General features: G+C 52.9%; 4 protein-coding genes, 4 long non-coding RNA genes and 1 pseudogene across 8 annotated transcripts; 8 read left to right on the top strand and 1 right to left on the bottom strand.

Moving 5' to 3' along the window:
• The first annotated feature begins 33,881 nt into the window (after positions 1 to 33,881).
• LOC135405730 (uncharacterized) lies at positions 33,882 to 35,452 on the top strand. Its single transcript, XR_010425986.1, has 3 exons — positions 33,882 to 34,188; positions 34,679 to 34,843; positions 35,267 to 35,452. It is a non-coding gene; the product is annotated as an uncharacterized LOC135405730 (long non-coding RNA).
• Positions 35,453 to 36,024: 572 nt separating this feature from the next.
• Positions 36,025 to 39,215, top strand: LOC135406306 (hydrocephalus-inducing protein-like). Its single transcript, XM_064640722.1, has 6 exons — positions 36,025 to 36,181; positions 37,445 to 37,604; positions 37,700 to 37,872; positions 38,034 to 38,232; positions 38,863 to 38,962; positions 39,208 to 39,215. The coding sequence occupies exons 1-6, from the start codon at positions 36,126 to 36,128 to the stop codon at positions 39,213 to 39,215; spliced, it is 696 nt and encodes a 231-aa protein (XP_064496792.1). The 5' UTR covers positions 36,025 to 36,125.
• Positions 39,216 to 42,157: 2,942 nt separating this feature from the next.
• Positions 42,158 to 43,550, top strand: LOC135405196 (uncharacterized). Its single transcript, XR_010425790.1, has 2 exons — positions 42,158 to 42,437; positions 43,255 to 43,550. It is a non-coding gene; the product is annotated as an uncharacterized LOC135405196 (long non-coding RNA).
• A 12,995-nt stretch (positions 43,551 to 56,545) lies between these two features.
• Positions 56,546 to 61,575, top strand: LOC135406041 (hydrocephalus-inducing protein homolog). Its single transcript, XM_064640571.1, has 9 exons — positions 56,546 to 56,605; positions 56,767 to 56,964; positions 57,595 to 57,694; positions 58,224 to 58,323; positions 58,516 to 58,684; positions 58,970 to 59,190; positions 60,223 to 60,277; positions 60,891 to 61,095; positions 61,463 to 61,575. The coding sequence occupies exons 2-9, from the start codon at positions 56,818 to 56,820 to the stop codon at positions 61,573 to 61,575; spliced, it is 1,110 nt and encodes a 369-aa protein (XP_064496641.1). The 5' UTR covers positions 56,546 to 56,605; positions 56,767 to 56,817.
• On the top strand, positions 61,575 to 66,139 carry LOC135406030 (hydrocephalus-inducing protein homolog). The gene is made up of 7 exons (XM_064640556.1): positions 61,575 to 61,696; positions 62,279 to 62,430; positions 63,193 to 63,388; positions 63,879 to 63,987; positions 64,582 to 64,827; positions 65,146 to 65,291; positions 65,633 to 66,139. The coding sequence occupies exons 2-7, from the start codon at positions 62,324 to 62,326 to the stop codon at positions 66,122 to 66,124; spliced, it is 1,296 nt and encodes a 431-aa protein (XP_064496626.1). The 5' UTR covers positions 61,575 to 61,696; positions 62,279 to 62,323; the 3' UTR covers positions 66,125 to 66,139.
• Positions 66,140 to 66,586: 447 nt separating this feature from the next.
• LOC135406144 (uncharacterized) lies at positions 66,587 to 69,291 on the top strand. The gene is made up of 4 exons (XR_010426163.1): positions 66,587 to 67,160; positions 67,344 to 67,456; positions 68,044 to 68,359; positions 69,179 to 69,291. It is a non-coding gene; the product is annotated as an uncharacterized LOC135406144 (long non-coding RNA).
• Positions 69,292 to 93,834: 24,543 nt separating this feature from the next.
• LOC135405078 (uncharacterized) lies at positions 93,835 to 98,649 on the top strand. The gene is made up of 2 exons (XR_010425728.1): positions 93,835 to 94,010; positions 95,462 to 98,649. It is a non-coding gene; the product is annotated as an uncharacterized LOC135405078 (long non-coding RNA).
• Positions 98,650 to 98,915: 266 nt separating this feature from the next.
• On the bottom strand, positions 98,916 to 103,306 carry LOC135405079 (7-methylguanosine phosphate-specific 5'-nucleotidase-like; annotated as a pseudogene).
• Positions 103,307 to 104,352: 1,046 nt separating this feature from the next.
• LOC135406116 (kelch-like protein 10) lies at positions 104,353 to 105,388 on the top strand. The gene is made up of 2 exons (XM_064640663.1): positions 104,353 to 104,512; positions 105,038 to 105,388. The coding sequence occupies exons 1-2, from the start codon at positions 104,379 to 104,381 to the stop codon at positions 105,240 to 105,242; spliced, it is 339 nt and encodes a 112-aa protein (XP_064496733.1). The 5' UTR covers positions 104,353 to 104,378; the 3' UTR covers positions 105,243 to 105,388.
• The last annotated feature ends 4,116 nt before the right edge of the window (positions 105,389 to 109,504 follow it).

The raw sequence follows: 109,504 nt of genomic DNA, 5'->3' as shown, positions 1-109,504 counted from the left end.
CAACTTGGAGAAATAACTTTATTAACCTAGGGCCTTAACCTAACCGTGTATGAACTTATAACTTTTATTAATCTGAGGGTTTTATAACTAGGGAATTAAACTTTATTTAAAAAACAGGATAATCTTAGCAAAACTAAATTTTCTTAAAAGTGACCTTGTGGCTGAGGTAATGTTATTTTGTGAGGTGTTTTGTGTTTTAATATTTGACTAGTCAAACAACTCTTTTCATTCATTCACTCCTCTCATTCATTTTCATTCATCGGTGGCCACCTTCACTCACACATAAACATACACGCACATTTTACAGGCTGCTTCTTACCACATTGGTCATTTCCTAATGTAAACCTGGAACATAAACATAACTCTTTTCAAACTTCTGCGTTACTCTGGTTCCTGCTGCTGTGGGCATGTACTCGAATTTGGTTTTATACACTTGGAAGAATTCTGCTTAAGTTCTTTTCTTATAACTACACAGGCATAGCTCCCTCCCTATGTCACAAAATCTAGGGATCTCGTCCACTGTCCTGAAATCAAATCCTTTACCATGACAGGTGACTTGGGAGAGACAAACGCCTGAGGTTTGTGCTGCTTTTCAGACCTGCTTCTTTCAGCACTGTCATAATTCAAAAATTGATAACATACATAGCTTTTTACAGATGTTCTTGCTGGCTACACAGATTCTCCCCCTTTTTGTTTTTATCTAGTATGTGTTTCAATGTGTGATGTGCCTTTTTAATAATTGTTTGTCTTATGGGTTAGTGTGGAATGCTTGTGATGTGAGAATTTTCCTATTTGATAGGAAGTAAAGCTGTATTATTATTATTGTTAATCCATTTTAGAGTACCAAGGTTGCTAAGCAACTAAATCATTGTGTTTTACACTCTTGTGCTTTGTCCAGTGGATGCTGTGGCAGTTATGTTTTGTGGATATGTATCTATGTGCATGTACATATTTCAATATGTCCAATTCAGAGATGTATATATTTGTTTGCTAGAATTCATTTGCCATTAACTCTCTAGGGTTAATGCTTTCCTGAGATGGCACGGGTGTGATTTCTTGACAGTGTGGGCATGCCCTGATAATGTCTGAGCTTTATTAATCGTTGTTTTGAATTGTCTCTTTAGAGAACGTGCATTCTGATGGAAAAACGAATGAGACAATTTTGTTTGCTTTAGAACTCTGGGTATGGTGTTAAACATTGCTGCTTTAGCAGCTTCTCAGTTTCTGTCAGTTATTGGCTCTGACCTGTCAGCATGTGATTTGTGTGTATTGTTTAGAAATCATACTTTCTGTGAATCACAGGAACCAAACAGAACGCATTTCAAACAACAGGTGAGGGTTAACAATATCTCAAAGAAACTAGGTTTCAAGACGGGGTATGAACCTTATAGTATAATAAACATAGTTACAACATTAAGGGTTGTTCAGAAATTTTTCCCAAGGCAACATGAATGGCAGTCAGTTCCAGAACCTGCACAGAGCCTTGGTTCACGGTCTGTAGTTCTCGTTCCCACTGTTCTGTGGCAGGATTTATTCAAGACATTGCAGTATTTTGTGTTTTTCCTGGATGCATCTGTGAAGGCTCTGAGACCTTTTACTGTTTCAGGTTTGCATCTGGTGTGGCTTTTAAAGGTAAATTACCGTTTTCTGCCCACAATCTGTGCTTAAGGAGATGGATTGAAATATTACCACCCAAACTTGCCAAGGCAGCTTGGGATCCTGCGTCCTCAGCTGGCATCCTATCCAAATTGTCCTTTGAAGCTGGACTGTTGACAAAAGGCAGGATCTCTTCTGTCCAATTCCCGCAGTCGTGCTCTGCCTTTAATGACAAGCTTTGCAAACATCTCATTAACAGTTTACACATTTTTTAGGTGGTGTGTGTGTGGCAGGAAGAGCCATTCTAGAACTAACAGTGGGCTTCTCTCAGTTTGATCCCACTGAACAATACTGCAAAGTCGGTACCTGCTGGGAATTAGGACTAGGCAGATTTGCCTTTCAGGATTTCTCCTGTTTTGTCTGCTTGTATCACCTTGGTACAATTTTCTAGCACTTGGTTTGCCTCTGCAGCCAGAGATTTGTCAGACTTTAGGTTGGAGTTCCCCTTTAGCAATACAAAGAGAGGGTGTAGGCCCCTTGTGGTTATGGTTAAAACAGGTTTTAAGCAATTGACAGCTCCCTGAGGCTTCTGCAACTCGTGTAAATATAAAGTGTTTTTTACCTCGAGCTGTAGCAGCTGTGGAGAACTTTTTTGCTGCGTGGATTCCTGTCCAGGGCAAGCCCAGAGTTGTGGTTGCTGGATCCTTCCTGAAACAATCTGAAGATCTGCATCTTGGACAATTTTGGTTAGAGCAGTAACAATGAATGGCAGTTCATTTCTTGTGGCCGTGGTTATCAATGTGTCCTCTGCATAATGATGTATCATGGCTGTTTGATACCTTGTCGGGTTACTTTGCATCTCCTGTGGAGGGACAGCCCAGCAGTGATTTTGCATAGGCTGTGCATTGTTCGTGGCCATGACGAGAGAGAAAAGTCTCTGGGCATCCCCATGGTGTATAAGGGTGGTAAAGGAATAGTTCTTTGAACCAGTTACCACTAGTGGCCAATTTGCTGGAAGCTTTATAGGTAGGGGCAGTCCAAGCTGCAAGGCTTCCGCATGTTTTTTGACTGCGTGTTCTGCTCTTAACATTTGCAGTGTTTTCCACCTGTCCCCTTTCTTGGGGGTGCAGAGTACATGGGTATTTTGGGGGCTGGTTATTGGCATATTGTGGCTTGCCTTAAGTTGTTTCCTCTCTTGCACATGAAAAGTGGTGCTACAAAGGAGTACAGCAAGCAGTACCCCCACAAGCAGTGCAATGCTTGCGACCTATCTCTTGCCTTGCTTATGGCACCCTTGGTACAACTCAGTCCATTCCCTGCTGCTAGGGTGCTTATGAAATGTTGCTATTAGAGGTCTCCAGGGGCAATCTTTCTGAGAGTGATCAGTGTCTCCACATCTAACACAACTACCTGTGTGTCTGACTTCTTTTTGTACTCTTAGCTGGGCATCTAAGGCTGCAGCTAAAAAGGCAGGTTGGTGCTTCTCAGAGCTAACTCTTTGGTAGGGTTGAACCAGTTCAGGAATGTTGCAATTTTCCCCTGCAGGAGGGGTCTGCAAGGCTCTTTCACAGCTTGTATTCCCCTCTTCAAGAGCCAACTGCTTATACAGCATCTCTCTGGCTTCATTGTATTCAACTTGCTTGTTTAAAGCAGACTGCAGCTGGTCTAAACATCTCAAATTTGGCTCAGTACAACCTTGTAACACTTTAATGGGGAACAGGTAATTATCTTGGTTTGTAGTGAGAGTGTTTTTCATAGCTATTAGGGCTTGCCTGGCTACTACGTCGCATATTTCTCTATGGTATTTAGATTGTGTATCTAATGAATTATAATTTGCATCCCCACTTAACTGGTGTGCTGTGACGCCTGCCTGTGGGTATTTAATATAAGCAGAGCAATTTTTCTGAAAGTCAGCTAACCAGACTGTATATTGGGTGTCACTAAGAACTATTTTCATTAGTTCTTTCCAGTCATATGTGGTGAAAAAATAGATGGAACTCAATGCCTCCAAATACTTGAGAGTATTGGTTAAGGACATACCAGATTCTCTTACCAAAGGCCTCAGTTTCTCTGTAGCCCCATACAGGGGCTGAAGCTGAGGGGACTGGCTTTGGCTGAATTTGTTTGGGCACGCCTGAATATTATTCAAGCTTCCCACTTGAAGTGCCTCGCCCAGACATTGTTCCCAGGTGTTAACTGACTTCCCCCCATTCGCCTCCACGTTCCCTCCCGGTGGAACCATCCCTGGTTCCTTCTCCCCATCCCCCCACTCCTCCCCCTCTGTGGCTCCAGCGAACCCAGTTCCCTGGGGGGGTGGTGGTGGGCGGTGGGCAGGGGGTGGGGTTGCTTTCCCCTTGGTGTCTGTGGGTGGGGCGGGGCTGCGCCGGGGCCAGAGAGAAGGATCGGTGTCTGGTCCGTGTGGTGGGGAAGATGGTGGCACCCATGCCTGGGCACGTGGTCGGCGATCATTCGCGCTATGGGGTGGCAAATAAACTGGGTTAACCCCCCCATCACCATTACGGGGCCCCCCGCGGTGGTGCCATGGGCTGGGATCTCGCGTCACAAGCCCCGTCCCTTCCCGCCGACCTGCATCCTTTGGGCTCCCGGTTCCTGACCCAGTACTTAAATCACGAACGGCTCCTCTCCCTCCCCCCTCTATGTCCCGTGAGTTTCTGTTCCTGCGTTGCAAGTTTGGTAATTGCTTGCGTGTGTGTCTTGGTTCAGAATATGGTAAGATTTTAGCAGTAAAGTTAATGTTTCAATGTCTCTGTGAGGTTGCTGTGGAAACGAAGCATCTTATGTTCCCTTAGCTCCAGGCAGGTGCCGGAGCACATGGCTGGGAGTTCCTTTGTGTAGCAGTTTCAGTTCCGACTGGGCTGTTCGCCTGCCGGCTTTTTTTTCTTCTGGCGTCTGCGAGGTTTGGGGTCGGAATCAGGGCCGCCCTCTCTGGCCGCTTCGATCTGTCGGCTTTTTCTTTCTTCTTTCTTCCTCTCATTCCTGTGCACTTTTCCTAATATTTGGGAGCTCCTAAACTAACTTTCCGTTTCTCAGACGTCACTGAGACAACGGGTTATAGACATCTTGGTTTTTTGTGGTGAAAGATTCCAGAGTCAAAATAATAGACTCGATAACCGGAATCTACCACGAGTTTCCTGCTTCAGGATAATCTAAACTGACTTAATATAAGTTAAAAGAGTCCCAAGTTCGGGTGCGCCATGTGTAGGAGACACAAATGTCCTTATATAATAAGGAAAAACACCTCCTCGTGTGATGGTGAACAAAGAGAGTTTATTTCAAATTCGGCGCGGTTTTATCCTTTAACACCATGTGACTCCTTTAACCAATGAGGTTACCTGTGTCGGTGCATGCTCCCTTGGGCTTCTCTGCCCCGGCACGTACCCTGTGCCCTGGACACGCCTCCCACACCCTGGTTCCCCCCAGTGTGTCCCAGTATCCCCCAGTAATCACCCAGTGCCCTGCAAAGCCCCCCAACTGTCCCCAAGGTGTCCCCAGATGCCCTTGGCCTTTCTGTGAGCGTGGAGGGGAGGACGTTTCTGGGGTCAGAGGGTCTGGGGGGGCTCCTGGGGTGAGATGGAGGGTTGGGGACATCAGGGATGGGGTTTGGGGCCAGTGAGGAAGGGCTTGGGGCCAGTGGAATTGGGGGTGTCAAGGGGGGAATAATGGCAATGGGGAGGCCCTGGGGACACTGGAGACACCAGGGTTGTCTTGGAGTGTCAAGAGGGGAATTAGGGACACCAAGAGGGTCTTGGGGACACCAGGGGGGTTTCAGGATTCACCTGCTCGTGGTGCAGCCCCTCCTCTCCCCCCCAGGCCCCTTTAACCCCCCGCAAATGTCCCCTAACCCCCATTTTCCCTTTAATCCCCTCCCCACACAGATCCCTTTGACCCCCCAGAGCACCCAAGACCTCTTTTAACTTCCATAAATGCAACCAAAGCCACCCCAAACCCCCTTAAATCCCCATCCCACCCCTGCAGATCCCCCCAAATCTCCCGCAGCCCCCCCCTCAAATCCCTTCCAACCCCCCCAAGAGGGATCACCCAGCACCCTGGGACAGGAACACAGTGGGCTGTACTGGGGGCACTGGGCTGTACTGGGAGGGCACTGAGGGGGGCTCAGGTGTCCCACGACAACGTGGCCCAGCTCCAGGAGAGATCTGGGGAGCAGTGAGGAGCTACTGGTCTGTCCTGGTCTGTCCTGGTCTGTCCAGGTCTAAACCCCCAATCCCCAAAGCCCCTCCCCAGCTCCCCCAGGACACTCCTGCACCCCAAAGCCCCCCAGGCCCCCCCAGGCCCAATTTGGTCCTGCTGCCCCTTGAGCATCTGCAGCTGCTGCAGAAGCAGGCATTTCATCAGCAAATGTGCAGCTGAAACCAAGCTGGGGGTGTGTTGATGTGCTGGAAGGCAGGAGGGCTCTGCAGAGGGACCTGGCCAAGCTGGATCCATGGGCTGATTGCAAGGGGATGAGGGTCAAGCAGGCCAAGGGCCGGGTCCTGCCCTTTGGCCACAAGAAGCCCCGTCAGCCCCCCGGGCTGGGGCCAGAGTGGCTGGAGAGCAGGCAGGCAGAAAGGGAGCTGGGAGTGGGGATGGACAGGAAGCTGAAGAGGAGGCAGAGTGTGGCCAGGTGGCCAAGAGGGCCAATGGATGGTGGCCTGGCTGAGGCAGAGTGTGGCAGCAGGAGCAGGGAAGGGATTGTTGGGCTGGAGTGAGCGCTGGTGAGGCCACCCCTGGAGTGCTGTGTCCAGCTCTGGGCCCCTGAGTTGAGGAAGGCCCTGGAGGGGCTGGAGCAGGAGCAGAGAAGAGCAGCGAGGCTGGGGAAGGGAGTGGAGCACAAGTGGTGTGAGGAGAGGCTGAGGGAGCTGGGGGTGTTGAGGCTGGAGAAGAGGAGGCGCAGGGGAGACCTCCTGACTCTCTGCAAGTCCCTGCCAGGAGGGTGTAGCCAGGTGGGGTTGGGGCTGTTCTGCCAGGAAGCAGCAGTAGGACAAGAGGGCTGGGTCTGGAGCTGTGCCAGGGGAGGTTTAGGTTGGATATTAGGAAGGAATTTTTTCCCAAGAGAGTAATCAGGCCTTGGAATGGGCTGGGCAGGGAGGGAGTGGAGTCCCTGTCCCTGGAGGTGTCCCTGGAGTTATTTTTTAGCATCAACATTCCATGGCATCATAACCCTAAATAATTTCATTTCTATCAATAGATCTGATTTGCCATCATTAAAACCTGGGGGACAAAAGTGGTTCAGTCACACCTCTGTAATTCCTCTAAATATAAAATGTTGACAAGATTCAAGGCTGAGATTGGATCCAGCAGCCTCCAGCACCCCACAGGAAGTTGGGAGCTCAGGGGTACCACTCCCTTTCCCAAAACCTGGTTTCCAAAGACCCCCATGGGACTGCTGGACCCACCAGACCACCCCTCCTTTTCCACCCTTCTCCCTGTTCCTCCTGCTTTTCCGTGGTCCCCTCAATCCCCAGCCCAACCAGGATCACTTTTGGGGTCCCAACCCCTACTTTTTGCCCCCCTTCCCACCCCTTCCACATCATCCCCCCACTCCCCAGCCCCTCATGCTCAGTTTGGGGGTCCCACCCTCCCCTTTTCTCCACTCTTCTGACCTCTCCCACCCATTTCCCATCACCCCCCAAACTTCAGTGCCCCTCCCCCTCCACTTTTGGGGGGTCCCACTCCCTCCCACTCAGTTTGGGGTCCCACCACCCCTTTATCCCCTCTGACCCCCCTTTTCCCACCAACCACCCCCCTCCCACCCCCCACTCACCCGAGAGCTCCTCGCCCGCAGCCGGGGGGGCTCCCAGCACCACCAGTGCCCAGAGAAGTCCCCCAGAAATGGGGTTGGGGGGGTCCTGGGTGGTCTTTGAGTGTGTTTGGGGGTCCTTGAAGGGCTTTGGGGAAGTGTAGGGGGTTCCCAGCACCTTTTGGTGTGAGCTGGGTGCTTTATTGAGGGGCAGGTGCCCTCCCAAAGCCCCCCCAGAGCGAGTTGACATTGGGGGAACACAGGGGGGTCCCCATTCCCGATCCATCCCGGGGCCAGTTCTGCTCCCCCCAAACTCAGCTCCAATCCTTGGGATTCCTTCAAACCCCTCCCCCACTGCCTCCCAGATCTGTCACTGGAGAAAACTGGGAAGCTTTCCTGGGATCACTGGGAGCAACCAGGTGGAGGCAGAGTGACAGCAGGGACAGGGGGGACACACGACCCCCCAAAAACCTCACGGGGATGAGGAGGGGGTCCAGGCTGGGCCTGAGGCCCTGGGGAGGGGCTGCGGCCGCCGCCGGCTCAGGAGCTCTGTGGGGAGAGAAAAGGGGGTGACACCGGGGTGGGGGGTCCCTGGGGGGGCACAGACGCTCTGGGGGGACACACGACCCCCTGGGACCCCCCTCACCTTCTGGCACAGGTAGAAGCCGAGCCCCAGCGCCAGGGAGACGAAGGCCAAGAGGAAGCCCCGACCCCTCCTTCGCAGCAATTCCTCAGGCTGATGGAGCCCGGCAGGGCCGGGGCCGCCGGCGGTGTCCGATCCCGGCAGGAAGCGGGGAGGGCCCGGCGGGGTCTGATAGAAATAAATCAAGGCAGAGCTCTCTCTTTCTTTTGCCCCCTGGGCAGTGACCATCAAGAGCTGTCCCTGCTTCACGGCAGAAGCTGCACACACTTCAACAAAGTCTGTGGAAGAATCTGCTCTGTCAAAGTTGGCCCTGGGCTTTTATGCTTCTCCAGTGATGGATCAGCAGTCACATATTCCCAGGCCAGTGAGCAGCTGACCTGTCAAACTCTGCTTCCAAAAGCAGGATGTGTGTTGGATAGTTGGGGAACCAGGCTGAGTTTGGCCCAATTCAACACTAAACCAACCCCTTGGCACCAGCAGTAACTCCCCACAGAGAGCTGGCAGTGCTTGCATTCTCCCATCAGATTCTTTTCCAGGTAGAACATCCTGCTACAAGGGGTCTGTTACTACGCATCCCAGAAAAGGGGGGGTAACCAGGTTCTTATTAATAAATCCCTTGGGGTGGATTAGAGTGAAATGACACTGAATAATCGGTGTTTGAAAACATATATATGTAGGGTTTATTTTAGAACAATGTTGTTTCAAAGGTAAACAGGTATGTTGCCATTTTGGGTGTTATCATCTCTATCTCTCATCTACAGCAACATGGCATAAAGAGAACCTTTAGGGAAAATGCATAAGGGAGAGAAAGAAAGACAGGATAAGGGTAAGGGAGAGTATAAGAAAGCAAAGCTGAGAGTGGAAAGCTGTCTATAGTCACTGCCCACGGGGTCCAGAGATGGAACTTGGCAGTTGCAGCTCCAATGGCTGTCAGTTGAAGTGGTGGCCTTGATCCATTGGGGTGGGGGAGGGAAGCCCCCACACTCCAAGAAGTTATGAGTTATTATATCCATGGACAGTGTTCTGGGCCGTGCCACGAACCCCCAACATCTCCTGGGCCTGCGCAGAGTTCCCGTGAGGGGCCTGGGAAAAGGGTTTTTCCTGCCTTTCACGATTGGTCGAGGGGGGATGGGCTTTGATGGGCCCTCAGAGGTCTAATGCAAAAGTCCTGCAGCTGTATTATATGCCACCCTTTAGCACAGTAGTTTACACAGACCCAATCTTATTACCCCATTTGATATCAAACTTTCTAAATTTATTTAGCGTGTTTAGACTTCTTTTCAAGGTAGAATTGTAGAAAAACACCTCTATTGAACACCATCACACCCTAGGCCTGGACAACAAGATCCCACAAGACACAAAGCAACCTTCAAGCCCAGAACTTTGGAGGTGCTCCAAGGACTGTACGTGCTGTGAAGAAGAGAAAGATGAGGAAGAAGGGGTCCCAAAGCCCACAAACCCAATTCCCAAGGGTGTGTCGGGGGCAGAACTGGGCAGAACTGGGGGGTGGAGAGTTCTGGCATTGGATGGACCATCTTCTAAAACTGCAGAACCATTGCCTGGGAGGGCACGCGTCGTGTGTGTTCCCCTGGGCCTGTGGGCCTGATTAAAGGACCTGCTCTTTTGAGCTGATCTTAGGCACTGAATTGGCCTGGAGTTTTCTCTCTTGAGCTTACAGGATTAACTAACTAGGTGGCTTTTGCTAAATGCAGATCCCAAGGTTTGAAGGTCCCACTGCCCATTGCTTTCCAGGTGGTTTGGAACAGTCCACTCTGCCATTCCACTTTCCCAGAGGCTGGTGCAGAAGAGGGAATATGATCCATCCACTCCATGCTGAGCTCTCTGGTCCAGGTGTGCACAAGGTTGTTTTTGAAAAGAGTCCTGCTGTCCAACTCCAGTGTTTCTGGAGGGCCGTGTCTCCACAGGACTTGCTTTTCCAGGCCCAGGATGGTGCTCTGGGCAGTGGTGGGAGGCACAGGGGGTGTCTCCTGCCCTCCAGGGCTTGTGTCCATCATTGTCAGCACGTAGAGCTTACCTGGGTGGGTTTGGGGAGTGTGCTGGGATCAATCTGCCAGGCCTGCCCACATCTCTATCTCAGCCATCATCCCCCACCCCACAGGGGCTTTACCCTCTTGGCCTGTTTGATGGCAGCACACGTTTCCCAGTTCTGGAGAACCTGGCAGTTGGTGTCCATGGTTAAATGCAGCCCTGGATCACAAGCCCAGCTGGATGTTGCACCTCTTCCCTGAGGACCTGAGGTGTCCTGGGCCCAGCGAGCCAGAAATAATTCCCCCTTGTGTTGCCAGTCCAGCTCTGCCTGAGACACTTTCATCTGGTCAGTCCCATCCCCCTGTCCATTGTTGGATGTCACTCAGGAGCCCAACTCTTGACTCCCTGTGCATCTCCAGGATGGACTTTCACAGCCAACCTCTCTGCCTGGGTGGCAGGAGGGCCTGCCCTGATAAGGCCTAAAATCCCATCAGACAATGCCAACAGTGCCAGCTCTCCTGCAAGCTGTCTGTGAGATCTGAGAGTTACCGGTGGCACCATGGGAATGGTTTTGGTGTTGGATGATGCTCAAACCAGCCTGGTTCACTCAACTCCAAACACACATCCTGCTTTTGGAAGTTGGATGGGACAGAGAAGCTGGTAACTGGCCTGTCCATTTGTGAGGAGCAGTCAATCCCTTCCCACTAGAGAAGTCCAGTCCCTTTCATCCAGGCAGGTTCTTCTGACACAGCCCTTCTTGGGGTAGATGTGTGGAGATTCCTGCCTTGGCTGGGGACGCCCTCCAAGGACACTCCTCAAGGCTGAGCAAAAGAAATCTCCCCACGACCGTTGGTCTGGGTGAGTTCCATCAGATCTCTGCATAATAATTATTTATTTTGGCTAGCTTTAATATAATTGTTTCAATAATTGCTTCAATATAGTGCACTATCCTATCTTATACTGTACTATAGTAGTTTTAACCTTCATACTGTGTAGTAAATAACTCTGATTAAGATCTTTTGTCTGATCATTTGTAAGAATAAATGATTCATTTTATATAAATATTCTCATTTGGCCAATCATTAAAACTTGTGGGACAAAAATGTTCCAATCCCACTTCTGTAATTCCTTAAATTTAATTTGTTGACAAAATCTGAGGCAAAGATTGGATCCCTATTCCTTGAGGCTCTGCAGTGCAACAATGGCTCCTTGATTCCATGAAGTTGCACTGTTTCCCACCGTTCTTGGGCTCCATAAGGCCCTGCAGTGTGACAACAGCCCACTGATTCCATCATTTTCCCCAGTGTCACAATGGACCCTTGATTCCATGAGATTCCTCAGTGTCCCGTTGGTTCCCTTTGGTTCCAAAAGGTTCTGGGATGTCACACTGGCCCCTTGATTCCCTGACATTCCACAGAGTCCTGGGGTCCTTTTGATTCCATGAGGTTCCGCAGTGTCCCACATTCCCTTTGGTTCCAGGAGGCCCCAGTGTATTCCAATGGCCCCTGGATTCCAGGAGATTCCACAGTGTCCCAGGGTCCCTTTGTTCCCAGGAGGTTCCTTCATTTCCATCAGACCCTGCCACGTCCCAGACTCCCTTTGGTTCCATGAGGTGCTGCAGGGTCACAATGTCCCCTTTATTCCATGAGGTTCTGCCATGTCCCAGGTTCCTTCAGTTCCATGGGGTTCCACAGGGCCAAAACTCCCTGCTGCTTATCCTTCCAAAACTTGTGGGCCCATTCTATCCCTGCCTGGGATGGAGCCCCATTGTGTTTGTGCAGGAATGGATCCATGGCCATCCTGCCACTGCCCCAATTGAATGCTGCACAAACGTCACTGCAGGCCTGACCCTGGATGCAGGAACAGTCTGGGAACTCCAGGCCTGCTGACATTCAGCAGAGCCAGTCGGGGTCCCAAAGAGCACAAGTGATTGACTGCAACCCCTGCAGGTCTCTGGCATTGCTGGGGACAAATGCAGGAACTGCCAGGAGCTCTGCAGAGCCCTGACAGTGCCACTGCAATCCCAAGCTGCATTGCCCAGGGCAACCCTCAGCACAGCCAAGGCCACAACCCTTCCTGAAAGGTGTCCCTTCTGGGCAGGGCCAGGGGGACAAACCCCTCCATCTGTCCCTGCACATGTTGGGTCCAATTCTCAGCCCCCACTTAGGGACAAAGTCAGGCTACATTGGGTGTTTAGCTTTGCATTTGCTTCACTCTTTTGTGCTTCCAACACACACAGAACTCTGGGCAGAGTTTGCCCCCCAAAGAACACCAGACCTGACTAGTTGTGGCTTAGAAGGGTCTCTCTAAAAACATGGCAATTCATGTCCTAGATATGGCAATTCTTTGGAGAAGGAGTTTGGGACTGAAAGAACCACAGAATGATTTGTGTTGGAAGGGAGCTAAAAGGTCATCTGGTCTAAGTCCCTGGACATGGACATCTTTTACTAATTGAGATTACTCACATTCCCTGACCTTGGACAAATACAGAGATGGGGCATCCACTTCTCTGGGAACCTGTTCCAGTTCTTGCCACCCTAAATGTTAAATATTTCTTCTGATTATAAATAAAATACTCCAGTCTTTCAGTTTAAAGCAATTGCTCCATGTTCTGCCACTACAGGCCTTGGTAAAACATATCCCTGTGTTTTCCTTAGACTATGAGCACCAGGTGTTCATCTACAAACACCTTGGAGAGTACCCAGGGATCTCCCAAGAAAAGATTTGGAGGCCTCAAGCCCATGACCACTCTGTAGGGACTAAGGAGCTGTGGGCTCCATGGTGTGGAGACTGAGGACAGTGCAGGAGTAGCCAGAGAAGGCTTGAAGGGGGATTCAGAGATGAAGGATCCTTTTGTCATAGCAGGAAACAGCATGAAAAATAAAGAAATACTGCCAAGTTCAGCTGGAGAGGTCCAGAATGGAAACAAAGAGAAAGGAGTTTCACTCTGAGGGCAATGGTGTGGTGCAACACATCCCCCAGGAGGAGTGTGGATGAGCCCAAGGCTTTGTGTGTGCAGGAAGAGCCAGGGAGGACGCAGAGATGTCAGTGCAGGAAGGTGCCAGCCAGGTGGGGCAGCCGGGGGGATGACGACAGCCTGCAGGGAAAGGGGCAGGGCATGGACACCGTAGGACAGCCTGGGCTGGAGAGGAGACAGGGAGGGGGAGAAGCTGAAAGGCCCTGACAGAGCCACCTTCTGCAGGCCTTTGGCCAGGGCTGCTGTCTGTGCCCCTGATGCCAGGAGGAGGGGAGTGCCCCTTGCAGCCCTGGGGCCTCATGGCCTCCTTGTCCCTGCTCAGCAGCCTGGCAGGTGCCACCCCATGGGTCTGCCCTTGGCACTGCACATCCCACATCCAGTGCCCCAGGAAGAGCCCTGAGGAATGAGGCAGGGACAGGATGTGCCTTCCCAGGGGCTGGGGGTCAGGGCTTGGTCCTTTGGACTAATAAAACACATCCAGGTTTCCTTATCATCAGAGCCACCTTTCCATTGCTTGTCCATACTTGTCATCACTGGAATTTTCTGTTCCAATTGGAACGTGGGGACGTTTTCACAGTCGTGTCCCTCAGTGGGACCCATTAACACTACAAGAAACGTCAGCATTTCAAACTCATTTTGACTTGTTGAGAAGTTGTTTGAACTTCCTCTCAGGGACTGAGTCTCATGCAAACAACATCAAACCCCCCGAGGGTCATGAAATGCCTGGGGCTGTTGCTGTGCTGCTGAGCTGGGCCGGGCTCCTGGCACACAGGGAGCTCCTGGCAAGCAAGAAGAGCTTCCAAGAGACAGCTCTGCTGGTGAGCAGCTCCTCTGCACAGCCCAGCAGGGCTGAGGGCACTGCCAGGGCAGCTCAGGGACACCAGCAGGGCACAGACAGAGCTTCAAGGGGCTCAGCACTGGCAGGAGGGCTGAGAGCTCCCTGCAGGAGGAATCTTGGCAGGGCTGCACACGGTGAGTCTGTGGCTGCAGGGCAGTGCAGGGGCAGCTCCTGGAGGCATCTCCTAAAGCTGGCCCAGCCCCAGCTGATGGGATGGGTGAGCAGGGGCTGTTTTGGGGCACTTTGGAAGAGCTGTGACGCCGGGGGTGCAGCCAGGGGTGCCCAGGGCTGTGGGGCAGAGCAGGGTCCTGCAGCCCAGGGCGCTGTGCTGGGCAGGGACTCTGCTGCCTGCCAGGGGCAGCTCTCAGCCGGCCCGGGGAGCTGATCCCGGGGCTGAGGCACAAGGGCTGTGGGCAAGAAGCAACCCCTGGCAGGGCAGGGAAGGGCTCTTCACCTGTTTAGAGCAGGCTGCAGGTTGTGAGGGCTGCTCTGAGCTCCAGGTCATTACAGAACATTTCTCAGGGGAGTTTTAGAAAGCACAGCAAGTCATGGGATACCTGAAAGTGAAGGATCCTGTTCTTTCCATCTTCAAATATATGTTTTCTGGTTGGGAAATTGGTCCTAAAAATTAATCTCACAGTTCAGAAGGAGGCACTGAAACCCCAAATCTGTTCCTCTTAGAGGAGAACAGACCAGGCAGTATCAGAAATCACCACACCTGTGCCTTACATGTAGCTCTGGGTCACTTTTCCAGCTTCCTCAGGGTTGCTCTGACGTTGCCATCAGAGCCTGCACAGCCAGAGATTCCCCTGGGCAATGCTGCACTGCTGGGCTGGAACAGAGAACATTTAACAAAGCTGCCCTTTTAAACAGGGCTGCCCTGCACTCCTCAGACTGTAGGTATTTGGGTTTTCTAAAAATTAATTTGCATGTGAAGTTATGTTCAGGCAGCACGAGGGAAAGCACAGGGCAGATGGGAACAGACAGAGGGACACTGCAGCTCTCCTGGCTCTGCACTGAGCTACAGAGAGCTGTGCTGTTTGTCCTCTCTTGTTTAAAGTCTCGTTACATTTTGCATCATAAAAATGAGGATTTGTACCCTAACAAGAACAGGTATCAGGTGCAACCATAGAAAATAATAACCACAGACAACATTGTTTTAAGGACATGCTAAGCCTTTCCCCTGAAGCACACACTGTTCCACGTCTTGAGAGTGGAGACTGAACTTTTCTATTCAGGGTGGATGATGCCTGACATCCCTTGGGAGGGTTTGATGCTGTCACAGACCAGCTCCACGTCCCCACTGGAGCAGAGGAAAACTGAGCCCTTGGCAGCACATGGGCAGAGCTCCTGTTCCTCACAGCACCCTCAGCCACCACAAGAAAGGGAAAGGAAAAGCCTTTCAGTTCTGGGGATTTCTATGAGAAATAAAGTGACTTTGCTTAGAGGAGTCTGTCTTAACTTCTCCCTGTCCTATCGTGTTTCTGAGCAGTGTCCCTGTGCTGGGAAGCAGCAAATGCCCAAGAGCAGCTCCCTCACCCAGTTCCTCCTCCTGGCATTGGCAGACAGGCGGGAGCTGCAGCTCCTGCACTTCTGGCTCTTCCTGGGCATCTCCCTGGCTGCCCTCCTGGCCAACGGCCTCCTCCTCAGCGCTGTAGCTGCGACCACCACCTGCACACCCCATGGGCTCCTTCCTGCTCCACCTCTCCCTCACAGACCTGGGCTGCATCTGCACCACTGTCCCCAAAGCCATGCACAATTCCCTCTGGGGCACCAGGCACATCTCCCACCAGGGATGTGCTGCCCAGGCCTTTCTGTTCTTCATCTCAGCAGAGTTTTCCCTCCTCACCATCATGTGCTACGACCGCTATGTTCCCATCTGCAAACCCCTGCACTACGGGACCCTCCTGGGCAGCAGAGCTTGTGCCCACATGGCAGCAGCTGCCTGGGCCACTGTTTTCTCTATTCTCTGCTGCACACAGCCAATACATTTTCCCTGTCCCTGTGCCAGGGCAATGCCCTGGGCCAGTTCTTCTGTGAAATCCCACACATCCTCAAGCTCTCCTGCTCACACTCCTACATCAGGGAAATTGGGCATCTCTTGTTTTCCATCTCTTTATCATTTGATTGGTTTGTTTTCATTGTGTTCTCCTATCTGCAGATCTTCAGGGCTGTGCTGAGGATCCCCTCTGAGCAGGGACAGCACAAAGCCTTTTCCATGTGCCTCCCTCACCTGGCCATGCTCTCCCTGTTCCTCAGCACCGGCCCATTTGCCTACCTGAAGCCCCCCTCCATCTCCTCCCCACCCCTGGATCTGTTGGTGTCAGTTCTGTACTCAGTGATGCCTCCAGCACAGAACTCCCTCATCTACAGCCTCAGGAATCAGGAGCTCAAGGATGCCCTGAGGAAAATGATGACTGGATGCTTTTCAGGAGCAATAAAGTGCCTGTTTTCTCGTGCATAGCATTCAGAATGGGACTCCTTCATGGCCCAGCCTTCCTGCTCAGGTTTTTCGTGGTGATCATCGGGTTCTTCTTGCAATAATTTTCTGTGCAATGAAATATTTTTATGCATCTGCCTTCTAATTTAGTGTCTACCCGTTGAATTGGACCCAGAGATGTAGAAAAAGTGAATTCTGCTCTCTGACTATTTAAACAAAATAAAGGACCCTGCAGTGCCTTCTTTGTCCAAGACCCTTCTTCTTTGCTGTTCCCAAAGGACAGCACACTGCAGGACAGGGTGTATTTGCAAACTGGACGGGGACAATAATCCCAGCCCAGCAGCACTGCCAGGGAGCAGCAGTGCTTGGTCTTTGCAGAGCTGCTCTCTTGCCACTCCCACACTGTCCTCCTGAGCCCCTTTCTCGCTGTAAGGCCTGAGTGCTCTCTGAGCACAGTCCTGGGGGGCTGAAGCCCTTGGAGCACAGACAGGGAAAGGCCCTGGGAACTTGTGAAGCAGAGCTGGGCTCCCTTCCAGCATCTCCAGGATGCTGTGGGATCTTCTGAGGCCACTGCATGGACTGGGTCACTTCTTCTGTCACCTTGCTCCAGGGCTGGAACTCTCCTGCAGTGTCACCATGACACTGCTGCTCTCTGCTTTCCAGGTTCCATTTTCAGATCCAGTCTTCCCCTCCTGTTCACAGGGACATCCTGGGAGTGCTTCAGAGCTGCCATCCTGGGGCAGCTCCTGCCCAGCGTGGGCAGGCACAAGGTCTCTCCAGCTGCTCCTCTCCCCTCCCCAGGGCCACTGTTTTCTGCAGCCTCCTCCTCCTTGCCCAGCACAGCCCTCCTGGCACAGTTGGACACAGTCCTTGTTCTACCCCCTCCTCAGGCACCTGCCCAAGCCCCTCAGCTCCAGCCTGATGGCCACAAACCTTCAGGGCAGGGAGGCACCGGGCAAAATGCTGAGGAAACCTTTCAGCTGCACTCAAATCCAGTTGGAGGGGTTGGCCTCGAGGAAGAAATCAATTCTCATTTTCCAGAACCAGCAGGATAACCTGTGTTGTGTCCTGGGCACTCCTCTGGAAGTGTGGGATATGGAAAAGGTTTTGGTGTCCGGGATATTGAGAAGGCTGGGCAGTGTCACTGGGAGACCTCTCCCAAACCCTTGGAAAGGCCAGAGCCATCCCAGAGCTTCCTGGGGCCTTGGCAAAGGCAGACATGGAAGCAGTCTGCAAACAGGGCAGCAAGGAGGGTTGGCAGAGTTCCACACTGCTCAGGCTCAGCAGGGAAGGGGAGAGGGCAAGTCCTCCTGCAGCCATTGCCAGGCATGGGAAGGACAAGGCAGGGATTGCAGAACGCCTGTGGGAGGGAATAGAAGGGGATGTTTTGTGCCCAGACTTTATCAAGGCCCTTGACATGGTTTCCTGTGGTCTCCTTATGGCCAGACTGGCGAGAGCTGGACTGAAGAAGTGGAAGATGTGGTGGGTGGGAAGTTGGTTGAATGAAGAGTGTCAAATAAAATCCATGGTACAAAGTCCTCTTGGCAGCAACTTCCTGGTGAAATCCCTCAGTGACCATCTCTTGAACACCACTAGAGAACCTCTTTATTATCTCTCTGTACAATGGGACAAAATGTGTTTTCAAGTCCTTTGTGAATGATGCCAAATTTCAGAGAGCCCTTGAGCAACCTGTCCTGGTTTAAAGACATTTATTGAGGTGGGAACTCCAATCAAATTAACTCACTCCCCTTTTATTCCCCACCAGTACAAGGAGACAAAATACAAAGAGGTATAAGTGAAAAAAATAACAGTTTACTGTTGGGGAAGAAGAAAACGACTGGCAGAAATACCAGGCTTGGAGACAGATCTATAACCCCTGAGATGACTAATCTACACCGGAATGGACACTAATACACTGGAAAAGACGTTTATTTACCGGATGTTACTACCATTGGACTGACGGTTTTTCCCCAGTTTTCCCCAGTTTGTTGTTGTACTGTTCTAGTGTTGTATGTACCCCAGCTTGTTGTTTTAAAAATCATATCCTCCATATTGTCTCCTTCTTCCCTCACAGTTTTCCCGCCAAACCCTGTTGTTCTGCCCTGTTTTCCCGCTCCTCTGCCTGCTATTGGCTGCTGTTTGGTGCAGTGCAGAGGTAGCTCCTATTGGCCCATTCTCCTGGTGACACCCAGACTCCGCCCATCTCTACCCTGTTGCCCTATCCCAAGAGTCCCTGAGTTGTCAATCCTTTACTCCTCCCCTATCCTGAGTCCAGCCCCTGTTCCAACCCTCTGTAAGTCCCTGCTTGTCCTAATAAAGTTGGCATTGCTTCACGAGACCTCAGCTGTGTCAAGACCCTGATTTGCAGTGCCCGGTCCCATTTTCCTTTCCCCCGCGGGCCGTGGCAGTTCACTGATGAGAAATAGAGCAGCAAAACCAGCAATAGCAACAGAACAGTTCAAAGAACAGCAGAGAGAGAAATTGCTTCCTCTCTGCCCCCCTGCCCCAACTCCCTTTTGTAAACAGATCAAAACAGGGATCAACACGTGCCTGCCTTCCCCCTTTTCCCCCTGAATGAACAAGGAACAAAAAAGAAACCAAGGAAAGAGGGGGCAAAGCCAAATCTGGGCAAATCTCTGGTCTGAGATCAGTGGAGCTGCCCAAGAACACGCTGACTCCAGAGGTGTCCAAGCGGGGCAGAGCCGGCGACACCGGTCCCTGCGGCGGCGGGGGGGAGGCAGCGGCTCTGCTTGATTCCATGGAGTTCTGGGGAGGCACAGGGGGTGCCATGAGACTCTTCAGTATCACTCTGGCCCCTTGGTTCCATGAGATTCCACAGTGTCTCTGCATTCCTTTGGTTCATGAGGCCCTGCAGTGTCACGGTGCCACTTGATTCCGTGACATTACAAAGAATCAGAACGGCCCCTTGATTTCAGGCCAACTGCACATGGGGCTGCCTTGGGGGGAGTGTTGTGCCAAGATGGTCCCAGCTGCCCTCAGGACGCTCCCAGTCAGTCCCAGTAGGACCCCAGCCGCCTTCACTGTGAGCCCAGTTGCTCCCAAAAGGATCCCAGTTGTGCCCAGCATGGTCCCAGTTGCTCCCAATGGCTCCCAGTGGGATCTCAGTAGCTCCCAGTTGCCCCAAGCGTAGAACCACTTGCTGCCAGTATGATCCTAGTCTGATCCCAGTATGATCCCAGTACATATGATCCCGCTGGATCCAGTCTGGGTCTCGGTGTATCCTGGTGTCCCCCCTGTCCCCCCACCCCGGTGTCACCCCCTTTTCTCTCCCCACAGAGCTCCTGAGCCGGTGGCGGCCGCAGCCCCTCCCCAGAGCCTCAGGCCCAGCCTGGACCCCCCCCGTCCCTGCGAGGATTTTGGGGGGTCGTGTGTCCCCCCCTCCCCTGCTGTCACTCTGCCTCCACCCGGCTGCTCCCAGTGATCCCAGTAAAGCTTCCAGTTCTCCCCAGTCCTGGTTATTTGGGCCAGTGCGGGAGGGGCTTGGAGGGTCTCTGTGAGGTGGAGACGAGTTTGGAGGGGGCAGAACCGACCCCGGGATGGATCGGGAATGGGGACCCCCCCAGTGTTTCCCCAGTGTCAGCCTGTTCTGGGGGGGCTTTGGGAGGGCACCTGCCCTTCAGTTAAGCACCCAGCTCACCCCAAAATGTACTGGGAACTTCCCAAAAACCTCCCCAGAACGCCTCAAGGACCCCCAAACACACTCAGAGCCCACCCAGGACCCCCCCAACCCCTTTTCTGGGGGACTTCTCTGGGCACTGGTGGTGCTGGGAGCCCCCCCGGCTGCGGGCGAGGAGCTCTCGGGTGAGCGGGGGGTGGGAAGAGGGCAGTTGGTGGGAAAAGGGGGGTCAGAGGGGATAAAGGGGTGGTGGGACCCCAAACTGAGTGGGAGGGGAGTGGGATCCCCCAAAAGTGGAGGGGGAAGAGCACTGAGGTTTGGGGGGTGATGGGAAATGGGTGGGAGAGGTCAGAAGAGTGGGGAAAGTGGAGGGTGGGACCCCCAAACTGAGCATGAGGGGGCTGGGGAGTCTCCAGGTGCCAATGCAGTTCTCAAAGCACAGCCTGGAATGGAGGAACTCGCAGCACAGGTTGATGAGAGGCTGGAGAGAGGGGGGAGCTGCAAAAGCCCTGAGAGCCTGGAGAGGGCCACGCGGAGAAGGGGAAGCCTGGACAGTGGGGACATCTGGGATCCCAAGGACAACAAAGTGGAGAACCTGGATAGGGGGAATGTCTGGGAATGTGGCACCTCGAAGGCAAGAATCAGAGAATTTGGAGATGGATGGAACCATCAGGTGTTCATTTGGGGTGGAAGGAGCGGCCAAAGCTCTTCCTGCAGGTGGGGCACTGGTAGGGCTTCACTTACTGGTGGGTCTCTTGGTGTCTCGTCAAGTTAGAGCTCTGGGTGAAGCTCTTTCCACACTCCAAGCACCTGAAGGGCTTCTCCCTTCTGGGAGGCTGCTCAGGCTCCACCAGGTCCGAGCTCTGGCTCAAGCTCTGGCCGCCTTCCCGGCACAGGCTGAGTCTTTCCTCCTCAGAGCACCCTGGGCTGGCTTTGGAGCCCCTCCTGCGGGGGGATCTCCGGCCCTTTTCCTCCCCGCTGCCTTCCTGCGCCGGGGAGCCCTTCAAAACGGCCTCTCCCACCAGGCTCTGCCGGGGGGATTTGTCCTTCGGGCTCTCCGTCCTCAGCTCGGGGCCTGGGGCAGGAAGCAAGAAGATTTGAAGCAAGATTTGAAGCAAGAAGATTTGAAAAAGGAGATAAAGCCTCTGGCTGGGGACAGATTTGAAGCAAGAAGATTTGAAGCAAGAAGATTTGAAGCAGATTTGAAGCAAGAAGATTTGAAGTAAGATTTGAAGCAAGAAGATTTGAAAAAGGAGATAAAGCCTCTGGCTGGGGACAGATTTGAAGCAAGAAGATTTGAAGCAAGAAGATTTGAAGCAGATTTGAAGCAAGAAGATTTGAAGTAAGATTTGAAGCAAGAAGATTTGAAAAAGGAGATAAAGCCTCTGGCTGGGGACAGGGAGCACCAGGGTGAACGGCCCTCATGCTTCCACAGGAATCACAAAATCACAAAATGGCCTGGGTTGGAGGGGACCTTAAGGATTATCCCATTCCAACCCATGCCATGGGTAGGAACTCCTTCCACTAGACCAGGTTGCTCCAAGCCCCATCCAACTTGGTCTTGGACACTTCCAGAGATGGGGCAGTCACAGCTTCTCTGGGCAACCTGTGCCAGGACCTCACCACCCTAACAGGGAGGAATTTTTTCCAACTATCTAATTTAAACCTCTGTCAGTGTGACGCCATTACCCCTTGTCCTGTCACTCCAGGCCCTTGTAAATAAATCCTTGTGTTTCCAGTACTAACCTGAAGTAGGTACTGCAACAAGAGAGGATGAGCTTGTGAGCTTTGAATTCCACTCCATCAACTGTTACGATCACATCACTGAATGTCCCTTCAAAGCGGAGCTCATTGGCTATGCTCCACTTGCTTTTGCTCATCTCTATCTCCATGTTGGAGGATGACATGGGTTAGTGGTGGCCTTGGCAGTGCTGAGGGACGGTTCTCTGCGGGCATTTCCCGCACAGGGTTCCGCGACTCCGCGTCCCCGGCGCTGCGGGGCGGTTCAGTGCCGGGCCCTGCCGGCGGCTTCTTTATTGGAATCTTTCCTTTCTGTTTCGCCCTCCCCGCTCGCTGCGGCAGAAACGAAACCGCCGGTCCCGCCCCGCGCTGCTGCGGGCGCCGGGCGGAGGCGCAGCCGGGGCACGGGGGGTCCCCCCGCACCCCCTACCCCGAGCACGCCCCGAGTCCCCCCCGGCCCCGCGGCCGCGTTCCGGTCCCGCCCCCCCGGCCCCGCCCCGCGGCTGCGCGGCCCGGCGGGAGCGGAGCGGGAGCGATGGTGAGCGGGGTCCGCGGGCCGGGAGCCCGGGCTGGGGCAGCGGCGGCCCCGGGGCTGGGCGGGGGAGCGCGGTCAGGAGGGCGCTGGAGGCTCCTCGGTCCCACCAGGGCGGCACCGAGCGGGGTCTCTGCTCTGCCCGCAGGTGCCCGAGCTGGAGAAAGCCACGGTCCGGATCCGGTAGCCCGAGCGCGTGCGGGGGATCCTCCGGACCCTCCGGGAGCAGGGGGTGGCCAAGCTGCAGGGAAGCCCTGCTTCAGCACCACTTGCCCTGGCCGTGGAGCTGCCAGGTGGGCACTGGAGCCCTGTCCCTGCTGACAGCAGCCCCAGGGGGGTTGCCCCCTCCATCCCTCCGTGCCGTGGCCCCTTACCCACGCCGATGCTGCCGTAGCCCAGGTGGGGCCCAGGTGACGCCGCTCGTTCACGCACATGCCCCGCAGCCCCCTGTCCATGCCGGTGATCAGCCGCCCCACGCCCACCACGCCGGCCACTGTGGCCCCTCGGTCATGGCTGGGGCGATGGGACAGGCCCATCAGAGGTGCAAAAAAGGATGAAGCTCCCAAAGCTGCTGGGGGGGGCAGAGTGGGGGCACAGGGCTGCCCCCTCCCCGAGGTGCAGGTAGCCCACCACAGCCCATGAGCCTCTGTGCTGCAGGCAGAATCCACAGCTCAAAAACACGCATCCTGATGGGCTCAATCCTGCGCTGTTGGGGGGCAGCTGCCCCCTGCAGCACTGCTCAGGGCTCCAGCTTGACCCTGCAACTCCAGAACCCATCAGCTGCCTCCCCAGGTCTCACCCACAGAGCTGGGCTGAAGGCCAGCAGCTCCCAGCCTTCCTGCTGCTTCCAAACCATTTTGCATATGGCACATTGGAGCTTTGTGCAGCAAGGAGGAAAGACAACGTCCCTTCCCCTGCACCCGCCCAGCCCGGCCCTCTTGGAATTTCTGTAGACGTGTTGCTCATCTCCCTCTCCATGTTGGAGGACCTGAAGTAGGTACTGTAACAACAGAGGATGAGCTTGTGCGCCTTGAATTCTACCCCATCCACGCTTATGATGGCATCACTGAATGTCCCTTCAAGGCGGAGCTCATTGGCAATGCTCCAATTCCCTTCACTCATCTTCCTCTCCAACCATGTTGGAGGATGACTGTCTGGTGGGTGCTCGGCTATCCCCCATTTGCAGTCAGAGGCAGTGGACCTCGCTGACGTGTGTGGAACACTCTGGTGTTGCCTACAAACATCCAGCGCTGAACCCACTCGCTGGCTCTCTTACGGGTGGGTCCATTGGTGTTTGGACAAGTGTCCACTCTGGGCAAAGCTCTTCCCACACTCCCCACACGTGTAGGGCCTCTCCCTGGTGTGGATGCCCCGGTGCCTGACGAGGGTGGAGTTCTGAGTTCTGTTGGAAGCCCTTCCCGCAGTCGGTGCAGCGGAAGGGCCTCTTATCCGTGTGAATCCTCTCATGCCGGAGGAGACTGGAGCTGGTCTGAAACCTCTTCCCACATTGTCCACACTGGTAAAGCCGTTCCCCAGTGTGGATGAGCTGGTGTCTTCGGAGGTGGGAGCTCTGCCTGAAGCTTTTCCCACATTCCTCACACATGTTGGGCCGTTCCCCAGTGTGGATGTGCTGGTATTTGCAGAGGTTGGAGCTGTCCCTGAAGCTCTTTTCACATTCCACACATAGGTAGGGCCGTTCCCCAGTGTGGATGTGCTGGTGAGTGAGCAGGTGGGAGCTCTGCCTGATTTAGGCAGAATCCACAGCTCAAAAACACGCATCCTGATGGGCTCAATCCTGCACTGTTGGGGAATGAAATCCCCCATCTGTGCCTCCCGCAGGCAGATTTTGGGGATATAGTATCTGTCTATCACCACGTCTTCCAGGGGGCCGGGTTTGTCCAGCGCCGGGGACCCCAGGATGCCCAGGAGGAGGAGGAGGATGAGGCAGTGGCTGCCCGGGGCCATGGCCATGGCGCTGGGGCTGCGGCGGCAGAAGGGCCCGGCGAGGGGAAGGCGGAGAAGGGGGGTCCGGGACGCCCCTTCCCTGCCCGGGACGCCCCTTCCCTTCGCTTTCCCTCCCTTCCCTTCCCCTGCACCCGCCCAGCCCGGCCCTCTTGGAATTTCTGTAGACGTGTCGCTCATCTCCCTCTCCATGTTGGAGGACCTGAAGTAGGTACTGCAACAACAGAGGATGAGCTTGTGCGCCTTGAATTCTACCCCATCCACGCTTATGATGGCATCACTGAATGTCCCTTCAAGGCGGAGCTCATTGGCAATGCTCCAATTCCCTTCACTCATCTTCCTCTCCAACCATGTTGGAGGATGACTGTCTGGTGGGTGCTCGGCTATCCCCCACGTTGCAGTCAGAGGCAGTGGACCTCGCTGACGTGTGTGGAACACTCTGGTGTTGCCTACAAACATCCAGCGCTGAACCCACTCGCTGGCTCTCTTACGGGTGGGTCCATTGGTGTTTGGACAAGTGTCCACTCTGGGCAAAGCTCTTCCCACACTCCCCACACTTGTAGAGCCTCTCCCTGGTGTGGATGCCCCAGTGCCTGACTAGGGTGGAGTTCTGTTGGAAGCCCTTCCCGCAGTCGGTGCAGCGGAAGGGCCTCTTATCCGTGTGAATCCTCTCATGCCGGAGGAGACTGGAGCTGGTCTGAAACCTCTTCCCACATTCCTCACACATATTGGGGCGTTCCCCAGTCCCAGTGTCTTTGTGCTGGTATTTGCAGAGGTTGGAGCTGTCCCTGATGCTCTTTTCACATTCCCCACATGGGTAGGGCTGTTCCCCAGTGTGGATGTGCTGGTGGGTGAGCAGGTGGGAGCTCTGCCTGATTTAGGCAGAATCCACAGCTCTAAAACACACATCCTGATGGGCTCAATCCTGCACTCAATCCTTCCCCTGCACCCGCCCAGCCCGGTCCTCTGGGAATTTCTGTAGATGTGTCGCTCATCTCCCTCTCCATGTTGGAGGACCTGAAGTAGGTACTCCAAAAACAGAGGATGAGCTTGTGAGCCTTGAATTCTACCCCACCCCACCCCGAGCACGTCCCGAGTCCCCCCCGGCCCCGCGGCCGCGTTCCAAGCCCGCCCCCCCGGCCCCGCCCCGCGGCTGCGCGGCCCGGCGGGAGCGGAGCGGGAGCGATGGTGAGCGGGGTCCGCGGGCCGGGAGCCCGGGCTGGGGCAGCGGCGGCCCCGGGGCTGGGCGGGAGGGCGCGGCCAGGAGGGCACTGGAGGCTCCTCGGTCCCACCAGGGCGGCACCGAGCGGGGTCTCTGCTCTGCCCGCAGGTGCCCGAGCTGGAGAAAGCCACGGTCCGGATCCGGCAGCCCGAGCGCGTGCGGGGGATCCTCCGGACCCTCCGGGAGCAGGGGGTGGCCAAGCTGCAGGGAAGCCCTGCTTCAGCACCACTTGCCCTGGCCGTGGAGCTGCCAGGTGGGCACTGGAGCCCTGTCCCTGCTGACAGCAGCCCCAGGGGGGTTGCCCCCTCCATCCCTCCGTGCCGTGGCCCCTTACCCACGCCGATGCTGCCGTAGCCCAGGTGGGGCCCAGGTGACGCCGCTCGTTCACGCACATGCCCCGCAGCCCCCTGTCCATGCCGGTGATCAGCCGCCCCACGCCCACCACGCCGGCCACTGTGGTCCCTTGGTCATAGCTGGGGCGAAGGGACAGGCCCATCAGAGGTGCAAAAAAGGATGAAGCTCCCAAAGCTGCTGGGGGGGGCAGAGTGGGGGCACAGGGCTGCCCCCTCCCCGAGGTGCAGGTAGCCCACCACAGCCCATGAGCCTCTGTGCTGCAGGCAGAATCCACAGCTCAAAAACACGCATCCTGATGGGCTCAATCCTGCACTGTTGGGGGGCAGCTGCCCCCTGCAGCACTGCTCAGGGCTCCAGCTTGACCCTGCACCTCCAGAACCCATCAGCTGCCTCCCCAGGTCTCACCCACAGAGCTGGGCTGGAGGCCAGCAGCTCCCAGGCTTCCTGCTGCCTCCAAACCATTTTGCATATGGCACATTGGAGCTTTGTGCAGCAAGGAGGAAAGACAACGTCCCGGCCCCTGCACCCGCCCAGCCCGGCCCTCTTGGAATTTCTGTAGACGTGTCGCTCATCTCCCTCTCCATGTTGGAGGACCTGAAGTAAGTACTGCAACAACAGAGCATGAGCTTGTGAGCCTTGAATTCCACTCCATGAACTCTTATAACCACATCACAGAATGTCCCTTCAAGGCGGAACTCGTTGGCGATGCTCCACTTGCTTGCACTCATCTTCCTCTCCATGTTGGAGGATGACTGTCTGGTGGGTGCTCAGCTATCCCCCACGTTGCAGTCAGAGGCAGTGGACGTCGCTGACGCGTGTGGAACACTCTGGTGTTGCCTGCAAACATCCAGCGCTGAACCCACTCGCTGGCTCTCTTAAGGGTGGGTCCGTTGGTGTTTGGACAAGTGTCCACTCTGGGCAAAGCTCTTCCCACACTTCCCACACCTGTAGGGCCGTTCCTCAGAGTGGATGTGCTGGTGGGTGAGGAGGCTGGGGCTCTTCCTGAAGCTCTTCTCACACTCCAAGCACTTGAAGGGCTTCTACCTGCTGGGAGGCTGCTCAGGGACCACCAGCTCAGAGCTCACCCTCAAGCTCCGGCCGCCTTCCCGGCACAGGCTGGCTCTTTCCTCCTCAGAGCACCCTGGGCTGACTTTGGAGCCCCTCCTGCAGGGGGATCTCCGGCCCTTTTCCTCCCCACTGCCTTCCTGCACCGGGGAGCCCTTCAAAACGGCCTCTCCCACCAGGGTCTCAAGGGGGGATTTGTCCTCCGGGCTCTCCGTCCTCAGCTCGGGGCCTGGGGCAGGAAGCAACAAGGACAGGGAGGGGATTTGCCTCCGGCCCAGAGGGAAGGCCAAGGACATCCCCCCAACTCCGGCCCCGGCAGGACGGCGGCGCCAGCGGGGTTGTCCTGCAGCCGGGGCCATGCTCGGCTGACAGAGCCAGCACAACACCCGTCCAAGGGGACACTGACTGCCTCCTCACCTGCCTGGGGGGCCCAAGGCATCTTCCTCTTCCTCGCAGCCTTCTGCTCCATCCGACCAAGCTTTGGGAAGGACAAATCCTGATGGGGGGGAAACAAGGGCTGAGCACGTTGGCTTGGGGGTTCCTCCTGCCCAAGTCCATCTCTAGAACTTATCGGGCATCCCGTGACCATAAAAACCTCCAAAACACCAAGATTCAGCCCAGAAAAACCCAAACCACAGTGATTCAGGAAAAAAACCCCTCAAATAGCAAGAAAACCCTCGTCCCCACAAACTGCAAAAAGTTGGGATTCAGCTAAAATATACTCCAAAATATGAAGATTAGCCCAAAAAATCTCTCCCAGAAATTCCCCCTCTCTAGTCTCTGCCCTCTGGGGTTCAGAGAGTCTCCCCTGTCTGGGATGCTTGGGGTCCCACTTAGGGATACTTGGGAGTGTTGGGTCTCAAGGGTCCCTTCTCCTCTGACTCTCGCCTTCAGGGTGCCACATTCCCGGATATTCCCTCTCTCCAGGTTTTCCACTTCATCGTCTCGGGGATCCCAGGGGTCCCCACTGTCCAGGCTTCCCCTTCTCCACGCCCCCCGTTTCAGGCTCCCGGGGGTCTCGGGGCTCCTTCCTCTCCGTGCTCCCCCCTCCAGGCTGCCGGGGTCCCCCAGCTCTGGCATCACCCCGCTCCACCCTCCACACTTGGCAGCTCCCGGGCTCCACACCCACCCCCAGCACTCCTGGAGGGGCCCCAAACCCGCTGTGTCCCCCCCGCCGGCACCGGGCTGACAATGGAGCCGGCGGGGCCTGACCCAGCAACACCAACCCCCACCATGGGGGGGACCTGCATCCCCCACCCACCGCTGGGGCTCTGCCCCCAACCCAGCCCGGCACCCTCAGAAAACACCTCCCGCCCACCCCCAGGAGCCACCCAGGGCTGAGCAGGAACAGGAACAGCAGGAAAACAACTGCCCCCCATCCTGTGCGTGCCTGGGAAGGGGGAACTCATCCCAAATATTCTGGGGGGAGCATAGGGGGTCAGGACATACTCGGGCTGCCAGCACAGGTTTCCCTGCAAAGCCTGCACTGAGTAAAGCTCTGGAGAGGAGATTGTGCCCCATGGAGGGGATTGCAGAGGCTCCCTCAGGTCCCCAGCAGGAATCAGGAACCAGGAATAGACACAAAAGGTCCCCCCAAAGATTTCAGGGGGAGTGTCCTGGAGGGAGGGGACAGTGTCACCCCACCAGGGCAGGGCTGTCAAGTGGGAGGCTGCTCCAGGGCTCTGCAAGAGGCCTCGTGCTCTGCTCGGCCCCAGCACTGGCTGGTCCCAACAGCCCCGGCTGCCCCCGGCCCTGGGCAGCTCTGCTGCCACAGGCTGTGCCCTCACCGTGGTCCTGCAATGGCCCTGCCTGTCCCTCCCCCGTGGCCCTGCCCGTGGCCCTGTCCCTTGGCTCTCTCTCTGCCAGCTCAGTGTGGGGCACACGGGCTGGGGGTCCCTCCCAAGCCCCCCGGGCAGCCGGCGTTGGCTGGGGGGATGTGAGGGCTGGGCCTGCTCAGCACAGCCCCGGCCTCGTGCCCAGCGCCTCTTTCCTGCCCCACACAAGAGCTTCCCGGCCCCCCCAGGGCTCCCCTGCTGCTGCCTCTGCTCCTGGCCCTGCCTTTGCTGCTCCCTTGGCTGGGGCAGCGGCTGCAGGGGGGGGATGGCAGCAGCTTCAGCTCCACGGCACTTCCTGGGGGGAGCTCAGCCCGGGGGGCACGGGCAGGGACCTGATGGGGATGGACAGGGGCCCTGCAGGGGAAGGCACAGGGACAACCTGTACAACGCCCACAGCATGGGCATCACCCGCAGCGCTGTCAGCTGCTGCGTGGTACCAGGGCTCTCCAGCGTCATGGACTACATGGCCAGGCCACACTACTACCGGCACAACAACTCCATGGGCATCTCATTCAGCACTTCAACTCGGAGCGTGCCGTTGTAAATAGTTCCCCCTTCTAAGTCTTGTAATCAGCCATCACTGGATGCTGGGATGGAAGGGTTTGACGGGTACATAGAGCTCAACACAGCAGAGCTCCCCACACTTGTAAGGCCTCTCCCTGGTGTGGACGCGCCGGTGGGTGATGAGGTGGGAGTTCTGGTTCTGTTGGAAGCCCTTCCCGCAGTCGGTGCAGTGGAAGGGCCTCTCATCCGTGTGAATCCGCTCATGCAGGAGGAGATCTAAACTGGTGTGAAACTGAGTGTTGAGGAGATCTGAGCTGGTGTGATCTGAGCTGGAGATGCGCTGGTGTCGGATCAGGCTGGAGATCTGCCTGAAGCTCTTTTCACATTCCCCACATGGGTAGGACCGTTTCCCACTGTGGATGTGCTGGTGTTGGAGCAGGTGGGTGCTCTTCCTGAAGCTCTTTTCACACTCCAAGCGCCGGACGGGCTTCTCCCTGCTGGGAGGCTGCTCAGGCTCCACCAGGTCCGAGATCTGGCTCAAGTTCCGGCCACCTTCCCCACACAGGCTGCGTCTTTCCTCCTCACAGCACCCTGGGCTGACTTTGGAGCCCCTCCTGCGGGAGGATCTCCGGCCCTTTTCCTCCCCGCTGCCTTCCTGCGCCAGGGAGCCCTTCAAAACGGCCTCTCCCACCAGGGTCTCAAGGGGGGATTTGTCCTCCGGGCTCTCCGTCCTCAGCTCAGGGCCTGGGGCAGGAAGCAACAAGGACAGGGAGGGGATTTGCCTCCGGCCCACAGGGAAGGCCAAGGACATCCCCCCAACTCCAGCCCCGGCAGGACGGCGGCGCCAGCGGGGTTGTCCTGCAGCCGGGGCCATGCTCGGCTGACAGAGCCAGCACAACACCCGCCCAAAGGGACACTGACTGCCTCCTCACCTGCCTGGGGGGCCCAAGGCATCTTCCTCTTCCTCGCAGCCTCCTCCTCCATCCGCCCAAGCTTTGGGAAGGACAAATCCTGATGGGGGGGAAAACAAGAGCTGAGCATGTTGGCTTGGGGGTTCCTCCTGCCCAAGTCCATCTCTAGAACTCATCGGGCATCATAAAAACCTCCAAAACAGCAAGAATCAGCCCAGAAAAACTGAAACCACCAAGATTCAGGCAAAAATCCCTTTCAGAAATAGCAAGCAGTGCAGGAGGAGCCTCCCAAGCAGCAGTTGCAGGGCAGCAGGGACCGACCTGAGCTGCCTTTGGTGCCCAGGAACTCCCCCCACACAGCCCCTCTTCTGCCCCGAGGGACCAGCAGAACAGGGGGAGCCCAAAGGACTGGACTGGAGGAATTGAACAGACATTTTGGGGCCATTTGATGGACGTTTTGCAGGGGTGGTGCACAGACTAAGGGAAGGAGACCTGTGTGTTCTAGCAAAGAATGGGAAGGGGCTGGTGGGGGTTGAAGTTGTATTGAGTCGTGTGGGGCCTGGGCATGATGGGACTGGTGTGGAATAAGGGCCAGAATGTGCTGCTTTGGGCCGGGGTGGAGTTAATTTTCTTTGCAGGGGCTGCTGTGGGGCTGGGGTTGGGCTTGTGCTGAGCACAGGTTTGAGAACACAGAGGTGGTTTGGTTAGTGCTGAGCCTCCCCAGAGCCAAGGCCTTTCCTGCCCCTGGCACAGACACACTGGGGAGGGGCTGGGGGTGTGGGGGAGGTTGGGAGGGGACACAGCTGGGACAGGTTTAGAGGGATGGAGATTGTTTTCCCAAGTCCCCATTCCACGGGATAGGGCCCTGCTCTCCTGGAGGTGCTGAACACCTGCCCAACCGTGGGAAGCAGGGAATGAATCCCCAGTTTTGTTTTGCTCCTGCGTGCAGCTTCTGCTTGTCCTTATTAAAGTGTCTTTCTCTCCACCCACGAGTTTTCCAGCTTTTCCCCTCCCAGTTCTCTCCAGGGTCCTGCTGGTGGGGGAGTGAGGAGCGGCCGGGAGGGGCTTGGGGGCTGCATGGGGTGAAACCACAACAGCCTTTGTTGGTGTCCAGGGTGGGGCTGGGAGTGTTGCAGATAGCCACAGATGTGTCTGGGATGTGCTGCTGAAATTTGCAGCTGCTGGGGCTGTCTGGGGCTCCTGGCTGTGTGTCAGAGTCTGGGGCTCCTTGGTGGCTGCAACTCCGTGTGAACTCGAGCTGAAGGGCCTGTGACCTGTGGGTGAGTCCAGGCTGGAGCAGAGACCCCCCTGCAGCCCGGGGAGGAGCCCACACTGGAGCAGATTTGCTGGCAGGACTTGTGACGTCGTGGGGGATCCACACTGGAACAGCCTGTTCCTGAGGGACTGATCCCATGGAAGGGACCCACACTGGAACAGCCTGTTCCTGAGGGACTGATCCCATGGAAGGGACTGACATTTGAACAGCCTGTTCCTGAGGGATTGACCCCATGGAAAGACCCACACTGGAACAGCCTGTTCCTGAGGGACTGACCCCATGGAAGGGACCCACACTGGAACAGCCTGTTCCTGAGGGACTGATCCCATTGGAAGGACTCAGGTTGAAGAAGTCCATGGAGGACTGTCTCCCGTGGGAGGGAGCCAGGCTGGATGGAGCAGGGGAAGGACTCCTCTCCCTGAGGTTGAAGCAGCAGCACAAACATGGGATGAACTGACCATAACCCCCACTCCCATCTCCCTGGGCCCCCGGGGTGGGGGGGGAAAGGGAGGAAATCAGGGATGAAGTGAAGCCCGATGGTTTTGTAGGATTTGTAGGGAGAGGAGGAGGAAGAACCTGGTGCCGAGTAAAGGGGAGAGGAGGAGGGATGAGGCTGGAGCTGTGGAAGGCGCTGGAGGCGGCCGGGGGGCAGCCGGGACTTGGCTTTCCACATCTGTGCGGGGAAAGGAAGCCAGTCCCTGGTTTCTGGGGCTGTCCCCCCTCGCAGTTTGTTGGGTTTAACACCAAAGTGCAGCAAAGCCCCGCCCCAGGGCACGGCCGGTCCCGGACACAGCCCCGGCGGGCGGGTGGGCGGAAGCCATGATGGCGGAAGGTGCGGCTGCGCTGGGGGAGATTGCGGGGCCTGCGGGAGAGCGGGGCTCTGGGGATCCCCTCGGGGGCTGCGGGGAGCGCGGCTGCGGGTGGAAAGGCTGGAGGGCTCGGGAGGGTTTAGCCAAGGGGTTCGGGGGTTCCCGAGGGTCAGAGCGCAGGCCTGGAACCAGCGAGCGGAGGGGGGAACTTTGCTAACGCCCTGGCTGCACTGCGCAGGCGCCGGCGGAGTCCTCAAGAGGGAACATCAACTCCCATGAGGCTCTGCGCGACCCGCCATTACCCCTCCTGCCACAGCGCTCCCTGCCGGCCCGGCGGACCGACCCCAGGGAAAGGGGATCTTAATGCCCCCTCGAACCCCAGAGACCCCCAACACTCAGCACACAGAGACCTCACAGGGAAGGGGTCCCGGGGTCCCCTAAAGCCCAGCAGTGGGGTTCAGGGGATCTCCCAGCCCTCAGGGGAGAGGTCCTGGGGGTGCCCCCAAAAGTGCGGGGGGGTGACGGACCACATCCGGGTAAGGGGATCCCAGTGCCCCCAGTATATCCCAGTGACCCTCAGTACGGCCCAGTAACCCCCTCAGTGACCAGCCAGTGTGTCCAAGTGACCTCCCACTGCCCCCCAGTATGGCCCAGTGATCCTGCAGTGAGCACCCAGTAACCCCCGGTATGGCCCAGAAACCTCCCAGTGCCCCCCCGGGTGTCCTGGTAATGCCCCAGTAACCCCCCAGTCCCTCCCAGTGCCCCCTGCTTCCCCCCAGTGTGTCCCAGTATCCCCCAGTAATCCCCCAGTGCCCTGCAAAGCCCCCCAACTGTCCCCAAGGTGTCCCCAGACGCCCTTGGCCTTTCTGTGAGTGTGGGGGGGAGAGGGGACGTTTTTGAGCTCAGAGGGTCCATGGGGGGCTCCTGGGGTGAGATGGAGGGTTGGGGACATCAGGGATGGAGTTTGGGGACAGTGGGGAGGAGTTTGGGGACAGTGGAATTGGGGGTGTCAAGGGGGGAATTGGGGCCATGGGGAGGCCCTGGGGAAAATGGAGACACCGGGGGGTCTTGGGGTGTTAAGGAGGGAACTGGGGACACAAAGAGGGTCTTGGGGACACCAGGGGGGTCTCAGGACTCACCTACTGGTGGTGCTGCCCATCCTCTCCCCCCCCCCAGGCCCATTTAACCCCCTCAAATGTCCCCCAACCCCCCTTTTCCATTTAATCCTCTCCCCCTACAGATCCATTTGACCCCCCAATGCCCTCAAGACCTTTTAACTCCCCCAAATGCACCCAAAGCCCGCCAAAACCCCAAATTCCCATCCAACACCCCAAGATCCCCCCAAATCTCCCCCAGCTCCCTCCTCAAATGCCTTCCAACCCCCCCAAGAGGGATCGCCCGGCACCCTGGGACAGGAACACAGTGGGCTGTACTGGGGGCACTGGGCTGTACTGGGAGGGCACTGGGGGGTCCTCAGGTGTCCCACGACAACGTGGCCCAGCTCCAGGAGAGATCTGGGGAGCAGTGAGGAGCTACTGGTCTGTCCTGGTTTGTTCCCCCAATCCCCAAAGCCCCTCCCCAGTTCCCCCAGGACCCTCCCGCACCCCAAAGCCCCCCAGGGCCCCCCAGGCCCTTGACTTGGTCCTGCTGCCCCTTGAGCATCTGCAGCTGCTGCAGAACCAGGCATTTCATCAGCAAATGTGCAGCTGACACCAAGCTGGGGGTGTGTTGATGTACTGGAAGGCAGGAGGGCTCTGCAGAGGGACCTGGCCAAGCTGGATCCATGGGCAGAACAGGATCAGACATATTCTGTCATCCTGGGACAGGGTTCAGGGTATCATGAACCAAGTGCCAGACAAGTCCCAGTCTTCCCCTAAACACAAAGATGAGAAGAAGAGCAGTAAGTCTCCGGAAAAGCCAGAGAAGAATCCTCTGGAAAAACATGGCAGCCACAAGAGTCTTCAGCGGGAAGGGGAAGTTGCAGAAGGCTCAGTCAGAAGCCAGGATGCCGGAGTGCCCTGCTTGGACTTCCACGTCACGCGTCGTGAAAAGGTGTTTAGGAGGATCCTGAAGAGCAAGAAGCTGCCACCACCAAAGCAGGTAAAAGCCTGCAGGGCTCAGATGCTGAACTTGCCGTGGTCTGGGGCCCTGGAACAGTGTGCCCCCCAGGTGTTAAGAACACAGATCCTTGTCAAGGCCACTGATGATGTTCCACAATAGCTCCGCAGTATCTCTGTGGATGGGGAGGTTCTTAGCCTCCCTCAGATGTGTGGAAAGTGGGAGTGCTCTGTGTCCAAGCATCCCATCTGTTCAGAGAGTTTCTCAGTCTGGAAATCATTAAAAATGGTCCCAGGGCAGGGCAGCTCCCAGGCATTGTTCTCTTCAGCTGAGTCACTTGGGAGAGGTTTCTCTCTTGGTCCCACTGTAGGTCCTGCCTCTGCTCTGGAGCCTGCTGACCCATGGGACATAAAAAAGCACTTGTACTCCGTGTAAATCAAAAACTCCACTGCCAAAAGCTCAGGGCCTTTAGGGAAGGAGTGTGAGGATGAAGGTGACAGGAGTATAAACAGGCTTTTCTCTTCTGTTTTAGATTCTGGACTCTCTGGGACTGGGTCCCTTAGGGCCTCCCATTCCCCCTGGCTCTCTTTTCTCTGTGGTCCCCTACCCAGAGGAGGACAGAGTCCCCACAGCATCACAAGACCTCAGACACTTCATCCTTGTTGAACCTGAGGGTGCTGCTGCAGAAGATGATGTGGTGGGTATTCCTTTTGTGCCTTCAGTGAGGGTGCCAGGGCAGGGGACAGGTTGGATGGAAAAGGGTCACCGTGGAGGGGCAGTGAAGATGTGATGGGGCCCCATGTCTGCAGGCATCCTTTCCACCAGGGATGAGAGAAAAGAGACAGCTCTGCTGGAGGCACAGAGCAGTTCTGTAAGACAACAGGAAAAAAATGGCTTAAACCCATCAACCCAAGGGTCCTTGGTGGGGAGAGAGTCCTGGGTAAGGAGGGGTGTCCGAGGCAAGACAAAGGCCAATAAGGAAGACCAAGTCCATGGGCAATGGTGATTATTTATTCTCTCTCCTGTTGGCTAACAAATCCCCCATTCTGCTTTCCAGGAGGGGGGTGTCTCAGGGCAGGTCTCACCTCTCTCTCTCTTTTTTCTCTCCCCTTATGCCAAGGCCCCAGAGGCAGAGGCACAGGACCACTTGAAGGAGGGGAAAGCCACGAGCAGACACAAGTCTAGCAAGGAAAAGCCAAACTCCCCCCAGAGCCCGAAAAGTCTCCGTGATCACTCCCCAGAAACACCCCGAAGTTCACCTGAGCCAATGAAAAGCCAACTGCAGAGTGACTCAACCCTTGAGAGACCTGCCAGGTGAGCTGCAGGGGAGGAGGTGATCCCTGTGCTTCACGCTCATCTTGCCAAACGAGGTCCATCGTCCTCAGCTCCGCAGCGACCCTCTGCCAGTGCCTCCATGGGATGGCGAGTGCACAGCCCTCCTCCTTGTCTCGTTTGCCCCTTAGCAATGTCTGAAGCTTCCCTTTTAACTGCCAGGCTGAGAAGGTTCCGGTGGATCGTTCCTGCCCACGGCGAGGTGGAACTGAAGATCCGCTTCAGCCCCACAGTGCCAGGGCAGTTTGACCAGCTGATGAACTTTGAGATCCTGGGCTCAAAGCGCCTGTACCAGTTGCCCTGCAGTGCCACTGCCCTGTACCCCAGCATCAGCCAGAACCCACAGTAAGGCTGGGCCACAGGAGCATCCCACACTGCACCCCCGACCTGGGAGCCAGGGCTGCCCCTTGTGACCTTCTGGCTGGGGCAGATGGTGCTGCCTGAGTCACCCAGCATCCCTTCCTCTGCTGGGAGCTGGGAGGCTGAACTGGTACCTCAGCCACCGAGAAGGGTGATGGCTTTCTGACTAGATTTCCTGCTTGCAGCATCTCAGAGCTCCTCATTCCCCATTGTCTCTGCCCAGGCTGGTGTTTCCTCGCTGGAGGAAGAGCAAGGAGAAGGAGGACATCATCTCCAAGGAATATGTCATGAGCACAAAGCAGTTCCACTTTGGACCGCTGCTTTGTGGCAAGTCAGGAGAGTGGTATGTGCTCCCTGCTCCCAAGTGAGCATCCCTGTGTGCTGCCTGTACAGACTGAAATGTCGGGAGGGGATCTCCAGGGCCTTGTGCTCTCCTGGACACACTTGCAGACACACTGTCCCAGTGGCACAATGCAGGGCAGTCCCGGGCAGAGACCTGGCAGACACATGGGCTTGAGGGAGCACAGATGTGTGAGTGTGAGCAGATAACAGGCAAATGAGCCTTGGAGGAGCTGCTTTGCCAGCCTGGTGGGTGCCCTGGTGTCCAGAGCCACCAGAGCTGCTGCTGCCAGCCCGAAGGTGACTTGGGGCAACCTGTGTCCCCTCCACATCTCAGCTCCACCCCTTAGGAAATGAACTTTATGGTGCTTTTTCAAGTGCTTTGAGCTCGACAGGTAGACAAACAAGCAAGTATTCTCTAGATGGTTTTGTAAACCTTTCATTAATCTCTAATAGTAGTGAGATTTTGTGATTTGACCTGCCAATATGTGTGAGTCAGAGGGGAACCTACTGCAGGAATTACGTTTTCCTGAGATTCCAGTGCATCCACAGTGCTGGAAAAAGTCTACCTAAAAGTGTTGTCATTGTAGCTGTTGGCATATTTCTGTTTTTAATGTCACTCTTCTTTTTATTTTTTTAATAACATTTGAAGTTAAGTTCTTGTCTCCATGGGAGCTCTGGAAGGCCAGGCTGATGGATGGTCTGGGATTTCTGTTTGCCTCTTTAGCCCTTTCACTCCAAATTCAGTTGCACACCTCAGGGAAGGGTCATTTGTTATCTTTCACATTCCCCTTGGGAACTGATGCTTTTGATTTCTTTCCCTCAGACTTTTGAGCTAACCCACAGTAGTCTGACGACTTTTCTAAAAGAGATAAGCAAAACTCTTTTGCAAACATCTTTTCCAAAGCCTTTCTCTATCCTCTGCAGGGAAGGCACCCCAAGAAAGAAGGGGAAAGAACCCTTGTGCCTGGTGTATTGTTGTTTTTCCTGGCACTTTTGAATTTAAATTGTGTGAAACACTTATGAAATGGCCTGTGCATCGTCACGCTTCTGGGGTGCAGGCACCAGGTATAGGGGCAGCATCAAAGCCAGGCAAGGATGAGCACACAGACCGTGCCTCGTGCCCCTGACAGGGATCCTTTTTCTTCCCCTGCTTGTTAGACCATGGTCTTCCAGTGCCACCTCCTGCTGCCGGCACACGGTGCTTTCCTCGGTGTGTGGTGAGGGCAACAGTGTCCTCTGCAGCCTTTTCCCCTTCTCTGGACAGGTACAAGGCACAGAACTGCCCCGGCAACAGCGAAAAGTTAACCATCCTCAACGACTCCCCCATGGAGGCAGAGGTGCATTTCTCCTTTGAGAACGACAGCAAAGGAGAGACGTTCCTTTTGGACCCTCCCAGCATGAGGCTGCAGCCCAAAGAGAAGAAGGTAGGAGGTGAGCAGGTAGGGCAGGCACCGCAGAAGTGCCGTTCCTCCTGCTCACAGAGGGCTCTTTGTATTTCTGTTTGTGGGGACGGGTTCAGAAGCTGAGTATTTGGGCGTACCCGACTTCTGCTGGCCTCCTGGAAGACAGTCTCGTCTACTGCATCAAGGACAACCCAGAGCCAGTGGTCTTCCGACTGTGCTGCCAAGGGGTGCACGTGAAGCTGGGGGTCAGTCCCCAGGAGCTGCATTTCAACAAGCTGCTTCTGCACAGGTCAGTCATCCCACGGCTGAGGGCACTCCAAGGCTCGTGACAAAGAGAAGAGGTTTGACTCTGGTTCCAGAGGCTCAGATGGAGCTGCTCTGAGCCGCATTCAGTGGCCAGGCTGGTGTGACCACCCAGCACTGACGCTGAGTGTCTTCCTGTCTCTACAGGACTGACACCCAGACCCTGGTCCTGAGAAACGACAGCCCACTGCCCATGGCATGGCATCTCAGTGGACTGGACGACCGTGGAGATGAGTTCTCTGCATCGCAAGGCAGGGACATCGTTGGGCCCTGCACAGACTTTGAGGTGAAGCTGAATTTCAAGGCCGAGAAGATTGGCATCACAAATAAGATGATCCAACTAGAGGTGAGAGGGACTTGGGCCTTCCTGGCAGAGCAGGGCAGAGCAAGCAGCCATGTGCTCTTAGGGACAGAGTCAGGGAGAGCTGCACCTGACAGACACGGGGGTGCTGTGGCCCCAACTTCTGCCTCTGTGCTGGGTTGGCCGGGTGCCCAGGCTCTGCATCCGGAGCCTGTACCACAGCCACCTTGCTGCTGTGCAGGCTTGAAGGCTGTTGTTTGGTTGTACAGACCAGCATTTGCTCTGCACCCTTTCTGGGATTTTGTTCCCTGTGGTTTAGAGGCTGCATTTCAGCAAACATGCGAGGTGATTGACGAGGAGGGCGCTAATTGTCAATGCCACCTGCTCTGGGACACCTTGCATTTCTTGTGGTTGTGTTTACAGCCCTGGCCCTCTCAAGGGAGCTTTAGCAGCACCATTCCCTGCTGTGGGAGTGCAAAATTGGGCTGATAAGGTTTCTTACTGCAGCAGAATCCTGCCGGGGCAGCCTGAGATGAACAGGTTAAGAAAACTTGGGAGTCCCCAAACACTTGTCAAGCCAGGGAGGCCATGGGGGAAGCAGCTGGCAGAGACAAGGACTTAGAGGCTGTCTTCCAAAAGAATGGTCTAAGCAGTGTTTGTTTCTTGCTGCCTCAGGTTTCAGATACAGAAAACATCCTGGACATTGTTCAGGCTGAAACCATCAAAGTCTCTGTGGAGGTCTACGATGTTAATCTGAGCATCAACATGCCTGAAGGTCAGTGGATGCCTCCCAGACAACACAGTCCAGATGCATTTTACTACCTTGGCAGGTGGGCAACCAAAGCCCTTGGGAGGGGGTGGCATAGCAGGCAAGGGTGGCACAGATCCATAAAGCACAGACCTTGCAAGCTGCGTGAAGTAAAGCACTGTCAGGGCACCAACAGCCTTGAGTCTCTCCCTTCTGAACTTGGAAATGTGCAGCTTCACGTGCAGATTGCATTTGGTGCTTTGAAACAACAGTCATCTGAACAGGCAGTTGGCTCAGGTCTCTTGCTCTTCTTCTTCACAGCTGTCAGAGCGAATCACATAAAGTTTGGGGAGTGTGCAGTCGGGGAGCTCTGCGACAAGACCTTCACAGTCACCAACCGCAGCAAGGAGGAGGTGATGCGGTTTGAGTGGCTGCTGGCAGATGCCCCGTTCCAGTTCTCCCCCAAGGTGAGCTGGGACAGCCCTGCCTTTCTCAGTGGCTCAGGCCCTTTCCTGGTGTTCCTGGGAGCTGGCAGGGAGTCACCACATACCAGTGAGAGCCCGTTCCAGTGCCATGCAGGAGATGCAATCCCTGTCTTTGCTGAGGCAGGGCTGTCAGCCCAGCAGAAAAGGCTCCGCGTTCTGGGAGGTGGCACCTTCTGTTCATATTTTGCTCTGTCAAATCTCACATAAATCCTTACTGAGGTGCTGATTCCCAGCACAGCTGCTTGCCATATCAGTCCCTTTTGCTGTCAGTGCTGCCCTTGCCAGTGATTCCAGTTTGGTCTTGACTCTCTGGTTCTCCCTAGGTGGGACACCTCCAGCCTGGCTGTGCCAAGGATATCAGAGTGACCTTGAAATCCAAGGTCCCGGTCACCATCAAAAGGCACTCTGTGAACTGTATGGTGGACAAGATCAAATACCAGCTGCCACCAGAGGAGGTTTACGACTGGGACGACAGAATGGGCACTGAGAAGTGGGAGGATACCACCGAGAGACTCCCAGGAGCCCGCTGGCCTTTGAAGCGGAGGGTAAGAAGCACAGCAGCAAAAGCTCACCGAGCTGCTGCAAAAGGACCTGCCGACAGCAGCAGAGCACCAGCGCTGCTGGCAGAGCAGCTCCTGCCTCCCCTGGGCATTGGCTCCAGCCGGGAGGTTCACCAGCAGTGCCTTTTGGGGAGAGGCGGATGCGCAGTGAGCGGGTGGGCTCACACCACAGGGGGAAGCCTTTGGGCAAGAGACCTTTATCCACACGCAAACTGCCGGTCTGTGCCACGAGCCGAGTGTTGCAGCCCGTGTTGAGTGGGAGGTCACGTTTGATTTTATCCCATTTGACAGTCTCTTCATCTGATTTGGTGCCTTGTCACCCACAAGGAGTTAATTCCACTGCATTCTGTCTCTTGTTCCGAAGGGGAGAGCAGCACAAGTGCTCTTGTGCGTACACCAGTGAGCTCTGAGCTCTGCCTACACCGACACCAGAGATTTTGGTTGTGGCCTCTGTATTGTGGGGGATATCTCATTATGGAGCAGCCCAGGCCCTGTGTGATAGTACGCAGGAGTCTGGAGAAGCATCATCTCCAGAAAGTCTTGCTTTTTCTGTCATTATTGCCAAACACACTTATCTTGGTGAAGGTTCTTTCTGAGTTTCTGAATCATTGTGAGTCCTGTAAACCCAACTTCCCCATCAGGGCATCAGCAGTTGGAGACTTTCCCAGTGAGATCATTCACATCCCAAAATGCCCACAGCCAGCTCCCACCCCACATGTGCCATCTGGAGAGCACTTTCTCCTAAGACAAGAAGGAAAAAGTTCTTTCTAGGACTAGTCAGTCTTGGGCTTCTCCATCCACAGGGCTCCAGCAGGGGAACTTAATCCTAATGTCGAGACCTGCTGGATTTATAGGGGACCAGGGAAAAGGTCAGAGGCTCTCCAGGGTTGAAGCACAGGGACTGACAGCTGACCATAGTCCCCAGGGGTGTATTAATAGCCGTGGTGGTGACTGCTTTGATCAGTGGGTAGAAACCAATACTGTAGTACACCAGTCCAATTTTGTCATCTTTCCAGGCAAAGAAACCTGAATGTCCTTTCTATGCGGCCAAGTTTGGAGGCCCAAAGGTTTCCCTGCTCAGCCTGGCTTTCTGGGCTCTGCTCAGTGATTCTTCCCTCCTCTGCCTGCAGGTGGTCAAGGCAGTCCCGGAACCACCTCACACCATCGTGGAGAGGAGCAGCCACGAGGTCGAGCTTGTCCTCAGTGCTCAGGTTGACTACGCTGAGTTCAAACTGGACACGGTCGAGGTTCAGCTGAAGCAGACTGAGCTCTTCCAGACAGAGATAAGCACGTGAGTGCTGGGCACCGTGTTGGCCCTTTTCTCCTAAACTTCCAGACTTTGAAATACTTTGTTTGGGCCACCCAGGGCAGCAATTCTGAACGTGGCAGAGTTGCCTGAGGAAGGTGGTACCAGGAGCCCACCAGACAGTGTTACTTTAGTACTTGCTTTTTATTCCTCCTCCTTGTTTTTCAGTTTCCGGATGTCCAATACAGGGAATGTAGCCCTGAAATACTGCTGGGAGGAGAATCTGGAGGAGGAAATACCATCAAAGAGTTCTGGGAGGCCGTTCTTGTCCACTCAGACACGTAAGTGTTTGGCTCTGGGTGGTGCCTGGGCCATTTCAGTTGATAGCTGAGGGCCTGGGGAGAAGACCCTACCACTTCACCCCAAAACATTAATTGTTTTTTCATCCCTGTCCACTTCCCTGCTGCAGCTGGAGAGTTTTCTCCTTACCCTCTCTCTGCCTTTTAGCCCTTCCTGTTCTTGCTCTGCCGCTTGTGCTCTGCACAGGAGCTGAGCTGGGCTCCAGGGACAGCCATGTGCTGGGTCAGGACTGGGAAGGGGGACATCGGGGCACCTCTTTGGGAAGTCTCTGAGACTGGGAAAAACCAGGGTGGAACAAGTGAGCTGCCCTGCAGCCGCTGTCTGGATGCAGTTCCCCACTCCAGGGCAAATGCAAAGTCACTGTCTAAAACCAAGCCTCCTGCCCCGGCACGGGAGTGTGTGCTGCAGGCAGAGACCCTGCTCCCAGCTGCTCTGTCTCCTGCTGAAAGTACTTGGCCAGAGGCACTCCAAGTGCATTCCAGCTCTCTTCTATCCACCTGCAGCAAGAGGCAGAGTTGTTGGGAACAAAGGATTTTGTCTTTGAAAGATGTCTTCTTCCCTCCTGCAGGTGATTTCTTGTCCTCTACTGCTGAGGATCTCTGGGAAAGGAATCGTGCAAGGCTGGTGCAGCAGGCATTGCCGCTCGAGTCAACTCAGCCCCAGCCAACTCAGCCCCAGCCAAGTCTGCACCTTAACTCCTCCCTGGAATTCTCTCCAACTCCCGTCAAGTACCCACCACTGTTCTCCATCGAGCCCCACTGCGGTACCATCCCTGTTGGCCAGAATCAGATTTTCCGTGTGAAATTCTTCCCGACGCGTGTGGGGGAATTTAAGGCCGAAATACTGTGCAGGTAGGAAATGTCCATGTGCTTTCCAATCCATGCTCCTGGTGGGTATCACAGGATGGGCCATTGGGTGCACCCTCCCTGCTCAAGCAGGGTCATCCCAGAGCACATGGCACAGGATTGTGTCCAGAGGGTTCTGGAATACCTGCAGTGAGGGAGACTCCACACCCTCTCTGGACAACCTGTCACCTGCACAGGAAAGAAGTTCTTCCCCATGTTCAGGTGGAACGTGTTTTGCATCAGGTTCTGCCCATTGCCTCTTGTCCTGTTGATGGGCAGCACCAAGCAGAGCCTCTGACACCCTCCCTTCAGTCCCTCTGACTGGGGTGGGTGAGCGTGCAGCCCTGGCGACAGCCAGCCCCAGAGAGGCAGCAGGAACACACAGCATACAGGAGCACAGAGAGATGATCATCTGGCCAAGGCCAGATGTCTGTGGAGATGTCTGTGGATCTGTGTGGAGACAATGGGAAAAGACACTGTATGAAACACTAAGCTCCTGCAGGGCTGCAAAATCTGGAATGGGAGATCCAGAACGGCTGTCAAGGGGCCAGCCAGTCCCTAGCTATGCTTCCTTATGGGGCAAGCACAACCTCCTTCTCCACCTGGAACCCCATGTGCTGCAGTTGGTCCCCAGGCCCATAACTGGTTGTGATTCTGCCCTTCCACCTCTGCTGCCTCCATGGCAGGCAGTGCAGTTCTGTTTCATTTGCTGCTCGCTGCTTGCCTGGAGAGAGGATGTGACACTGTGCTCTGTGAGGAGACAGGTGAGCGGCTGGCTGGCTGGAAATGTTCATCTGGCTAATACCAGTCCCTTTCTTCCTAGACTTCTTAACCTGAAGCCATCTCAGAAGAGCCCACGGGTGTTTGTGATGGGGAAAGGCTGTTTGCTGAAGGCTGATCTGAAACGCTTTACATCACTGCAAAAAGGTGAAACCCAGAGCAGCAAACCCAAGAAGAAGGTGCAGCGGTCAGCAAAACTAGAGTGACACCATTTGTGTCATGGCTTCTCCTGCTCGTGGTTTCCCAGCCTTCAGCAGAGACCTCCCCAGCTACTCTTCAAGCCCCAACACCCATCTCTACCTCATCTGTGTACTACCTAATAAACTGTGTCTCAACGCACGACTTTTCTCACTGTTACTCTTCCAGTTCTCTCCCACCTCCCTGGGAGGGGAGTGAGCAGGTGTCCGTGTGGTGCTTGGTTGGGAGCTGGGGCTCAGCCATCTCCAGGAAAGCAGCTGTGATCAGACATCACCCCCATTGCTCCACAGCCTGCTCTGCTCTCTTAGGAATTCCCATTCCTTGGCCTTTGTGTCATGGGTGGGGTAGTGAAGTGTCCCTTTGGTCACACCAGGAACTCTGCATGACTAATGTGGGAGGAGCACTGACTGTACCAGGAACTCCAGTTTCTTGGCTAAAGGCTGGGGTGAAGGACAAGAGTGGCAATGATCAGTTATCCCCTGAGAGCCTTGGAGCATTCGCTACCTGAACCGTAGCCCAAGGGGAGCGCTACCATTGCCTCAGTAATTATTACAATCCAGCTTTCCTTGGGACTGGAAGGTTCAGCCTTCACTGTCCCTTGCTCCATTTCCAAGGTACTTCCCAAATGCCTCGATTTAATGAGACTGAAGTATTTTGCTAAGGAGGAGGAGTTATGAGGAAGACCAAACTCCTCTCTCTAAGCAATTGTAAAACCAAAATTAAGAGGCTCCAATTGAGGAAGTACGAAGAAAGAAAAAAGTACCAGCCCTTTATTAAAGGAGATATGTATATTGGTAGAACAACAAAAGAACACTAAAAACCCCACAGAATAATCGTGTACCCAAAAACGCCCTTCCAAAAGGAAACAGTTGGGTACTTTCTGCCTTTAGGCACCTGTAGTGGTTTGGACTTTGTTTTCCCCCAGAGGCTAAGAAAAGTAGTAGAGCCCAAGGGGTGGAAACCCCTGGAAGTTTTGAAGTTCTGCCCAATGGGCGCTCCTGCAAAAATGTCAACGTTCCACAAGCTCACCGGAAGAGATGAGTTGTAGTTGGTGGTTGAGGAGAGGTGGCCATGTTGTAGAGCCTTGAGGAAGGGGCTCTGAGCCCCTCGGGGCCTCTGGCCCCCTCCCAGCCCCGGCTGGGGGGATTGCAGAGACCTGGAACAGTGTTAGACTGGACTAAGTGTTTGTGATTAAGCCGGGAGATGTTTTCTCCATGGGCACAGAGCAGCAGCCGGCACTGACCAGAGAAACGGTGGCAGAGAGCCAGAGATAAGAACCTGAACTGGAGGAGCAGCAGAAACAACATGCAGCGCCAGAAAGGACTCCTGGAAGGAGAGCTGGGAAAAAGAGAGCCAGCAGCTGAGAGACAGAGTTCTGGGGGTAAGAATCATACCAGATCCCCCCAAACTCCTTTGAGACCTCTGAGAAAGGAGGAATACATGGACTCCTATTTTGGAGAAGAGTTTTAGACATGCAGCACCGGAGAGAGAGAGGAGCTAAGAAGCTCAAAAGACGTCCCGGAGCTGGACCGGGACGGCCAGATGGAATGCGGGGGGAGTTGACCTTGGCTCCCCCCTCGCACTGCTGCCACGGTGGCAGCCTGAGAGACAGGGCACAGAGGCCCTGCAAGCTTGAGTCTCCTGGAGATACCAGACCGTCACGAAGACCCCCCTGTGTCTTCGTGATATGACGTGGCGAAACGACCTTGTCTGGGGTTACGAAGCCCACAGAAGACCCCTTTACCTGCGTCAAGGGGGCCGAGGGAGCTTGGATACCTCCCTCGTGAGTGCTGGCAGAAATCCAGCTATCAGCTGCTGCATGTGGAGAGGACAGACAGATCGCTGCCTTAGAAGATGCTGCTGCTTAAGAGACTGGAAGGGATCTGTCCTTCTTTCCCTCCTGGACTTTTATTTCGAGGGGAGAAGAGATCTGATCCATTGTAAATACATATGTCATGGTAGAGATAGTTGTGATCGTGTGTATAATGTGATGTTATATTTATTTGTACAGTCATTGTAATATATTCCCTTTTCCCATTTGGAGTCTGGTGTGTTTTGTCTGGAAAAAACCCATCTCACATTAGGTTGAGGTGTGGGAGGGGGCTTAGACTAGGGAATTAGGATTTTGGGGCTATCTCAAACCATGACAGCGCCATTCTAATCACGGCCGGCAGGGGGCGCTGTTGGCACACTGGAGGGGCGGAGCCTGCAGTGCTCGGTGGTGGCCGGCAGGGGGCGCTGTTGGGCCCCGGTGTGAGGGAGGAGCCGGAAATGGGGATTTTCCCACACGCACACCGGGAAGGGAAAGGGAAAAGGGGACAAAGGGGGCTCTTCCCATGAAACTCACACTGTCTGCAGCTGGCTGTGGATGGGATTTCCCCCCTTTCATCGATGGACACGTGCCGCTGCCAACACGGGAGCAGAGGGGGGAAAGGGCGACCTGCTCCCCAAAGGATTCCTCTTGCAGGTGGGTCAAACCTCTCCGATGAAATCCGAGCAGGTCTGGGCTGGGGGCAGAACAGGGCACAGGAAAACAGAGGCAAACCAGGGCCAGAAATCAGCCAGGTGACCAGGCCGAAAACAAAGTGAACCTCGGACCCCTCCAACATACACCTTCATCCGAGTTAGGGCAAAAGTAAAGTGCCTCCCGTTTCTGAGGAGAGAGAAAAAAACCAAACCACCCCACCCCTCCCCACAGTCTTCAGATTACCATCAGCTTGGAATGTGGATCTCCTAGTTAGTTCCTTTGTGTGTGTCAATTCCCCTAGGCAAACACCTTTCTTTTACACTGATGCAGAGGAAAGAAAAAAATTCCCCCTTGTTTTTTTAGAACAAGTAAACTTATGACACCAGCATCAGCCACTGTCCCAGAGCTTAGCTGGGTAAGACAGCCCGCGCCAGTGACAGGCAGAAGAGAAGGTTCTGTGGAGACCTCATAGTGATGCCGAGAAAAAGCAGCAGCAGTAAAACCCAAGAGCCACAGATGCTATTAAGCTGGTATTTGTTATTTCAGCTCCACCACCCGCACTTCAGGCCCAGAGAAAGACTCCACACACCAGCACACACGGGACTGCAGGAGGAGGGGAGCTGGACCAAGCTCTGCAGGAAGGTTTGGGAATCCAACAGGGGCCATTTGCTGCAGGGAGGTTTGCAAAGGGAGGGAAGAACAGAATCCGGGAGCCTGCATGACCCGGCTTTGCCACAGAGATAAGGGAATCTTGACTTGCTTGGTCAGACAAAATTTTATTAAATAGAATGCCTGGGGATAGAGGAGAAAAAAAGGAAGGGATAAATACCAGCCCTTTGCAAAACAGTCTGGCTTACATTCCTCGTCCAGGTCTTGAAGAGATGCATTTAATGTAAGAACATTGAGAAGAAAGAGGGTGAAAAAAGAGGAAAGTGATGAAAATGGGGAAGCAAGGTAAGGGGAGGCAATCCAAACAAAGCAAGGCAAGGCATGGCTCAGTTCTTAGACCTTGGTGAGAAAGATTAATCCCAGCTCTCCTCACATATGGGAGCTCATCCCCTGGCGCTCTGTCAGCACACAAAGATCTGGGAGGCTGTCCAAGATCTGAATCATTCACCTTTGCACGGTGAGGGGTGAATCCCTTTGGAAGTAAACCAGGTTCTCTCTTCTAGTGAATCCAGTGGCTCTGATGCATCCAGGGGGCATTTTCGCAGGACAGGGAAGCAACGGTTTATGCAAAAATAACCAGGGTTCCTAACTGTACTAAAAGACAGGTTCATGCAAGCAGTGCCAGTGTGTCCTGCAGTTTTCAGTCATCCAGAGAAGAAAGTGGTTCAAAGAGGGTGTTCTCCCCACGGTACCTGATTTGCCTGAACAGATCAGTCTTTTATAACTTCTGAAAGAGTCACGGATCAGTCAACATTCCCAACCTTGCTGCTCCGTCCCTGGGATTCCTGAGCCCTCACAAATCCAGCCCAGGGCCCACTCGCTCCCATCCCAGCCCTGCAACACTCCCCAGTGCCCTGCAAGCCCTGGCAGAGGCCCAGCAATGCTCCTGCTGCCTGGGGAGCTGAGCCCTCCCTGTGCATTCCCCACCCTCCCAGAGCACAGAAACTCCCCGCAGGGCTCACTGGCAGGGGGGGAGCTACAAGGCAGCAGCTCCTCCATCACAGGTGCCTTCTAATGAAGCCACAACTCAGCTGAAAAGGGGTTTCAGGAACTCAGGTTGGCCTGGGGAGGGAATGTCCTCTCCCAGGCGAGGGCTGAGGATGCTGCTGTGGCTCTCAGCCAGCACTAGCACCCACTGAGAACTCTTCTTAAACTCGGAGGTGTCACTGATGAGAACAGCAGGTCAAAAACCATCAAAGTATTCAATTAGCCAAGGGACAAGCACAGGGCATTTTTTCAAGAGAAAAATCTGAATTCACACAGACACATGGTCCTAATACTTTGCTTACTTTCCCAAGGTATTTGTGCCATTTTCCTATGAGTTTTATCTGTCTCATGGAGGTGTCAATCAAAATTTCCAAGAGAAAATGAAAGTTTGCATGAGAGAAAAGTCACCATGATTGTTTTCTAATCTACCAACTTAATAACATAAATATACAGAAAAATTAAATATTCTTATTTAAAACCAAAACAAATCACTGAGATACCCACATTTACTTTAATTCAATGCTTTAACTCAAAGCAACCATTCACATGCAGTTTATCCACATACCAGCAATCCCTGCTTGTTCCCAAATGTTGTCAAAGATGCAGCCTCCTCTTTTTAACTCTCTGCTCCAAAGATCTCGGGTGGAGCCCAGGGCAGGCCAGCTTTGCTCCCAGGAACCTGCCAGAGCCCTTCTTAGGTGGTGCCAATTTCACAGGCAGCGTTTCCCAAAGCTGGAGGAAGCCTGAAAAGGAAGGAAACTTCCCCAAAGCCAAGCCAGGCTTTTCTCAGCACCTGAGCTGCTGCCCAGAGCCTTTGCCTCCCCGCACTCAGGGCCTCCAAGGATCTGCTGGAGAGTCCCTGGGGAGGCTTTGTCAGGAATGGCCCTTGGGGGGCTCCTTAATGCTTCAAGGGACTGCAGGATTTTCAGAGCAATTTGGATTTTGCTTTTGATTTTGCATTTCTGAGAGGTTTGTGCAACCATGGCCTCCAGTTCTCTGCTGTAACGAGTCCCGTGAGAGCCTCAGACAGTGACAACCCTCAGGGGGGCTCGTTAATGCTTCAAGGCACTCAGGGTTTATTGAGGTACTTCTTTTGACACTGAGCCTCTGAGAGGTTTGTTAAGTCATGGCCTCCAATGACCTGCTCTAATTAGTCCCTCTGTCAGTTGGGACACCCAGTGGGGCTCGTTAATGCTTCAAGGGACTGCAGGGTTTTCACAGGACTCTGTGTTTTGCTTTCCACACTGAGTGTCTGAGAGGTTTGTGCAATCCTCTGCAGTTACCTGCTCTAATGAGTCCCTTGAGAGGCTTTGTCAGTTGTGACACTCTGTGGGGCTCATCAAATCTTTGAAGTAGTTCAGTTTTTAAGGGCACTTTGGCTTTTGCTTTTGACACAAAGTCTGTGACAGATTTGTGCAATCATGGCCTGCAGTGATCTCCTTCAAGGAGTCCTTGAGGAGCCTGGATTGGGCATGGCCCTCAGTGGGACCCATTAATGCTTCGAGATACGTTGAGTTTCTCTTCTGACTTGGACTCATGGAAAGGTTTGTGCAATCTCCTCTCACAGGAGAACCTCACCTGAGGTTCAAGGACTCAGCACCAAGTGCACCGTGGGGACCACGGGGCTCCTTAAAATCAATCAAGTGCTAAGAAACCACAGCTCTGCCTTGATTTTCCTCTAGTCTAGTGCAGTTAATTAGGAAGTTTTCTTAATACGCAGAAATACTTCAAAGAGGTTCTAATAAACATGCATTCTTCTTTTCAAGGGTGTAGTTTCTTACTTTTCTCCTTTGAGAAGAGTTGATTGCAGCTTTCTCTGATTGATATGGATCCAGGGTCTCTCCTAAGGAGGTTTGGACTGGTTGGAGCTTTCCCTTGAGGTCTGACACAGTGTGGGCAACCTTGCTCCACATTTCCCAACCCCATCCTTTCTCTGCTCAGTCTCCTGGGTCCTGCTTTGCTCACAGAACTCAGCAAAGAGGATTTTTTCTTCTTTTTTTGCCACAATCTGAAGCTCATGAGGTTCACCTTTGGTAACAGACCCTCCTCAGCTGTGAGCCAAGTCCCCGCTGCCAGCAGTGAGGTTCAGCTCCCCCAAGGCAAAACCGTGCCAGAAATGTTTTAGACACCCAGGAAGTGAAATAATAAACAGGAATAAAGAGTTGGTACTGGGGGGACACTTGGGGATCCTGAGGGGCACTTATGGGGCAGTTTTGGGGGGGACATTTGGGGGACACTTGGGCATCCAGGGGGGCGCTTTGAGGTCGGGGACCCTGCTGGGGCTGGATGCCTGAAGAATGGACACACAGCCCTGGAACCATTGGATCTCCTGGATCATTGAAGTGCCTCTAACAGAGGGTGCACGGCCTGCCTGCCCCTCCTGAGCACCAGCTCCATCTCCTGTTCCTGCCCAGCGGCTTTCCAGAAATCCAGGGCTGGGTGTGGATTGAACACTCTGGCAAGGGACAGGATAAAGTTGCTTGGCTTCCACCCTTGGTGTCTCAGTGTTTGTGATCTTGGGAATCCTCATGAACCTGGAACAATGCCAGATTATCTGTTGTCGTGAGATATGTACATGGAGACTGTTTTGATCTGTGTTTAAATCTTCCTTGAAAATATAACTGATAGAAAACAATGTAAAAAAAAAAGAAACTGAAAAAAAGAAAAAAAAGAAAAAAGAGAGAAAAGAAGAAAAAAGGAATAAAAAAGAAAGGAAAGAGAGGAAAAAAGTGGGGGGAAAAAAAGAAAAAAGATTAAAAAAAAGAAAGAAAAAGGGGGAAAAAGATAGAAAAAATAAAAAAGAAAGAAAAAAAAAGAAAGAAAGGAAAAAGAGGAAAAAGAAAGAACACAGAAAAACAAAACCCCAAAAACGTCCTGTCCTATTTCTGTTCAAGTGCAAAGGGCCGCTTTGATCCGCCGCACGGACTACAACTCCCGTGGTGCCCCGCGCAGGGCGCAGGCGCGGCTGCGGGCGTGCGGGCAGGGACCGCGCGCTGATTGGCTGCGGCGGTGCTCTCTAAGGGCGGCGCGCGCGCAGAGCGCCGTGTTGGCTGCCGGCAATCCATGATGGCGGCGGGTCTGTGAGGGCTGGCGGGGGGTGCGGGAGAGCGGGGCTCTGGGGATCCCCTCGGGGGCTGCGGGGAGCGCGGCTGGGGGGGGGAAGGCCGGAGGGCTCGGGAGGGTTTAGCGGGGTGTTTCGGGGGTTCCTGGGGACGTTTTGAGGGGTCCCTGAGGTGTTTCGGTGTCCTGAGGGGACTCGGGGGAGATTGAAGGTCCCTGAAGGGCTTTGGGGGTCTCTGAGGGGGGTTTGGTTTCTGAGGAGATTTGAGGGGGTCCCAGGTGGGCTTTGAGGGTCTCTGAGGAGGTTTGGGGTTCCTGGGGGGCTTTGCGGGGAACTTTTAGGCAGTTTTGGGGTCTCTAGGGGGTTTAAGGGGTCCAGGCGGTTTTGAGGGTCCCTGAGGGGGACTGGGGGGTCCCTGAATGGGCTTGGGGGGTCCCAGATGGGTCTTGCGGGTCCCTGAGGAAGTTTAAGGGGTCCGGGGGGGAAAAGAGGTTTCTGAGGGGATTTTGAGGAGGTTTCGATGGGTGGAGGGGTGGATTTCTGAGAGGATTTCAGGGGTTTTGAGGGGATTTTGGGGAGTCCCCTAAAGCCCAGCAGTGGGGTTCCGGGGGTCCCCCAGCTCCCAGGGGAGGAGTCCTAGGGATGCCCTCCAAAATCGGGGGGGGGGGGGGGGGGAATATACTACATCCGGGTAAGGGGATCCCAGTGCCCCCAGTATATCCCAATAACCTCCCAGTGACCCTCAGTATGGCCCAGTAACCCCCTCAGTGACCAGCCAGTGTGTCCCAGTGACCTCCCACTGCCTGAAGTATGGCCCAGTGATCCTGCAGTGAGCACCCAGTAACCCCCAGTATGGCCCAGTAACCTGCCAGTGTCCCCCCATGTGTGCTGGTAATCCCCTAGTAACTCCCCAGTTCTCTGCCAGTGACCCCCAGTGTGCCCCAGTTCACCTCCAGTCCCTCCCAGTGCCCTCCCAGTGTCCCTCAGGAACCCCCCAGTCCCTCCCAGTGCCCCCTGGTTCCTCCCAGTGTGTCCCCAGTAATCACCCAGTGCCCCTCAAAGCCCTCCAACTGTTTCCAGCGTGTCCCCAGACGCCCTTGGCCTTTCTGTGACTGGGGGGGGGGGGGCATTTTTGGGGTCAGACGGTCCAGGGGGGCTCCTGGGGTGAGATGGAGGGTTGAGGACATCAGGGATGGAGTTTGGGGACAGTGGGGAGGAGTTTGGGGACAGTGGATTTAGGGGTGTCAAGGGGGGAATTGGGGCCATGGGGAGGCCCTGGGGAAAACGGAGACACCAGGGGGGTCTTGGGGTGTTAAGGAGGGAACTGGGGACACAAAGAGGGTCTTGGGGACACCAGGGGGGTCTCAGGACTCACCTACTGGTGGTGCTGCCCATCCTCTCCCCCCCCCCAGGCCCATTTAACCCCCTCAAATGTCCCCCAACCCCCCTTTTCCATTTAATCCTCTCCCCCTACAGATCCATTTGACCCCCCAATGCCCTCAAGACCTTTTAACTCCCCCAAATGCACCCAAAGCCCTCCAAAACCACCAAATTCCCATCCAACACCCCAAGATCCCCCCAAATCTCCCCCAGCTCCCCCCTCAAATGCCTTCCAACCCCCCCAAGAGGGGTCACCCAGCACCCTAGGACAGGAACACAGTGGGCTGTACTGGGGTCACTGGGCTGTACTGGGAGGGCACTGGGGGGTCCTCAGGTGTCCCACGACAACGTGGCCCAGCTCCAGGAGAGATCTGGGGAGCAGTGAGGAGCTACTGGTCTGTCCTGGTTTGTTCCCCCAATCCCCAAAGCCCCTCCCCAGTTCCCCCAGGACCCTCCTGCACCCCAAAGCCCCCCAGGGCCCCCCAGGCCCCTGACTTGGTCCTGCTGCCCCTTGAGGATCTGCAGCTGCTGCAGAACCAGGCATTTCATCAGCAAATGTGCAGGTGACCCCAAGCTGGGGGTGTGTTGATGTGCTGGAAGGCAGGAGGGCTCTGCAGAGGGACCTGGCCAAGCTGGATCCATGGGCAGAACAGGATCAGACATATTCTGTCATCCTGGGGCAGGGTTCAGGGTATCATGAACCAAGTGCCAGACAAGTCCCACTCTTCCCCTAAACACAAAGATGAGAAGAAGAGCAGTAAGTCTCCGGAGAAGCCAGAGAAGAAGCGTCTGGAAAAACATGGCAGCCACAAGAGTCTTCAGCGGGAAGGGGAAGTTGCAGAAGGCTCAGTCAGAAGCCAGGATGCCGGAGTGCCCTGCTTGGACTTCCACGTCACGCGTCGTGAAAAGGTGTTTAGGAGGATCCTGAAGAGCAAGAAGCTGACACCACCAAAGCAGGTAAAAGCCTGCAAGGCTCAGATGCTGAACTTGCCGTGGTCTGGGGCCCTGGAACAGTGTGCCCCCCAGGTGATAACAACACAGAGCCTTGTCAAGGCCACTGATGATGTTGCACAATAGCTCCGCAGTATCTCTGTGGATGGGGAGGTTCTCAGCCTCCCTCAGATGTGTGGAAAGTGGGAGTGCTCTGTGTCCAAGCATCCCATCTGTTCAGAGAATTTCTCAGTCTGGAAATCATTAAAAATGGTCCCAGGGCAGGGCAGCTCCCAGGCATTGTTCTCTTCAGCTGAGTCACTTGGGAGAGGTTTCTCTCTTGGTCCCACTGTAGGTCCTGCCTCTGCTCTGGAGCCTGCTGACCCATGGGACATAAAAAAGCACTTGTACTCCGTGTAAATCAAAAACTCCACTGCCAAAAGCTCAGGGCCTTTAGGGAAGGAGTGTGAGGATGAAGGTGACAGGAGTATAAAAAGGCTTTTCTCTTTGGTTTTAGATCCTGCACTCTCTGGGACTGGGACCTCCCATTCCCCCTGGCTCTCTTTTCTCTGTGGTCCCCTACCCAGAGGAGGACAGAGTCCCCACAGCATCACAAGACCTCAGACACTTCATCCTTGTTGAACCTGAGGGTGCTGCTGCAGAAGATGATGTGGTGGGTACTCCTTTTGTGCCTTAAGTGAGGGTGCCAGGGCAGGGGACAGGTTGGATGGAAAAGGGTCACCGTGGAGGGGCAGTGAAGATGTGATGGGGCCCCATGTCTGCAGGCATCCTTTCCACCAGGGATGAGAGAAAAGAGACAGCTCTGCTGGAGACACAGAGCAGTTCTGTAAGACAACAGGAAAAAAATCGCTTAAACCCATCAACCCAAGAGTCCTTGGTGGGGAGAGGGTCCTGGGTAAGGAGGGGTGTCCGAGGCAAGACAAAGGCCAATAAGGAAGACCAAGTCCATGGGCACTGGTGATTATTTATTCTCTCTCCTGTTGGCTAACAAATCCCCCATTCTGCTTTCCAGGAGGGGGGTGTCTCAGGGCAGGTCTCACCTCTCTCTCCCTTTTCTCTCTCCCCTTATGCCAAGGCCTCAGAGGCAGAGGCACAGGACCACTTGAAGGAGGGGAAAGCCACGAGCAGACACAAGTCTAGCAAGGAAAAGCCAAACTCCCCCCAGAGCCCGAAAAGTCTCCAGGATCACTCCCCAGAAACACCCCGAAGTTCACCTGAGCCAATGAAAAGCCAACTGCAGAGTGACTCAACCCTCGAGAGACCTGCCAGGTGAGCTGCAGGGGAGGAGGTGATCCCTGTGCTTCACGCTCATCTTGCCAAACGAGGTCCATCGTCCTCAGCTCCGCAGCGACCCTCTGCCAGTGCCTCCATGGGATGGCGAGTGCACAGCCCTCCTCCTTGTCTCCTTTGCCCCTTAGCAATGTCTGAAGCTTCCCTTTTAACTGCCAGGCTGAGAAGGTTCCGGTGGATCGTTCCTGCCCACGGCGAGGTGGAACTGAAGATCCGCTTCAGCCCCACAGTGCCAGGGCAGTTTGACCAGCTGATGAACTTTGAGATCCTGGGCTCAAAGCGCCTGTACCAGTTGCCCTGCAGTGCCACTGCCCTGTACCCCAGCATCAGCCAGAACCCACGGTAAGGCTGGGCCACAGGAGCATCCCACACTGCACCCCCGACCTGGGAGCCAGGGCTGCCCCTTGTGACCTTCTGGCTGGGGCAGATGGTGCTGCCTGAGTCACCCAGCATCCCTTCCTCTGCTGGGAGCTGGGAGGCTGAACTGGTACCTCAGCCACCGAGAAGGGTGATGGCTTTCTGACTAGATTTCCTACTTGCAGCATCTCAGAGCTCCTCATTCCCCATTGTCTCTGCCCAGGCTGGTGTTTCCTCGCTGGAGGAAGAGCAAGGAGAAGGAGGACATCATTTCCAAGGAATATGTCATGAGCACAAAGCAGTTCCACTTTGGACCGCTGCTTTGTGGCAAGTCAGGAGAGTGGTATGTGCTCCCTGCTCCCAAGTGAGCATCCCTGTGTGCTGCCTGTACAGACTGAGATGTCAGGAGGGGATCTCCAGGGCCTTGTGCTCTCCTGGACACACTTGCAGACACACTGTCCCAGTGGCACAATGCAGGGCAATCCCAGGCAGAGACCTGGCAGACACATGGGCTTGAGGGAGCACAGATGTGTGAGTGTGAGCAGATAACAGGCAACTGAGCCTTGGAGGAGCTGCTTTGCCAGCCTGGTGGGTGCCCTGGTGTCCAGAGCCACCAGAGCTGCTGCTGCCAACCCGAAGGTGACTTGGGGCAACCTGTGTCCCCTCCACATCTCAGCTCCACCCCTTAGGAAATGAAGTTTATGGTGCTTTTTCAAGTGCTTTGAGCTTGACAGGTAGACAAACAAGCAAGTATTCTCTAGATGGTTTTGTAAACCTTTCATTAATCTCTAATAGTAGTGAGATTTTGTGATTTGACCTGCCAATATGTGTGAGTCAGAGGGGAACTTACAGCAGGAATTGCGTTTTCCTGAGATTCCAGTGCATCCACAGTGCTGGAAAAAGTCTGCCTAAAAATGTTGTCATTGTAGCTGTTGGCATATTTCTGTTTTTAATGTCACTCTTCTTTTTATTTTTTTAATAATATTTGAAGTTAAGGTCTTGTCTCCATGGGAGCTCTGGAAGGCCAGGCTGATGGATGGTCTGGGATTTCTGTTTGCCTCTTTAGCCCTTTCATTCCAAATTCAGTTGCACACCTCAGGGAAGGGTCATTTGTTATCTTTCACATTCCCCTTGGGAACTGATGCTTTTGATTTCTTTCCCTCAGACTTTTGAGCTAACCCACAGTAGTCTGACGACTTTTCTAAAAGAGATAAGCAAAACTCTTTTGCAAACATCTTTTCCAAAGCCTTTCTCTATCCTCTGCAGGGAAGGCACCCCAAGAAAGAAGGGGAAAGAACCCTTGTGCCTGGTGTATTGTTGTTTTTCCAGGCACTTTTGAATTTAAATTGTGTGAAACACTCTTGAAATGGCCTGTGCATCGTCACGCTTCTGGGGTGCAGGCACCAGGTATAGGGGCAGCATCAAAGCCAGGCAAGGATGAGCACACAGACCGTGCCTCGTGCCCCTGACAGGGATCCTTTTTCTTCCCCTGCTTGTTAGACCATGGTCTTCCAGTGCCACCTCCTGCTGCCAGCACACAGTGCTTTCCTCGGTGTGTGGTGAGGGCAACAGTCTCCTCTGCAGCCTTTTCCCCTTCTCTGGACAGGTACAAGGCACAGAACTGCCCCGGCAACAGCGAAAAGTTAACCATCCTCAACGACTCCCCCATGGAGGCAGAGGTGCATTTCTCCTTTGAGAATGACAGCAAAGGAGAGACGTTCCTTTTGGACCCTCCCAGCATGAGGCTGCAGCCCAAAGAGAAGAAGGTAGGAGGTGAGCAGGTAGGGCAGGCACCGCAGAAGTGCCGTTCCTCCTGCTCACAGAGGGCTCTTTGTATTTCTGTTTGTGGGGACGGGTTCAGAAGCTGAGTGTTTGGGCGTACCCGACTTCTGCTGGCCTCCTGGAAGACAGTCTCGTCTGCTGGATCAAGGACAACCCAGAGCCAGTGGTCTTCCAACTGTGCTGCGAAGGGGTGCAAGTGAAGCTGGGGGTCAGTCCCCAGGAGCTGCATTTCAACAAACTGCTTCTGCACAGGTCAGTCATCCCACGGCTGAGGGCACTCCAAGGCTCGTGACAAAGAGAAGAGGTTTGACTCTGGTTCCAGAGGCTCAGATGGAGCTGCTTTGAGCCGCATTCAGTGGCCAGGCTGGTGTGACCACCCAGCACTGACACTGAGTGTCTTCCTGTCTCTGCAGGACTGAGACCCAGACCCTGGTCCTGAGAAACGACAGCCCACTGCCCATGGCATGGCATCTCAGTGGGTGGACGACCTTGGAGATGAGTTCTCTGCATCGCAAGGCAGGGGCATCGTTGGGCCCCGCACAGACTTTGAGGTGAAGCTGAATTTCAAGGCCGAGAAGATTGGCATCACAAATAAGATGATCCAACTAGAGGTGAGAGGGGCTTGGGCCTGCCTGGCAGAGCAGGGCAGAGCAAGCAGCCATGTGCTCTTAGGGACAGAGTCAGGGAGAGCTGCACCTGACAGACACGGGGGTGCTGTGGCCCCAACTTCTGCCTCTGTGCTGGGTTGGCCGGGTGCCCAGGCTCTGCATCCAGAGCCTGTACCACAGCCACCTTGCTGCTGTGCAGGCTTGAAGGCTGTTGTTTGGTTGTACAGACCAGCATTTGCTCTGCACCCTTTCTGGGATTTTGTTCCCTGTGGTTTAGAGGCTGCATTTCAGCAAACATGCGAGGTGATTGACGAGGAGGGCGCTAATTGTCAATGCCACCTGCTCTGGGACACCTCACATTTCTTGTGGTGGTGTTTACAGCCCTGGCCCTCTCAAGGGTGCTTTAGCAGCACCATTCCCTGCTGTGGGAGTGCAGAATTGGGCTGATAAGGTTTCCTACTGCAGCGGAATCCTGCCGGGGCAGCCTGAGATGAACAGGTTAAGAAAACTTGGGAGTCCCCAAACACTTGTCAAGCCAGGGAGGCCGTGGGGGAAGCAGCTGGCAGAGACAAGGACTTAGAGGCTGTCTTCCAAAAGAATGGTCTAAGCAGTGTTTGTTTCTTGCTGCCTCAGGTTTCAGATACAGAAAACATCCTGGGCATTGTTCAGGCTGAAACCATCAAAGTCTCTGTGGAGGTCTACGATGTTAATCTGAGCATCAACATGCCTGAAGGTCAGTGGATGCCTCCCAGACAACACAGTCCAGATGCATTTTACTACCTTGGCAGGTGGGCAACCAAAGCCCTTGGGAGGGGATGGCATAGCAGGCAAGGGTGGCACAGATCCATAAAGCACAGACCTTGCAAGCTGCGTGAAGTAAAGCACTGTCAGGGCACCAACAGCCTTGAGTCTCTCCCGTCTGAACTTGGAAATGTGCAGCTTCATGTGCAGATTGCATTTGGTGCTTTGAAACAACAGTCATCTGAACAGGCAGTTGGCTCAGCAGAGCACATAAAGTAGCTGGATTTGTGCTTGGAAGCAAGGAAATGGAAACCAAGCTGCTTGGCTTCTACCCTGCAGATACTGGAGTGAGAAGAGAAAGGGCAGCCAAGTAGCTAGAGAACACTTCTGAGAAGGGACACTTGCTGAAGAGGGTTTTGTGCCATCCAAGAACTCCAACTGTGTAGCTTGTGAGCTGGTGTGCTCTGCAGCAGCTCACAAATATTCACCACTTCTTACCTTGCTCTGTGGGTTTTCTGCAGGTCCAGATGGCAGCTTGGAATTTGGAACCATTAATGTCCTGGATAATAAGAAGCAAGTCCTGAGTCTGCAGAACAAAGGCTTATATGACTTTGAGTACAGGTGAGTCCAGCTGCCTGGTGCTGAGCTTTTCCTCAGGCTCCCAGGCCTGCGTTCTCCCTCTGTCCATGGCTAGAACCTGTTCCCATGCTGCTCCCTTTTCTTTTTTTTCTGGTCCTGTGCAAAGTGCTGGCTGTGCTGGTGGCACCTGTGCTTTCAACTGCAGAGGTCTTCATTCTTTCCCTTTCTCCACAGTTTCAAGCTGACCACTGGAAGTGCCAAGAGGGGTGACTTGGAATCTCCCTTCACTGTCCGGCCGCAGGGGGCTGTGCTGAAAGCCTCCCAGCCACCTGTGAAAGTTGAGGTCCTCTTCCACCCCACGACTGAAGTGTTTCTCGAGAGCAAACCCATCCTGCTCTGCCAGGTGAGCTGCCTGGGCCCGGCTGTGTTAGCACAGTGTGTCTTGGGAGCATAAGCAGGAGAGGTGTCTTGTGCAAAGCAGGCTTTAGCTGGGGCATCCTCTCTCCTACACACACAAACAGAGACTTCCAAAACCATTTGGGAGGCTTCATAAGAGAGCTGGAAATCTGGCTCTGGAAGAGGCCTTTAAAAAGGGAGGGTGAGCTGCTGGAGACCTGGGCTGGGGTCAGGGGACAGAGGTAGAGGCTGGCCTCTCTGCTGTGTTTACCAGCCCCTCCTCTGGTTGCAGGTCATTGATCTCAAATCGGGTCAAGGAGGCGAGACCGTTGCCACCATCCCAGTGAGGGTGTCGGCGAGAGCTGTGTACAGCAAGTACAGCATCGAGCCTGCCTCGCCCATCGACTTCGGTGCCATGGTTAAGGGCACCAAGAAGAGCCAGGTCTTAATTGTGGAGAACAAAGGCGCCCTCAACTTCAAATTCCTCATCCGCCAAGCACCTCCACTGCAAAGGTAAGAGAAGACCTGCCCCAGCCGTTCTGTCTGAGGAGGCACCACCACACAGCTGGTTGTGTGACAGGCAGTGATGCCAATTTTATGCCCCCAATAAGGCACGGACGGAGTAACTGCTCAGAGACAAAGTTTGTAGCCTTTAAACAGGAGGTATGTTTTATTCACGGTGCCGGGAAGCAGCCAGGTCTCCCTGGGGAAACTGCTTCGATCCAGCAACTCACAGCTGGTCTTTTTATACAATTTTTGGCAAGTAATTGCATCATACATCATGAATATGCATAATATTCTGACATACATTTTTAATATTCATAACAGGTGGAGTCTAGGCGGAGTTAGAGGTGTGGTCTTCAATTTGGGGAGAATCTGGGAGGGTCGTTCCTGTTCTTCAGCCTCATGAGTCCCCGGCCCTCCTCCCATCACCATCACGAACTTCTGTGAACTTTCCTACTTTGGCTACCTTTCTAGCTTATTTGGCGGAGGTTCCTGATATCTTGGCAAGGATGCCTGGGTTTTAGCTCATCCTCTTTCCTTATCAGCCTTTGTTTTCATTCTATATACCAATTTTAGCCTCTTAGTTCCTTCTGTTTTCCTGAGTACATATGTTTCTGTTCTTTTGTGTCAATGTATCCTGCATTCTTTAATGAGTTATGGCCTCTGCTGTCTCTAAGACTACATTTTTTGTGCTTCTGCTTAAATCTATATTCTGAATTTAACTCTCTGCTTTTCGTATGGTTATATAACAATTGCTCTCTAGGCCTTGCCTGGCTTCAGCAGCCAGACCTGGGTTATTGTCCATTTGGATTGCTGGCTTGGAAAGAGGGAGCAAAACAACACCTCAGTATCCCCGTGTGTGGGACAAAGCTGGTGACAGAGCTGCTCTGTCCATGAGCTGCAGCAATGGGTGCTGCAGGCAGCTCCCCGGGGGCCATCGAGAGCAGGAAGGCTTTCCTGCATGGGGAGGAAGGCCAGCTTTAGCCTCAGACAAAGGCAGGGGAGCTCAGCATGACAGATGTCTCTGCTTTCTCCTCTCAGTTCACAGCAAGAGGAATCTGCCCCCTCGGTCAGGGAAAGAAAACGTTCCACACAGGTGGGTGGCTCCTGCTCCTGCCTAGCGTGTGCTGCTGCAGGGGATGGGGGAGGATGCAGCTGTGCCCAGGCTGGGGGTAGGACAAGGTCTGCGGGATGGAGAGTCCATTATCTGCTCAGTTCCACTGACAGTCCCATGCTCTGGCTCTGACCTGCAGTTGTGGGGTCAAGAGAGGGGAGCAGGTCCTGTGTTTGGTGGCTGCTAGCCAGCACAGATCTGGGAACACCACAGGAGCAAACTGTCCCCATCTGAACTCCCAATCCATAGAGCACTGACAGCTCTGCTTTTTCTTCTTCCCAATCCCCTCCCTCTCTCCCGGCATTTCTCTCAGTCCTTTCTGCTCTCCTGTACCCCTGGAGGTTGAAGGTTCCCAGCTACCACCTTCATTCTCTTCACCCCAACTCCTTTCTCTCTGCCACTCGGGACAGACGTGCAGCTCCTCCTGGCTTGTTCATCTCATCCTGGGGCTGCCTTTGGGCTGTGGAGTCATCCTTCCCTGCCCTGCCACTGGGTGCTCGGGCCCAGCTGGAGGCCAAGGCGTGGCATCCTCCTTGCTGGGGGTGTTCAGGGCACGGCTGTTGGGCATCAGACTGTCCTGGTGCTCTTTCTGCAGGCTCAGCTCACTGCAGGTGTGTTCACGGTGTCCCCTTGCTCCGGCTCCGTCGGTCCTGGGGGCCAGCAGAAGATCACAGTGGATTGCAACACAGGAGCAGAGGGGAAATGCGAGGAGCAGCTGTACATTGACATCAGCAACAGAGACCCCAAGGACAATCCCCTCGGCATTCCCTTTACCCTGACTGCCGAGTCCTGCTTCCCAGGTACGTGCTGTCCACAGGTTGCCGTGGGCAGTCCTGCTGCTGATCAGCACCTAAACTTGCTACTTGGATAGAGAGGCACCCTGGTCCTGAAGTCCCACCTTAAAATCCTCAGAGGCTGCAGTCCTTTTCAAGTCCACCATTGGGGAGAGGCTGGGAGGGATGTGTGGAAGCATAAAAGGAAAGCAGTGCCCTTTAAGACTGAGGTTGACTGAGCTCCATCCTCACTGACTGAGCTCTCTCATCCAAGGCTGGGTTTTGCAGTCACCTGGACAGAAAGGGCTTATCAAGCCTTCTGAGAGGCCAACTGGGTCCAGGTAAATTCAGCAGAGGTTCTCCAGCCTCAGCCCTTCCTCTGGTCTGTCTGCAGCGCTTGTTGAAGACGTCACGTCCATCTTTGAGCAGTACCCGATCCACAGCAACGTCAATCTCCACCAGACGTTACAGTCGGTGCAAGGCCAACGGTGTGTTCATCAGAGATGATAACAAATTCATCTTCACCAAAGTTCAGGTTGGGCAACAGGCCACGGCTCGCTTCAAGATCTCTAATGGCAGCAGTGTCCCATGTGATGTGGTCCTCTCCATCAAAGCCTTGCCTGGAGAGGTAAGAACAAGAGGCCAAGGTGAGCGCTGCTCTCTAAAGGCCATGTGAGAGCCTGCCTTGTTCTCCAGAGTCATTGTGTTCTCTGGCCCAGCTGGACCAGTCCAGCTCAGTGCAGGTCGAACTGCAGGGCAGAGCAGCAATGCCAGGGGGGCACTTGCATTGAATTCCACATCTCTCAAGCAAATTTTGGCTCACGCTTCTGGGTCTTTGGTGGGAATCCTTCTGAACATCTCTCGAAAGCACACTCAGAGAGGGGCTGTTACAGACCGATGGGGCAGAGCTCAAAGCAGAGCATTTCCTGGCTTTTCCTTCTCCTGAAAGGCCAGTCCGGGGTTATTTGAGGGGTTTCTGTGCCATCCCAACCTCCCACATGTGCTGGGGTGGCTGCCCAGCCCTCAAAGCAAGCTTTTGCTCGCCTGGGTATTGGCGCAAGGTCAGCATCCCCTGGCATGGAGGGAGCCTGCCCAGGGAAGCATGAAGCAAGACAGGCTGTCTGGGGCTGTTCCCAGGGATGCATCTAGGAATGTACTGGGTCACATTGAAAGATGTGACACTAACACTGCACTGTGGGTTCCCCCCAAGCCTCACAGCCTCATCAGCAACATCTTCAAATTGGATCCTGTCGAGATGAGCATTCCTGGCTTATCCCACGCCTTTGCTACAGTGACCTTCACTCCAGAACAAAAGGAGGACTACCAGTGCACCTTCACAGCTTCCCTTGTTAGCCCAAAAAGGTAGTGACCCCGTGAAGTACTGGGGGGACCGTTCTGGTAGCTGCCTCTTCTCTTGGTGCCTCTAATGCTTTCAGTGCCCTTAGGCAGAGTACCTGGCATGAGATATCTAGGAGGCATTAAGCATTAGGCAGAGCAGAGCAGGAAAATGAGGAGGAGACTTCAGGCTGTGTGAGGGACTCTGAAGAGAGGGCCTCAGGTAGCCAGCTGGAAGTTACTGACAAGTGCAACAGCTGAGCTGGGGCTTTCCAAGGACAAATGCTCAGATGAAGCAGTTTCTGTGCCAGCAAGTCAAGATTTCCTCCTTATTTGTGTAAAAGGAAGTGATCCTGTGTGGTTTCACGCATACATTAAGCTATTTTTTTATCAGGGGAGTGACTGGAGCTCTTATCAAAGAGAAGCCCAGTTCCTCTCCCTGGCACCTGTGTACTGGGGCTCTGACCTGCCCTTCCCCAAGCCTTTCGTGGCTGAACTGGAACAGGGAAGTCAGCTTTCTGCCCTAACAAGCAATTCCTTCTTTAGGATCCTTGGAAATAACCTTTACTGACGGTGGTGTTGATTTGGTTTTCCCTTCTTGCTTTTGTACTGTTCTCATGGTGTGCTTTTGCTTGTTGCATGTCTCCTATCACTGCAGCCAGAGGATTTGCCACGTCTCATCTGGTGCCTCGTTATTTATCTGCTGTATGGCATGATTCAAATGAGGGAAATTATTTAGAACTGTTATTCTGGAAGGCTCTGGCTGAAATGGTTTCTGTGCCTCTCCAGCAGGTCTGTGAAGATGAAACCCCAAGAGCTGACCTTCACTGTCAGTGGAGAGGGGCACGTGCCTCAGGTGACAGTCGAGTGCCCGGGCCTTCGGAGTAAGAGAGGAACCCCTGTGCTGCGCTTCAGGAGGCTCCTGCTGGGGGATTCACAGACACTCCCCCTGGTCCTTCGTAACAATGGCATCATACCCACAAAGGTAAGGACCTGCTCGGGGAATGCTCTGGGCTGGGAACAAGGGCTTGTCCTGTGGAGGAAAGGTCCCAAAAACTGTGATTTTCTGTCCAGTCTTTCCTTGTCAGTTGAACACAAGACAAGAAAGGTGGTGGGGTGTTTTTCCCCCATCTCCCAGCTCACATTTTGTTCTCATGTGGGTGTGGGTGACGTCCCAGTTCCATGAGATTGCATTTGATACTGGTTGACTCCATTTTAATTAAACTTAGTTGTGGTTCTGTTACATTCTGCTCGTGACTGACTGTCCTGTTTGGCTCTATGTCAGTTCTATCCATATGCTTCTGAATACCCTTTTTTCCCTGTGTGACTTCACGTAACCTTTGTGCTGGGCGCTGTGTTTGAGGTGGGGAGGTGGTCTGGGTTCCCCGTGCTGGACCAGCGGCCGTACGGGCTCAACCCCCGTGCCAGCCTCTCCTCACACCAATGTCATTGTGCTCCGTGTTCCCTTTTCTCAGTTTACAGTTCATATCATGGATGACCAGGGAGTTTTCTTCCTGAAAAGCACGCAGTCCGCACTCCGTGCCTTCCACACTGCAGACATGGAAAAGGACTCCACTGGAAAAGGTAAATTCATTAACTGTGCAGCGTGATCATTCACAGAGGGAAAAGGTGTGCCCTGTTCTTGGCTTGTCTAAGCAGCAGCCACATGTTGGACATAGTTTCTTTCCTTGGTCTCTCTGTCCCCCGAGCTTTTCTTGTGGACTCCTTGCAGGGTTTCCTCCTAGCAAGTTGTAGGAAGTTTTTCTGTTCTTCGAGACACGGTGGGTTGAGCTGTGGGGGACTATCACCACCTCAGTGGACTGGCTGAGGTCTTTGCTGCGTGTGGGAAGGTACCAGCCTGAAGGGAGGCAGCCCTTGAGCACACAAGCCAGCCAGCAGAAGCCAAAACCGCTCTTTGGCTCAGCCTTCTGTATGGCAGGAGCTGGCTGGAAGCAGATGGAATGAGGGCTGGGCGTTAACCTGAGGTTAAGCCGCTTAAGTGGTGATATGTGTGATGGTGGCATAGTCTTGTGAACACAGGAAGAGGGTCTGGAACCACTGGTGGGAGAACCTGTGCTTAGAAGCAACTGATTCCAACCTCTTATTCCTCGTATAGCCCAGGGAAATATTTCCTCTGTACAGCTCTATCACTTAACTCTGATTCCCATTGCCGTGCAGCCAAGAAGCCTTACCTGCTCCTGGAACACGGGCAATCAGCAGAGTTTCATGTGTTTTTCAAACCCACCCTGGCCCAACGTCTGAAAGGGAAGATCCGTGTGCCAGTGTCAGGCAACAGTGAGATCGACATAGAGCTGGTGGGTGAAGGCCACAATGATGCCTTCACCCTTGATAACCTCCCCGGACTAGCAGAAGACAGCCAGGAGAGCAATGCTGAGGGCAATCTGGAGGACGACATCATTGAGGGTAAGAGAGGAGAGGCTGCCAAGGTAGAGCGAGGAAGAGGAAAATGTCTGGTCATGCGTGTCCTCTCTCTAGCCAGGGCTGGGCTGTCACCCACTGGACTTGGGGGCCTGTGAGCTTGCCAGCCATGCACACAGAGCAGTGTGTGCTGTGCTGCTTGTCGCTGGGCACAGGCACAGCCACGGGCTTGGGGACCTCCCAGAGGGAGGGAGGGAGGGAGGCTTGGAGGAAGGAAGAGCTGAACATACACGTGTCTCTTAAAGTGAGGGGGGCGGATGGACATCACTGCATGCTGAGGTCTCTTGCTCTTCTTCTTCACAGCTGTCAGAGCGAATCACATAAAGTTTGGGGAGTGTGCAGTCAGGGAGCTCTGCAACAAGACCTTCACAGTCACCAACCGCAGCAAGGAGGAGGTGATGCAGTTTGAGTGGCTGCTGGCAGATGCCCCGTTCCAGTTCTCCCCCAAGGTGAGCTGGGACAGCCCTGCCTTTCTCAGTGGCTCAGGCCCTTTCCTGGTGTTCCTGGGAGCTGGCAGGGAGTCACCACATACCAGTGAGAGCCCGTTCCAGTGCCATGCAGGAGATGCAATCCCTGTCTTTGCTGGGGCAGGGCTGTCAGCCCAGCAGAAAAGGCTCCGCGTTCTGGGAGGTGGCACCTTCTGTTCATATTTTGCTCTGTCAAATCTCACATAAATCCTCACTGAGGTGCTGATTCCCAGCACAGCTGCTCGCCATATCAGTCCCTTTTGCTGTCAGTGCTGCCCTTGCCAGTGATTCCAGTTTGGTCTTGACTCTCTGGTTCTCCCTAGGTGGGACACCTCCAGCCTGGCTGTGCCAAGGATATCAGAGTGACCTTGAAATCCAAGGTCCCGGTCACCATCAAAAGGCACTCTGTGAACTGTAAGGTGGCCAAGATCAAATACCAGCTGCCACCAGAGGAGGTTTGCGACTGGGACGACAGAATGGGCACTGAGAAGTGGGAGGATACCACCGAGAGACTCCCGGGAGCCCACTGGCCTTTGAAGCGGAGGGTAAGAAGCACAGCAGCAAAAGCTCACCGAGCTGCTGCAAAAGGACCTGCCGACAGCAGCAGAGCACCAGCGCTGCTGGCAGAGCAGCTCCTGCCTCCCCTGGGCATTGGCTCCAGCCGGGAGGTTCACCAGCAGTGCCTTTTGGGGAGAGGCGGATGCGCAGTGAGCGGGTGGGCTCACACCACAGGGGGAAGCCTTTGGGCAAGAGACCTTTATCCACACGCAAACTGCCGGTCTGTGCCACGAGCCGAGTGTTGCAGCCCGTGTTGAGTGGGAGGTCACGTTTGATTTTATCCCATTTGACAGTCTCTTCATCTGATTTGGTGCCTTGTCACCCACAAGGAGTTAATTCCACTGCATTCTGTCTCTTGTTCCGAAGGGGAGAGCAGCACAAGTGCTCTTGTGCGTACACCAGTGAGCTCTGAGCTCTGCCTACACCGACACCAGAGATTTTGGTTGTGGCCTCTGTATTGTGGGGGATATCTCATTATGGAGCAGCCCAGGCCCTGTGTGATAGTACGCAGGAGTCTGGAGAAGCATCATCTCCAGAAAGTCTTGCTTTTTCTGTCATTATTGCCAAACACACTTATCTTGGTGAAGGTTCTTTCTGAGTTTCTGAATCATTGTGAGTCCTGTAAACCCAACTTCCCCATCAGGGCATCAGCAGTTGGAGACTTTCCCAGTGAGATCATTCACATCCCAAAATGCCCACAGCCAGCTCCTACCCCACATGTGCCATCTGGAGAGCACTTTCTCCTAAGTCAAGAAGGAAAAAGTTCTTTCTAGGACTAGTCAGTCTTGGGCTTCTCCATCCACAGGGCTCCAGCAGGGGAACTTAATCCTAATGTCGAGACCTGCTGGATTTATAGGGGACCAGGGAAAAGGTCAGAGGCTCTCCAGGGTTGAAGCGCAGGGACTGACAGCTGACCATAGTCCCCAGGGGTGTATTAATAGCCGTGGTGGTGACTGCTTTGATCAGTGGGTAGAAACCAATGCTGTAGTACACCAGTCCAATTTTGTCATCTTTCCAGGCAAAGAAACCTGAATGTCCTTTCTATGCGGCCAAGTTTGGAGGCCCAAAGGTTTCCCTGCTCAGCCTGGCTTTCTGGGCTCTGCTCAGTGATTCTTCCCTCCTCTGCCTGCAGGTGGTCAAGGCAGTCCCGGAACCACCTCACACCATCGTGGAGAGGAGCAGCCACGAGGTCGAGCTTGTCCTCAGTGCTCAAGTTGACTACGCTGAGTTCAAACTGGACACGGTCGAGGTTCAGCTGAAGGAGACTGAGCTCTTCCAGACAGAGATAAGCACGTGAGTGCTGGGCACCGTGTTGGCCCTTTCCTCCTAAACTTGCAGACTTTGAAATACTTTGTTTGGGCCACCCAGGGCAGCAATTCTGAACGTGGCAGAGTTGCCTGGGGAAGGTGGTACCAGGAGCCCACCAGACAGTGTTACTTTAGTACTTGCTTTTTATTCCTCCTCCTTGTTTTTCAGTTTCCGGATGTCCAATACAGGGAATGTAGCCCTGAAATACTGCTGGGAGGAGAATCTGGAGGAGGAAATACCATCAAAGAGTTCTGGGAGGCCGTTCTCGTCCACTCAGACACGTAAGTGTTTGGCTCTGGGTGGTGCCTGGGCCATTTCAGTTGGTAGCTGAGGGCCTGGGGAGAAGACCCTGCCACTTCACCCCAAAATATTAATTGTTTTTTCATCCCTGTCCACTTCCCAGCTGCAGCTGGAGAGTTTTCTCCTCCCCCCCCGTCTGCCTTTTAGCCCCTCCTGTTCTTGCTCTGCCACTTGTGCTCTGCACAGGAGCTGACCTGGGCTCCAGGGACAGCCATGTGCTGGGTCAGGACTGGGAAGGGGGACATCGGGGCACCTCTTTGGGAAGTCTCTGAGACTGGGAAGAACAAGGGTGGAACAAGTGAGCTGCCCTGCAGCCGCTGTCTGGATGCAGTTCCCCACTCCAGGGCAAATGCAAAGTCACTGTCTAAAACCAAGCCTCCTGCCCCGGCATGGGAGTGTGTGCTGCAGGTGGAGACCCTGCTCCCAGCTGCTCTGTCTCCTGCTGAAAGTACTTGGCCAGAGGCACTCCAAGTGCATCCCAGCTCTCTTCTATCCACCTGCAGCAGGAGGCAGACTTGTTGGAAACAAAGGATTTTGTCTTTGAAAGATGTCTTCTTTCCTCCTGCAGGTGATTTCTTGTCCTCTACTGCTGAGGATCTCTGGGAAAGGAATCGTGCAAGGCTGGTGCAGCAGGCATTGCTGCTCGAGTCAACTCAGCCTTAGCCAAGTCAGCCCCAGCCAAGTCTGCGCCTTTCAAAGCAGCTGTGCCGCTCTTCGAAGGGCCTTAGCTCCTCCCCGGAATTCTCTCCAATTCCTGTCAAGGACCCACCACTGTTCTCCATCGAGCCCCACTGCGGTACCATCCCTTCTGGCCAGAATCAGATTTTCCATGTGAAATTCTTCCCGACGCGTGTGGGGGAATTTAAGGCCGAAATGCTGTGCAGGTAGGAAATGTCCATGTGCTTTCCAATCCATGCTCCTGGTGGGTATCACAGGACGGGCCATTGGGTGCACCCTCCCTGCTCAAGCAGGGTCATCCCAGAGCACATGGCACAGGATTGTGTCCAGAGGGTTCTGGAATACCTGCAGTGAGGGAGACTCCACACCCTCTCTGGACAACCTGTCACCTGCACAGGAAAGAAGTTCTTCCCCATGTTCAGGTGGAACGTGTTTTGCATCAGGTTCTGCCCATTGCCTCTTGTCCTGTTGATGGGCAGCACCAAGCAGAGCCTCTGACACCCTCCCTTCAGTCCCTCTGACTGGGGTGGGTGAGCGTGCAGCCCTGGCGACAGCCAGCCCCAGAGAGGCAGCAGGAACACACAGCATACAGGAGCACAGAGAGATGATCATCTGGCCAAGGCCAGATGTCTGTGGAGATGTCTGTGGATCTGTGTGGAGACAATGGGAAAAGACACTGTATGAAACACTAAGCTCCTGCAGGGCTGCAAAATCTGGAATGGGAGATCCAGAACGGCTGTCAAGGGGCCAGCCAGTCCCTAGCTATGCTTCCTTATGGGGCAAGCACAGCCTCCTTCTCTACCTGGAACCCCGTGTGCTACAGTTGGTCCCCAGGCCCATAACTGGTTGTGATTCTGCCCTTCCACCTCTGCTGCCTCCATGGCAGGCAGTGCAGTTCTGTTTCATTTGCTGCTTGCTGCTTGCCTGGAGAGAGGATGTGACACTGTGTGCTCTGTGAGGAGACAGGCGAGCGGCTGGCTGGCTGGAAATGTTCATCTGGCTAATACCAGTCCCTTTCTTCCTAGACTTCTTAACCTGAAGCCATCTCAGGAGAGCCCACGGGTGTTTGTGATGGGGAAAGGCTGTTTGCCGAAGGCTGATCTGAAACGCTTTACATCACTGCAAAAAGGTGAAACCCAGAACAGCAAACCCAAGAAGAAGGTGCAGCGGTCAGCAAAACCAGAGTGACACCATTTGTGTCATGGCTTCTCCTGCTCGTGGTTTCCCAGCCTTCAGCAGAGACCTCCCCAGCTACTCTTCAAGCCCCAACACCCATCTCTACCTCATCTGTGTACTACCTAATAAACTGTGTCTCAACGCACCAGTTTTCTCACTGTTACTCTTCCAGTTCTCTCCCACCTCCCTGGGAGGGGAGTGAGCAGGTGTCTGTGTGGTGCTTGGTTGGGAGCTGGGGCTCAGCCATCTCCAGGAAAGCAGCTGTGATCAGACATCACCCCCATTGCTCCACAGGCTGCTCTGCTCTCTTAGGAATTCCCATTCCTCGGCCTTTGTGTCATGGGTGGGGTAGTGAAGTGTCCCTTTGGTCACACCAGGAACTCTGCACGACTAATGTGGGAGCAGCACTGACTGTACCAAGAACTCCAGTTGCTTGGCTAAAGGCTGGGGTTAGCATCTGCAGCTGCTGCAGAACCAGGCATTCCATCAGCAAATGTGCAGCTGACACCAAGCTGGGGGTGTGTTGATGTGCTGGAAGGCAGGAGGGCTCTGCAGAGGGACCTGGCCAAGCTGGATCCATGGGCTGATTGCAAGGGGATGAGGGTCAAGCAGGCCAAGGGCCGGGTCCTGCCCTTTGGCCACAAGAAGCCCCGTCAGCCCCCCGGGCTGGGGCCAGAGTGGCTGGAGAGCAGGCAGGCAGAAAGGGAGCTGGGAGTGGGGATGGACAGGAAGCTGAAGAGGAGGCAGAGTGTGGCCAGGTGGCCAAGAGGGCCACTGGATGGTGGCCTGGCTGAGGAAGAGTGTGGCAGCAGGAGCAGGGAAGGGATTGTTGGGCTGGAGTGAGCGCTGGTGAGGCCACCCCTGGAGTGCTGTGTCCAGCTCTGGGCCCCTGAGTTGAGGAAGGCCCTGGAGGGGCTGGAGCAGGAGCAGAGAAGAGCAGCGAGGCTGGGGAAGGGAGTGGAGCACAAGTGGTGTGAGGAGAGGCTGGGAGTGACTGAGATCATTCTGGGAGTGACTGGAACCATAGCAGGGGTGAAGGGGAGCAACTGGAACCATGATGGGGGCAACTGGGATCCTACTGGGAGCAGTTGGGCCCCTACTGGGGTCATACTGGGGTCATACTGGGAGTGACTGCAATAATACTGGGAGTGTGTGAAAGGGACTGCAGCCATACTGGGGATGAGTGGGATCAAGCTGGCTTCCTACTGGACGTGTCTGGAAGTTACTGGGATCATACTGGGGGTGACTGGACTCATACTGGGATCATACTGGGAGCAACTGGGACCATGCGGAGGGCAAATGGCATCCTCCAGGGAGTGACTGGGAGTGACTGGGGCCAGACTGGACTCAGATGGGGAGTCCCTGAGAGTGAAAGGAGCCATCCTGGGGGTGGCTGGGAGCAACTGGGACCACCTTGGGGGCAACTGGGATTCAGCACCATACTGGAATCATAGCGGGAGCGACTGTAAGTGACCAGGATCAAACTGGGAGTGACTGGAACTATGCAGGGGGGAACTGGGAGCCAGTGGGGCCATGCTGGAAGGCAACTGGGAACATCCTTGGAGCAACTGGGATCATGCTGGAAGCAACTGGGAGTAACTGGGAGTGACAGGGTGCATGCTGGGGGCAACTGGCATAAACTGGGAGTGACTGGGAGTGACTGGGATCATCCTGATGGAAACTGGAACCATCCTGGGGCAAGTGGAAGTAACTGGGTGCAGTGGGTTTCTGTGGCTGGGTTTTGGTAGCGGGGGGGCTACAGGGCTGGCTTCTGTTAGAAGCTGCCAGAAGCTTCCCCTGTCCCATGGAGCCAATGCCAGTGGCTCCAGGATGGAATTCCTGCCACTGGCCAAGGCTGAGCCAGTCAGGAGTGACAGCAACGCCTCTGGGATAACATATTTAAGAAAAAGAAGGAATTCCAGCCAGGGAAGAGCGAAGTGAGACCATGGGAATAACAACGTAGACCCCAAGGTCAGCGCAGAAGGAGGGGCAGGAGGTGCTCCAGGCTGAGGCCCTGCAGCCCGTGGGGCAGAGCAGGGTGGGGCAGCTGTGCCCCTGCAGCCCCTGGGGGAGCATCGGGGTGCAGAGACCCCCCTGCAGCCCCTGGGGGAGCATCGGGGTGCAGAGACCCCCCTGCAGACTGGGATGGACTGGGAGCCCTTAGGAGGGAACTGAGAGCCCTTAGGGAGGGACTGCGACAAAGTGGGAGCCCTTTGGAGAGGACTGGGATGAAGTGGGAAAGGTCCGCGAGCCCTTAGGAAGCCACCGTGGCCCTCCCGTCATTTGCGTAGCGCTGAGGGCAGGGCTCTTGCGCCTTTTGCGTAGCTTTACGCAACTGACGTAACTCCCCCATTGCCATTACTGGCACCCTCCTTACGCTGTTTGAGTAGGGCTGTGGGCATTGCCGGCCCCCGTTACGCAATTTGCGTAGCGCCGCTCCATTGCCGCCGGCGTCGCCGCTTTACGCCATTTGCGTATCCCTGCGCCGTTTGCGCAGCGCGGCGGGGGCGGGCCCGTGTCCCCGCCTGCTGATGTTTATTTATCAGTGTCCAGGCGCTCGACCCCTAAGCCCCTCACACACCCACGGGCCCCACGGCAGCGCGGGGGAGGATCCCGGGGGTGTCCAAAAGCTCCTCCAAAAGTCAGTTTATGGCTTTGCAGAGGGCTCTCGGGAGTCACCGAGGGGCTGAATGTAAAGAGAGAAAAATTAAATCTTTAGGGGAAAAAAAAAGATAACAATAGAATGTCTGTGTTCCCGAGGAGCCGTGGGTGTTTTTAGGCAGCTGCCTGCAGAGGCCATCGCCGTTTCGTGAGGTGGCATTAATGCAGCGGGAGGAGACTTGTTCTGCTGTTCACAGAAATTCGGATTTTAAGGTTTTTCTCCTTGGTTTGAAGCTTCTTCATTCTTCCTTCACTCTCTTTCAGAGCAAAGGTTTTAATTTTTAAACTTAAGAGGAAAAAAGTATTAACAACAAGTGAGGAAAACTAGGGGGAAAAGTTCTTCTGAAAGGATTACAATGTGCAAGCAGAATCAGTTCACTTTTGCAGGAGAGAAAAAAATGTTAGAGGTGTAAATTGGCTCCAAAAATGCCCCCAGGGGCATAGGGAGGATAATCAGGATGACAGCATGGCTGAGCAAGTGTGTTCTGCTCTATACCATTGATTTTCTGATGTTTAATACTTCAGCAGGTCCAGGACTTCCAGGACTGTCCTGGTGGCTGTGATCACAAATGACTCATCAGAGCCACTTGAACAAGAAAAGCCTTTCTAAACAAGGGCATTTCTGAGGCTCTTGCTGGTTTTTTTGCCTTCCAGCTGACCATCTTTGACTTCAGGGAGGTTGGTCTCAGGCTCAGGAAGAAGCCGGACAGCCCTCAGGAGACAAAGCTGCCCAAGACTGTCCGGCCCCCAGGCACGAGTGAGAACTCCAGTTCCAAGGTAGCCTTTTCCTGCCCTTTTCCTTGCTGTTTGATGTGACACTTGAAGAGGCTGCGTGCCTTGCCTCCAGCTCATTGAAACCCCTCAGTGTCCGGGTCCTGTTGTCGTTGCAAACTGCTGGTGGTGGTGGAGTTCCTTCTGCTGGGGCAAAGGCAAAACGTGTTCTCCTAGTGAGATGCTGGAGTCCTGATCTGTGCTAAGCCAACACAAATAATTTCTGCTGAAGCTGGTGGGGTTTGCTGGAGTTTAGCTACCATGGCGAAGGCACAATAGCGGGGGAAGGCTGGGGCAGGACACAAGGGCACGAGCTTGCCATTTTCCATTGTCCCACTGAAAGAGCCACCTCTTGCTTTGGTGTTGTCACTGGCAAATGCTGGGGGTCATAGGATTCCCTGCACAGTGGCAGTGCTGGCCTTTGAAGGCTGAGGGCCTGAGGGAATTACTCCCAGTCTAACACAACTCCAGCACTGCTGAGAAAAGAGCTGAACCTTATCCTCATGCAGCACTCACCTTATTTGTCCTATTCCTATCTACTGTGGTACTTTCTTTTTGCCCTTAACCTTCTCTGGTGCTGTTCTCTTCTTACTGGTGTCTAAGCTCTAGAGTCTGGAGTTGTGTGGGCCTCAGTCTCCCTGCCTCAGAGTAAAGGTCACCCAAAAATTGTTTCCTGTGGAGTCTGATGTAAATTCTTGAGTTTCACTTACTGCTTGAGTGCTCAGTGAGTGCCCAGAGCTCTGGGACCCCATTAGCACAGGGCTGTGCTGGAGGTAAGCGCTGCCTGGCATTTTGGAGAAGGAAAGCTGGAGAAACTCCTGCCAAAAGAGCTGCTCAGCTTGAGCCTGCTTGGTGTGGTCCAGCAGCTTTTGATCAGCTCAGAGCAGAGGTGGGTGAACTACTGTTCCCCCAGTGGCAGCTGGGCAGACCTAGTCACCAAGAGCCTGTCCTTCACCAGGGATCAAGAGAGGAGAGTCATTCACGAACCTTCCTCCCAGCAGCTGAACCTCTCCCTGCTCTCTCTCGCCTCTCCAGTTCTCATCCCCTGACTGGAACAAGACCTTGCTTGAGCCTGTCCCATCCGAGCTGGTGTTTCAGAACTATGTCCTTGGCAAGGTCTGTGAAACGGCCCTGCTTCTGAGGAATAGAGACAAGGTAAGTGCTGGGATGTGGCGCTTTAACACTGTGCTAGAAGAAGAGGAGAGTGGTGTAACCCCCATGGTTTACAGCAGAGCAAGTATCAGCTGTGGCCCATCCAGATTCACCACCTTGGATTTGCAAGATGGTGGGAATTTTCCCGTGCTGAGGATTCTCCCCTGATTTTGGCCGTGCCTTGTTGGTATCTGACATCCAGAGCAATGGGCTCTTGAGGGTTTCCACCTTCACTTGAACCAAGTGTGATTGTTTTGCAATTGCCCACGAAAGCTGAGAAGGAAGAAGCTGAAAAATGTCAGCAATTGTGTTGCCCTGTAAAGAGGAAAACTGAGACCTTTTGAATTTCAGTCAAGGAAACAGTTTCTCAAATGACTCTTGTGCCAAGAGCAAGCTGGTGGGAATAGACAGCAGGGAGTCCAAATCACCTGGTTTAGAGGTTGTGAGATGGGATTTGGTGCTCAGGGGTTGATACCCTGTGCTAGCAAATGCCTGTTTGCTGTCCCTGTGCCTGTGTTCCCCTGAGGGCAGAAACTGGCAGCAGGGTGGCTGCAGGAATGCCCAGCAGTCTGGCTTGCCTGCACTGGCAGCTGCCTGGCCACAGTCACCAGGCAGCAAGAGCCCCTGGAGAGCTGAGACTGGCTTTTAATAATGAAACCACACTGTCAGTCGGTGCTGCTCATGTTTCTCCAGGCAGAAAATAACCTTTCAAGCCCAGAGTTGACAGGCCCAGCCTGCAGGGCCGTCTGGCTTTCCCTCACTCTGGCAAGCTGACTGCTCCCATCTTCTGCACCAGCCTTTCCTGGCAGTGTCTTGTGCTTCTCCCTTGCTTCTTTACAGCCCATTTCAATTCTCTTTGCCATCTCATTGTGTCGGGGCTTGTCTCTTTGTCTTGCTGTGTTCCTCCTTTTCTCTTCAGTTTCCCAGGAAGGCCAAGGGTCTGGTCTCCTCTGCTGGTGTGCCCATGGGACTGTCTCCCCACAGCTGGACTTCCCCACTCCACCTCAGTCTGTTAGAAGGGAATTTCTTCCTTCCCCCAGGACAATGTGCTGGTTTGCCTTCAGGTAGCACATTCTCCCTCTGGAACAGGGCTGCGTGGCTGTGTGCAGGCAGAAGCAGGCAGATTCTCTGGGCTTGTTGAAATGAGGATGACTTGGTTCAGGTGTTCTATCTCCATACTGCTGGTGCCTGACCTTCCTTCCCAGCAGGCACTGCCCTACTGCCTCTGGCCGAGCTGCTTTGCCCAGGCAGAGGGATCCAAGTTCACCCTTGTGTAACCTGTGCTTGTACCTCCAGAGCTAAAAGTCTTTTGGGAAAATGGTCAAGGAAGGCTGTCACCAGGGCACACCCAGGCCTCCTCCTGTTTCCATTAGTGGCAAAATCACCATTTTGTGTCTTTCCTGCAGGTTACTCAGCTGGTGAAGGTCACCATGGACAGCTCACCTTATTTCAAGTTGGTCGGCCCCAATGGTGTGTGCCATCAGATCCCACCGGGCTCATTTTGCACTGTAAACATCCTTTTCACCCCTGAGGGGAGCAAGGTGAGTTTGGAGGAACGTTCTCTCTAAAGCCAGGGCGTTTGTTGCACACTGGTTATAGCCCAGCCCGTGCTGTGAGGTCGGCTCTGGGCTGGGGGCAGGCAGCCTGGAGCTGGTCACACCTTGGCACGGCGTGGTGCTGCCAGGCCCTGCAGCTGGGCCTAGAGGGCTGTGCTTTCCCTCCATGCCTATTCTTGAACGTTCACAAGGGAAGAGGCAGATGGAACAGCAGGGAAATGACAGGGAGGGGTGTTGATGTTTAGCCACCTCTGGGTTCAGTGGAAGGGATTTAAATATGGAAAACACCAGAGGAACAAAAAGATGATCCAGAGAGCTTTATTCTTTCCCATTGGAATGGAGCAAAAATGATGCTTTTTCACATGCTCTGTTCTCCAGCCTTTATTAATATGAATTAGTGGTCGTTTTTGGGGTAGGAGAGGTCAATTCATGCCCACAAAGGGTCATAGAAAACAGCCCTTTTTCTTCTGCCATGAGGATGGCACTCAATGCCCTCAATGCTGTGCCAGTTACTTTTCCTGCAGGATCATTTCCACCAGCTTGTCTGCAGCAGTGAAAGGGAAAAGGTCTCTGTGCCAATCTGGGCCATTGGTGCCCGCCCAGTCTTGGACTTCCCTGACCAGCTGGACTTCTCGTCGTGTCCAGTCAACCACAGCACCCAGAAGACTCTGCTGGTTCACAACACCGGGAACCTGGAAGCCTGTTACAGCCTCAGCACTGAGAGGTAAAGCAGCTCATCTGTCTTAGTGCAAAACACCTTTGGGTGATGGCAGAGTTGGGAAAGAGTATCCCAAAGGAACCAGAGCATCCGAGCTGCTGCACTGCAGCCACAGCTGGAAAGGGGCAGGACGTGTGGGGTCTGCTGTTGCTTCTAGTGTTTTAAGCAGGATGCAAGCCCTGAGCTTTGTCTCTCCCAGATTTCCTGGGGACTGCTGGAACACGTTAGTGGTTGGTCTGCACCCTCCTGAGCACCACCACCTTCTGAAATGGCTGCCTCCCACTGTCAGCCAATAAACCCACTGGGCAGAAGCACCTCTCACCTGAGCTATCCTGAAGCACTAAAGCTCTGATTTTTGTGTCTGTCAGGCAAGAGCTGTTTACCTGGTGACAAAGCCAAATTGCTCCTGTTAAATCCAAGCTGCACCAACACATTTGCCTAATGATTTCCCTTGTTTCTCTGGTGGGCCAGGCAAACAGTTACCAGCCTGGATGACACTCCAGAATCCCAGACTGCATTGCTGGGGAATACACAGAAACCTCCTGTTCAGTTCCCTTGATGTGCTGCTCTTAATGGCACTTCATTTAGCTGGGATTGAATCCTTCAGGCTGTAAACAGGACCCTCCTTTTGGGTATTGTGTCCAGGTCACTGTATTGCTCCAATTTGCAGTTGCACTCCTTCAGAGTTTTCATTGTTCCTTTTCTTCCAGCAGCTTTCATTGAAATGTGGTAAAAGGTGCCCTTTCTTAGGCTAAACCAGGATGTTTACAAGGGGAAAAACAACCCCAAACAACCACACTGCAAATTAAACTCATTATTCTCTGGTCTTCAAGGAAGACTTTATTCTCCTTCTTGATTCCTAGGCTGTAATCTCACAGGACAGGTGAGATGCCATTTGCATCTCTTGAATGAGGTTTAGAAGGGACTGGAAAAGAGATTCCTGAGGCAGTCAGTGTCAAGTTGTGCATGCAAATAGCTCTTAACCCTCTCTGTGCTCTTCCCAAACCATTCTCTGCTGGGATTGCTGGCAGTCGGACCCTTGAGCCTCCACGCAGAGTATGGGGGAGATGAGTTCATTTCATCCAACAGGATTTTCTGAGGGCTGCATCTCCTCCAAAGAGAGTCAGTAGCTGTTTCTGATGCTGTGTGTTCTGTCTGTCTTCTGCTGACTGTGGTTGCTTTGCTCTTCGCTTGCACAAGTCAGCTGAAGTGAACTAGACTGCAAATATCGTCCCCAAACCTCCCCCAAGAGTCCTGATCTCTCCCTTGGTCTTGCAGCCCTTTCACTGTCAGCCCAGCCACGGGAACCCTCGATGTTGGTGAAGCCAAGCAAGTGACAGTGGAATATCACCCGCTGCAGACCGGGCACCATTCCCCATCCCTGGCAGTGCACTGCGACAGAGGTGAGTGCTGGGCACTGCAGGTGCACTCACCCCGCGTCCTTCCGAACAGCAGAGCCCTTTCTAAGCAGAATAACGTTAGACTTGCTCTGCAAACTACTTGTAGAACTGTTCCTTTCAAAGCCTCCGTGTGTTTCAGTGCTCAGAAGTGAGCAGAGAAGGGGCCAAGGCTGAGTCTGCCCCTGTCCTGGATGTGCTGTGTTGCTGTGTGCTGGTCCATCCCTGGGGGGACCCTGGTGCCAGCATGGTGTCCTCCATCCTGCACCCCCACCCCAGTCCTCTACCAGCACTCCCCACTGTCCCAGCCACCTGAATTCCCCTCCAGCAGCACCGCCCCGTCCCAGCTTCACCGCAACGAAAAGTGCAAACTAGTTCGTGTTTAGGGGGTTGATAAAGTGGATAAAGCCCTCAAACAGGGACGAGATTTTTGGAATCCTGTTTTGCTGGGAGTTGCTGAGTGGAGGAAGGAGGAACCTTGATTCTCCACTGCAGTGTGGATGTGCAGGGCTGAAGTTGTGTTCCTGGACAGTGCTGTCTGTGACGTGGCAGCTTTCCATCCAACTCTCTCCAATGTCATGTGTCTCTTGCTCACCTCTGTCCCCTAAGCTGCTTCTCTGTTGTCTTGCCACAGACCCTTTTTCTATGTTGTCCTCTACATATACATGTAATTTCTGTCTAAGAACATTTTCAGGCCCGCGGGTTCCTGTTGGATGACAAACCGTGACAAATTGTCCCTTATTCCCATTTCCCAGGCCATTCATGCTCTCCAAACCTCTCCCATCTGTCTCCCATTTGATTTCTAGGTCGAAGAACCCCATTCAGTCTTCGTGTAAAAGCTGCTCTGTACATTTAGTCTGTCTCTCTGCCCTTCTTTCTTTCATTTCAAATGTTTCAGCTTGGTGTTTGAGATCAGAATGGTATCAAATATTTCTAGACTGATGTGGCCGTGGGTTTGGACAGGGAGGGGATGATGGCTTTCATGGTGTTGATTTTCTAGTGCTTTGTCATATTGAATGTTGTAGAGCATTGTGTCTTGTTTCCTCACCTTAGTCCCCTTCTGCCGTGGGCTTCACTTCCCTTGCTCCCCTGGACCTCCCTTTCTTCACACCTGCCCCCAGGAATCTTTGCTTGTCAGCAACAAGGGATTGGGAGAGGCAGGAGCCCCGTGGGGTGCCTTCAGGAGCCCCTGGGTTGTGACTGAGTGGGGCTCCTTAGAGTCACCCGAATGAATTTGATGCAGAATTGCCTGGGGTCTGAGTGGGTCACCTGAGCACACCTGACAAATCTCACTGTAAATACTGTCACCTGGGGACAAATCTCTACAAACCCACCCAGAAATAAGGTGCTTAAGGTGGTGTCCAGGACATCCTCACACTGTACCCACGGAGCTGTTGGCATTTGATAAATGTACTGATCCATGGAATTACTTATCCAGCTAAAAGCTGGACATTTTCTTCTGTTACCTGTGGTTTGCTCTGCTCCTTGTAATTCCATCAGCAAGGGAGCTGAGCAAAGACTCCTCTTTGCTTTGTTCCAGGTGAAGATACCCACACCAGACTTCTTGGAAAAGCTAAGGACTTCAACCTCGGGCTGGACAAGTACTCTTTGGAACTTGTCAAGCCACAGAACCCCGGCCATCCACAACAGAAGTAACATCACAGCCCGATTCCAGTGGAAGGCTTTTGCTACTGAGGCAGAGGAGTATCCACAGAAGATCAGGTTGGTCTGAAAGATGCAGTGACATGCACTGCCCAAGGGTAAAACTAACCTATGGCCTCAGGGGGTGCTTGTGCTTTTGAGTGCTTTAGGGTGTTAGGAGCAAGTAGGTGTTCCTGCAGAGTTTGCAGGGCAGTCACAGCTCGCAGTAAGAAGTGACAAAGTTGTTCAGTTCTCAGCTCCGGAGAGGGGCAGTTTGCCCAGAGACAGGGGGACCAACCAGCAGCACGGGAGGATCATGTGGCCCTGTCCTCCCTTTTGAAGTGCTGTGGCCTCCACCTTGAACAATGTCAGTGACCTCCAGTGTGGCAACGCAGAAATTGTGTGAACAATTTGTATTGCATTTCTGAGATTTTTCTGTGTGTTTTACCTTGGCATGGCTGGGTGCAGATAATAAAAAATGCTGCGCCACTAATATGGCTGCAGGCCTTGTGCCAAGGTGAAGGAGGAGTTCTTTTGGCAAGAAAACAAGTTCTATGGACACCTGCAGTTATCCAATTAGTGTTGTACACCACAGTATGTTTTCCTTATGTAACCAATGTAATGTGAACAAGAAACTAAGCGTCATGAGCACTATATAATCTGTCTTTCTCCTAATAAACCTGACATTTTGCCTGATCACATTGATCTTGGAGCATTCTGTCCGTTCCCTTCCATCAATACTCCAGAGCCACCTAATCAGCACATAATGGGGGACACACAGTAGGCCTGCTGGGAAGCCTGTAACTCCAGAGTATCCCAGCAAATGGAGAAATGGGGAGGGACCTGTGCTCCGGGCAAAGGAGATAAAAGAAGCTGCAACCTCCACTGAGTTGAGAGACCTCCCTGAGGTCTGTTCAGTGAACTCTCCCTTTTATTAGAGTAAAGGTTTATTTTTTCAGTTACCTCCTCTGTCTCCTGACCATTTATGTGAGTTACTTCTGTACAGTCTCTCATCAGCATGGGAGGTGAGAGTGGCAGTGGTTTTGCCACTCCATGTGCTCAGGTCTTAGTTCAGTGGTTGTCAGGGGTCCACTCTGGGGCACTCCCCCTGAAATCTTTGGGGGGACCTTTTGTGTCTATTCCTGGTTCCTGATTCCTGCTGGGGACCTGAGGGAGCCTCTGCAATCCCCTCTGTGGGGCACAATCTCCTCTCCAGAGCTTGACTCACTGCAGGCTTTGCAGGGAAATCTGTGCTGGCAGCTCGAGTATGTCCTGACCCCCCATGCTCCCCCCAGAATATTTGGGACGAGTTCCCCCTTCCCAGGCACGCACAGGATGGGGGGGCAGTTGTTTTCCTGCTGTTCCTGTTCCTGCTCAGCCCTGGGTGGCTCCTGGGGGTGGGAGGGAGGTGTTTTCTGAGGGTGCCGGGCTGGGTTGGGGGCAGAGCCCCAGCGGTGGGTGGGGGATGCGGGTCCCCCCCATGGTGGGGGTTGGTGTTGCTGGGTCAGGCCCCACCGGCTCCATTGTCAGCCCGGTGCCGGCGGGGGGGACACAGCGGGTTTGGGGCCCCTCCAGGAGTGCTGGGGGTGGGTGTGGAGCCCGGGAGCTGCCAAGTGTGGAGGGTGGAGCGGGGCGATGCCGGAGCTGGGGGACACCCGGCATCCTGGAGGGGGGAGCACGGAGAGGAAGGAGCCCTGAGACCCCCGGGAGCCTGAAACGGGGGGCGTGGAGAAGGGGAAACCTGGACAGTGGGGACCCCTGGGATCCTCGGGACAATGAAGTGGAAAACCTGGAGAGAGGGAATATCCGAGAATGTGGCACCCTGAAGGCGAGAGTCAGAGGAGAAGGGACCCTTGAGACCCCCAACACTCCCAAGTATCCCTAAGTGGGACCCCAAGCATCCCAGACAGGGGAGACTCTCTGAACCCCAGAGGGGAGAGACCAGAGAGGGGGAATTTCTGGGAGAGATTTTTTGGGCTAATCTTCATATTTTGGAGTATATTTTAGCTGAATCCCAACTTTTTGCAGTTTGTGGGGGCGAGGTTTTTCTTGCTATTTGAGGGGTTTTTTTCCTGAATCACTGTGGTTTGGGTTTTTCTGGGCTGAATCTTGGTGTTTTGGAGGTTTTTATGGTCACGGGATTCCCGATGAGTTCTAGAGATGGACTTGGGCAGGAGGAACCCCCAAGCCAACGTGCTCAGCTCTTGTTTCCCCCCCATCAGGATTTGTCCTTCCCAAAGCTTGGGCGGATGGAGGAGGAGGCTGCGAGGAAGAGGAAGATGCCTTGGGCCCCCCAGGCAGGTGAGGAGGCAGTCAGTGTCCCTTTGGGCGGGTATTGTGCTGGCTCTGTCAGCCGAGCATGGCCCCGGCTGCAGGACAACCCCGCTGGCGCCGCCGTCCTGCCGGGGCCGGAGTTGGGGGGATGTCCTTGGCCTTCCCTGTGGGCCGGAGGCAAATCCCCTCCCTGTCCTTCTTGCTTCCTGCCCCAGGCCCCGAGCTGAGGACGGAGAGCCCAGAGGACAAATCCCCCCTTGAGACCCTGGTGGGAGAGGCCGTTTTGAAGGGCTCCACGGCGCAGGAAGGCAGCGGGGAGGAAAAGGGCTGGAGATCCCCCCACAGGAGGGGCTCCAAAGCCAGCCCAGGGTGCTCTGAGGAGGAAAGACCCAGCCTGTGCCGGGAAGGCAGCCGGAGCTTGAGGGTGAGCTCTGAGCTGATGGTCCCTGAGCAGCCTCCCAGCGGGGAGAAGCCCTTCAAGTGCTTGGGATGTGAGAAGAGCTTCAGGAAGAGCTCCAGCCTCCTCACCCACCAGCACATCCACTCTGAGGAACGGCCCTACAGGTGTGGGGAGTGTGGGAAGAGCTTTGGCCAGAGTGGACACTTGTCCAAACACCAACGGACCCACCCGTAAGAGAGCCAGCGAGTGGGTTCAGCACTTGATGTTTGCAGGCAACACCAGAGTGTTCCACACGCGTCAGCGAGGTCCACTGCCTCTGACTGCAACGTGGGGGATATCTGAGCACCCACCAGACAGTCATCCTCCAACATGGAGAGGAAGATGAGCGAAGGGAATTGGAGCATCACCAACGAGCTCCACCTGGAAGGGAAACTCTGTGATGCAATCATAAGCGTGGATGGGGTAGAATTCAAGGCGCACAAGCTCATCCTCTGTTGTTACAGTACCTACTTCAGGTCCTCCAACATGGAGAGGGAGATGAGCGACACGTCTACAGAAATTCCAAGAGGGCCGGGCTGGGCGGGTGCAGGGGCCGGGACGTTGTCTTTCCTCCTTGCTGCACAAAGCTCCAATGTGCCATATGCAAAATGGTTTGGAAGCAGCAGGAAGCCTGGGAGCTGCTGGCCTTCAGCCCAGCTCTGTGGGTGAGACCTGGGGAGGCAGCTGATGGGTTCTGGAGGTGCAGGGTCAAGCTGGAACCCTGAGCAGTGCTGCAGGGGGCAGCTGCCCCCCAACAGTGCAGGATTGAGCCCATCAGGATGCGTGTTTTTGAGCTGTGGATTCTGCCTGCAGCACAGAGGCTCATGGGCTGTGGTGGGCTACCTGCACCTCGGGGAGGGGGCAGCCCTGTGCCCCCACTCTGCCCCCCCCAGCAGCTTTGGGAGCTTCATCTTTTTTTGCACCTCTGATGGGCCTCTCCCTTCGCCCCAGCCATGACCAAGGGACCACAGTGGTCGGCGTGGTGGGCGTGGGGCGGCTGATCACCGGCATGGACGGGGTCTGCAGGGCATGTGCGTGAACGAGCGGCGTCACCTGGGCCCCACCTGGGCTACGGCAGCATCGGCGTGGGTAAGGGGCCACGGCGCGGAGGGATAGAGGGGGCAACCCCCCTGGGGCTGCTGTCAGCAGGGACAGGGCTCCAGTGCCCACCTGGCAGCTCCACGGCCAGGGCAAGTGGTGCTGAAGCAGGGCTTCCCTGCAGCTTGGCCACCCCCTGCTCCCGGAGGGTCCGGAGGATCCCCCGCACGCGCTCGGGCTGCCGGATCCGGACCGTGGCTTTCTCCAGCTCGGGCACCTGCGGGCAGAGCAGAGACCCCGCTCGGTGCCGCCCTGGTGGGACCGAGGAGCCTCCAGCGCCCTCCTGGCCGCGCTCCCCCGCCCAGCCCCGGGGCCGCCGCTGCCCCAGCCCGGGCTCCCGGCCCGCGGACCCCGCTCACCATCGCTCCCGCTCCGCTCCCGCCGGGCCGCGCAGCCGCGGGGCGGGGCCGGGGGGGCGGGACCGGAACGCGGCCGCGGGGCCGGGGGGGACTCGGGGCGTGCTCGGGGTGGGGTGGGGTAGAATTCAAGGCTCACAAGCTCATCCTCTGTTTTTGGAGTACCTACTTCAGGTCCTCCAACATGGAGAGGGAGATGAGCGACACATCTACAGAAATTCCAAGAGGGCCGGGCTGGGCGGGTGCAGGGGAAGGATTGAGTGCAGGATTGAGCCCATCAGGATGTGTGTTTTAGAGCTGTGGATTCTGCCTAAATCAGGCAGAGCTCCCACCTGCTCACCCACCAGCACATCCACACTGGGGAACAGCCCTACCCATGTGGGGAATGTGAAAAGAGCATCAGGGACAGCTCCAACCTCTGCAAATACCAGCACAAAGACACTGGGACTGGGGAACGCCCCAATATGTGTGAGGAATGTGGGAAGAGGTTTCAGACCAGCTCCAGTCTCCTCCGGCATGAGAGGATTCACACGGATAAGAGGCCCTTCCGCTGCACCGACTGCGGGAAGGGCTTCCAACAGAACTCAGAACTCCACCCTCGTCAGGCACCGGGGCATCCACACCAGGGAGAGGCCCTACACGTGTGGGGAGTGTGGGAAGAGCTTTGCCCAGAGTGGACACTTGTCCAAACACCAATGGACCCACCCGTAAGAGAGCCAGCGAGTGGGTTCAGCGCTGGATGTTTGTAGGCAACACCAGAGTGTTCCACACACGTCAGCGAGGTCCACTGCCTCTGACTGCAACGTGGGGGATAGCCGAGCACCCACCAGACAGTCATCCTCCAACATGGTTGGAGAGGAAGATGAGTGAAGGGAATTGGAGCATTGCCAATGAGCTCCGCCTTGAAGGGACATTCTGTGATGCCATCATAAGCGTGGATGGGGTAGAATTCAAGGCGCACAAGCTCATCCTCTGTTGTTACAGTACCTACTTCAGGTCCTCCAACATGGAGAGGGAGATGAGCGACACGTCTACAGAAATTCCAAGAGGGCCGGGCTGGGCGGGTGCAGGGGAAGGGAAGGGAGGGAAAGCGAAGGGAAGGGGCGTCCCGGGCAGGGAAGGGGCGTCCCGGACCCCCCTTTTCCGCCTTCCCCTCGCCGGGCCCTTCTGCCGCCACAGCCCCAGCACCATGGCCATGGCCCCGGGCAGCCACTGCCTCGTCCTCCTCCTCCTCCTGGGCATCCTGGGGTCCCCGGCGCTGGACAAACCCGGCCCCCTGGAAGACCTGGTGATAGACAGATACTATATCCCCAAAATCTGCCTGCGGGAGGCACAGATGGGGGATTTCATTCCCCAACAGTGCAGGATTGAGCCCATCAGGATGCGTGTTTTTGAGCTGTGGATTCTGCCTAAATCAGGCAGAGCTCCCACCTGCTCACTCACCAGCACATCCATGTTGCGGACGACGGGAAAGTATCACACGATCACAGTATTGATCATGACTAATCCAACTTTATTGCTGTAAGCTCCATGCTTATACAGGTTAATAATTAGGCTCATTAATATTCCAAATACAAGCTCATCATTGGCTCCTAATTACCTAAGTTATATTTGCGCAAATGCTGCCTCTTTCTCATGGCTATAGTTACTTTATTTACTATTTGCTACTTTCTCTACCTTTCCCATCCTGTTGCTCTAATTTTTCTATCACGTATGCAGTTTCTTAAACAATACAGCTTCACAGCAGACAATGCAGCCTTGCAGTTTCTTAGACAAAGCAGTTTCACAAACACACTAATCAGTGACCTTCTAATAGTTTTCTTGCTTTAGCGTGAGACCAGCGGTATAGAATCTTTAATGTGTCCTCTCTCTACCAACCAGGTTTCTGCAATATCTTCTACACTTCCCCCGCTCTGTTTAGACAATGTTAAAAACACGTCACTCATTGCCTTTGTTAGCATGTTTTGAATGCATTTAAAAGCACAAGGAACAATGCATAAAGCAGCCAGCAGTATTAGTAAAAGCGAAATTGCTTGTTTAGTGATCTCCGCAAGCCATGGTCCTAAACCTAATTTTGCTAGCCATCCCCTAATGGGATCTTTTTGAACTTCAAAGTCATTCAGGTGACTTTGCATTAGCAGGGCTCGAGACATTCACAGCAGCTCGAGTCCACTTGGCAGGTATCCAAAGAGGTCCCTGTGGTGAAGAAACACAAAGATAACCTCTTCCCCAATAGAGTACTTTTGCTGGATCTTGCCAAATCCCTGTACGTGGATCTTTAAATCTGACCCACACCTCTTCAGGTTTCTCTGTATCCTGTTTTAATGTATAATGAATTGTTACAGGAGGATCTTTTTGATCTCCAAAAATGCATAAATGATTCAGGACAAACAGTACCTTGCTTAACCTTTTCTTAATATCAATAATGTTTTTATGTTTTTCAAGATACGTTTTTAGTGTGTAATGAGCCCTTTCTATGATTGCTTGTCCTGTGGGAGAGTGAGCAATACCTGTGCGGTGAGTGATTTTCCACTTTTTCAAAAATTGGCCTACTCTAGTACCCACATAGGCAGGTCCATTGTCTGTTTTTATCTGTTGTGGTTTCCCCATCACAGCAAAACATTCACACAAATGTCTTTCTACTTGTAAAGCTTTTTCTCCTGTTTGAGCTGTAGCCCACATAAAATGACTATATGTGTCAATACACACATGTATATATTTAAATCTTCCAAAAGGTGCATAATGTGTAACATCCATTTGCCAGATTTCATTACTCTTTAACCCTCTGGGATTTACTCCCATACCCAATCCTACACCACCATTATGATTGCTACATGTTGGACAGGATCGAACAATATTTTTAGCATCATTTAAGGTGATGTCATACATTCTTTTTAGTCCTCTGGCATTTTGATGATATTGTTCATGATCTTTCTGTGCTTTGGTAAATTCTTCCTCATCCTCTGTAGCCATAGAAACTAATCTGTCTGCCCTAGCATTTCCTTCACCCAACCCAATGTCCCATTTATGGCTTCGTACATGTATGACAGCATAGTCATGATCTCTGTTTGTTACTGCCAACCATAATTGACAAAATAACTGAAAGAGCCTCTTATTTGGGACTTCTTTAATTAGGGCCCCTTCTATCCGATTAACTACTCCTGCTACATAGAATGAGTCAGTAACAATATTAAGGGGTCTATCCATGCTAGCTAGTGCTCTGACCACTGCTAATAACTCTAAAGTTTGTAATGAATCTGTAGGTTCTCCTGTTAAAATTTCATGCTTCCATTCTCCTTTCTCTAACCAGGTTAGGGCAGCAGTGTGAGATTTTTTGCCAGCGTCTGTGTAAACTGTTCGTGCATGTGGAATTGGTTGTTCCTGTTTTTTAGGTTCAGTATCCATTGCCAAGAACCAATCCATGCTGTAGGGACATTGTGCAGTCTACTGGTGATTATGGGACATGTCAGTCCTAATAATGCTTCTTGAAGACCCTCATTAGTACATAGGTACCAATCAAGATCATTTTTCTGCATTGGTAATCGTATACGTGCAGGCTCTTGAGCATCAATTTGTAACACACGCTCTCGACCCTTTTTTATCAGGGCTGCCAACATTTCAATTTTTTGTAAAAGTGTTTTAGGCTGTTTTATGCTAGTTGATAACCATTCTAAAACCCCTATATCCTCCCCCGTTTCTGTTTGTGATTGTGTAATAGCACCCAAAATGTATCGTTTGTCAGCCCAAAAGGTAAGTTCTAAAGGTAATTCCCATTGTCTTCTCCGAACACGACCCTGAGTGACACAATCTAAAATTTGTTGGAGTATGAGTTGTTGGTGCTTTGTGACAGTAATTTTGGTTGTTGGGTCTGTTCCTTTTAATAGGGGTCGCAATTCAGCTAAAAGGTCAGCAGGGATTCCCACAACAGGGCGTAACCACTGTAAATCCCCAAGAAGTTTTTGTGCATCATTCACAGTGCGCAATTTTGATTGAAATACCAATTTCTGTGGGATAACAGCATGTCGAGAGATAGTCCACCCCAAATATCTCCATGGTTCTGTCGTTTGAATTTTTTCATCTGCTATTATTAACTTATATTGTTCCAAATGTCTGCGAATTATTTGTATTTGTTCGGGTACAAACTCCTCAGGCTGGCAAAACAATATATCATCCATATAGTGATAGATTATGCAGTCAGGCCATCTTCTTCGCAAGGTTTGTAAGGCAGTATCCACATATAGTTGACACAAAGTTGGACTGTTCCTCATCCCTTGTGGTAATACTGTCCATTCAAATCGTTGGTCAGGTCTTTCTCTGTTAATAGCAGGTAATGTAAAAGCAAAACGTTTAGTATCCCGAGGGTGCAATTGAATTGTAAAGAAACAATCCTTTAAGTCCACAATCAGTAAGGACCAATCCATGGGAAGCATTGCAGGATTTGGTAGTCCAGGCTGTAAAGCTCCCATGGCTTCCATTTGTGAGTTAACTGCTCTTAGATCATGCAATAATCGATATTTTCCAGACTTTTTCTTTATTACAAATATAGGTGTATTCCAGGGACTAGTAGAAAGTTTTAAGTGTCCTTGATCAATTTGTTCTTGTACTAATTCATGAGCAGCTTCCAAGCTTTCCCGTTTTAAAGGCCATTGCTTAACCCATACTGGAGTATCAACAATCCAAGTAATAGGAATTGGGAAAGACCAAGCAATGGCTATTCCCCCAAAGGGTAATCATTGGAGAGTTTCATCCCAATTTGTGTCAAAACATCTCTCCCGATTAAGCATTGTACTGTTGGTGGAAGCTGCACAACAGACAGGACAGCACTGGCCACACGACCTTCCACCTCGATGTTCACAGTAGGAGTCCGCATAGCAATTGAGGCACCCCCAATGCCAGTCACAGTTGTAGTAGCAGGTTGCAGAGGCCAGTGTCTAGGCCAACAATGAGGAGCTATTATACTGGAATCAGCTCCTGAATCTAGTAAAGCATCCAGTGTTTTTGTTTGATCTTTCCATATAATTGTAACTTTATGTTTTGGCCTCTCACTTAAATCCAGTGTCAGTAAGGTAAGTCCCCTTGTAGAACCAAATCCACGATCTCCACGTTGCATCAGTTGTCGGTCATTGGTTAAAGGTTTTGCTAACTGTGGCAGGGGTATTAATTGAGCAATACGTTGTCCTTTAGGAATCTTTAAAGGTGGAAAAATAGTATATGCCATAACCATTATCTGTCCAGTGTAGTCAGCATCAATTAATCCAGGCAGCACAAATAATCCAGCAAGACTAGCTGATGATCTTCCTATCAGCAATGCACCAAACACTTGTTTGTTTATTATTAAAGGTCCATAAATCCCGGTGGGAATCTTTTGAGGTTGGGTGGATAACAAAGTAACTTCTACTGCTGTTGCCAAATCCAATCCGAGGCTGCCGGCTGTGGCAGGTTGTAATCCGAAAGCATTGGCTGAGGCTGTGGTTGTGGCAGGTTGCAGCTGTTCTCCTGTCCGTGGAATGGATTGTTCGGTGAAAAGTTGCTGGCTGGGGTTATCTGTGCTGCAGCGACGATTTGTGTCTTGGCGCGGCCACTGCTGTATCTCGCGCTCTGCCGTGAGTTTCCCGAACGGCTCCGACAAACAGAAGTGTTGTGGGTGGAGTTCTGACACTGCTGGCACCAAATTCCTGTTGCTCGGCACTCCCTTCTGAAGTGTCCAGTAGCTCCGCATCGATAACACTTTGATCGAGCTTTTCCATCTGTGGAGTTATTAGCCTTTCCCTGGAGGGGTGCAAGAGCTGCTAACACTTGAATTTGGGAATTTTGAGCCTGTTCTTTAAGCTCCTTAACTAAGTCCTGAGTCTGTTCTTTAAGCCCTTTAGTAAAATCCTGAATAGCATTGACTAAAAATGCATTCTCTCCTGTTGGTATTTGCAATACTTTGTCTAATAATTCTTCTATAGTCCAATAAGGACCCAATGTATTTATTACTTGTTTAACCATTGAGTTAGCATTTTGCAAAACACACTGCTTTAGCATGGTTCCCTTCACATAATCTGGGACCCCAGCTTTTGTGATAGCAGCTGTTAACTTGTCAACATATTCACCAAAAGATTCATTCCTTCCCTGTTTTAAGCTCATATATAATGGCACTCCCCCTGGCTCCTTGACTCTATTTAATGCTTTCCTTACAAGGTCCATGGCCTCTCTAATTTTATCTGCCCCAATGTGTACTTGTGCTTCGGTTCGTGAATATGGACCTGTTCCCATTAGTTCGTCTGCTGTAACGCCGTGTAAAGGATCCCCCGGTTGCCTGATCACAGCAACACTTTCATTAACATATGCTTGCCAATAAGCATTAAACAAAAGCTGCTGATGTTCTGTAAGTATCATTCTCGAAATGGAACGGAGATCTGAGGGTAGTAAAAGTTGAGTGGCCCAGAAATAATCTAACATTTGTTTAACAGGTTCTCCATGCAAACCAAATTCACTTACAGTGCTCCGCAGTTGTGCCAAAAGTTTCCAATCTAATGGAGTTATAGTGGCATTTAGCCCTCCCCCTGGCATTTGATTATAAATAACTGGAAATGCCATGCCCTCTGCCCTCTGCAATTCTTCTGACAGGCAATGTTTAGCAATCGCTGCCCATGTATCTCTCCTCTCCTTGGCTATGGCCCCCGCCGGGTCAGTGCTTGCCCCAGGGACAGGCATCACAGCATCTAAAGCAGGAGGAGGGGGTGCTGGTGGCTCCAGCAATGGATCAGCGTTATTGCTTAAAGGTTCTGCAGGGGCAGGAGGGTCAGGAGGGGTTGCAGAAGGGGGAGCCGTATTTTCATTAGGAGGGGGGGCAGACGGCTGTGCTGGGAGCATAACTGATTGAAATGCAGGGGGAGTCGGGGAAATAGAGAACCAATCTCTGTTGTGTTGCTGCATACCTCGAGCTTGCTCAGCAGCTCGTTTCTCTGCCTCATGTTGTAACAATGTATCATTCACAGCTTTCCAAAACTTTCCCAGCTTTTTTGCAACTTTATCCTCTTCTAGAATGGCCTCACATATTTTATCTCCAAACTTTCGCCACTCTTCTAAAGAATGCACGGTATGCGGGTTGATAAAACACCCTTTTGCATACCCAAAAGCAAGTAATCCTGGTAATTCCTTTTTTAAATCTATATCTTTAATACCCTTTTTCTGCAAAAATTCAGAAAATAAACTATATGCTGCTTCCCTTTCCATTTTTTACCTATTTTTAGCGCGCTCTTGCAGCCTCCAGGGTCCGGCAGCACGTACGGTGGAACTCGTCCCAAGTGACGCTTTAAGGATCCGAAGTTGCAGTTGCCCACTTTTTGATCCGGGTCCGAAGTCGCAAATTCTGCCAACTTTTTGACCAGTTCCAGGTCCAAGTCACTCCTCAATTTGACTTTTTGAGCAGCCTTCGCTGCTAAGGCTCCGACACTATGCCATCCCAACCGTGGATTCCCCCGTTTCTTTAAATTATCACGTCGGGGTCACCATTTGTTGCGGACGACGGGAAAGTATCACACGATCACAGTATTGATCATGACTAATCCAACTTTATTGCTGTAAGCTCCATGCTTATAAAGGTTAATAATTAGGCTCATTAATATTCCAAATACAAGCTCATCATTGGCTCCTAATTACCTAAGTTACATTTGCGCAAATGCTGCCTCTTTCTCATGGCTATAGTTACTTTATTTACTATTTGCTACTTTCTCTACCTTTCCCATCCTGTTGCTCTAATTTTTCTATCACGTATGCAGTTTCTTAAACAATACAGCTTCACAGCAGACAATGCAGCCTTGCAGTTTCTTAGACAAAGCAGTTTCACAAACACACTAATCAGTGACCTTCTAATAGTTTTCTTGCTTTAGCGTGAGACCAGCGGTATAGAATCTTTAATGTGTCCTCTCTCTACCAACCAGGTTTCTGCAATATCTTCTACAGGTCGGACCCGGGGCGGCAACCCCCATCCCGGGCTTCAGCACCGAGGCGGCCCCTGCCCCGTCCCGGGCTCCTCCGTCGCGGCTGCCGGTGGGGCGAGGAGAGGAGGAGCCGCCCGCAGCCAACACCGGCGGGACCCCTCCCCGCCTCCCACCCCCTCTCCCTCCGAGAGCAGGCGATCCCATCTCGCCGTTCCCGAGCCCAGACTCTCTTCAACCCACTAGCAGCAGCGCTCCAAGCACACCCCCAGTGACACAAAACTTTATTCCACCGCCCCTGACACGGAATAGCTGCCACAGGCACTCTTCGGGGCAGAGCTGTGCCGAGAAAAATCCAGCAGGCGTTTGTGTGGCTTCAGCCCCAGCCCCTCCTGCCCGGCAGCTCTCAGCGGGAGATCACCAACTGCAGCTTCCCCAGGCAGCTTCACAGCCGCAGCCCCCGGCCGCCATCCCCGCATGGCCAAACAAAGGAGGCGGGGAATTCCCAGCTTCCAACCACACCGGACCGACAGCGAGACCTCCTGCCTTCCCTAGGGATGCCCAGCAGGACAGGATGACGTCATCGGGACCCCCTCCCTGCCCGGGGACGGGACAACCTCTGCCCTGCAGCTCCAGCTCCCCCCGCTTCTTCCTACATCGTGCCGCGACAGGCAAGGACACCCACAGCCTCAGAACACCTTCACCACCGAGCATCACAGACTCACTCCCCTAACGGACAGGATTTCCCCCACCTCTCACAGCGTGGATCTAGCTGTGACTGACTCAGCAGCACCAGGCTCACCAAACAGTTTTCCAGCTACAAACCATTCACAATCCTTAACAACATTTAACAAGTTTTCTCCCAATAATCCATTTTCAAATATGTCAAATAATTTTAACAATTCTGCTTCTCCTTTTAACCCTTTTCTTTCTTCCACAGGAACCAACCATACCAATAATTGTAATGATATAAATAACGTTCCTAGTCATGTTAATGGTTTAAATTTATTGCAGGCATATCCAGTGTTTTATAATCCAGGTGCACCCCCGGTATGGGACCCCTTAGCCATACCCCTTCTCAAGGATGCAAAAAAGGCAGTAACAACTTATGGTTTAAATTCAGCATATGCAATGGGAATTTTGTCGTCTTTATTCTCAGCCTTTGTACTAACTCCAAATGATTTAAAAGATATAATGAGATCCTTGCTAAATAAGGTGCAAATAACATTGGTTTTAGATGAATGGAAAGCTTTAATTAGAAAGGATGCTCATGAAACTAGTACCACTACACGTAGACCTATAGAAACTACCATACAAATGCTTTTTGGTGAGGGTCCATATGCTGCAAATACAGATTAGGCCAAAATTCCAAAACAAGACTTAATTGCTACCAGAAATATGGCATTACAGGCACTACAATCAGTAGCTGATGCCTCTCAAACAACTCCACCTTTCAATAATGTAACTCAAAAGCCTGATGAATCTTTTATTGACTTTGCAGAACGATTAAAAGAATCTATAGAAAAACAAATCAATGTGAAAGAAGCACAAGATGCCCTATTCCTGAAGCTAGCTATCTCCAATTCAAATGCACAGTGTCAGCAGATACTCAGAAAACTTCATGACCCTACCCCCATGGATATGGAAAAGGCTTGTAAAGATATTATCCCTAATGACAAATTAGCAGATAGCCTGGTCCACGCTCAGGTGTCAATGTCTAACCAATTAGCTGAAGCTAATATACAATTAGGCAACCAAATTGCAGAAGCACCTCAGCAGATGGCAGAAAAAATGACCCAAGCCTTAGCAGCAGCCCTAGACCCCTCCAAAATAATATGCCATAATTGCAAATGTCCAGGTCATATAAAAGCTAACTGCCCACCATTTCAAAACCCCAATTCTCAAAAAACCATTCGTCCAGGCCTTTGCCCCAGATGTAAAAGAGGGCTACACTGGGCTCTAGACTGTCGATCTCTATTTGACAGAGATGGAAACCCACTCTCACCCAGGCCTCCTCACAGAACACAGAATTCGGGAAACGGCTTGGTGAGCGCTTAGAGCAGCACGTGGACATAAAAAGCTGCTTTAAGCAATCTAATCTACCCCTCTCAAACAGTTCCCAACAAAAACCCCAAACAGGTGCCTTTAAATTGGAGCTAGCAACTTCAAAACCTCAAACCTTAGAAAAAACAGAGTATCACACTGTGTTATTGGCTTCTGCTTCTTCTCAGGTTTCAGATTTTAAAGGGAAATGTGTTATCACAGGAACAGATTCTGCAACTGCATTAGGCATTACTGTGTTACCTATGGTTATGAGTCTCCAAGATCCTAAAGTTGTGTCTGTTGTAATTAAACCTAACTTTGTACCCCCAGTGATTAATCCAGAAGATCAAATAGCACAGGTCATACCCATAGAGGAAGAAACCCAGGATGAACAGGGAATTTGCATAAATTGGGCTCAAAAGGTTCCTCTTGACAGACCTATAATAGAATGTACTCTTCTCTCTCCTAATTCAGGCCAACACAAATCTGTGTCTGGCTTACTGGACACGGCGCGGACATTTCCATAATCTCTGCCAAAGATTGGCCCAGCACCTGGGGTACAACAAGGCCAGCTGTCAACATCCAAGGAGTAGGAGGATCCAAAACTCCTCTCCAGAGCATTTTGCCACTTCTGGTCCAAGGCCCACAGGGTAAGGTAGCTTCATCTAAGCCTTTTATATTGGACATTCCACTAACCTTGTGGGGCAGAGATGTAATAACACAGTGGGGAATTATCTTATCCATTCCAAATTTGTGATTGTGGCCACTGGAGAGCCGCAGGCACCACCTCTCACATGGACATCAAACACACCAGTGTGGATAAACCAGTGGCCCCTCAGAGGAGAGAAATTGCGGCAAATTCATAATTTGGTAAAAGAACAATTGGACAAAAGCAGATTAGTCCCCACAACCACTCCATGGAATTTTCCTATTTTCACAATCAAAAAATCATCTGGGAGATGGAGGTTATTACATGATTTACGAGAAGCCAATAATATCATAGAGCTGATGGGAGCCCTCCAAGCTGGGCTACCCTCCCCTGCCATGCTCCCAGCAGACTGGCCACTTGTTATTTTAGACATTAAGGACTGTTTTTTTAATATCTACCTCCATCTAATGATACACACAAATTTGCATTTTCTGTTCCAGCTCTTAATGCAGCTGAACCCTCCAAACGTCTCAGTTGGCTCACGTTGCCACAAGGGATGAAAAACAGTCCCACAATCTGTCAGTCTGTGGTGTCCAATATAATTGAACCAGTTTGATCTCAGTTTCCTGAAGCTATCATTTTTCATTACATGGACGACCTATTGATCAGTGCCCCTAATACTGACAAATTGACATTGGTACATAAGTCCGTGAAAAAAACCCTGAGTAATCATGGGTTAGAAATAGCCCCAGAAAAAGAACAAAGAATTTCCCCGTGGAAGTACCTTGGTCTGATAATTGAAGAGAGAACATTTAGGCCTCAAGCAGTAACCCTGCCCACCAAAATAAAACCACTAAACGATCTGCAGTCTCTTTTGGGAAATCTCAATTGGATACGATCCTTTTTTGGTTTCTCAACAGATTTTTTAGCTCCTTTGTTTCAGCTCCTTAAGGGAGAAGCAGAACTAACTTCTCCTCGTCACTTGACACCAGAAGCAGAAAATATTATTGAAGTGATCAACCAAAACATTTCAGAACAACAGGTAAACAGGAGAGTAGAAGGATTACCTACTGCATTGCTAATCTTTCGTGGACCAAAACAGCCTTTTGCTGTAATAGGACAATTAGACTCAAAACCCAAAAAATTTCTTTTGTGGGAATGGGTATTTCTCAGTCACCAGTTTTCAAAGACAATTGTTACTGTGCCTGAAATGCTTGCAAAAGTCTGTCACAAAGGCAAACTCTGAATGTTAGAACTGTCAGGGAAAGACCCAGATTTTCTTTATGTTCCACTGTCCAAATCTCAACTGTGTTATCATGATTTACATCTGTTTGATTTTCAACTGGTTATGTCAGATTTTACAGGCAAACTGATAACCCATCTACCAGCAATTCCTTTTCTGCAGTTTCTTTCCATCTCTCAACCCAGACTGAGAAATAACTTTTCTACTAGCCCTTTGAAGAAAGCTGTGACAGCCTTCACAGACGGCTCAGGGAGGTCCAGTAATGCAGTGGTAGCCTGGTTTGAAAAAGGAGAATGGAAAACAGATGTTCATCAAGTTGAAGGTTCATCTCAGATTGCTGAACTCTCAGCCGTGGTAAGAGCGTTCCAACTTTTTCCACAGACTCTGAATTTGGTATCAGATTCTGCCTATGTTGTAGGAGTTGTAAGTTGCATAGAAAATAGTTATGTAAAAGATCTGAACAATCAAAAGTTGTTTACCCTGTTTAAAACATTGTTACTATTAATCCAACAGAGGAAACATCCTTTCTATATCACTCACATTCGATCACATACATGCCTCCCAGGCCCACTTACAGAAGGGAAGGCTGTGGCAGATAAAGCAGCAAATTCAGCTTTCCCAGTTAACACAGTACCTACACCTAACAGTTTTGAAAAAGCAAAAATTTCTCATAACTTTTTCCACCAAAATTCTACATCATTGAAAAAAATGTTTCAGTTATCTACCTCTCAAGCCAAAGCCATTGTGTCTGCGTGTCCAGACTGTCAGTTGGTAACTCCAGTGAGATCTGAAGGAGTTAATCCAAGAGGCCTTAGCCCCTTAGATCTCTGGCAATCAGATGTGACACATGTGCCACGATTTGGCAGATTGAAATATGTACATGTATCAGTGGACACTTGCTCAGGACTCATTGTTGCCACTGCACATACAGGAGAAAAAGCTAAAGATGTTAAAAGACATTTTTTCTCAGCATTTGCCATAATGGGCATTCCAAAACAAATTAAAACAGATAATGCCCCGGCATACATTTCTGCTTCCCTTAAAGAATTTTTCAATATGTGGGGAATAGTTCACACCACTGGCATTCCTCACTCTCCACAGGGCCAAGCGATAGTAGAGAGAACTCACAAATCCTTAAAAGATATGCTGAAAAAACAAGAAAAAACAACTGTAGGTCTCTCTCCATCAGAACGTTTAAACAAGGCATTGTATGTCCTCAATTTTTTAAATAGGCTGCATGAGGATGTTTCACCTGTTGGACATCATTTTGGAGCTGGAAAATTAAAAACGAGGGAAGCTGAGGTAAAATACAAGGATATCCTGACAGGAGAATGGCTCGGTCCTGTCCCTCTAATTGTCTGGGGAAGAGGACATGCTTGTGTCTCCACAGGAGCAGGTCCAAGATGGATACCGTCCAGACTAGTGAGGATCCACCAAGAAGTTTCCCTCCCAGCTCAACCAGCAGCAGATCCAGCACCAGCGGATTCAGCACCAGCTACAGGAAGCGATCCCCCATCAGCATCACTTTCGGGATAATCCTGGTTTTTGTGTGCAGCATAACACCAGCAAATCAGAAAGACTTAACGTCAGGAGCCCTTGCCACACCTCCTCCAACAATTCCAAATTGGGTAATGCTCCCTGGTCAAAATGTTTGGCTAAACCTGGCACAATCACTAAATACTGACTCTGTCTGTCTCTCTACCTTAGATCCCTCTCACCCTTTTAAGACCTGTCTGGTAGGAATCCCATGGACACCCAGAGAATGGGGTGATTTTAGAAATCAATATATCCCCTGGTGTGATGACCATGATCAGTTTAAAAATCCGTTCTTAGATTGTCTCACAAGACCAGCAAAAACTTCACATGACAGACAGACATTTAGCTATCAGTGGCAGAGACCTGAGGAATTAGAAATCTTGGGGAGTATCATATCTCCTCTCTGGTTTTGCTTCATTCACAACAAATATGTTGCCCCTCCTGAATTAATTAATGTCACCTCTTATGGACCTTATTCCAATTTCAGTTTCTGGTGCAAGGAAGAGGTTCCTTACCAGATACATGCTACCCCTGATTCAGTTATTCTTCCAAAAGGAGTCTTTTTAATTTGTGGACTTAGAGTCTGGAATATGATTCCCAGATTAGCTGCTGGAGGCCCCTGCACATTTGGAAAATTAACACTGCTATCCAGCTACCCTTATGAAATCTTTACCTGTAAGTCCTCCCAAAAGTCATGCAAAAAGAAACCTTAACCTCCAAACAACCTCACCCTTCCCACGTCATAGAGTGCGCAGGCAATTCCAAGGTTTACACCCACCTCTTAACTTCTATCCATCACAACCAAAACCACCTTCTCCACCTAAGGCAGTGCAGGTCCCTGTGGCTGCAGCACCCCCACCTCCAGCTGAAGAACATCCCTTAGCAAAATTGCAGTCCTTGAGTGAATTCACGGCAGAATGCAATTCCAACATGCTTTTTTGGTCCGACACCGCAAACATTCTAAGTGGTCTGCTTCCAGTTTTCAGCTCCACAAAAGCCTTAATGCTCCTTACCAGAATGGGATGTTGGCTTGCAAAAGAAGCTGATGCCACCAGTGCTGCCCTTGATGATCTATTACAAGATACCCAAACCAATAAGAAGGCCTTGTTACAAAATCGTGCTGCAATAGATTTTCTCCTTCTAGTAAATGGCCATGGGTATCAGGAGTTTGAAGGCCTCTGCTGCCTCAACTTCTCTGATCACTCCCAATCTATCCACTCCCAGATTAATCAGCTTAAGTCCTTAGTTCATGAAATCAAGTAAGTTGATCCTCTGACCTTTGATGACTTTTTCAACTGGCTGCCCTTCAAAGGCCTCTCTTCCACTATTAAGAAAATTATTGTAGTTATCGTACTAGGACTTTCCGTAGTGTTTCTCTTTACGTGTGTCTTTCCATGCTTGCTCAGTTGTGCCAGAACCTCTCAATCATTAAAAGCATATCCAGCTTTAGGAAACAGAAAAGGAGGAGCTGTGGCAATGGATTTGCCATATGCAGGATGGAAGAAGTCCTGCCAGAGATGGAATAGTGAAGAAAAAGAAGAAAACAGTTCAAATGTTATAGAAACAGAAGTTTTTAATGTGGTTTAAACATGTTTCAAAATGGCTTTTTGTATTTTCTGCAAGGTTACTGTTTCTTCTTCCCGACACCCCCTGGGAGGGACTTGTCTCCCATACAGGAGTATCCTGGGAAAGTGTCCTGAGGTGTTTCTCATTGGTCCTTGTTAACCCCTTCCTGTTGGCTGTTGACCCCTTACCTGATTGGTTTTTTCTGTGCCCCTGAACTGGTGATTGGCCCCCTTTTGACCCTCCTAAAAGCCTTACAAACCCCTACCCCACAAATAAACTCTCTCTTTCGTCCGTCCCTCCCTGGTGGTTTGTGTGGGCTCCTTGTGGGGTCGCCGGCCACGTGCTGGGGCAGGGGGAAGGGCATTCACCTGCAGGTGATGGGGCTGGCACCCTAAGGCCTGGAGGTCTCCCCCATCCCACTAATCCGTCGTAAGAAACAACAAGGGTTTTTCCTATTGCTGCTCCGAGACCCTGGGATCAGCCATGGATCAGCCCAGAAGTTTAGGACAGAAACACAGACAGCTCAAACGTTCCTTAAAACCCAAAATGCTGCCGGCTGGCCTCTCCTCTCCCACCCCACCCAAACCCCAGCCCCAACCCTGGCAGACAAACTTACTTCTGGGTTTGGGCAGCAGCAGCAGTTGAGTTCTGGGGCCTTCAGGGACGGCTGGAAAAGCTTTTTGTCCACAGTAAGAATTGTCTTGGTGCAAGAGGGACGAGGTGGGACCCAAGGCCAGGGAGCTGCAGGTTTCCATGAGGGATGTAGGGCTGGGCAATGCGATGCCTGGCAGGGCCACACCAGCCCAGTGGTGGCAGCAGGGCTCAGAAACAGGAAAACGGGAGGAGAGAGATTTGTTTTCTTAGTGAAGAACACAGTGACTCTAAAACTTCATCTAAACCGGGTCTGTCCCACAGCAAACCATCTCCATTCCACACTCAGCTGCTGAAGCAGGTGCAGAATATCTCTTCCTGAAACATGGAATGGTTTGTTGTGGCCTTGGGAGGTAGAGGGCATGAATTCCCAGTGGGATGAAGTCCAAGTTGGATGAAGCCAGTCCAAGAGGGAAGCAGCAGAACCAGGGAGTTGGGGTAAAGGGAATGGAGAAGATTCCTCCATCTCTTCTCTCCCTCTCCAGGGCTGAGGGCATTAGTGAGGTCAGGACGGAGCCCAGCCAGTACCAGCAGATTCCCTCCAGCTCTGTCCCGGGGAGGACATTCCCTGCCCAGTGCCTGCTGCGGGGCCGGAGCTGGGATGCCTCTTCCCAGCTCATGTCTCAGTAAGGATGTACCGGAGAATCCCACTGACCACGTCCAGCGTCTCGTTGCTCTCCAGCACGATGTCATAGGCTTCCAGGTACTTCCCCCTCCGCTCTTCCACCTACAGCACGTCCCTCAGGACAGGGTGGGGAGGGGGGAGGACTGTGAACACCAACAGCTGAGGGCGGAGATACTGCACCCACAGCCCTCGCTACTGGAAAGGGGATCAATAACCACCCTGACAATGCCCCAGACACAGCAGGAGCCCCCCTCCACATCACTGCCCCTCCCTGCTGCCCCAAAGCTTGGCACCTGGGGAAGGCTGGCAGGGAAACACAACACTGCTCCTCACACCCACCTTGTCATTGAGAAAGCCAATCTTGAGGATATTCCCCACGCCGGGAATGCCATCTGCCATCGTCAGGTCACCCATGGAGTCCCCGAGCAGGATGATGTTCGTCCTCGTGCTCAGCTGCTGGAAGTAATCTGTGCCTGCAGCACGGTGTTGTTCTTGTGGTAGGTGTGGATGAGTGGTGCCTTGAAGTGCGTGAGGACTCCCTGAGCACACAGGACAGACAGACAGACAGCTCTTAACCCAGTGGTGGCCCTGTTAATCGTGTCCCAGCCCTTGGTCCCAGCCCACACCTTTCCTCTCACCACACCAGTGTGGTGCAGAAACTCACGTCATCATCAAAGTCCATGTAGTTGGACACCACGTTGACGTTGGAGTAGAAGACGCTGGCCTGGCGGATAATCTCCTCCAGGACGTCACCGACGCCAGCAGAGAAGATGAACAGGGGGACATTGTTCTTGTGCAGCTGATCAAAGAATTCCTTGAAGCCATCCCTAGAGCAGGAGTGTCCATTGCATGGGGTTGTGTTACCAGCTCCCAGCACGGTGCCCGGTGTTCTGGGCTGGCAGCGTGCCCAGCCCAGCTCCTGTTTCTGTCCAGCACTTCCCAAACAGAAACACACAGGTGAGCTCTGCAAACAGCACGAGCTCTCCGTGGCACCAGCATTCCTGTGGCCTTCCCTGTGCAGAACCCTGGAGAGCTCTGGGTGTAGTGGTCGGGCGGGTGCTCACGGGAACATGGAGCACTCCAGCCCTTTGCCTGGCACCTCCTGATCACACCCCCTGCTCAGCAGGGCACAGGGCACTGCCAGGAACCACGTGGGAAATGTGCAACAGGTCAGACTGGTTGGCAGGACCATCAGGCCAACCTGTGACAGCCTCAGTCTGCCAGGACACAATTCCATGCAGAAGGAGAACTTGGGCTCAAGAAAACCCAGACGTACGGTGCCATCTCCTCCCTGAGCCTGGGAGCTCAGTCAAAGCCCAGCTCCCTGAGCCAGCCTTAGGGCCATCGCTGCCAGGGCAGCTGTAGCAGCAAGTTTTAGAGCAAAGGTTTTGTGCTGTGGGTGAAATCTGCTGCTGAGCCAAGGTCCTGGACAAGGCCCAGCAGCTCCAGTGCAGAGAACAAATCTCTGCTGGAAGCAAGGAGCTGCCCCCGCATCCCGCCCTGCACATGGAGAGCCGTGCCCAGTGCCGGCCCCTCGGCTGCTCCTCGCCAAGGCCCAAGGGAGGGGGAAGCGGTTTCTGCGCAGGAAGGGAGCAGCCTGCAGCCAGGGAGTGAGCTCAGCGGCACAGAGCCTGGTGACAGCAGAGAAACCTGGCTGCACAGGCAGGAGAGAAGGGCCGAGGGCAGCCAAGCCCTGTGCCTGTACCTCAGCACCACAGCCCCATGTCCATAACTCAGCACCACAGCCCCATGTCCATACCTCAGCACCACAGCCCCATGTCCATACCTCAGCACCACAGCCCCATGTCCATACCTCAGCACCACAGCCCCATGTCCATAACTCAGCACCACAGCCCCATGTCCACACCTCAGCATCACTTCTGACTCTCTGACAATCTGGGCTATGTCATCTTTGCGGATCTTCTGCTGCACCAGCAGCTCCTGGGCCCTGGCCCACCTGGGGAAAGGCAGCAGTGAGCTCTGGGGCAGAGGCCCTCGGCGGTCAGAATCACAACTAAATTCCCCAGGATCACCACAAAGCCCAGGAACAGCTCAAGCCTTGCGTCCTGCAGTCCTTGGGGACAAGAGGTTGTCAGGGCAAGGTCAAGATCATCATGCACAGCACTCACCACTCCACCATGAGGGGACATTTCTCTTCCAGAGTCCGGTTGGGATCAATTCCAAAGGGATTGTAATAGTGCAGCAGGTCCTTCAGCTGGAGCGTCGGACAGAGGGAAAAGAACAGAGTGAACATCAGGTCTAAACAGACTATAAACAACACAACCAGCATTTCTGAAGTCTTCCAAAGCATCACACTTCCTAAACACAACCAAACTGTGTCACTGAGCAACTTCCCTCTGAGCACACCGGGAGCTCTTGGCAGCCTGGCTGACCCTCACCTCACTCCAGACAGACACTGCAGGTACAAACATCCCTCCCCTTCCTCCTCTTATTGAGCTGAAACACCCACAGCTGTGCATGCAAATTCAATTTCCCTTTTACACTTCTCTGTCACTGCTGGCTGAAATGCAGCCTGGACACTTCCCCCTCCAGCCTGGCAGCCAGCACAGCCAGGAGAGTTGCCACGCCAGCCAGTGCGACCTTACAATGACGGGTGACAGGGTGTCCTACACACAGCACCCACCTTCTTCCTGCCGTCCTCGCTGACAACACGGCTGGTATCGAGGATATCTGCAAGGACAATACAATGACAATGGCACAGAGACATTAAAAGCCTTTCTAACAGCAGCTCTCCTGCATCTCAGCGCCGGCTCCTCCCAAAACAAGCTGCGGTGGCACAGCTGTGGAGTCCCAACAGGCGCCGAGCACAGGGCCTGGCTCTGCTGGGAGAGTGGGATGGAGATGGACAGCCCAGGACACGGCTCCTGCAATGGGCAGTGGGTGGCCAGGACCAGGCAGTGAGGCCCAGAGCCGCAGGAGGAGCAGTCAGGTTTGGCACAGGAGGGGACAGAGGATGACAGAAACCACAGTGATGAAAAACACAAATGCAGAAACCAAACAGAACTAGTGACAGTAAAAACAGCAGCTTCCACTCACTGTGAGATGTGGGGCAGCGCCTGCCGTCGCATCCAAACCTGCTCAGTGTCATGTCAAAGTCAGAAGTGACCTGGAAGAGGGGAGAAAACAACATCTGTGTGTGCCCCAGCGCACTCTGCCCCAGCCAGAGCAAGCCAAGGTGCTGCCAGGGCGCACACTGGCAGCGACAGGGGCAGACGGTGTCCTCACCCTCCCACCCCGGCGCTATTATCAGCACCGAATGGCTCCATCCTGCCTGGGCGGAGGAGGGGGTTGGGGAGTCGGGAGCTTCATAACCGGGAGCCAAAAGGACCGTCCGGGGAGAGCCACCAGCCCCGTCCTCCGTCTCCTCTGGGGCTTCTCCCCTCCGCCTGCACACCGCGCCGCAGCCGGGGGGGTGAGGAAGGGCCAGCTGAGACAAGGACGGAGCGTGAGCGATGCACCTCCTGCCCCGCCGGGGCCGGTACCTGCAGCTTGGCCACCCCCTGCTCCCGGAGGGTCCGGAGGATCCCCCGCACGCGCTCGGGCTGCCGGATCCGGACCGTGGCTTTCTCCAGCTCGGGCACCTGCGGGCAGAGCAGAGACCCCGCTCGGTGCCGCCCTGGTGGGACCGAGGAGCCTCCAGCGCCCTCCTGGCCGCGCTCCCCCGCCCAGCCCCGGGGCCGCCGCTGCCCCAGCCCGGGCTCCCGGCCCGCGGACCCCGCTCACCATCGCTCCCGCTCCGCTCCCGCCGGGCCGCGCAGCCGCGGGGCGGGGCCGGGGGGGCGGGACCGGAACGCGGCCGCGGGGCCGGGGGGGACTCGGGGCGTGCTCGGGGTAGGGGGTGCGGGGGGACCCCCCGTGCCCCGGCTGCGCCTCCGCCCGGCGCCCGCAGCAGCGCGGGGCGGGACCGGCGGTTTCGTTTCTGCCGCAGCGAGCGGGGAGGGCGAAGCAGAAAGGAAAGATTCCAATAAAGAAGCCGCGGGCAAGGGCGCCCGGCACTGAACCGCCCCGCAGCGCCGGGGACGCGGAGTCGCGGAACCCTGTGCAGGAAATGCCCGCAGAGAACCGTCCCCCAGCACTGCCAAGGCCACCACTAACCCATGTCCCCAAGAGCCACACGGCTTTTAAACCTGGACAGGGATGAGGACGCCACCGCTGCTGCCCTGGGCAGCTGTGCCAGGGCTGGACAGCCCTTTTGGGGAAAAAACTTTCCCAAGAGCCAAACTAAATCTCCCCTGGCACACCTCAAATGACAAATCAGGGGCAGTGGGTGCGACTTCAGCACTGACAGGAGCTGGGCTGTGCCTCAGCTTCCTCCTGGGTGAGGTGGCACAAGGCACTTCAGCAGCAGTCAGTGCCCACCTTTTGGGACTTTTACACTCTGGCAAAATAATACTGAGGATTATTTATTATTATTCATTATTATTATGCTGGGGGATCACACAGACGATTTTGCTCCCAGCAACCATTAACATTGTGCAGGCCCGGGGTTCAGCAGAACCTGGGCCGAGGGGAAGTGAAGGCGCCGGGCAACCAGGGAATGTTGGGCCTGGGTCACCCCTGTGGTTGTGATGTCATCACGGGTCACAATCCAGAGCCAGCGAGTGGGTTCAGCACTGGATGTTTCCAGGCAACACCAGTGTTCACACACGTCAGTGAGGTCCACTGCCTCTGACTGCAGCGTGGGAGATAGCACCAGAAAGAAGTCATCCTCCAACGTAGAGAGGGAGATGAGCGGAAGGAATTGGAGCATTGCCAACGAGCTCCGCCTTGAAGGCACATTCTGTGATGTCATCTTAAGAGTTAACGGAGTGGAATTCAAGGCTCACAAGCTCATCCTCTCTTGTCAAAGTACCTACTTCAGGTCAGTATTGGAAACACAAGGATTTATTTACAAGGGCCTGGAGTGACAGGACAAGGGGTAATGGCGTCACACTGACAGAGGTTTATATTAGATAGTTGGAAAAAATTCCTCCCTGTGAGGGTGGTGAGGTCCTGGCACAGGTTGCCCAGAGAAGCTGTGACTGCCCCATCTCTGGAAGTGTCCAAGACCAGGTTGGATGGGGCATGGAGCAACCTGGTCTAGTGGAAGGAGTTCCTACCCATGGCAGGGGTTGGAATGGGATAATCCTTAAGGTCCCCTCCAACCCAGGCCATTTTGTGATTTTGTGATTCCTGTGGAAGCATGGGGGTCGTTCACCCTGGTGCTCCCTGTCCCCAGCCAGAGGCTGTATCTCCTTTTTCAAACAACCAGCAAGTAAAACATTAATTAATAAACTATGGGACCTCCCAGCAGGGCTCCTGTCAGTGCCTAAACTGTTGCCCTGGGAGTTCGGGAAACACAGGGGACCCAAGGACAGGATTTAATGCAGCAGTGCTGTGTTTTCAGGACTCTGTTTACCAGCACAGACAAGATGGTCTATGAAATCCCCGGTGTTTCAGCTGAAATGATGGGTCTCATCATCGATTACGCCTACACTGAGACAGTACCGATCACGGAGGACAACGTTGAGAGTTTGCTGGCTGCAGCCGACCAGTTCGGCGTCATGGGCATCGTCAACCTGTGCTCCGAGTTCCTCATTTCCCGGCTGTGATTTGAGAACTGTAGCAGACGCAGTCCTTGTATAACAAGGAAATAAATGCTCCTCGTGTGATGGTGAACAAAGAGGCTTTATTTCAAACTCGGCGCGGTTTTATTCCTTAACACCATGTGCCTTCTTTAACCAACTAGGTTTCCTATCTCGGGGCATGCTCTCTTGGCTTCTCTGCCTCGGCACATCCCTTGTTCCTTAGACACGCCTTCCCACACCACCCCTCTCCTAATTATCTAAAAGAAGTCACAAAAACAGTGTAAACAACAGTGCAAACAACAATTCAAACAATCAGAACATTATAAACTGCCGAAGCTCGCAATGACCCAGCACATCGCTTGCTCGGCTTCTTATACTTCTATTGTAAACCTTTTTAAAACCTTCTTATATTCCTATAGGGTAGTGCAACTTGGAGAAATAACTTTATTAACCTAGGGCCTTAACCTAACCGTGTATGAACTTATAACTTTTATTAATCTGAGGGTTTTATAACTAGGGAATTAAACTTTATTTAAAAAACAGGATAATCTTAGCAAAACTAAATTTTCTTAAAAGTGACCTTGTGGCTGAGGTAATGTTATTTTGTGAGGTGTTTTGTGTTTTAATATTTGACTAGTCAAACAACTCTTTTCATTCATTCACTCCTCTCATTCATTTTCAGTCATCGGTGGCCACCTTCACTCACACATAAACATACACGCACATTTTACAGGCTGCTTCTTACCACATTGGTCATTTCCTAATGTAAACCTGGAACATAAACATAACTCTTTTCAAACTTCTGCGTTACTCTGGTTCCTGCTGCTGTGGGCATGTACTCGAATTTGGTTTTATACACTTGGAAGAATTCTGCTTAAGTTCTTTTCTTATAACTACACAGGCATAGCTCCCTCCCTATGTCACAAAATCTAGGGATCTCGTCCACTGTCCTGAAATCAAATCCTTTACCATGACAGGTGGCTTGGGAGAGACAAACGCCTGAGGTTTGTGCTGCTTTTCAGACCTGCTTCTTTCAGCACTGTCATAATTCAAAAATTGATAACATACATAGCTTTTTACAGATGTTCTTGCTGGCTACACAGATTCTCCCCCCTTTTGTTTTAATCTAGTATGTGTTTCAATGTGTGATGTGCCTTTTTAATAATTGTTTGTCTTATGGGTTAGTGTGGAATGCTTGTGACGTGAGAATTTTCCTATTTGATAGGAAGTAAAGCTGTATTATTATTATTGTTAATCCATTTTAGAGTACCAAGGTTGCTAAGCAACTAAATCATTGTGTTTTACACTCTTGCATTTTGTCCAGTGGATGCTGTGGCAGTTATGTTTTGTGGATATGTATCTATGTGCATGTACATATTTCAATATGTCCAATTCAGAGATGTATATATTTGTTTGCTAGAATTCATTTGCCATTAACTCTCTAGGGTTAATGCTTTCCTGAGATGGCATGGGTGTGATTTTCTGACAGTGTGGGCATGCCCTGATAATGTCTGAGCTTTATTAATCGTTGTTTTGAATTGTCTCTTTAGAGAACGTGCATTCTGATGGAAAAATGAATGAGACAATTTTGTTTGCTCTAGAACTCTGGGTATGGTGTTAAACATTGCTGCTTTAGCAGCTTCTCAGTTTCTGTCAGTTATTGGCTCTGACCTGTCAGCATGTGATTTGTGTGTATTGTTTAGAAATCATACCTTCTGTGAATCACAGGAACCAAACAGAACGCATTTCAAACAACAGGTGAGGGTTAACAATATCTCAAAGAAACTAGGTTTCAAGACGGGGTATGAACCTTATAGTATAATAAACATAGTTACAACATTAAGGGTTGTTCAGAAATTTTTCCCAAGGCAACATGAATGGCAGTCAGTTCCAGAACCTGCACAGAGCCTTGGTTCACGGTCTGTAGTTCTCATTCCCACTGTTCTGTGGCAGGATTTATTCAAGACATTGCAGTATTTTGTGTTTTTCCTGGATGCATCTGTGAAGGCTCTGAGACCTTTTACTGTTTCAGGTTTGCATCTGGTGTGGCTTTTAAAGGTAAATTACCGTTTTCTGCCCACAATCTGTGCTTAAGGAGATGGATTGAAATATTACCACCCAAACTTGCCAAGGCAGCTTGGGATCCTGCGTCCTCAGCTGGCATCCTATCCAAATTGTCCTTTGAAGCTGGACTGTTGACAAAAGGCAGGATCTCTTCCGTCCAATTCCCGCAGTCGTGCTCTGCCTTTAATGACAAGCTTTGCAAACATCTCATTAAGAGATTACACATTTTTTAGGTGGTGTGTGTGTGGCAGGAAGAGCCATTCTAGAACTAACAGTGGGCTTCTCTCAGTTTGATCCCACTAAACAATACTGCAAAGTCGGTACCTGCTGGGAATTAGGACTAGGCAGATTTGCCTTTCAGGATTTCTCCTGTTTTGTCTGCTTGTATCACCTTGGTACAATTTTCTAGCACTTGGTTTGCCTCTGCAGCCAGAGATTTGTCAGACTTTAGGTTGGAGTTCCCCTTTAGCAATACAAAGAGAGGGTGTAGGCCCCTTGTGGTTATGGTTAAAACAGGTTTTAAGCAATTGACAGCTCCCTGAGGCTTCTGCAACTCGTGTAAATATAAAGTGTTTTTTACCTCGAGCTGTAGCAGCTGTGGAGAACTTTTTTGCTGCGTGGATTCCTGTCCAGGGCAAGCCCAGAGTTGTGGTTGCTGGATCCTTCCTGAAACAATCTGAAGATCTGCATCTTGGACAATTTTGGTTAGAGCAGTAACAATGAATGGCAGTTCATTTCTTGTGGCCGTGGTTATCAATGTGTCCTCTGCATAATGATGTATCATGGCTGTTTGATACCTTGTCGGGTTACTTTGCATCTCCTGTGGAGGGACAGCCCAGCAGTGATTTTGCATAGGCTGTGCATTGTTCGTGGCCATGACGAGAGAGAAAAGTCTCTGGGCATCCCCATGGTGTATAAGGGTGGTAAAGGAATAGTTCTTTGAACCAGTTACCACTAGTGGCCAATTTGCTGGAAGCTTTATAGGTAGGGGCAGTCCAAGCTGCAAGGCTTCCGCATGTTTTTTGACTGCGTGTTCTGCTCTTAACATTTGCAGTGTTTTCCACCTGTCCCCTTTCTTGGGGGTGCAGAGTACATGGGTATTTTGGGGGCTGGTTATTGGCATATTGTGGCTTGCCTTAAGTTGTTTCCTCTCTTGCACATGAAAAGTGGTGTTACAAAGGAGTACAGCAAGCAGTACCCCCACAAGCAGTGCAGTGCTTGTGACCTATCTCTTGCCTTGCTTATGGCACCCTTGGTACAACTCAGTCCATTCCCTGCTGTTAGGGTGCTTATGAAATGTTGCTATTAGAGGTCTCCAGGGGCAATCTTTCTGAGAGTGATCAGTGTCTCCACATCTAACACAACTACCTGTGTGTCTGACTTCTTTTTGTACTCTTAGCTGGGCATCTAAGGCTGCAGCTAAAAAGGCAGGTTGGTGCTTCTCAGAGCTAACTCTTTGGTAGGGTTGAACCAGTTCAGGAATGTTGCAATTTTCCCCTGCAGGAGGGGTCTGCAAGGCTCTTTCACAGCTTGTATTCCCCTCTTCAAGAGCCAACTGCTTATACAGCATCTCTCTGGCTTCATTGTATTCAACTTGCTTGTTTAAAGCAGACTGCAGCTGGTCTAAACATCTCAAATTTGGCTCAGTACAACCTTGTAACACTTTAATGGGGAACAGGTAATTAATTATCTTGGTTTGTAGTGAGAGTGTTTTTCATAGCTTTTAGGGCTTGCCTGGCTACTACGTCGCATATTTCTCTATGGTATTTAGATTGTGTATCTAATGAATTATAATTTGCATCCCCACTTAACTGGTGTGCTGTGACGCCTGCCTGTGGGTATTTAATATAAGCAGAGCAATTTTTCTGAAAGTCAGCTAACCAGACTGTATATTGGGTGTCACTAAGAACTATTTTCATTAGTTCTTTCCAGTCATATGTGGTGAAAAAATAGATGGAACTCAATGCCTCCAAATACTTGAAAGTTTTGGTTAAAGACATACCAGATTCTCTTACCAAATGCCTCAGATTCTCTGTAGCCCCATACAGGGGTTGACGCTGAGGGGACTGGCTTTGGCTAATATCGTTTGGGCACGCCTGAATATTATTCAAGCTTCCCACAGGAAGTGCCTCGTCTAGACATTGTTCCCACATGTTAGCTGACCTCCCCCCATTTGCCTTTTTGTTCCCTCCCGGTGGAACCATCCCCGGTGGAACTATCTG

Source organism: Pseudopipra pipra, chromosome W (genome assembly GCF_036250125.1).
Source record: "Pseudopipra pipra isolate bDixPip1 chromosome W, bDixPip1.hap1, whole genome shotgun sequence".
NCBI classification, from domain to species: domain Eukaryota; kingdom Metazoa; phylum Chordata; class Aves; order Passeriformes; family Pipridae; genus Pseudopipra; species Pseudopipra pipra.
Note: the sequence above shows the minus strand (reverse complement) of the source record. Positions and strands in the feature narration are given on the sequence as shown.

Excerpts from the sequence above, each read along its gene's own strand:
- LOC135406116 (XM_064640663.1), top strand. The coding sequence starts at position 104,379 with ATGAGCGGAAGGAATTGGAGCATTGCCAACGAGCTCCGCCTTGAAGGC. Across the intron at positions 104,513-105,037 it reads TGTCAAAGTACCTACTTCAG|GACTCTGTTTACCAGCACAG; the intron begins GTCAGTATTGGA and ends CTGTGTTTTCAG.
- LOC135406041 (XM_064640571.1), top strand. The coding sequence starts at position 56,818 with ATGGCATCTCAGTGGGTGGACGACCTTGGAGATGAGTTCTCTGCATCG. Across the intron at positions 57,695-58,223 it reads GAGCATCAACATGCCTGAAG|GTCCAGATGGCAGCTTGGAA; the intron begins GTCAGTGGATGC and ends GGTTTTCTGCAG. Across the intron at positions 58,324-58,515 it reads TTATATGACTTTGAGTACAG|TTTCAAGCTGACCACTGGAA; the intron begins GTGAGTCCAGCT and ends CTTTCTCCACAG.
- LOC135406306 (XM_064640722.1), top strand. The coding sequence starts at position 36,126 with ATGAGCACAAAGCAGTTCCACTTTGGACCGCTGCTTTGTGGCAAGTCA. Across the intron at positions 37,605-37,699 it reads TGCAGCCCAAAGAGAAGAAG|AAGCTGAGTATTTGGGCGTA; the intron begins GTAGGAGGTGAG and ends GGACGGGTTCAG. Across the intron at positions 37,873-38,033 it reads AACAAGCTGCTTCTGCACAG|GACTGACACCCAGACCCTGG; the intron begins GTCAGTCATCCC and ends CTGTCTCTACAG.
- LOC135406030 (XM_064640556.1), top strand. The coding sequence starts at position 62,324 with ATGAGCATTCCTGGCTTATCCCACGCCTTTGCTACAGTGACCTTCACT. Across the intron at positions 62,431-63,192 it reads TCCCTTGTTAGCCCAAAAAG|CAGGTCTGTGAAGATGAAAC; the intron begins GTAGTGACCCCG and ends GTGCCTCTCCAG. Across the intron at positions 63,389-63,878 it reads ATGGCATCATACCCACAAAG|TTTACAGTTCATATCATGGA; the intron begins GTAAGGACCTGC and ends CCCTTTTCTCAG.